This window comes from Protomyctophum bolini (assembly GCF_963924005.1).
Source record: "Protomyctophum bolini genome assembly, chromosome: 4".
Lineage (NCBI taxonomy): Eukaryota > Metazoa > Chordata > Actinopteri > Myctophiformes > Myctophidae > Protomyctophum > Protomyctophum bolini.
In genome coordinates, this window is record NC_137865.1 from 43,577,539 (window position 1) to 43,683,042 (window position 105,504).

The 105,504-nt window shown below is 43.9% G+C and overlaps 3 protein-coding genes across 4 annotated transcripts in view; 2 read left to right on the top strand and 1 right to left on the bottom strand.

Annotated features, from left to right (window-relative positions):
• The window catches only part of trhr2 (thyrotropin releasing hormone receptor 2), a gene marked incomplete at both ends in the record, with an annotated part of 12,192 nt that extends 9,810 nt beyond the window's left edge, over positions 1 to 2,382 (bottom strand). The window contains one exon of the mRNA XM_080762248.1: positions 1,991 to 2,382. Within this exon, the coding sequence (XP_080618374.1) occupies positions 1,991 to 2,382 (392 nt within the window). The remainder of the gene's footprint in view (positions 1 to 1,990) is intronic.
• Positions 2,383 to 9,251: 6,869 nt separating this feature from the next.
• On the top strand, positions 9,252 to 55,322 carry zc3h18 (zinc finger CCCH-type containing 18). The gene is made up of 19 exons (XM_080762524.1): positions 9,252 to 9,418; positions 10,917 to 12,223; positions 15,917 to 16,001; positions 17,784 to 17,935; positions 19,876 to 19,971; positions 23,695 to 23,837; positions 24,319 to 24,363; positions 24,928 to 25,054; positions 26,639 to 26,940; positions 39,701 to 39,901; positions 42,627 to 42,752; positions 42,887 to 42,979; positions 43,534 to 43,869; positions 46,902 to 47,024; positions 49,356 to 49,621; positions 50,306 to 50,550; positions 51,767 to 51,866; positions 52,264 to 52,360; positions 53,916 to 55,322. Exons 2-19 carry the CDS (start codon positions 10,931 to 10,933, stop codon positions 54,136 to 54,138), a joined length of 4,053 nt encoding a protein of 1,350 aa, XP_080618650.1. The 5' UTR covers positions 9,252 to 9,418; positions 10,917 to 10,930; the 3' UTR covers positions 54,139 to 55,322.
• A 3,689-nt stretch (positions 55,323 to 59,011) lies between these two features.
• On the top strand, positions 59,012 to 98,659 carry tango6 (transport and golgi organization 6 homolog). Of its 2 annotated transcripts, XM_080760956.1 has the most exons (19): positions 59,012 to 59,161; positions 60,101 to 60,765; positions 61,456 to 61,575; positions 62,041 to 62,191; positions 63,637 to 63,743; positions 64,561 to 64,723; positions 66,301 to 66,362; positions 67,602 to 67,717; positions 67,896 to 68,291; positions 68,611 to 68,737; positions 70,066 to 70,266; positions 73,980 to 74,123; positions 74,227 to 74,976; positions 81,099 to 81,156; positions 81,898 to 82,028; positions 82,146 to 82,173; positions 87,595 to 87,746; positions 91,750 to 91,863; positions 97,498 to 98,659. In XM_080760956.1, the coding sequence occupies exons 1-19, from the start codon at positions 59,113 to 59,115 to the stop codon at positions 97,672 to 97,674; spliced, it is 3,711 nt and encodes a 1,236-aa protein (XP_080617082.1). In that variant the 5' UTR covers positions 59,012 to 59,112; the 3' UTR covers positions 97,675 to 98,659. The 2 variants fall into 2 exon arrangements, with proteins under 2 accessions (XP_080617082.1, XP_080617081.1); XM_080760955.1 differs by lacking the exon at positions 82,146 to 82,173 and having other exon boundaries at positions 81,898 to 82,056.
• Positions 98,660 to 105,504: the final 6,845 nt, after the last annotated feature.

Sequence of the window (105,504 nt, forward strand, 5' to 3'; positions counted from 1 at the left end):
CTGCAGGAGGGACACAGCAAAGGGCTTTGTTGCAATATAATGAGAGCCAATTAAGTTCATGTCATGCGCCAGCACTTCAACTGAAAGGTGAGGTATACCGATGTGTAGCAAATGTTGTGTTGTAAACAATGTGTCACAGTAGTGTATTTTAAGCTATTTTGTACAACTTTACACTTTATGATGTAATAACGGTGGAAAGTACCTACATTTCTTTAGTCTCCTTTCCATCTCAGAGGCAAATATTGCACTTTTTACACCCCTACAATAATTTGATACAGTAGCTTTAGATAATATACAAAACATACATTGACTGATACTGTATATATATTGACTGGTATATAATTATTTAACCGTTAAGCTACATGCACAAGAATTAACTAGAAAAGTGCGCTCCTCTGAGCGCAGATCCCCGCCATGCCGGGTTGCATACCCAGGGCTGTGTTAGTTGTATGGCGTGCAGCAGCCATCTGGACATGAGGAGGCAGTTAGTAGAGGAAATGCAGTTTGTATGACAGACGTTGCAACTGTTCGCATTTGTGGCGGCCCCTATGGGCAGAAGTGAAGCCAATTGAAATAACTGGCTTGGCAGTTCTTCCTTGGCATAACATAATCCTTTTGCATTCGGCGAGGATAATTTAACCCATTCTGACCTGAGATCAGATTCATACGAGGTTTCCACTGGACACACACTGGTCTGATGAACCCGTTCTGACCTGAGATCAGATTCTAAAAAATGTCAGCCGTTCTTAGATTTTTCAAAAATAGCAGACCTACAAGCTCGTAGCGCGCCACTCGGTGGCGCGCTATGAGCTTGTAGATCTGCTATTTTTCAATAGCTAAAGCATAACATGATGCTATATAACACCAAAAGGGGTTCCCGTTCAGAATGGGTTAAAAAAGCCCTATCATTAATACTGTGAAATATATTCAATGGTCTATATCAGTGGTCCTCAACAGGCGCACCGCGGCACACGAGCGGACCGCAGCACACCTCTCCTTAGGACCCTCTGGAGAAATGATAGAATAAAGAGAAGGAAAAAAGTCACTGTGACCGTGAGACAGCAACGCAATTAACGCTCTGAATGTGGACCGACTGATTGTGTGCGCGCGCGCATGTGTGTGTGCCTGTGTGGGTCGGCATGTCCTGGTGACAATGTTGCGCTGACTGGGCTCACTAGCTGTTAATGGGGTCGCAGTGACACATTCACACATTAGTTGAATAAACAATTATATTTTTTTGGAGGTGAATAATGAATATTTGTCTCTACTAGTCTGCACCCCAGTATATGGTTGGTTGGATGGGACCCGATTTGTATAAGCTTGGTTTGACTGTACTAAACAGGCATAGGTGTTTCTAGGGGTGGGGGGGCGAGGGGGGGCAGCCCCACCCCGTGGGACCCACGCGACCCGCAATTTTATTTGCGCGCGCATGAGACTGGACCATGGTCTTATTCAAACATTATTTGTGGACCCCTCAGCATTTATAGTTGAGGACCCCTGGTCTATACACTTGAACCTGAAGACGGGGAGCAGAACTATATCCTATTCTGCATGATAACTATTACGTTTGGTACTGTACTGTAGCTTGTAGATCGGCTATTTTCAAATGGCTGAAGGGCTGAAGTGGTTAAATGTATGTTTTGATTCGCTGCATTCGGTGATTCATGACAAAACAAATCACGGAAGGCCATGATTGGCCAAATTATAGCCATTGGGCATGGGTGGGGCCCTTCAGGGAAACTGGACTGTGTGATACTGGCCCTGAAAAGGGCTCCTGGGGGCCTTCATTGGCTGTTAGGTCAAAAAGATGATAAAGAAATGTAGGGGGAAAAAAAGAATTGGGCCCCCAACAAAATACTGGCCCTGGTGAGATGTAATGGATTGAAGTAAAAGTACTTCCAATTGGAAATACTCCAGTAAAGTAAAATGATGTAAAACTTGAGTACTTGAGTAAATGTACTGGGTTACTTCACACAGTACAGTACGTCACCTCTCCACGGTGAAGGCGGTGATGGAGCAGGAGGACACGTTGATGCCCAGGTACTGGAGGTACGTGATGCCGAGGCAGCCGGCGTGGCCGAACACCCACGTGCCGTTCAGGCTGTCGGAGATGTTGGGCAGCCCGGCCGCCACCAGCACCGTGAGGTCCGCCATGGCCAGGCTGACCAGGTAGCAGTTGGTGGGCGTCCTCATGTGTCGCGACGTGAGCACCACCAGCACGACCATGACGTTCCCCACGATGCCCAGGCCGCACACCAGCAGCACCAGGAACACGGACACGCTCTTGTACTCCAGGGACTCGGGGACCGTGTCGCCGAATCCGGGAATCAGGGAGATGTTCGTCGGGCTGTCCGTCCTGGAGCTCTCGTTGTTGTCCGCCATGTCCGCGAGAAAGTTATTTTTTAGTTGTTGTTGTTTCTTGTCAAAAATCTGTCGAAGGCTATACTGCCTCCCCCTGGTCGGCCGGGGGCGCCTGGTGGAGGGGAAAGGAACTAGATGGAATAACGTGTTCCTTCCACGCGCTATACGTCCTGCCAGGGAAACTCTGTCAGGTGATAAGAATCGGCCTGCTCACTCGTCCTCATGCATTGAAAGAAGCATGAGCTCAGTTCGGGGCTCTCCCCAGGTTGGCAGAGGGAGAGTAGCGCCCAGGATTACAGTTTAGGCAATTGGCACCAGGTGAAAAAAATGGGTTACAAAAATTGTGGGATAGAAAATAAAAAAACGTTGAAGACTACATTAATTTGATTAAAATTACGTGATGAGGCTCACAAAACCTGAAATGTCCCATCTGTCGAATCCCACCTGAATCGGTTGGGTTCAAACCAACGTGTGGCAATTCAACGGCAGCTTGAATCCAACGAAACTAACACATTACAACATTACAATCACAATGTGAAGGATTTAAAGAATGTGTTGGTCTTCTCGATTGCTACATTCCTCTTTCATGCTTCTTTTTGTGTCGTTTATTCCATGGCCTAAAATCTCATCCATTTATCCACCTAGAAAGAGACAAGAATAAGAATAAGAAAGAGAATAGGTTAAATTGCAAAGTTGCAAACATAAATACTATTTGGTATAGCTTTATATAGCAGAATTGTACAGTAATGAGACGATGCACTTGCACGCACACATGCTCGCATACATGCGTGCAAGCATGCATGCACGCACGTGCACAAAATGTTAATGTCCACATAAACAGTCCAAGAATGCAGGGCCCTTCCATCAGGCAGAACAGGCAGTTGCCTAGGGCATCATGAGGGGAGGGGGGGCATCTACCAAGCAACAAATAACACAGTGCTTTAGAACACATGGGGGCCATGGTCATTTTTCAAGGGGGCATCACGAAACATCCTGCCTAGGGCACCAAATTGCTCAGGGCCGGCCAGCACTGCAAGAATGCCTTGTACAAAGACATGAACACAAATCACAAACTACACATCAATGCCACAGCAGAAGGCCCAATGGATGCCATTGCCAAGCAAATAGATAAGATGCATTATTTTGGGGTATGAATCGTTCCATCAATTTGCTCTGGTCCAAAACTGGTTTCATCAGCATCCACAATCTTCTTTCCAATAGGCCTATCTCACAGACATTACATGTTAAAATACCTACATTCAGAAGCCATAAACAACGCTTTTTCTGAATGTAAACTTTATTCTATTTGTTTTAGCTGTCTTACCATCTTGTTTTCTTCATAATAATATTGGTCTTTTACATTTTAACATTTGGAAACGGCCTTAAATGGTGCAGAGAAAGCAGGTAGGGATGTAACTCTGGTCCATGAGTAAGGCTATGAAATTTTACATTTTTAAATATGCAAATGAGGCATTATGTAGGAAGATATGCAAAATAATCGAAAATATGAAAAAGCTACTACTGTGGAAGTCATTAATCATGTATTAATTCACTTGTATTGATCCTACAAACTATTTAATATAGGGTATAGTTTGCCCACCAGTTTTGGAGCTCTGGCTCATGGACTAAAAACCAAAAAGAACTGAACCGGTTCCCATTAAGTGATCACTTAACGCATTGCGTTTGGAGCTGTAAGTGTTTAAACCCAGATTTATGGTCTCCCGCTCTGCAGAATGTCATGATGAGCCTCCTTCAAGCCATTGGAGGAGGCCTGTGACCAAACTGATGCAGGGTGGGTCCGTGCAACGATGGATTCACCATTCAAGATGAGGGAGGCCAAAGCCTGCACTGTTGATTTAGTCGACAAAAACTATGACGAAAGATGTTCGTCAACTACCCTTTTTCACTGACAAACTAAATAAAACCTAAATAAACACTAAGCTATGATGACTATAAGACTAAATATATTGACAATTTTGTCAGCAAATACAAACTATAGACTAAAATGTCAGGGAGGGACTATAGTGGAGAAGAGATCCAGTAGAACTAAACAAGTCATTTTATGTTTAGTTGTGCTAGGCTATATCAAGGTTCAAGGTTGTCTTTATTTGTCTCCCTTGGGAGAAATGTGTCTTGGAGACAGAGTCACAGCTGCATACAAATAACAGACACGTTCACATACGAAAAGGAAAAACACCATGAAACACCCAACATACACAAAACAAAGATATTGCACACATTCCCTTGATAAAGTGCAACTAGTCAAAAAAAGCTTGCTTTTGGCAAGTCAGTAAATCTCGGCAATCTCTGATCGAGCATTTTGATTGACAGGGGAACAAAAGAGTGTTAAAATCTATTATACACACACCGTGGAGTTCTATACCTCCTATACCGGATGGCATTAGCTCGTATTCTCGGTATAATACATGCAAGGGGTCAGATACAATATTCCGAGCTTGTCTCAACACTGCTTGTTCAAAGATGGCCTAGGGAGTGATGGGGGGTGTGGACATGCCCAATTGCCCATGATCTTCCCAGCCATGTTTGCTAGCCTACTTATTTGAGATTTGTATTTCACAGTTAGATTGCCAAACCAGCTGGACATACCGTATTTTAGGATTGACTCTATACTAGCTCTGTAAAAGGTTAACATGATATTTACACTGACTTCTCCAAAAGGCCTAAGTCTTCTGAGAAAGTGTAGACGCTGGTGTATCTTAGAACACAGTGTTGTTACATGCGTGTGCCAGCTCAGGTCCTCATCGATCTGTACTCCTAGATACTTATATGAGGGGACCTGTTTGATGTTATGGTCATGGACACGAATCATATATAGGGTGTTGCGCTCTGAAAATAGCCAATCTACAATGTACTGTCTGTGTCACACAAGAAACTGGAGAAACTGATCTTTTACACCATTTAAGTGGTATGAGGTATCAGATATATGGTATAACATCATTTTGCATTTTTGTGACAGGCCTAAATATTCTCCCCTTCCTCCCCACACACACGGGAACAGTTTTGACGTGGGTTTTGACATACATTTAATCATTTTGGAAATATTAAAATTTGCAACATTTCACAAGATCAGTATCGGTATGGGACCTATCGATATCGGCCGATCATGAGAAAAGCAATCGGTGATCAGTATCGGTCGCAAAAAACCTGATCCGAGCATCCCTAGTGTGTGTCGTACGATGACAAACTTTTGTCTTTTAGCATTGAAAAAACTGCTGAAAATGTGATGTTTAAGTACATACTACTACTTTACAGTGGAATGGACAATATTCTATCTAATCTTGCAGTATCCTATTGGTACTTATTGTGCTAGCCTACTGTGTATCAGTGTATGCATGGTGCGGAATGACTATTTCAGGTTGTGCTGAAAAGCAATTAACCGCATGTTGACTCTGTCAAATGAAACTGTTGCTGACTTCTGTTGATCTTTCACTTGTAGGCTAGGAGTTGAGCGATATTGGATCTCCCCTTCTGAACACTGCCTCTAATAAATGAAGGTGGGCAAATAAGTAAAAGTAATTTATCTCCACAATCAGTCAGACTGCATCAACTATACCCGTTCCATTCCACACACAATCTACAATTTAGGCCTAGTTGGTATGGGGCAGATCTCATGCACATTTCAATTACACTGTGTTACAAGTGTGTTGCTGGGGTTGTATTGGTCTAACAGTTTTTACAAGAAATCACACTTGTGTGAAGTGAGGGGCGCTCTTATCATCATACATGGTCCTCATACATCATCACATTCCGTGCTCAGCCAATCAAATCATCACATTCCGCGGGTACACTAAACATAGTCACAGGGTCTGGCCACACCTATAAGATTAGTCCATGAAGCTGTCTGCCAGCATCATTTCCGGGTTTTTAGAGAGCTGGTGGATGGAAATGAAGCTCCACCCACGCGGCAGATTGCCGTGTCGGGCCAGATTCCCGGACAAGCTTTCCATCCACCAGCTGTCTAAAAACACGGAAGCAGCAGACAGCTTCGTTTTGGCCGCGCATTGGAAGTTCAAGTGTGCCCAGGCTGATAGACACATACAAAGCTGGGCATATAGGAGGAGCTATAGCACCCCTGAATTTGTAATGCTATAGTTATTCTCTTTAGAGAGAGAGAGAGAGAGAGAGAGAGAGAGAGAGAGACACTCAAATGTATCATCTCTTTACCACATCACTCTGCACAGGACATCCTTTACCGCTACACTAGGGATACCTTCAATTCACACAGGGCTTTGTTGTGTTGGCAATCTCTCTGTAAAAGCTTTTCAACTGCCAGCCCCCTAATGCTACATTAATGTACTGAAAGGCCTATTTTATTTTGCTCTGCAACATCAAACGTCTATAATGTAGGGCAGGCAACAACTCAAGCTTGACTGACAAGTACTTTAATAAGCAGTATTCTCTCTCTCTCTCTCCTTTCACGTTTGAATAACTTCAGCAGATGTCACTATGTGATGTGAGTATATGTGATGATAGCCTTAAACATCCAGAAAGTGAACTGATGAGCAGTGAGCAGCACTGTGTGTGTGTGTGTGTGTGTGTGTGTGTGTGTGTGTGTGTGTGTGTGTGTGTGTGTGTGTGTGTGTGTGTGTGTGTGTGTGTGTGTGTGTGTGTGTGTGTGTGTTTTTGATTGATTGATTGAAATATGTATTAACAGTTTGGAGAATTACAGTACATTTGAAGCACAAACTCAATACAAAGACTGTTAACTGTGAGTGGACGACCAAATTAAGCCTTACACTTGTTTACAACAGGGTCCACATTGTTCAATTCATCAAATCAATTAGAGACATACAAATAGACACTTCTATATAGTTAAAGAACAGAACAGGAAGTCATCATAAAATGTGTGTGTGTGTGTGTGTGTGTGTGTGTGTGTGTGTGTGTGTGTGTGTGTGTGTGTGTGTGTGTGTGTGTGTGTGTGTGTGTGTGTGTGTGCGTGTGCGTGCGCGTGCATGCATGCGTGTGAGAGACAGACAGCCTGAGAAGCAGAGAGGGAAAACGACGGACACAGAGCAGAAACCAGAAGGATGAACAGACTACAGACATCATAGCCAAAGCCAGCCAGAGAACCATAGAACACTCACAGACACTAAAATGGAAACAAGCACACATGGCATGTGTCATGCAGTGGGTCTGCTGTTGTTCAATTTGAAAACAAAGAATGTTTGGTGCACTGGGGCACAGTCCAGCTTGAGAGGGACAACTGCCACTTAAAACATGTCTTTCATTCTTTCTTTCTTTCTTTCTTTCTTTCTTATTGTCTTTATCAATTATTTATTTTGATTTGCTTTTGCTTTATAGCATATGGGGACATGCATAATGGCAATATCAATGATATCAATATCCAATTTATATCATCCTTGTAAATCTGCTTTAGCTATAGGCTATAGCTTTGGATCAAGTCATTTTAATCGATTATATATGTGCATACTGTATGCCTACACATGTCAGAATCGATCAAAGAACTCTGTGACATACAGACTTGACCCATGGCTATATAGGCTGCAACTCGGCGACTGTATATAAAGTATAGGCTAATATATAGACGAGATAATATTATTAAACATGCATATAAATTTAAAGTCATCCTCCAATCCACCATTATTACAAGTAGAATAATTACCTACCTACTTATCCACTTTCTTGACAGGTGCGACGCAGACTGGAGTGCATGCAGACCATCTCTTCAAAAAAACGTCTTTCTTCAAGCTTTAATATCTCACTTTTTTTCGCTTTAATGAGTGTTTTCAATTTCAAGCTTGTCTCATTTTTCGCATTTAATAGTTAAGTAAGTATTTTCCCCCCTTGTGTCAGGTTTCCGTCAAATTGTAGCTGCAGAGGTTATACATGTTATGGCAGTGCCAGTTGTCTCCAGAGCGCCTTGTGCCGCGCACTGCGTGCAGGGTCACGGTGCCTTTAGTGCGCTCTGCGCTTTCCTTCCACAACCTGACCAAGGGCTGGGGTTGTTGCTTTCTTTGCCGGGCCTTTGTCGCCCCCATGTGGTCAATAAGGCTTTAGCAATAGGTATTAACTAAATCTAAATGTATTAATATAATAAGCCTATTTGCCTCCGAGTTGTAGTAGAGTTGAAGTGTAAGTAATGACAATTGGAAATACAATCATACAATCAAAAGACATTTGAAAACAGTTGAAATGGGACATTCTGCAAAATGAGTAGCCTACACTTGTATATGACTCGCTCACTCCAAAAAGGTGGTGTACAATTGGTGACCTGCTGAAATATGTGACAATCATGTAGTTGTAGACAATCACATAATGTCAGCGTCCGAACGTAAATCATTGTGGTTTGTTACTTTGTTCATTAGCGGAGTTCAATCTAGCGGCATTTTGGCAACGTATTTGAAGATCCATGTAAGTTATTATGTGTAGTTCACAAGATGGTCACATATTTCGGCAGGTCACCAATTTCACCGTAACACGACCATGCTGGAGAGACCGCGTTCAAGTGAGCGAGTGGCCGAGATTTTGGGTATTGGAATTTGAAAATGAACCGGTGGACCCTACCCGTAACCCATGCAATGTGACATTACACAACAATGCTGCCTGCACCACTACCAACTGTAGGCCAATATGCTTTCCCAATTCCCAATTCTGACTTTCAAATGTACATAATTTTTGTTTTGATTGTATTGTTGTATTGTGCTTTCTCATGCCAATAAAGTCATTTGAATTGAATTGAATTGAATAGAATAGTAGTAATAGTAATAGTAATAAAAAAGGGGAAAGAACTGTAATAGTAGCCGAACTTGCCAGATCTGTTTCCAGATCTGATCCCAGATCAGCCAGCATTGCATTAGCTTTCAGCGCGGCAGACTGTCGGCGTTTGATGACGTTCAAGGTAATGGCCGCTCTCGCCGTGTCGTGCAGGGCTTTTTATTTTCTCCACCACAGCAGCGGATAAGAAAATAACCACATCATATTTATTGTTAAAGTGTAAAAAAATACCATCCCGAATAGACTGGGTAGCGCCTAACACGGCAGCCGTGTCTTCAAAGAGGTGCAGCAGGTTGCCAAGGTGAATGAATGGTCATGTTTTGATGTTAGCTAGCTGACTTAGCTAAAGGCTAAGTTTCGTGAGGAGGGACTCCGAGGGAGGCTGCATTGTTAAATGAAAAGGCAGGCGAGCATGCTTTAATGTCGGTCACAAAGAGACGCTGTGTCGCTCGTCAAAGTTCCATGCACTTGCACAGCACGATCGCTCTAGTTAAAGATGTTTCTTTGGGTAATAAAGATTCGATTGTTTTAATTTAGATTTTTGCGCTGAGGACGGGTTTCGGGCCTGGTTGTATGCTACATAGCGCGACTCAGCTGTTAGCTACTGCTACACTGTTAGCAGTTAACTGAAAAGCTGCAGGTTTTTGTGTTGTTTTTAGTCTTGTGTGCAAACATGGCGCAAGTTGTGATCGATCGCTGCTTGAGATTATGCAAGATAGTTTTGGGCCATTCGTCTCAGATAGACAATGTGGTTGCGTGCTAGCTAGCTAAATAACTAAAGCTCAAGGAATAGGCTAAATCAGTGGCAAAGTAAACAGTTTACTTACAGCTAACTAACTTGTCTTCAACCCTGTGCTGCTTCTAACATGTCGTTACACTTGTATTAAAGTTCTGCGCTGTCAGTCTGACAGACCCAGCTAAAGTGAGCTGTATGTCAGTTTGGGGGGTCTCTCTGAATTGACCCATACACAGTGATAGGTTTTCAATGGTGTTTTCAGGGACATTTTATGAGTCCTACTTCAACGACGTTTGAGTACAGTATTGCATCCAAGGACCCCCAGAGGGTGTGATGATTGTGTCTTTTCTCAATTTAGTGAGTCTATAGGGATGCAGGATGCAGGCTATTTGCATCACTGCGCACATGTTTGTAACCCTGACAGTAAACAAATGGTGATATGGAATACTCCCCATATCAAACACTAGATTACTTATCAAGACCATGGAGCCAGTAGGCTCTAGCTCTACCAGAGCAGAGACGTTGTTGTTGTCAACCATTGTCCGACGTGGTGTTAGTTGCGTTGTCTGACTATTACTAACCCTAAACTCAACCGGCTACGTAAGTAAACATAAATCCAAGTTGTTCTATAGCGCAGTCTCACAATGTTTTTGCTTTGGCGGCAGTAATTTCACTCACACGTGTTTCATAGTCGCAGCCAGTAGGCTCCAGTAGTGCCTTCTTGCTCCATTGCATGGTCTTGATGAGTAACCTACTGGTGATTATGGATTAATAGGATTCATTGGGTACAGGCTTTAGTTCCGACATACTATTGATCCGAAACCTCAATCCCTAACCTAACCATAACCGCAAGCACGGGAGCAGCGCATGTCGGACCATCGCATTTTCGCATCGCATGTCCCCGCGCTTCGGACCTTTTGGTGTGTCGGAAAAGCGTGCGCACCCCGATTAATTTGGTTCCATTTGTATACTGTCGGGGTTAAGGGGAGAGACCTTGCAATTTAAAAGTTTGAGAAACACTGCCGTATGTCTTTGTTTTTACTAATTATTATTATGTTTTCAGCGGACCGTTCTCTGATGGATACCCCTGAAAGCCCTACCCAGTCACCTCAGTCTCCGGAAGAGGAGGAGAAGGGCATATCCGACAGCGAGCTTCTACGTGATTCTGCAGGCGAAGAAGACGACGATGACGACCGGCTCCTCTCGGACAGCGAGCTCGTCCACGGCGAGGAGAATGGAAGGCTGGCGGAGGAGGAGGAGGAGGACGAGAGGACGAGGGGTGGAGGAAGAAAAAGGGATTCCGACTTGGACGAGGTGGTCCCAGACTTCATCTCCGACCCGGAAGACGAGGAGCCTGCTGTCGGAGACGGAAGAGGAGTGATGGGTCAAGAAGAGGATGAAGAGGCCATTGTTTTGGTGGAGGGAGGCGAGCAGAACTCTCCAGAAGAAGGGGAGATGGAGGAGGAGGAGGGGGAGAGACGAGGACAAAACGAGGAGGTGGAGGGAGAGGAGGATAGGGTCTTGGATACCCCACAGTCTCCTGATTCAGTACCAGACCAGCATCGGGGCTCCTTCTTCCCCCAGGAGATAGAGGAAGGGGAGGAGGAGGAAGAGCCACGACTAGAGGGCTATGGGACTGGTAGGAAGGAGGAGGAGCAGCCTATGACACCGCAGCCACCCACTGGGACAGCAGAGCTGGATGATGATAATGAAGATGGTGAGGTGGAGGAAAACAGTAGGAGGAAGAGGGAGGAGGAGGATGATGAAAACGAAGAGAGGAGGAGGGGACGGCGTGCGGCAGTCATAGTCCGGGAGATAAAGGACGACTCTGCGGAGGAGGAGGAGGAGGAGGAGCACGCAAACCAAGAGAGGAGACGACGGCAGGTGGCGGCAGCCATCGTCCGGGAGATAAAGGACGACTCTGCGGAGGAGGAGGAGCACGCAAACCAAGAGAGGAGACGACGGCAGGCGGCGGCAGCCATCGTCCGGGAGATAAAGGACGACTCCGCGTCCGTCTCCCGCGAGCTCGACGAACACGAGCTGGACTACGACGAGGAGGTGCCCGAGGAGCCCAGCGCCCCCGCGCACGAGGAGGACGACGAGGAGGACGAGGACGAGGAGGAGGGGGAGCAGCAGCACGTCGTCAAGGCGGTGGGAGGAGACGAAGAGCAGGAGACAGAGGAGGACATCGCGGCGGCCCGCGCCAAGCGGAGGAAGGCGCTGAAGCCCATCCTCCCTCCGTCTCCCCCCAGCGACACCCAGACCAAGAAGAACGAGGACTCCAGGGGAGCAGAGAGGAGTAGGAGAGACTCCTTCCGAGACAAGAAGAAGGACGAGGATGACGGAGAGATCGATGAAGGCGAGATAGAAGTAAGTGTTTGTGATGATGATCACCGCTGGCCTATTCTCACTCTCAGCATGGATAGATGAGGTGTTGGTAACTTGGTAGGGGACCGTCATCAATATGTGATTGGCCGTATTCTAACAACAATCTAACACATTTTAAATGATCTTTGTTGCACATCATGATCATTATAATGTTCTTGTTTTGATCATAAGACCCACTTACTGAATGTCAGTCTCCAGGTTTTCTTCAGAGTATGTATATGACACTATGACACATTAGGGAGTCCAACTACTACTAGTTGTTCTCAAATGTTTTATTTGCAAGGACCGGCCTTCAGTCTGAGAGTGTACATTCTGTACAAATGGAACCAAATAGACACGTAGGGTCCATTTGGTTCCATTAAAACACCTGCGGAGTTACAGACCTTTTATGGTCATTCATGACTAGCTCTTGATGTGTTTCTGGTAATAGCCCGGAAGTTATGCGGAACGCCTACTGAGTGGCAAAAAACTACTTACTGGCGTTGACATCCCACACATCCAAACAGAAAAATCCCATCTGATTGCATAAACAACATTAAACTCACTTTCCCACTCGATTTGACACTCACTTCACTTTATGCATGCACATACATTCTATATACAGTATATTATCTCATTTTTTATGTCCGTGACAAAAAATAAATTTCGACAAATATGTCCACCACAAGCCAGCATGCCGATGATGACCACTGGGTGCTGGCCAGGCCATGGTTAATTGTCGTCGTCACCCACCACCTGGCCTGGGCAGTAGTTTGACCTATGTGGTTCTTGATCGGGCACTTGTTTATTACAGCTGTCACATGTAATAATAACATTGACATATCAGGACTGCAATTGTATCACTGTATGGGATGTCAACTTGCTTCTTTGGTGTAGTTAAGTGATTCTGGTTTGGTAGTGAATAATAATGCTGCAGTGACAGATTGGATGGTTCCATTATATACAGTACATGCATTGTATGCTGTGACTGTACATGCCAAATCATGATTTGAGTTATACTATTACTAATGTCCTGTCCTTTTCTCATTGTCACTCACCCAAAGACTGAAATATTGTGAGACAGATATATATAAAAAGTTACATTTCATCTCAAATGCTATTATGCATATACTGTACTCCACACAGTTGCTTCACACCGTTTTCTAATTAATTCTTTCTATATCTGGTATTGTGCAGGATCTGTGGTTGAATTTTGTTTTGATCTCTCAAACATTTCTTTTTAGAACATTATTATTTACTTTTGATAGTCTGGAATAGATCCCATGGTCATGTCAGGAGGAAACCTGGAAAATCTATGCAATTAAAAGTGATTTGATTATATATTTTCAGTTTTTGGCCTGAATTGGTTCTGTCAAAGGCTCAAAGCTGGGAACCTTTTTGAAGCTTCCTTTTGGGCTGCCGCTTCACGCCGTCCACGGTTAACCACTTGAACCCCAGTATCTATTATTCTGGGGAGAACATTAGCCCAAAATAGCAGACCTAGAAGCTCCAAGCACGCTGCGAGAATTTGCGACACATTGTGAGCTTGTAGATCGGCTATCTTTGCCGAGATTTGGTGTAGAGAGAAAAGGTGGTCCAAGAACAGCACAAACTCTGTTCTTCTGTTCTAGTCTAGACTAGGGTTGAATAGGGTTATGAATACAAAATTACAGATATGACAAATGACTGAAATGTACCATGAAGTTATTATTTTTTAAATGTTATCCTTAGAATAAAATAGTGGAAATAGCTGATCTACAAGCTTACAATGCATCACAAGGAAGTGACGCGTTGTAAGCTTGTTGATCTGCCATTTCTGTTTTTTTTTTTTTTTTTTTAATGTATGAACTTTTTCAACATGAATGCGATTGATTGCGATTACCTCAATTAATTGTGATTAGATGCTTGTGTAATAATTGTGACATCCCTATTTGATATTAATTTCATCAAAGCCGGTATGGTGGACTCATTGACAAGTAAAACACACATCCCTTCTTCTGGTGACATGGTGTCCTTCTAATTTGTCCATTAGTTATTTCATGCATAGATTTCATGCACAGACTTACAGAAAATATTGACATCATCGAATCAAACCATTTGTGACTGAATTTCCCCCGTGGGATCAATAAAGGTCTTATCTGGTGGTCTGCCTTTCCTTAAAAGGCAATATCAGTCATCGGAAGTTTGGACTGATGGACTAGGGACGTGTGTTTTCTATTAGTCTGAAATGGAGTTTGAAATTGAATGGGCTTACATAGTAATATCTAAATATTGAATCAAGAAACTTAAAGATTGTCTGGGTAAAAGTACAATGAAATGATTTTTAGTGAAAATAAAAGTCATGAAAGCCAAACATGCATGAGTAATACATATTAACATTGAGGTGGCCCCCTGTGTAATCATCACAGTTGACAAAACTCCCCATGAACACTGCACTCTGTCAGAGGCAAAACTGCACTCTGTCAGAGGCAAACTGCACTCTGTCAGAGGCAAAACTGCACTCTGTCAGAGGCAAAACTGCACTCTGTCAGAGGCAAAACTGCACTCTGTCAGAGGCAAACTGCACTCTGTCAGAGGCAAAACTGCACTCTGTCAGAGGCAAAACTGCACTCTGTCAGAGGCAAAACTGCACTCTGTCAGAGGCAAAACTGCACTCTGTCAGAGGCAAAACTGCACTCTGTCAGAGGCAAAACTGCACTCTGTCAGAGGCAAAACTGCACTCTGTCAGAGGCAAAACTGCACTCTGTTAAAGGCAAAACTGCACTCTGTCAGAGGCAAAACTGCACTCTGTCAGAGGCAAAACTGCACTCTGTCAGAGGCAAAACTGCACTCTGTTAAAGGCAAAACTGCACTCTGTCAGAGGCAAAACTGCACTCTGTCAGAGGCAAACTGCACTCTGTCAGAGGCAAACTGCACTCTGTCAGAGGCAAACTGCACTCTGTCAGAGGCAAACTGCACTTTGTTAGAGGCAAACTGCACTCTGTTTAGAGGCAAACTGCACTTTGTTGGAGGCAAACTGCACCTTGTTAGAGGCAAACTGCACTCTGTTTAGAGGCAAACTGCACCTTGTTAGAGGCAAACTGCACTCTGTTTAGAGGCAAACTGCACCTTGTTAGAGGTGCACTTTGTTCGAGGCAAACTGCACTTTGTTCGAGGCAAACTGCACTCTGTTTAGAGGCAAACTGCACTTTGTTGGAGGCAAACTGCACTTTGTTAGAGGCAAACTGCACTCTGTTTAGAGGCAAACTGCACTTTGTTGGAGGCAAACTGCACTTTGTTGGAGGCAAACTGCACTCTGTTTAGAGGCAAACTGCACTTTGTTGGAGGCAAACTGCACTTTGTTAGAGGCAAACTGCACTCTGTTTAGAGGCAAACTGCACTTTGTTGGAGGCAAACTGCACTTTGTTGGAGGCAAACTGCACTCTGTCAGAGGCAAACTGCACTCTGTTTAGAGGCAAACTGATGGAGGGAGGGGGGAAATAAATCCAAGGTAACTGCTGGGAAAAGTATATGCCTGCCCTGATGGTGTGTCTGAAAGGACTACCATTGTATAGGCAAATGCAGACAGTATGCATGCTGCATAGAGGCGTAATGTGAGCAAACTGTGCTCTTAACAAACCAAACATTTAGACAGGAATATGAGTGACTGGCCGGCCGCATAACGTCGTCCATAATGTATGTATTTGTGTGGCACAGGATGACGATCTGGAGGAAGGGGAGGTCAAGGATCCTATGGACAGGAAGATCAGACCACGTCCCATCTGCAGGTTCTTCATGAAAGGTACGTCGTCCGTCACAAGCCGCAGTTTAAAGCCCGGCTTATACTTGGTTGCGCAGCAATTGTCACACACTAAAAGGCCAGTGGGTCAGAATAATCGTTAATAATAGAAATTGGAAAATATAGTAATCCACATTCATTTTGGTCCTTTTACTCAACCCTAGTAAGTAGCCTCGCCGAGCCATGAGGCCCATAGGGCTGGAGCCTATCTCGTGTTTCTGTAGCGTGAGGCAGCTTGATGTACAAGTACACCCCTGGACATGACGCTAGTATGTCGCAGGGACTTACCCCCAATCCAACCCTTGATGCTGAGTGTCAAGCAGGGAGGCACTGTGTCCCATTTTTAGAGTTTTTGGTATGACCCAGCCGGGGATCGAACCCCGACCTCCCAGTCTCTAACCACAAGGCCACTGAGCTGGAACCCTAGACTGGCCTTGAAACGGTTTTGTTGCATTGAAGGAGTTGGCAACTAGTTGCATTGGTGCGGTCTGGCCTTTAATGTAACTCTGCCTTGACACTTCAAGAAGTTGTAGGTGTGCCTGCAACTGCTGTGTATTAACTAAAAATTATGTTTTTTTGGGGGGGGGTCACAGAATGAAATTGTGTTTTGGAAGTATTTTGATAACTAATAATTTAAATGGTTGAACTATTAGTAGGGGCAACACTGTTAAACTGTCGAAACTGCACACATCCTTTCCTACCAACAAACTGTGCCTGTGTCTTGTGTTCTGTAATTGGGCGTTTTGCAGAATTTCCAATTCAGATCTATTCAGCTGTCGTATAGGAAGGGTCAGTAAGTTTTATTTATCCCTTCATTGAACAAATGCCACTGTTTTAATATGCAACTTGTTTCTGAATTATGTCTGGATTTTATGCATTCACTAAAACATCCTCATAATATCTACATTCAGTGATTAGATTGAAAGTGTTCAAGAAATTGCATTTCATGCCGCCTTTTCCTCTGGCTATTTTTGATAAGTTAACTTACAATTAGTGTATCAATCAAGCTTCCACAAGTTCCAAGCCAAACAGACACATCTTTTTATTACCAACCTTCATTGTTGGACATGTTCTGTGCACGCAGATTGAGAAATACATTTGAGGACATTGCATTTAACACTCTGTTGATAATGTGGTTGAACCGTCCACCGGTGCATGGGTGGTCAGATCTAGATTGCATCTTTGGAGAACCTGCTTTAGCTTTAGTACTGTGCGGTTATAATCTGATCACAGACTGACTACTTGTTGATTGTTTTCTGTGGTATGTTGTTCCATCATTCCATGCATAGAAAATGTGATGCCTCCTTTGGCTCTGGGGTGTCTTGTATTTCTGGCGCCATCTTACAGGGAAGGAAGCCACAAAAGCTACCGCATGCTTGACAGAGCAGACATTCGGTAGGCCAATCAGAGGCAGGTGGGGGCTGGTCTTAGTTACTTGAGTGGCCTTCCGCACTCCCAGTTCCGTCTTGCCTGTGCTTCCATGCGATACAGGTCGCACCAATGAATTGCCGCGGCCAATGAGGGATGTAGCTTTTTATTATGGTTCCATGATTGTTCAGAGTCATTGTTTGTGTGAATTCTACACTAGGGGGAGCTCTAGTACTTAAAACTGATGATGAATGTGTGCACTTGATTCAGTTAATTTGCTTTGGTTTGGGAGGTACTCACTTTATATCCTCTGTGCTGAAAATGATCTGTATAAATGTACAGACATTTTAACTATTTTTGATGGCTTTTGCATGTTAACAGGATTTCTTCTCTGTTTGTGCTTGTTGCTTCCCACAGGCAACTGTACCTGGGGTATGAACTGTCGGTTCATCCACCCAGGAGTCAACGATAAGGGCAACTACTCCCTCATCGCTAAGCCAGACCTCTTCTCTCCTAACGGGGGCGCTCCTCCAGGTGCACCGCACCCACTCATACCCAATAACCCATGGGTAAGTACAGTACATTACACAGATTTGGTTTGAGCCATAGTAGTCTTTTGCATGAAATACTTTTTTTTTTGTCATATTTGAGTTCACCTGAAATGTTTTTTGGCGGGCCTCGATGGTGCTGTAATGTCTGATTTTACACTGGGTTGTATGCTGAAAATAGCCGATCTATAAGCTCACAGCGCAACGTGTGAGCTTGTAGATCTGCTATTTTCAGAGCGCAACACCTGAGTGCAACCAAACATACAATTCTCTTCTCCACTAGTCCCTCCCTAACATGTCAGTAGTCTTAGATGGCTGTGTTGACTCCAGTGTGAAGTTCAGCAGATGTCATCTGCTGGTGTTGGTCCACTGTGTTCTATCAAGTCGAGAGTCAACAGTATGCTTCAGTTTGCGATACCTTTGCATGTCTGCACTGAGTCTAAACATTAAACAACACAGGAGCCGTCAGCTGCTGCAAGCGGAATAACCCTCCTCTTCCAACCAAGACTCAGTCTATCGTAGGGCAGATCTACAAGCTCACAACACGGTGCAACCAGACGCAGTGTGAGCTTGTAGATTGGTCCGTGACACGTCATATGATGACGTATTCATTACGCTTTTAAAGTGACGGTACACAATTAACCATTCCCTCTGTCCGTTACATAAGTAGGCTACTGTATTTCAAGGCCCTAGTAAAATGTAGTGCAAGGGATGTTTTGGTTGGTCATTGATGAAATATATAGATTTTCCAGTCTCAAGGGCTTTGTTAAGACTGCAGGCAAATCCAATGTATTTCTTAATATCTTTAGGACCACTGACTTTCAAATCAGATTTGTGTATTCACATACCGTCAACCTATAAAATAGCAGATCTACAGATCTTTAACCAGCTCAGTGGCCTTGTGGTTAGGGTGTCCGCCCTGAAATGGGGAGGTCCAGGTTAAGATCCCCAGCCGGGTCATACCAAAGAAATGGGACCCAATGCCTCTGTGCCTGGCACTCAGCATCACAGGTTGGATTGGCGGGTTAGAGCAACTACAAAAGATTCCTGCGCGGATAATTCCACGGCTGCAGCTCCAAGAGAAAGGTCAAATGCGGAGAACAAATCTTGCATACTTTTGCAAGCTGCTTTCTGAGCTTGCAGAGGTTAAAGTTAAACAATATAATATATGGAATGTGGAAGGAATGTGGCTCAGTCTAATTTACATGTCTGAACATCGCAGAACAAAGCACATGATCGTGTGCAGACAGAGCAATGTTTTTTTGGCGGGACAGACGTTGCATTTTCGGTACTGCCCCGTTTGCCCTGATCTCCGACATGCCTATTGAAATGTCTATACATCTTCTATATATACACTTTTGGCTTAGACTTCCTGTTGCTATCGGCCCCTGTTATCGCTGTCCTCTTTCCATTGTAGTTATGGTCTGGCACACCACATGAAACAAAACTTCAGACACGGTTCGCCACAAATTCCATCATGCATGTGTTCTCTGTGTGAATATGTTTGGAATGATATTACGGAAGAAAAGAAAAACCTTTGCACGAAATGCATGTGCACCAACCAAAGGGACATGGACAGGTGGGTACAAGGGGTTCTCTGATAAAGCTTGGTGGTGTGACGTCGTAGGTGGTCTGCCCCGAACCTCTAGTTGATAAATTGGCCAATCTATCCCCTCCCTGTATCTCCATCTCCATGGTGCGTGGAGAATTGGGAGATGCATGAATGAAATGGTTCGTTTCCCAAACCCGGCACTAAATGTGGCGTCTGTAAACATACCACTGCTATAGTAACTCACAACGTTTGGCTACTATGATGTTATCCCATTTTGGGGCGGGAACCCCTTTTGGTGTTAGCACTATGTTATGCTTTAGCTATTGGAAAATAGCAGATCTACACGCGCGCTACGAGCTTGTAGGTCTGCTATTTTTGAAAAATGGATTCTCTGCTCTCTCCATTCCAGGGTGGCCCAGCCGTTGAAGAGCTCCCCCCACCGCCCCCTCCGGTTGAGCCCCCCGTGGAGAGTGCCTGGGAGAGAGGCCTGAGGCATGCAAAAGAGGTACTGTACTATTAATATGTCACGCAAGTAATTTGCGATTTACGGTTTAATCGAGTTTTATATGAATTAAAATGACGTTTCAGATTGCTTCTAAAGGAGAATTCCATGCTAGAAGGCTTTCTTACCTTTATTTGTAGTTGTTACGTCCACACCAAAGAGGTCCAGGTGTTATTTTGTGCAAAAGTGCATTATTGGCTATTTCCCCTACGATAAGCCCTCAATGAATTGCATTGAATTGAATGGGGCTATGGGATGTTGTGCTAATTCGCTTATTTCCATCGCTCAAAAATTGTTTCCCAAGCGGCACACTTTACTACTTATTTAGATGGAAATAAGCCAATTAGCACAAAAACCCAACCCCCATTGAGGGCTTATATTAGGGGAAATAGCCAATAATGCACTTTTGCACAAAATAACACCTGGACCTCTTTGTTGGGGACGTAACAACTACGAATAATGGTAAGAGAGCCTTCTAGCATGGAATTCTCCTTGAAGGTTTCGTAATAAAAACTGCACAGATATGTAACTTAAATATACAAAGATATTACTGGCAAAACAGAATGCGGACATAGATGAACTAGAAGCTTACAATGTGTCACTTGTGACACTGACGCGTTTAGTTTAGTTTAAATTATGCAAAAATAATTGAGATTGTCTCAAATAATTGCGATTAGATGATTATGTAATAATTGTGACTGGCTTGCTTCATAGGCATCACTGTAAATCCAGTCTCAAGGGCTTTGTTAAGACTGCAGGCAAATCCAATGTATTTCTTAATATCTTTAGGACCACTGACTTTCAAATCAGATTTGTGTATTCACAATACATACCGTCAACCTATAAAATAGCAGATCTACAGATCTTTAACCAGCTCAGTGGCCTTGTGGTTAGGGTGTCCGCCCTGAAATGGGGAGGTCCAGGTTCGATCCCCAGCCGGGTCATACCAAAGACATGGGACCCAATGCCTCTGTGCTTGGCACTCAGCATCACAGGTTGGATTGGCGGGTTAGAGCAACCACAAAAGATTCCCGAGCGCGGCACGGCTGCAGCTCACCGCTCCAAGAGAAAGGTCAAATGCGGAGATAAATAATAAACTTGTTATAACTTGTTTAACTTTATAAAGGTTAAAGTTAAACAATATAATATATGGAATGTGGAAGGAATGTGGCTCAGTCTAATTAATGGTTGAACATCCTAGAACAAAGCACATGTCATAACGATCGTTTTGGCAGGACAGATTTTCGGGACTGCCCCGTTTGCCCTGATCTCCGACATGCCTATTGAAATGTCTATATATATATATTTACATCTTCTATATATACACATTTGTCTTACGGTAAGACTTCCCTGTTCATCATTGTCCTCATTCCATTGTAGTTATAGTCTGGCACACCACATGTCAAAATGTGTTCTTTGTTTCGTCACTTTTAATTGTTCACTATACATTTGGCTCTTTGAGTCACATTTATTTTCTTTCGGAGATATTGTTTTGTTATTTCTGAGTCTGCCAACGGTGCACCAAAAACATTGTTCCACCTCAATGTAGCAGCAGGTGTGGTAGGAACCAAAAAAACCTTTGTTAGCGTGCATCTGCATGGATTACAGCAGCCTACACTGAATGGAAAAAATGCAGTGCTCCTAACTTGGCCCCTACATGTGGCCCCTGATGAGACAAGTCTCATTGCAAACCCATGAACAGCGTTCTCCTCAGATTGGTGCAGATCCGTTTGTGTCCAGCCTCCCACCCTCTCTACGGAATTTCAATATAGGATTTTGAAAGTGTAAAATATGCCAGTCATTTCTTTATACGTTTAAGTCATTTTACAAAAGGCAAATCACTAGTTATTTGTCAAAAGGCAGTCAGAAACTTCTGCACACTCAATTTACTGGGTGCACGGTTCAAAGACAATTCAACACACCGTAACATTGCGGAATATGTAATGCGAATACAGATAACATTATCGTGCACGTCATGTTTATTTTAAAAGCCAGTTCTTTAAATTCCAGAAGTTAATTTTAACTGGAGTTTATAAGATTGTTTGGATAACATTACATTCACATCCATACACAATGTTATATTCATTTTTTGTGTGCACTTTCTTGGGAATGTGGGTAGTTATCAGCTTTCTGTGCAGGGATGTAAATAGGTTTTCAATGTAATGGGTCGTCTTTTAGATGGGTCCCAGGGACATTTTATGAGTCCCACTTCCAACGACATTAGGAGTCATATTTTTTCAAATGATATTATATGGTTATATTCATGTAGAAAATGTATCTGAAAGAAATAAACACAATTCCAAATCTGACAACTTAATATTTGCAAAGTATTATGCAAACAACAGTGCAAAGTATATGTAAACGGAACAGTATATTATAAAGTAAATGAAATGGCACCAAAATAAATAAGTAAATTAAATACTTTGAGGTGCACTCAGTGAGCTAAAATAAAGTGTGCATTTATGCACAGCTCAATTAAAGTCTCGTCATATATATATATAAGAACAACATACAACAGAGACAGTTTATTTCTTGAAAATGTCGGCGACTGGCTGCTCACAAGATTTTCAGTTTGTTACACTAAATGTGTTTCCAATTCAATCAGGTCTGCTCGTGTCACGGCAGTAGGACGTCACGTTTGGCAGGCAACCGTAGCATTGTGTAATACGTAATGCGTGTACAGATAACGTTACAGTGCACGTCACGTTTTTTAAGCCAGTTCCTTAAATATGTGTTTATAAGATTAGCCAGTTCCAAAGTTAATTTTAACTTATGTTTATAAGATTGCTAGGATAACGTTACATTTGCATAATCCTTTTGTAAACATGTACACGTGGGAATGTGGGCAGTTATCTGTGTAATATACATAACAGATAACATTACAGTGCATGTCACATTGGGGTTTAATAAGATAAACCTTTATTGATTGATAACCAAGGGGAAATGCAGGTGTCATTTCAGCGACAGCTAAGAGTGAAACACAGGAGAGGAGAGTTTGTTCTACTTTATATAGAATACAAAGCCACCTTTCTGGTTTTGTCGTAAATCATAGATCTTGTAGCAGCTTTAACTAGAATTGCAGCATTGGATCGAACACAATGCATCAGACCTAAAGACTGGTGCATCGTGAAGGGAAACACAGTTGGCGTTATGTATGTAGATCTGTCACAAGTAAGCACCCGATCTCAATTATTTGAGATAAAAGCAATTATTCTCGCATAATCGAGCATCTATAATTCAATCTGTTGAAAATTTTCAAAAACTGCAGATCAGCTATTTTCAGCATGCAACCAAACATACAATGACTTGCCTTTTCTCGTATCCACTAGTCCCCCCCCCTGACATTTTAGTCTAGTATTTATTGACGAAATTGTCAGTATGTTTCGTCTTAGTCATCATAGTTTTGTATTTTATTTAGTTGTCTGTGCAGGAGGATGCTAAACGCACACCAGTCTTGGTAGTGGTGCCAGCTCACGGCAGAAACATCTAAAGAGTTAAGTCTTAAAAAGACAAAAGGGTGGCTGGCTGCGCACACCGATAGCCAAATTAGCAGATTATTTATTAGGATGCAGAGTAAAAACCAACGTTTCGGCAAGTACAACTGCCTTCTTCAGGGTATTTTATTTAGTTGTCGTCAGTGGAAAAAAAGGGTAGTTGACGAACAGTTTTTCGTCCTAGTTTTAGTCAAGGAAATCAACCCTGTTGTGTCCCCGGCTGTCCGTGCAGGTGCTGAAGAAGGCCACCATGCGTAAGGAGCAAGAGCCTGACTTTGAGGAGAAGCGGTTCAATGTGACAATCGGAGAGGAGGAGAGAGAGTTCGACAAGGAGAATGAGTTCTTCAGAGAGCGGAGCTACCGCATCATCAGAGAGTAAGACCATTCATTCTATAACAATCAAAAAACATCTGTCATTTTTCATTTTAGGTACATATATATATATATATATATATATATATATATATATATATATACACACAGGCAATAAAGTCTTATGCACACCTATGTGCTCTGAGACGGGTGCGTAGAGGCAGGGCTTCATCATGTGCACACACAGTGCACAAAGACCCGCACAGCGTCTGCACTTGCAATACAAACTTTATTTAGGCAACTTTTTGGTCAAAGTCCTTCTTCGGGCATCTGAATGCCTGAAGAAGATAAGGTATAGGTATATATACACAGCAACATATGTTTTTTCAGATTATTATTATTATTGTTACTGTGTGTGTGTGTGTGTATATTTTATTTTATTTTATTTTATTATTATTATATATTTTTAGAAGGAATTTGTAGAATCTGCCTCACCTCTACAGGGGTTATAATTATAAGCACATAATCTGTTCTCCCTTTTCAGTGAAATGGAATTCAGAGAGCCTATGTATGGACCAGGAGGCCCAGGGTGAGTGTCAAACATAACCTAGATTTATGCATTTCCACACCCCTCACACAGCTTTTAGTTCATTTCTCTACCTTTTTAGTGGGTGGACAAATTACATTGTTACAATTTTCTTTTTAAATGTTCAATTTATTTATTTCGTTAGGGCAAATCAGCTTGCAAATCAGTTTACAAGTTTTTCTATCATTTCAAGTTTCTCACTGAAAAGATGTCTTGTTATGTACCGGTCTTTTCAACATCATTCATCAATATTTAGCATAAGACAATGCAGCATAATAATTCATTCTGCAACGATTTATTGAAAAATGTCAGGTCAATTCAGTGAGAAGGACCTTTTTCAAGAAGACATGTCAAACACAAAGTGACATAGTGCTCACTACAGCTCATCATTACATGATGGTCCACACAGCTGTGTTTGCATATATCGACTTGTTTTTTTCACTCCCATTTTCCTTTCCATATTTCAAAATGTGCATGGCGGAATGGCTCAAAGTAATAGTCTTGTCATAATTATATATATATAACAAAATATACAGTATGAGTGAGTTTGTATGTTTCTCTTTACAGTCCTGCTGGTGGTGACCCGTACCCTGACCCATATTATGATTATGAAATGGAAGCCTTGTGGCGAGGGGGGCAGTATGAAAACTTCCGGGTGCAGTACACAGAAGCTCCTCTGCCGTACCCCTATAATGTAAGTGTGCTCTGTACTAAACACACCTCCTTGTTTATTCTAGAAGAGTAGTTGTCTGTCTACGGCATGTGGATCTCTGATGTCATGTGGCTAGTCTTGACTCATGTTTGAAAATAAATGAAAGCTATCTGTTAGCATAAACCCCAGCTCCAGGGGCCAGCATACACGTTCACTTTAAGATGTCGGTGTTTGCCCGCCCCCCCACACACACTCTTGTTACACACACCAGCACAGCATTGGAACAAGCACATACTCCTTACCTCTCGTCAGAAGCGTTTACATGGCGCCACCGTCGCAGTACAAAGGCACAAATTAAATCAGAAATGTGGATGGCAGAAAATCCACCAAGGCCAGCGATCCTAGAATCCTGAAAATCCTCCCTTCCACTGCTTTGCACTGTGAATATATTTCCAATCCCATAGTTGGAACAGTGGGGTGTTGCTTGAGTGTTGGCTTCCGTAGGCATCAACCATTATATAGACGGAGTCTACGTTGGGGTCATAGACTGTAAAAAATATGGACAAAGCGTTCCGCGGGTCTAACATGAACGTAAAATGAAGCCTGTCAGTCCTTGCAATGGAAGTCGCCATCTTTCTAGATCCGTTTGGGCCCAGCTGGCCTATTGGCTGGCCCAGACAACGAGGCGGGACTTCCCCCCTTCTTCTTCATTGGTTTTTATTTTGACTCGAGTGGGAGGGGGATCCCGTTCATAGACTGTAACGGTAGCCACGCCCCTCAGAACATGCGCAACTTTATGGTCATTTTTTTTATAAATGGGACCATCATTTTCCAAAAAGAATATTATGACATTAGAAATGAGACTTTAAACTAGTGACTGGAAGCAAAAAGTATTCATGACCATGTTTATTAAGGTAATACAGTCTAGGTGAAGTTGGGCCCAAATACATGGACTTCTATGGGGATATGGGTTTTTTTGAGCCCAATGACAGCGCCACAACAGGCCATTATATGAACTTTCATTTCCTTAGTGGCTTCACAAAATATCTGTCTGACTGCCCCCCTGGTTGGGGTACGTATATATACGGACTTGGGATATGGCGCCACCTAGTGTACGTACCTGGGGAAAAAATAGTTAATATGAAATGTGCTCATTTCTCCCTGATATGAGATCAAATTAGAAGGTTTACAAACTCCGTACTTCAAAGGAATAGAAGGGTTCACACACTGTAGCTCCCTTCAATGACGTTATAGAGGGTATGCCTCGTGACATCATCATCATCATACCCAGACGTTATGCAGGAACGCCTACCGAGTGTCAAAACACAACTTTCTGGCCCTGATGGCACATACATCCAAACAGAAAAGTCCAATATGATTGCATTAGACGATGTTAAGCGACGTTAAACTCACTTTTCCACTCACTTTGCCACTCGATTTCTCCTTCACTTTATGCACGCGCATACCCTTCTATTGTGGCATCCACCGGAAAGTGACATTTCGATCACACACTAAACTCCATACCTTCCCTCTAGCAGTCACTCCTAGTACTCCTGCTACTAAAGTGATTTGATTCAAACCATCCACCAAAAAGCAAAGTATTTCTCCACTGCTCCGTCCCACCAGCAGGACCAGCGCGAACGAGAGCGCGACCCTCGAGACCGCCACAGGGACCGCGAGCGAGAGAGAGACCACCGCGAGAGGGAACGGCGGCAACGGGAACGCGAGCGGGAGAGAGAGAGGGAGCGCGACAAGGAACGGATGCGCCGAAAAGAGGAGTGGGAGAAGGACCGCATGAAGCACGAAGGGGGCATGAAGCGGGACGAGAAGGAGAGGCCGAGGATGCGTCCTCCTCGGGAGCCCAGGGGGGAGAAGAAGGACGAGGACAAAGGGGCTAAACCCCGCTCCCCCATCGGCCTGCCACCCAAGTAAGTCTTAATACCTGTCACTATACTTTATGCCCGATGCTCAGTAAGCAGCAACGGACGCTAGTACGGCTAAAATGAATAGGTTCTTTTACAAACGAGTCACGAGAGACGAGCAACGAGTGTGTGTACTTTTCTTTCCCCACCTATCTGGCTGTACTCCTGGGCAGAGGAGCTGCATGCTTGCTCAGGCCCAACAACACATCCACTCCTTAAAGAACTGTCTGGAGTGCAAGTGACAACAACGTAGATCTACATAATCTACATAATCTAATGCAGGGCTCGAAATAGCGACCATTTTGGTCGCAAATGCGCCTGAATTTTAATCTGTGCGATCTCAAAATATAACTGGGCGCACCAGTGCTACTGCATATAATTACTGTACAGGCATGCAAAAGTGTAGCTTTTCGGCGAAAATCGCCGTTTTTATCCCAAATATAGGACCTGTGTGATTCATGCAAATCCGTTAAAAAAATGTTTGGGGGGGGTGAGGGGGTCTGTGGGTGGGGGTGGAGCCCGAGCCCGCTGCCCGGAGAATTATCTGACGAGACTGACGGACTAGTCTCGTGAGTCGATCACTAATGATTCTGAACGATATTTCTGCTTGCATCTGGGCGGCATGATGTGCGCCGCCGCTGGTCGCTCCGCTTGTGTGGACTCGGGACTCGGCGGGAGTTGGGACAGACTGTCTGTGACTCGCCAGTCAGTCCCATAGTTAAGCTGCTACTAGTTAGCATTAGCAACGTTAGCACCTTACGTTATACTGTCTGTGGTGTGGACACGCCGGCGTCAGTTTCTCTCGCTGTGTGTGTGTGTGTGTGTGTGTGTGTGCATGTGCATGCATCTGCATGCGTGCGAGTAAATAAACGCGCACATGTGTGTGTGCGTGCGTGCGTGCGTGTGAGTAAATAAATAAAACTCTTGATACATACAACTTGTAGTACTACACCCCCCCCCCCCCCCAGGGCTTATACTAAATAGATATATTAAAAAATAAAACATGCAGCTACTGTTGAATAAGGAGAGGATGTTACTCTACATGTCTTAAATTGACTAAGGATAAAATATTGAAGTAGTATTATTATGAAGTTATTATTTTGCCAGTGAATATAATTTCTATTTTACATGATGTGAAGAGTGTAACTGTAAGGGATTTTGAGATGGGAGTGCGAGTGCTGGACCTGTTTTTTTTTTAATCACACCCGTGTGAAGTGAGCGGCACTCTTATAATCATACATCATCCATTCATTGTCATTTTTGTGACAATGAATGTGTAGGATTGTGTAGGATAAAAAGCCGAGATATGACAATTATTCTCCATTCATTGTCAATGGCATTTAGGACACAAATCTACTGAATATAGGAGGGGCTAGTGCTCCTCGAGGGGCTAGTGCTCCTGTTGGAGTAAATTAATTGTTCTATGACTATCGGGACATGAATGTTAACATCTTGATCAATAATGACTAGATTTGTACTGATTTAGTAAATAATCATCTGTCATTTTTGAGTGGTGCAGCCACTCAACCACACTATAGACAGCTACAGTATGTGTGTGTGGCTGTGTCATTGGGTCTGTCCCTGGCTGTGTCCCTGTGTCATTGGGTCTGTCCCTGGCTGTGTCCCTGTGTCATTGGGTCTGTCCCTGGCTGTGTCCCTGTGTCATTGGGTCTGTCCCTGGCTGTGTCCCTGTGTCATTGGGTCTGTCCCTGGCTGTGTCCCTGTGTCCCTGGCTGTGTCCGAGCACGAACATAGCGTTATAGCATTTGTTCACCACCAAGTGTCACTGTTGCACAGCCTAACACAGACACACAGGCCAGGGAGGAGGGCTAGTACAGGAAGTAATTCATTTGAACATCTTTCTACATACTGAGAGTAATAGATTTGTGCTGATGACTCTTAAGTGCAGTATATACTGTCCCCCACGACCCCCCCCCCCCCAAAAAAAAAGTGGGTTTAGTACTGATAAACGCTCAAAAGATTTGCGCCGCGGCACAGCGTCGGCCCCGCACACTGTCACCTTTTTCACCTTGGGCCTGTTTGCATGCCTGACTGTAGTGCGACCAAAACGATCGTGACCGAAAGTGTCGCGGGCCGGTTCCCTCCCGCGAGATGATTTAAACTTGTAGACCATAAAGATCTGAGCATGTCAAAAAAAAAGTAAGTTCCTAGTCCATTCCTGTCCAGAGTTATGATTGTTTAAAGAAATATCTCCTTGGCTTCTTCTACTTCCTCTAACCTCCCGTCAGTCCGTGGACTGATTGGGTGATCAACATCAGCTGGACCTGAGGTCCTCAGCTGTGAGAGACAACAAAAGGGCTCAATTGAATGGAATGTGTGGAGTCACACACACACATTTATGATGACGTTATGAAAATAACTTCTCATAAATATATACAGTAGGCCTATATATATATATATATATATATATATATTTTATTTTTTTTACTTCAATCAAAAAGCAGGCCTACATAAAACAAAGGGTTTTGTAGCCATTTACAAATTCAGAAATTATAGCAGAGACAGTATTTAGAATTTAATTATATTTTCAACTGGTTTATTGCCACAAAAATAGCATCTCATACCAACTGGCTTGTAGGCCAGTGGTTCCCAAAGTGGGGTCCGGGGATCCCTAGGGGTCCTCGGTTAAATGATAGTTAGGAACTAAATGGACCCTTATGGGTCTGAAACTCTGAGAGTGTACTACATACTATGGGTAAACCAATTTCACTGTACATTTGTACACTCAGTTAAATTAACTTTGATTTTATGGGTCCCAGAGATAGAAATGGGGAACGGTAGCCTAATTCAGGTCAAACTGGGGGTCCTTGAAATGTAAATAACTGAAAATCACTGCTAGAGCCGTAAAAATCTTCTCATATGGGGGTCCCTGGCATATATTTTCAAATGGGGGTCCGTGGGCTAATGAGTGTCAATTTGAGGGTGCTTGACATGAAAAATGTTGGGAACCACTGCTGTAGGCTACAAGTGTAATAATAATGAATGTAAAAAATCGATTACATATTGGTGCTCGTAAAATTTTGGTGGGTGCTCCTAATTTTTTTCTGGTGCTCCTTCATTCTGAATTTGGGAGCACCAGTGCTACCAAGTAAAAAAGTTAATTTCGAGCCCTGTAATGCATGACTGCCACTGCTGTTTGCAGTTAATACAAACCTAGCATATTTCCCGCCTGTGCGTGTCTTTCATAGAATCACAATGACAGGTACAATGATCAATGATCCATTAATGCTGTGCCACACAAAGTGTTTTCTAGAAAGTTATTTAGAGTCCTTTCTGCGTTGCGCCAAAGTTATTTTTAGAACTGATTCTCTGAGATAATGTCAGTCACAGGTGTGTGACTGCCACACACGTGCAGGTAGCACGCACCTGCTGGCACCTGGCAGGGTGTTCGTGCTAGCCCGCTGGCAGGAGGTATGTGTGACCCGCGGGTGTGTGTGTGTGGGCAGGTAGGTCTCTCAAAACAAGAGTGAAAACCAACAGAAGCATATTGGGTGATGCACCCACAAGTTCAGCTGTGTTACTCATCCCACGATTGCATGATCCTTACAAGTTGTAAAGGAGACTAATCAACGATACAAACTATATAAAATTATTACAGACTAGTCCTTACCCGTTCTGAATATATGAACAGCAAATATATATATAGTAAATATATATATTATATATACATATATATATATATATATATATATATATATATATATATATATATATATATATATATATATATATATATATAATATTAGTGGTCCATGACATGAAAATGTTTGAGAACCACTGCTCTAAAACAACATTGGACAATGATGTTTGACAGTCAGCTATATTGTTGCTTATTGTAGATTTATTTTCGGATTTTCTGACTTTATCTGGCCTGTTAACATTTTCATAGACCTGGTTGCTTGTTTCCCTCTTCAGTCAATGTGGCAACCCTGGTGATTGGCCAACACTGTTGTGGTTCCGTTCCTATGCTAATGTAGCTTAGCACACAACAGCTAGGAGAATGCAGTAAGCTGCTGCCATCATGTTTAAAAGTATTTTGCGCAATTTATGTCCCCGAATGTATGGATATGGACTTATGGCGCCATCGCTGCCTCTTTCTTTAGTAGAAGTGTTGAGTGTTTACCGTCCCTCTCACACACGCGCGCGCACACACACACACACACACACACACACACACACACACACACACCGCCTCCTGGCCTGAGGGGGTAGGAGTGATGTAAAAACAATTTTTGTACAGTGAAATACATCGGTAAAATCGGTAAAATGTAGCCTAGCCGGATTGTGGGATCGTGCAGATTTTATTTGGCATGGAGAGATGTGTGCTAATAGTGTGGCTCGGTCGGAGATAGACCACGGATAAATAAACGGATAAACGGCTGTGCTGTCTATTAGGAGACACACACACACACACACACGGCGCCAAATTGTATAGGGCACATTTTGTTGTGTTGCAGCGGTAGCTAGAGGAAGCATGCCAGTGGGGTAACGGTGAGAACGGTGGCCTGTGATGCAGGTGTCGCTAAGGGACGGAGGTGCGAGGTTAATTCACTAATAAATTCATTATTAATCATTAATGTGTGAAATGGGAAAAAGGGCTCCGTTACGCCGTCCATATAATTATGGTCCATGCCTGTGTGAAAAGTGGGAGTGATTCGTGCAGTTAATGAGAACGCGCTGTCAGTGACATTCAGACAGACAGACAGACAGACATTCAGACATTGTTAGAATTATTAGATAGATTATTCTGTTTGCAGCCATTACACACTGTGTGTAGTATGCATATTTCTGTGTGGGGACTAGGGAGTTAATGGGCTTTCGTTCTTTGTAAATGTCTCCAGTTGGGATTGTAGGCAGTCATCTGTGATTGGCCGTGGCATTATAAGTGGAAAGGAATTGTGCACACTCATCACAAACAATCTTACTGTTGAACAGTTCAATGACGTTACAGTGCACGTCACATTTATGTGTGTAGGGACACAAGCTTGTAGTGCGGCTGCGCTTGTAGATCTGAGCTTGTAGATCTGCTATTTTTCAAAAGCTAAAGTATAACAAAATGCTTTAAACACCAAAAGGGGTTCCCGTACAGAATAGTTTAAGATATTGTCCTTGTTTGCTCTGTAAATGGCAAAATACTAATATCGATCTTAACTTAAAACATTTTGTTTTGGCACTGGGAGCTGTAAGTAGGTAGCTTGGAGAGTAGGAACACTGAATACTGTTGCTTCTATAGACTGATAATCCTTAACAATGAACTGAAATGCACAAAGTGTGTTTTCTATTTTAGACAAAGTGATCAGAACAACCAATACAAAGAGGTCATTTTAAACTCTTGGTAAATGGTGCATTTATATCCTATCTTGCAGGTGGATTGTGTGGTTGTCCAGCTAGAGACCAGTATTGCATGTCCTTCGCCCCCACCTGCCCTCAACTTTCTATCTACAATGTGCTGTCTAAAAAATTAAACAAATCAGTTTATGTTCTAGGTCAGGGGTTCCTTTTGTCACGGACCGGCTGACAGTTCATAAAATGTTCGTGGACTGGCGTCCGTCAGGCGTCATCATAAAACCACAGGCCATGTGGAATTTCTTCCTCCTCACCCAGCCGATGCTTAGAGAGTCTCCTCAGGGTGCAAAACCATCTGTCATAGCTAGGATTATAAGAATTGAATGTGTTATTTTTTCTCTGAGGCCAACCATAAGTCAAATGCATATTTTGGTAGATGGCTCTGTGCCAACTGCTATTTAAGACGAGGCATACTTTTACTTTATACCTTTTAGCGGTGCCACAACAGTGCTCTGAAGAGTCTTGACATTATAAATATAGCCTTGTCTTCAGTGTGCAGAAATTCAATGTGATGATAAGTAAGGACCTAAATGTGGTGGTGATGAAAGAGTATGAAGTTAGCCAGTGAATGCAGCAGAGAAGTCATAGCAGCAGTGCACTGTCTAGTTAGTATCTACACAGTTTGGTTTTTTTGTCAGTAAATAAATGCGCCTACTACGGTTTGAGGATTTGGCTGGAGTAAATTGTGTGAATTTGAAAACTATAACCTTTCTTGTAGTTTTTAGCTAGTATAGCTACTAAGATATTGTCCTTGTTTGCTCTGTAAATGGCAAAACGGCAAACTTAACATTTTGAATTGGGTGATGTAATGCATAGGCCAATGCATGTCTGCAAAATGCATCATGGGAGCTGTAAGTAGGTAGCTCGGAGAGTAGAAACACGAAATACTGTTTCTATAGACAAATCCTCAGAGGGGGGTGCCCTGGGTACAGCCATTACTGAGAGGTACCATTAAGATAACTAGCTACACCTGACCTACTGCTCCAGTGCCCTGTAGGTCAGGTGTAAATAAAGGTTGTTACTTGCGCAAGCAGAGCGCGCAAGTGATAGTTTTCGTCCAGTGCGTCGATGTTTGATGCGTATGCGCTGTGCCAGCGTATGACCTAATGACTACTTGTGCTTGATATGGCAGTGGTGTCAGATTACATACATGTATACACAGGGGCATTACCTTTAATCCTCCCGACACTAAAACATATCGTCATTACGTCACCATCGAAAACCAATTACACCCTGGCATTGGGTCCTTTAATCCACATCTTTATTAAGTCATCATTGAGAGCTAGTTGTACCAGTTATACCCTGACGTCATATGCTGCTACGATACATACGCATCAAACGGGGCATACGCAAAGTAACCACAGTATACCGCTAATCAACTTACAAATTACATATACATATACATAGAGGCATTTTCTTTATTCCACCCGACACTGATTGACATATACGTCACCATCGAAAGCCGTCACTCATCCGTATTAATTACAACAACAAAAAATCATCAGATATCGATGATTTATTTTTCTTTGAGAAACTAAAAAGGCATCCAGGACACTTCTAAATCGATAGAACTGTATTTATTTTATAGATAGAAACTTTTACCATACTAAACCTAATAATTCAATATTTCAAACGTTCTTTCACAGAGAAGCTGAGATTTGACAGTTTGTAGTGGTCGACAGTACTTGTGCGCTCTGCTTGCGCACTAGTAGGCTATTTAAGGACTCGGCAGAGTGCAGTTCTAGTTTTGACTATAATCGGAATCCGGGATTAGAATCCGAGATGAAAACATGTGGAAAAGGCAAACAGACTGTGAGTCAATGGCCATTTTAAATGGTGGGGTCATCGCCTTTTCATCGTGCTAGCTTTCCAGACCTAACCAGATGCAGCTTAGGACCGCGACCAACCTTAATCAATATAAAACGTTAAAAGACGGGGATCTCCATCCATGGCACTCAATGTGTTTTAACTGGTGAAAATAAGCTGATCTACAAACTAATTTGCAACGTCTTGTGATCTGCTGATTTCACTAGTGTGGGTCCCGGACAAACGTTACATTTCTCTTTTGGGTCTTGACACTTGAGCTAAAGATTTTGGGAACCAGTGTTCTAGGTAATGGAAGAAGTCGTTTGTATTTCAGAGCCTTCAATTGGAAAGTGTTGCCGTGCTTAGAACTTGTGTAGTTAGTTACCACCCAACATAGTTTTGAATGAATAATGAAATAGTTCTAACCAAATGATTTTCAGATGCACTATCAATTGTTTTTTTTTCCTTTCCTGGAAGCCAACACCTTGTTCTTCTGTTGCGTTCAGCGATGGGTGACGGGCCGGCCCGCACTTTCAAAGGCCACCCGCGCCCCGGGAATCCAAGCGCTGTTCCCATTGGCTCGTAGTCCCACAGACTGTTTGACAGGAATGTTGTTTGCTATGAGAACATACACTAATAATGAATTATTATATTTATATTATATAAACTGCAGGTGGGCTGCCTTTTAAAACGCCCTTCTGTTTGCGGCTGCCTTTACCACTGTTTTTCCAATTAATTAACATGCGTGCAGCTAACTGCTGCACCTGTGTTAGGTAAGTAGGGTTGCATAAGCGTTCGACGTCACTCATGTTGGCATTGAGTGACTTATCATGCAACGCTTATGAAACTTAATAACTTATGCTTATGGAACTTATGGTAGGTACGTAGGGTTGCATAAGCGTTCGACGTCACTCATGTTGGCATGAGTGACTTATCAATCAAGTTTCTTTCATACTCTCAGCTGCCTGTTAGCCTTGCAGCTAGCAGACCACTCGTTGTTGTGGTCCTTCTTAGCCAATAATGGCGTCTAATTTGTGCCTGATGGAAAATATTAAAATACTACTACTAACGCACGCCGAGATTCTGTGCCTTTTAAAAACTATATTATAAGCCTATCGAATATAGATAGATGTCATTAATTTATTTCCATTTTAAAAGTTATAAAACCTAATAGATTGATGCCATTAATTTATTTCCAGCATTATTTCACCCGCGGTTTATCCGATATTAATTAATAATATATTCCATTGACCCTAAACCGACCCTAAACTGCGGCTAAATCCGCCATCCGCTGGTCTCTAGTACGTAGGGTTGCATAAGCGTTCGCCGTCACTCATTGGCATGAGTGACTTATCATGCAACGCTTATGGAACTTATGCTTACGCTTATGCAACCCTACGTACCTACCACAGGCAATGTGGAATTTCTTCCTGTTCACCCAGCCGATGTTTAGACATTCTCCTCGGGGTACAAAACTATCCGTCATAGCTAGGTTAATAATATGTTGTCATTTTGCACTTGAGGCGTAAATGCGTATTCTGGTAGGTAGACAGTTTGTCTCTCTGGCCCTCGGCCAACTGCTATTAAAGACAAGGCACGCTTTGCCTTGAGAGTCTTAGCATTCTAAATACAGCCTTTAGTTGACTTCATTGTGCAGAAACTCAATGTGATAAGTAAGGACTAGGGATGTGAATGACTCACTATTTGGCTAATCGATAAATCGAGGCCGAATATCGACGTATGGCAGTGCAGCAGTTGAGGAGAACGCCACTATGCATTCCTTTAAGCAGCACAACTTGCACCCATGTTTAGAATTTGCATGAGTCGAAAAACATTGAAAAAAGATTGAGTCGATTTTCTCCTTTTTAAGACTGTATAGTGCAGTGATGCATTTAGCAACTTTTGCTAAATGGTTGTATAGTAGAGAGAAAGAAAATGTGTGGTGGTTTAAGAGTATGAAGTTAGCCAGTGAATGCACCAGTCATAGCAGCAGTGCACTGTCTAGGGTCTACACAGTTTTGATTATCGGTACATTAATGCACCACCTATGGTTTTTTTACACACAAAAATGAGATAAATAGATGGCCAATGTTCCAAAGTATTGCTACTTTCACTGCCTGGAAGAATAGTCTGGGCTGAATGCAGACATTTCTGTATCGAGTAAATAGTAAGTATCACGTCAAATCCAGAATATCCACCAAAATGTGTTCTGCAAGATAGAGTTCACTTTCAAAATTCCCAAGCCATCAGATCATGTGCTAGTGTCGCACTTAAGCAAACAAGGAAGGAAGTCTTTGGAAAGGGGTGTTTTATTGTTTTTATTGTGTAGTAAATCACCCGTTTGGTGAATGAATAAACTGACCTACTCTAGTTCTATAAATAGCCTGGTATCTTTTGCTCTAATAGGATGTCCCCTGTTGGCTTTATGAAACATTTCCTGTATTGATTTACCGCTTGGCTTTGAACAGGAGGTGCCCCGTTGAATAGGCATCATATTCCAGAGCCATTAATAGCACATGAGCTATTTATAGCGCTTGTGTTGTGTTTCTATTTTTAGACGGATGAGATGAACTGTGACACGATTGCGTGTTTGCGCTTGCATCACACCTCTGGAATTTTTCACACTAGGGATAGGGGAAGGGCTTACCCGTGTGTGTCAGAAAGAGAGATTGTGCAACGTTGTGTCCTTGCACACATTGACGTGTGTTGACTCTTATCCACCATTACCTTATCACATGAAAACATTTAACAACTAATTTCACTTTTTCCACTTTGTCCTGGCAGGAAGTGGAAATCACTCATGCATTATTTGGAAGTGACAGTTTTCTAAAGAAGTTTTTCTTACAGTAGGGAATATCCAGTTACGCAGGGAACCCGACAACAAAAGCACCAATCACGCCATTAATTGTTCTCGCGTGTGTCTGTGCGTGCGGAGGGTCTGTGCGTGTGGAGTGTCTGTGCGTGCGGAGGGTCTGTGCGTGTGGAGTGTCTGTGCGTGCGGAGGGTCTGTGCGTGTGGAGTGTCTGTGCGTGCGGAGGGTCTGTGCGTGTGGAGTGTCTGTGCGTGTGGAGTGTCTGTGCGTGCGGAGGGTCTGTGCGTGCGGAGGGTCTGTGCGTGTGGAGTGTCTGTGCGTGCGGAGGGTCTGTGCGTGCGGAGGGTCTGTGCGTGCGGAGGGTCTGTGCGTGTGGAGGGTCTGTGCGTGCGGAGGGTCTGTGCGTGCGGAGGGTCTGTGCGTGTGGAGGGTCTGTGCGTGCGGAGGGTCTGTGCGTGTGGAGGGTCTGTGCGTGCGGAGGGTCTGTGCGTGCGGAGGGTCTGTGCGTGTGGAGGGTCTGTGCGTGCGGAGGGTCTGTGCGTGTGGAGTGTCTGTGCGTGTGGAGTGTCTGTGCGTGGCTAGTGAGCAACGGCTGCATTCATTAACATGGAGTGGAACAAAATGTGCGTCTGTGCACTCTTGGTAGGTTGCAAGCGTCACACCTTGCACATTTCCTACAACAAATATTTGGACAGATGTTATCGACAAACTTTGCTTGCCTAAGCCTCGAATTTATGCTCTCGATTCATAAATATTATTGGTCCCTCTGCTATGGAAACTCCCAAAGGCAGGTTTAATAACAGAGCTTATTAACAAAAATGCCAGGGACGATAAAACGAGATTAATCCAAGCATGCACTGATTGCCAGCGACGATATGTTTATATTCTTTTTTTTTTATTTTTTTTTTATCCATTTTTATAAAATTCCTCTAATCTGGTGTGCAGGTGAAGACATGCACAATAGAATTACATTTTCTTTCTTTTATTTATAATGGGCTTCGGTGGCAACAAGAGCCAAAACTGGTGACCACCAGGTGGCGCTGCCAGTCACTGCCCACTCGGTATAAACATCTTGTCCAGGATACAGCTCCCACGTATGTCCAGGTGCTTGCATTTGTTTCACGATTCCCTTCTATTTTACGCTGTCAGCCAACCAAAAAAAGTCTCTTTTACAAGTGTGAACTGGCCAAGAGAAGCAAATAATGTCACACAGCTCTGCCAGTAACGACAACTACGAGACAATAACAGGGACATTCGTAAACACAGTACCCACTTCCTAAGAAGATCAAGGAGAAACTGGAAAGTCTAATGAAGTGACCAATAAAAGGCTAATATAACCCATACCATACCACCTTTATAGCTACCATACCACCTTTATAGCTACCATACCACCTTTATTTATGCATAGCAACCATACCATACCACCTTTATTCATATAGCACAACTTCATTTAAAAACATACAACATACACACAGTGTCACTTTCAACAAAAAACAACTCATACTATGCTTGGGAATGCCAAATAATTTAGGCGTGATTTAAACACTTGAACGGCGTGAGCGTTGGAATGATGAGCTGCCCCTGCCTCTTATGTGCAGAGGCAGCTCATTCCAAAGCTCAAAACACAGAGCTGTGTGTAGGAGGGGCTGGCGCCCCTCAAAAACTAGAGCAACAACATTTTCTATATGTCAAAGCAGTGTCTGGGAAGTGTGCTCAGTAAGTGTACACAGTGTAAACGTTTAAGCTGTTCTCAACCATCAAAACATGAACTCGTCTACCCTAATGGCATTTCACATCAATCAGCATTGTCCTCTGGGGACACTTCCTCTAGCCCCAGGATTACATTAGATAATTGACACCGGGTGAAAAAATGGGTTGCAAAATCGTGGGATAATAAAAAAAAAATAGTAGTGAAAATAGACGATCTACAAGCTCAAGCTTAAGCAAGAACAAAAGCATGGCAAGACATCACATACATAAAAAGACTATGGCGGAAGATGGGGAGTGAGGCTGCTTACTTCTGATTGTAATGGGAAGTGCATTCCATAGTTTTGGAGCCAGAAGGGAGAAGGGTTTGGGACGTGTGGAGCGTTGTCCCGGCGTTTTTAGTGAAGGTACTTTCAGCTTCCTTGTGTTGGCTGATCTGAGTGTGTTTGTAGGGTTCGATCATACTTGCAAGATATGGGGGTTAAAAGCTATACCTTTGTTTGCTTTGAATGCCAGCATCACCTGAAACCTCTGCTTACACACCTCGTGTCCTATGGCATTGTAATACCTTGCCACAAGAGATTGTAATTTTCTGTTCAGTGACTGATCTTCATAAAAGATAAAAATCATACTTGATCCTTAAACATAATCCTTCCCACTTTACAGTTATCTTTTTTACCTGTATGAGGGTGTATGAAATGATCACCTTTGTTACCACAGGGAAAGTTACTTGGGGGTAAAGGTAGCCAAGACATGCTATGTGTAGGAGGTGTGGAAAACACTTTTACCACCACAGGATCCGCTGAAAGTTAATTGATCACTAGAGGAAGGTTTTGGGCTAAGGAGACTAGTTCTATCTACGTCTTTGACTCTAGACATGCTTTTGCACAGTGGTTTTTCATCGTAAGCCCTTGCTCTAAGCCATGGCTTACCTTTCATATGCACCACAACAGACCAGAAGCACAATGCAAAAAGGTGAAAGGTACATCTAATCTTCATCATTACGCCCCTCCCTTTTACAATTTACGCTGCATTTCCATCGTCCACTTCATCATCCTCCCCTTTGGTCCTCAGCTCCGGCAGGCCAGGGGGGCCAATGGAACCCCCGCCGAAGAAGGACGCCACTACTCCTCTAATGAGGCGACCAGACGAATGGAAGGACCCGTGGCGGAGGTCAAAGTCCCCGAGGAGACGTCCGGGGGTGGGTTCCCCCCAGCGAGGCCGGAGGCGACACCGGCCATCTGGATCCTCTGTGTCCCTGTCCAACTCCTCCAGGTAGGATGCTTCTTACAGACGCTTTCATCACGAACACCATACACTATCCTCTGTGTCCCTGTCCAACTCCTCCAGGTAGGATGCTTCTTACAGACGCTTTCGTCACGAACACCATACACCATCCTCTGTGTCCCTGTCCAACTCCTCCAGGTAGGATGCTTCTTACAGACGCTTTCGTCACGAACACCATACACCATCCTCTGTGTCCCTGTCCAACTCCTCCAGGTAGGATGCTTCTTACAGACACTTTCGTCACGAACACCATACACCATCCTCTGTGTCCCTGTCCAACTCCTCCAGGTAGGATGCTTCTTACAGACGCTTTCGTCACGAACACCATACACCATCCTCTGTGTCCCTGTCCAACTCCTCCAGGTAGGATGCTTCTTACAGACGCTTTCGTCACGAACACCATACACCATCCTCTGTGTCCCTGTCCAACTCCTCCAGGTAGGATGCTTCTCACAGACACTTTCGTCACGAACACCATACACGCTTTGACCCTGGCATCCCCGTCAGTGTAATTATCTACTGAGGACTTTTCTTAGAATTTGTCTGGAAGCCAGTTTAGCGTGTAAAACAAGCATTCATTCCTGCCCTATGTTGCAAACTTGGTTTTCCAAATATTGTGTGTCCAAGACACAAAGTCAAAAGTTCAAAACCTCAAGACACCTTCATCACTCTTAGTCCTCTGTAAATGTTCCCAAATAATAATCCAAAATAAAAGGTTCACTGAATGAATAACTATTAGTATAGTTCAACTTATATGCAATGATAACGTGTGGATGTCACAAACTCAAGCGGTAACCCTGGACTTGTCTGATGGCACACTGTTTGAGAACCACTGATCTATTGTAATTCTTGTGTGCTTTCATCATGAAACACTAAAGTTAATATTAATTAAGTTGAGTAGACCACTGCCATTGAGGATGCATTGAAAAACATCCGTGGCTAGCTGCTTTGACGTCTAGCTGGATACTCTTATTCTATACTCTTGTGGAGATGTCGGGATCGAAAATGCATATGAATAGACTTATTGTCAGAAGGATAATATATTGGAGTGGGACATGAAAATAGTTGTAGATGGACACACCATCACATGGATTATTTAAATAGACCAAAACAAATGTAATTTGTGGTGGTGAGCATGGACATGGAACGTGTGCTCTTATGGAAAGGTCATGCATGTTCTGGCAGAAACTCAACTTATGAATATATTTATAAATGTTTGTTCTTGTTAAACAAATGGTAGCTAAAGGATTTATAGGGCTATTGTGCCCTTATGTCCTCGTAATAAACGTATCTTATACAGCACTTGTTGGACGTATTTATGATTCTAATCTGGGGCCAAATAAACCAAGGTATAATATATTATTAATATAATATTGACTCATATGGGAGGCAATTGCAGTCAATGTGAGCCGGATGGACGGGTGTATGAACAAACACTCTTTTCACCATTGCCTCCTTTGTCAGTCAATCGGTTGAGAAATATACAAGAATCGATCACTTGTTTTTTGATGTGCACACTATGCAATTTGATTTAGGTATAAACAGTGCGAGCTATCATTTCTGGCTCGGCAGTATCGCAATAATTGGTGATTGATTGATTACTTTTTTTTACTCAGAAATATAAACGACGATACAAAAAATGCAAAAAAAAAAAGTCCTGGTCCTTTATGTGACAGTGATGTCAGTGATTGACAGTCTCAGCGCATTGGAGAGAGCTCTTTAGATACCTTAATACAATTATTTAGTGTGCACATTGAAAAGCAAGAAAGCAGAAAACAAGGTTTGATATGTCTTTTATTTTATTGTTTACTTTAGAAAAGTCGTTAGTATTTGTTCATAAGCTGGTCCACCTGACTCATTTACTACAATGCATTCCAATCAAATTCCGGCTGCAGTTTGCCTCCCAGTGAGACACATCTGTCAGCTGGAATTGCTGGATAGAGAGAACTAGAAAAAGTGCCCCTCAGGGCACAGGTCTCCACCAGGCCAGGTCAGGTTGTGGCCTCCTAGTGGCGCTATAATAGGCCAATGAGAAAAGGGTGCCATTTCTTCTTAAAGTTCTTACACCTTTGATGGCAATTTGATGATTTGAGGCATTTTGTTCCAAAAAAGTTTTTTGCAAGTGCGCTATAACAGGCCAATGTGAAAAGAGTTTGATGTATTCCTCAGCCTAGTAGGAAAGTGTGTGAAAGATTTCACGTAAATTGCACGCTGCGTTCATGATTTGAGGCTATTTGTTCAAAACTGGCCAATCCTGCAAACTTTGAAAGCCGATGTTAGCCAATTAGGATAGTAAATATCGGACATATCCGTCTTGAGCACATGACTATAGAGTGTCGCAGTCCCGCCCCCTTTCATGACGACACCAGGCCCAGGAAATGAATCCCAATGCATTTTTCCCATAGACATTTCAAAACGTATTTATTTAAAGACCTTTTAAGCGTCGTACGAAGCCAACTCTTGTCGTGACAAATCATGACAACACACAATATTTTGGACCAAACAAATAATTACACAGAAGAAAACCAACAAAAAAAAGTGTTGTAACTTTCTAATTCTTTGTTTGGCCTGAAACTTTGTGTTTGTTATCACGATTTGATCATATAATGATGTCCTGATCTTAACTCACGGACACTTCAATGGGACTTGGTTGTTGATCGACACTCAGGCAGTTGAGAAAATATGTATTTAATGATTTCTGTGTGCTTTGCAGGTCTTCGTCTCGATCCACATCGTACACCGGTTCCGGTTCTTCTCGCTCTCGCTCACGTTCCTCCTCGTTCAGCTCTTACTCCAGCCACTCCTCTCAGCGTAGCTCCTTCAGTGGCAGCCGCTCCAGGTACACTTTGATGTGTCTGTGTCCTGAAATGTACCCAAATTCACACTCATGTCCTCCAGTAAATGTAATAATAATTAATAGATTGCAAATCGCGTGCAAACCAATTGGAAATGAATTGTTTTGTTGTTTTGTAGATCACGATCATTCTCCACCTCTCCATCACCGGGTCCTGCAGCACCGAGAGTCGCCAAGAATAAAACAGACCTGCCTCCTCCACCGGCTAAAGGGTAACGCCAAATCTATGCCTTCCTACAGTATACTCATCCATACTCATCCATAATCTGGATTATATCCTTCTACACGTTCTCACATATATGTAACGTGTGCTTCAGTCATGCATGGCGTGACGGGTGGATAAAGTAGTCCAAAGACTTGACCCATAGTACTTAGATCAAAGACCTGAAAGTGTCATCAAAGCTTTTAATGTGCCAACAACAGCGCTTTCGTCCCTTATGACCTTCGTCAGTGTGCAAAGGTTTTCTGGCCTTCGCGCGCTGACGAAGGCCAAAAGGGCCGAAACATGTCCGTTATCAATGACTGTTGCTACGGCTCATGAAAAGCTCTGAAACACGAACACGGAACACGGAACTGAAGATTGTTCCTTTGACGACACTTTTCAGGTTTAGACTTAGGGTCGAGAACGTGTGAGTGTGGATAGATAAAGCTGCACAGTGCCATGGCATGGGCTTGCCTGTGATGCTATAGTTACCATTTTGAATGCCTGCCTGTCATGCTTGCATGCCCGACCAAACGGAACGCCATTCTCCTCCCCCCCCTTAAGCCCGCCGCTGAAGCCCGGTGCCATGCCCCCCGCTCGCAGGGACAAACCCCCCATGAAGAAGGCCCCCAGCCCCCCGCCGCCCGGCGGACCGCAGGGGAAGCCTCCCAAACAGACACCGGAGGGGGGCAAGCCTCCCGCCGGCATCCGGGAAGGAGGTGCTGTCGCTGGCGGAGGAGGAGGAGGAGGAGCACCTGTGGGAGCAGCAGCAGGAGGAGGAGGAGGAGGAGGAGGAGGAGGAGGAGGGGGGGGCAGGCCCCCGGCCCCAAGAGAGCCTGGGAAGCCCCCCAACCCGAGGGAAGGCAGGCGTAAAGAACGGCAGCAGCACCCTCCTCGGAGGTAGGAACACGTCCCTACACAGTGGCCACTTTGTACTGTACCATTTATTTACTGTAGGAGGCTGAACCCGAAGAACTCTTAAATTGTGAACATTTGTTGCATCTATTCTTGGCTAGACTATACATTATAATGATACAGACCATCAACAAAACACACTGCTTTATTATGATTTATTTACGTACTTTATTTCCAAATATATTTACTGGTCTTTAGTTTATCCAACTAATCTTTACAAGTGGAAATATACAGGAGTATATTTCTGTAGGTGTGTTTGTTTGTGAGTTTGCATGAGCATAAATCCTTTGCTTTCACGTTTGTGTTGCATGCAAGGTAACTCCATCCAATACAATGCAACTTTATTTATAGAGCAACAGAGTTGACCAAAGTGCTTTACATAACATAAGCCAAGCTAAAATGGGGGGAAATATGGTCACAAATGTGGTCACTCCATGGTTAATGAAGAATTGTGATGAAGCACGATTGTGTTTCCTGGTGTGTGTTGTGTGGTGTAGGTGCTGTTGAGTCATAGTTGGGGATAGACCACAAAGTTGGAGTGGGCTAAAGAGTGGGTGGAAATGTGAAAGCCGTTCTGTGGGTTTGTACCTGTCTGTGTGCATGCCAGTGATGCCACCGTTTGGTTGGAGTCTCCCAGGCATGTACTTTGAGTGGGCAGTGAGAGTGTGAAACACATGAGTGCTTATACATTTTAACAGATGATGAAACATATGAACTGACAGTCAGTGTATGACGTCCTAAAAACCTACATCGTCCTACACGAGGACATCATCAATACCATTTTAAGACGGTTGACATTCTTTTCCATAATGTTTTATTTTTCAGTAATTGGTATATAGATCATAAACACCGGACACCGACATCTGGCAAGACACACCACAAGCAAACAGCTAAATGAGGGACAATAAGTACTAACTTTGATTCATGGGGAAGAGTTACAAAGAGAGATTAAAATAGGGTGCATCCCAAAACGCCGTTTATGGTTAAGGGACGCACAACAACAATGACCTCTGCATCAACGGGATGCACTACTGTACTGTATTTTATTCTAGTTTATTTTGCTAGCTTTAGTTATAATAATCATCTCTTCTTCTTTTTTCTACATGGATATAACCACATTAAAACCATATAAAATGGGAGTTAAATGCTGCAATTTGTAAAAATGGCAAAATATGACTAGTCCTAACGTCGTTGAAGTGGGACTCATACAATGTCCCTGGGACTCATCTAAAAGACCATCCCTGCATCCCGGGACTCATTACATTAATAAGACAAACGCACTTGGAATTGGAAATAGAGGAGGAAATGGAATTGGTAGGGTTTGTCGGGCCCTTTTGGATGTCAATAAATCAATCAATTCAAGGGGCAGTTTTTATATTTAAATTATATATTTGTAGGAGCATGTCATGTGATCTACCTGCACAGCCGTTGTGATCTCCTGGTAGATCGCAATCTACCTTCGACAGGGCACCCCTGTCCTAGATAGTATGCTATGAATTTTGGCAGCCTGCCATTGTGTTTCCACTTTTACTTCCCTCTACTGCGGAACATATTTTCCAACACACCTTTAGTTTGCATTGCAAGAGGACGTCCCTCGCTTATCTGAGGTAATATATCTCATAGCTGATATTAAATCTTCTTTGTCTGTTCAACCAAAGGAAGGAATGGAAGGGAAAATATTTTGTTAACAATGTGTGGGTGGAAGAGGACTCGTCTGTCTGTAGTCTTAACGTGGCCATACTAGAGAACCCCAGTGAGTTGGCACCAGTCCCATGTGAATAATGCTATAAATGACACAGGACTAGTATTACATGGAGGCCTCTGTTCAGATTTGGCTAGATTTTCCATCGTCTCATTTCAGGTATGAGGCCTGACCTCGAATTTTTTTTTTAATCTTCTAAATCCTCCAGTTTTCAGAAATTAATATTTTCACAATTTAAAAAGAATAGCAGACCTACAAGCTCGTAGCGCGGTGGCGCACTATGAGCTTGTAGATCTGCAATTTTTCAATAGCTAAATTATAACAATGTTTTAAACACCAAAAAAGGTTCCCGCCTAAAATGGGTTAAGGAAATCTGCAGGATCTGTACATGCTCAGAAAACGGTACACAAATGAGGCCAGACAAGAATTCAGACTTCAAATGTATGAGCATTTTACTCTATTAAGGAGCCAAACTTACATGACTTGGCATTGCAATGGAAATCCCAGTTTGACACACAGAGCCACGACACTACTGTTCCTTATTATTACCACTTTTAAGAGCCTGCTCAGGGACTACAGATGGCTATATGGCTAACTCTGGCTCATTTACATGGATTAGAAAACTGACATGTTGATTAATGTGCATTGTCCCTGTGCATTGGCGGGACGGGGGTCCCGAGACATGGCCAAAGCATTTCCGGCCAAAAACGTTGCTCTATGGCGCATGTACTTTTTTAAAAGCCATAACTTTCTCAATTTTCAACCGATTTTCAAACAGTTTGGTTTGTTATAAACGTCAGAGACGTCTGCATACTTGTATGCTTTTATATGACGTTCCTATAAAAAATAGCATTAAGCAGATAAGCATCCTGAATCATTAACTTTTGTAATAAACCAACCCGTTTCTAAATCTGTCAAGATTTGAGCTAGTTATGACTATTTTAGTTTGAGCTGCCATAGAACATACTGTACTGTAGCCCCTCAGCAAGATCGCTGCCTTGAGCCATCTAGCCTTTATATAATGTCTATGGCAGTTATTGCCAAAAGCAGGTAACATGTATGTGCTGGTCTCTTGAACTGCCTTCCCTTCTCACTGCAGTGATATTGTATCAGACAGAATTTATGTTTTCATACTAGATTCCCACAAATCGTGCTTGCGTGTGTGTCTCTCTGTCTGTCTCTCTCTCTCTATCCCTAGGGACCTAACTGTAAAGCACCTGATGTATGTCCTGCCTGTGAAGCAGTTTGAACTGCAACCCTATATGAAAGGTGCTATATAAATAAAGCTTATTATTATTATCTATCTCTCTCCCAGGCGGACAGTGAGTGGCAGCGTGAGTGGCAGTGGCAGCAGTTTCACTGGCTCCAGTTCCAGATCCAGGTCACGTTCCTCGTCCAACTCACTTTCCCGCTCACGCAGCGGCTCTAGGAAAGACAGGTAAACATGGTTAACATGCACAGAGAGTTTTTCCGATTGACTCTCTAGAGTTGTCCTACCATTACAATACCATGTCCCCCACACTCTCTCTAGAGTTGTCCCAATAACATTACAATACCATGTCCCCACTCTCTCTAGAGTTGTCCCAATACCATTACAATACCATGTCCCCCACTCTCTCTAGAGTTGTCCTACCATTACAATACCATGTCCCCCACTCTCTAGAGTTGTCCCAATACCATTACAATACCATGTCCCCCACTCTCTCTAGAGTTGTCCCAATACCATTACAATACCATGTCCCCCACTCTCTCTAGAGTTGTCCTACCATTACAATACCATGTCCCCCACTCTCTCTAGAGTTGTCCCAATACCATTACAATACCATGTCCCCCACTCTCTCTAGAGTTGTCCCAATACCATTACAATACCATGTCCCCCACTCTCTCTAGAGTTGTCCTACCATTACAATACCATGTCCCCCACACTCTCTAGAGTTGTCCCAATACCATTACAATACCATGTCCCCCACTCTCTCTAGAGTTGTCCTACCATTACAATACCATGTCCCCCACTCTCTAGAGTTGTCCCAATACCATTACAATACCATGTCCCCCACTCTCTCTAGAGTTGTCCTACCATTACAATACCATGTCCCCCACACTCTCTAGAGTTGTCCCAATAACATTACAATACCATGTCCCCCACTCTCTCTAGAGTGGTCCCAATAACATTACAATACCATGTCCCCCACTCTCACTAGAGTTGTCCCAATACCATTACAATACCATGTCCCCCACTCTCACTCTAGAGTTGTCCCAATACCATTACAATACCATGTCCCCCACTCTCACTCTAGAGTTGTCCCAATACCATTACAATACCATGTCCCCCACTCTCTCTCGCCCTCTCTCACACAGTCTTGTTTTGTGTTAACATTTAACAAGACAAAAGATTCTTCTTTTTTTATCCCATTTTTTCACCCAGTGTCAATTATCTAATGTAATCCTGGGCGCTACACTGCCTCTGCCAACCTGGGGGGGGGGGGGCAGCGGACTGACCTCATGCTTCCTTCTATGCATGAGGAGTCCAAGCTGCTTCTTTTCAATAGATTTTCCCTGGCTAGACGTAGCGCATGGAAGGAACACGTTATTCTGACCAGTTTTTTTCCCCTCCATCAGGCGCCCCGGCTGGCCAGGGGGAGGTAGTTTAGAGACCAGGATTATTGCATGTTTTTTGGGGACACAGGGAGAATGGGGAATATCTATATAATGAAACTATGCATATTCACTAGAGTTCTATATCTACAAAAATGCTATCTAAATTACATAAGTTGAGCCTGTGAGGTCGTCGAGGCTAGAGATGGATGGACTCACTCAGACTCATGGATTCCCAGACACGTGACATGTCAAAAGAAAACACTGAACTGAACCTTCTATATTATTCTTACATTTGTGAGATGTGATTTTGAACACCCTTCTCCCTTCTCTTGCATTCTTCCATGTTGTTGCTGTTGTGCTGTTTCTCTGCTGATAAACACCCTAGGAAATCCAGGTAAGCCAGCCATCAGCCACGAATGTGATTACATCACATGCATGGCCGATCATATACATATACGGGCAGAAAATGAGTCACTTTCTGACTTATCAGGTTTTCTCAGTGTTAAGGTTATTGTGCTGACGATGCATCACAAAAGCTAAAATTATAAATGGTTGATATTTACAAAACTTCCCAATAAATTACGGTGAACGGTGGACTCCATGTTTCTCCCTGGAAGGAAAGAAACATGCGCAATTGAGACCAAGGAAGCTGAGCGAGGAAGTGTTGGCTGCATATAGCCCATTGAAGTGTTGGCTGCATATAGCCCATTGAAGTGTTGGCTGCATATAGCCCATTGAAGTGTTGGCTGCATATAGCACATTGAAGTGTTGGCTGCATATAGCCCATTGAAGTGTTGGCTGCATATAGCCCATTGAAGTGTTGGCTGCATGTAGCCCATTGAAGTGTTGGCTGCATATAGCCCATTGAAGTGTTGGCTGCATATAGCCCATTGAAGTGTTGGCTGCATATAGCCCATTGAAGTGTTGGCTGCATATAGCACATTGAAGTGTTGGCTGCATATAGCCCATTGAAGTGTTGGCTGCATATAGCCCATTGCGCATGTTTCCTTCCTTCCAGAGAGCAACATGGAGTCCACCGTATGGTCTTCGCTTCCCGTCCTCTTTCAATAGTCCTTGCCCGGAAGCAGGAAGAGTTATTCTGTGTGCATGGAGCCCATTGGCTCCTGGATATAAATAATCCTAAATGAACTGTACTCTGGTTGGGCTGCAGGTCTCTGAGTGTCAGCAGCGTGTCTTCGGTGTCTTCGGCCTCGTCCAGCAGCAGCTCAGTGCGGAGCGCCGACTCGGACGATATGTACGCTGACCTGGCCAGTCCTGTGTCCTCGGCCAGCTCCCGCTCACCTACACCTGGCCACCCTGGTGGTCACCCAGGTCACCCTAACCACCCTGGTGGTCACCCCGGCCACCCTGGCCAACCTCGCAAGGACCGAGGCCCGCCCAGGGATAGGCTGCCCCCGTCCAGGGACAAGGGAAGAGGTCAGTGCTTGTGTGTGTGTGTGTGTGTGTGTGTGTGTGTGTGTGTGTTAGAGCAGGGGTTCTCAACCTGGGGTCGTGGCCCCTCAGGGGGTCGCCAGATTATTGATAAAGAAGAAAAACTTTTTTGTTTTGTTTTTGCGACTGAAAGGCTGGGAAATGGAAATTAAGAGTTTACATAGGTACACATAGTACATCCATACATTTCCTTAATGATTATATCTGACTTCAGTATTTATCTGTATTTTCTCTATTATTAAGGTTATTGTAGCGGTCAATTTGTATTGGTGGTGGGGAGGGGGGTGGGGGTCCCCAGCCAAAAACGTTGAGAACCCCTGTGTTAGAGAGAAAAAGGAAGACTCCTTAGACTATATAATTTATTTTATTTTTAAATGCTCATAATAAAGTGCTCTGTGCTCAATGAGACAACTTGCTGTGATTCGGCACTATAATACAATGTATTTGAATTGTTTTACTTACGCGTAACATGAACTTGGCACACAGTCCAGAACTTATCTGTCGGTCTGGAATTTGTACTGTATGTACTGTACAACTTTAACCACCTGGCGTCCCTATTTTGGGCATTTCATTCGAAAAATACAAAGGGTAAACGCTGAAGAATTTTGACAGTATTTTGAAAGTGTTTAATGAATAGCTTTGTAGTTCATCAGACTGCTGTCCTCACAGGAAGGCCACCAAAGAAAGAGGAACCCCCCTTCAGAGAGGAGCGTAGGAAGATGGACCCCTCCGGCATGCACCCCAGAGGGGGCCACAACCCCATGCCCCGGGGCCAGGGGTCAGGGCCCCCCAACAGGGGGGGAGGCCACCAGGGAGGCCACCACATGCACCCCCCACCGGGCAGCATGGGGCCCCCGGGGGCCTATGGCGGTTCGGGTTCACACAAAGACATCAAACTCACCCTCCTCAACAAGGTAACTATAGCTAGGACACCGTTTGTCATTTGTGACTGTAGGTAAATTGTATCCATAAAATGTGAATCTGGAAATCTGTAAAGGGGTAGATGAAACTCATTGCAACTTTACTATAATTCACAGTATTAATTCACACATACTATAAGCATTGAACATGCACAAGAAAATGCCTATTTTCAACTCCAAGGGGCATGCTATTCCGAGCTCTCTTCTTCATGGCACTGAACTAAACGCATCATTTAGTTCACTAAGCTAAATCTAATGCTCACAACGCACCGCAGTGTCTTTTTGAGCTTGTAGATCTGCTATTTTATATGCGAGACATCAGTGCTAACGAAGTATAAAGCACAGCTTTGTCCTAAATTGGCGCATGTTAATAAATACGACGCCGTGACGGCCAATCACGTTTTCACGCAACCTCCACAACGTTGTCTGCCAATCAAGATCTCAGATCTGGTTGCTTTGTTTGTTTTGCATCCGACATCTTGTTTGTAGGCCGTACTCTTGAGTAGCGTAGTTGAAAAATCACGGTCATGGGAAGTATTGCATGTGGGCGCATCGTCAGCTGAATATTGCCAACGTACACACAAAAGCACATTGTCAGCTGAATATTGCCTACATACACACACACACACGCATCACACGTACACCGTTTTTTGTGTGTGCCAGTTTACTGCCCAGTCAGATGAGAGGTTAGTAACCGTAAAACTGTATTTTAGATGCTGCTGCTGATCGAATATTCCTGTTCCAATTGTCTAATAAAGACCAGTTTTGCTTGCACTGATTGTGTTTGTCTGTCATTGTAGCAGCAAGGAGCTCAAATGTGACTCATCATGTTCCTACACAAGAGAGATGAGATGACGATTCTCACACAATTCTTATTTATTTTCATGAAAATATTTGTGTTTAGTCTGTAGTTGCTGAACATTAATTACTACATTGAAAATGTAGCACCTGGAGCCAACTACTGTGGCTTTAAACAGACAACATCAAAGTACTTAAACCTCTCTTAAAGTCTCTCTCTTGTAGCAAAAACATAAGAGTAACTCAAATGAATTGGACAGCCAACTAGTGCAGCACCATCCTTTCTCAAATTTACAGATGAGATCTCATAGGCGTCTGAATCTAGATTGCGATCTTTCTTAGATTGATTGTGTATCATTGTCAGGCAGGGAGACATACAGGGGTAACACATTGTCTCTGTGTGTCATTGTAGCAGCAGGCAGACCGTGGTAACAGGAAGAGGTACATGCCCTCGGACAAAGACAGACCTGGCTCCCCCCTCAGCAAGCGAATGGCGATGTCTCCAGACCGAGGTTAGTAAGACATATAATAATAATAATGAGCATTTTTATTTTATGATTTTGCTAACCGGCCAGTCATCCTACACATTTAATTGACAAAATCAACTAGATTTAGTTGACTAAAATCGTATGATATTTAGTCGACTAAAACTAGACACAAAACTAGAACTGCACTCTATCGAGTGCATACTTGCTTGTTGCACACTAGTAGGCCATAAATGGCCAACTAGTGCGCAAGCAGAGCGTGCAAGTACTTTCGACCGCTGTAAACTGTGGAATCACCAACTAGTGGCCAACTAGTTCCTGTCGCCTATCTAAAACGTAAACCTTTATGATTCACTTCTATAGTCTCCACTCACTACACTTCCTACCCATGCAGCTTGTTCTATAAACAGTTGTTGTTTTTCAGGCCGCGATAGGAGGATGCCAGGCCGACCCCCGCTCTCTCCTCGAATGGATCGTCCCAGAGGTCAAGGCCCACGGCCTATGCCCCCCCAGGGAGAAAGGTTGGTATAAGCTCCTTCTGACTAAGCCACTGTACTTTTCCTTTTTTTAAAGTTCAGCTGTCAGGCACGCCATAGTGTTTGTTTATCTTTCAATGTCACCGCAAAGGGGAAGTGAAAGTAGATATTTGGACAATAGACAGGCCAGCACATCAAGGGTGTCCTAATGGGAATTTTACTAGACCACAGGTGACTTTGGCCTAAATGAGGAACTCCTCACATAGGTGGAAGCACTGTCGGACAAGCCCCTCTGTCTGTTTATGCATGTTTCATGGTAAAAGTCTTCCCTTACAAAATACCCTAACTGGTCCTCACTGGTTGGTTTATCAGCCAAAACGTTAAGCCAAACCTTCCATGAATAATATTTAGTTAGGTGCTACACACTCTTCAATTATTGCCTTTTTAGTTTATTAGTTGGTTAATTTTATTCATCCTCAAAGCTTCTTGAATTCTTAACACTTCCTGTGTCCAAGACGTCCACAGACGTCCAGGGAATTACCGTTATGCGGTGCCCAAGACGTCTGTGGATGTCTTTGATTTTTATTAAAAAAATAACATTGGGAAATATTTTGTGTTTCATGTAAGTGTTGTGTGGGCACACAATGTGTTCTTGCTACTATTATAGTATAGTAATATTAATACAGTATTTATAATGTGTTGTACAAATACTGAAATTGATCAAAGTTAATCTACGATTGTTTTTATGACACTCATAATTGAGTCCTCGTGTGCCTAATTGAATAATAATGATTAGAAATGGCACAATGTGTCTGTATATTTGTATAAGCTACTCACAGTTGATGCTGTACGTACAGTACATATGATCAAGCCTTTAGGTCCAACGATTTCTGCAAGACGGGTTTCTGCACAGATACTGAGCATCACCTCGTTATTTAAATCCTTATACAGTAGTCGAACACAGTGGTGGCAGCATGATGCCCTGGGAATGTTGTTCTGCTATAGGGACCAGAGACACATGCAGGGACATGCAGGAAAATATAGAGCAATCCTGAGTGAAAACATTTTTTTTTACCATAGTGCTCAGGATCTAAATGACAAGCCTTGATGCAGATAGCTGAGCAGGGAGGCATTGGGTCCCATTTTTATAGTCCTTGGTATTTATAGACTTTGGTGTGACTCCGCCCGGGGATTGAACCCCGACCTTCCATTGTCAGGGCGGACACTAGCCACAACCACCCAGCTGGTTCATCATTGTCATAGGTCTTAGTAATGTGCTCTTGGGAATTTCCTCTTTTTTTCCAAATACAAGTCTTTTGTTTGTACAAAAGACTTGTATTGTCAAATCAATAATGAAACATAGAGGGTATGCGCGTGGCATCATCATACCCGGAAGTTACTGGCAAAAAAAACGACTTCATGGCCTTGACAGCTCATACATCCAAACAGAAAAGTATCTGATTGCATTAAACAACGTTAAATGACATTAAACTGACTTTGCCATTCGATTTGCCACTCACTTTATGCATGCGCATACCCTCTATAGACAAAGCATTATGGACACATGACACTGACACTGTATACATTTTGCCCCCCATAGGAAACGGCCTATGCCCCCATCATCCCCCAAGGCGCCTGGGAAAGGCCCAACGGTGCCATCATCAGGCAAACCTCCTGCACCAGCCTCTGGTTCAACCACTGGACCGGCGTCTGGCTCAACCAAACCCAGCAACACACTGTCGCGTCGCGAGGAGCTGCTGAAACAGCTGAAAGCTGTCGAAGACGCCATCGCTCGCAAGAGGGCAAAGATCCCCGCGAAGTAAAGAGCCCCACGGCTTGTCCGTCTGCCTGCCTGTGTATCCCAGTTTCCCAGGCAACAGTGAGGGTCATGGGGTTGAGCCGTACCAACAAATCCCCCACCCCGACCCTTCAGTGATGAGATGTACCGTCTCACTGGACTCGTGTAAAAATGTGCTCTGTCCCACACGTGTATAGAGGCTGTTTGTATAAGTGGATCATGAACAAAAGTGGCGGCCACACAAAAACATTTTCTCCTCTCATCCTCGGCGAGAGGATGGGGTTGTGTTCCATTTTAGATCATTGTTCGCCCCCTTCTGCCCTAGTTCTGTTGTCCTTGTAGGGGATTATGAACGTGGTGGCGCAGTTTACCGCACTATTTAGAAGGGGGGGAATGTACAAGGGCATCTTGGGAGAAGAGGATGGTTCTGGCAATGACATTGTTCATTGTGGGAAAAAAAGAAAAAAAAATGTCCTGAAACAGAATGGTAGCAACGGTGAACTTTGACATTCGCTACTCACTCTGGTCCTTTAAGTGAAAAGGAAGAATCTTCCTCATGTTGTGTTTGATGAATACGGTGAATTTATATACACCAAATCTATTCTCTTGTATGTCTGTCTCCCCCGAGGCCACCCCTCCCCCTTTATCCTCTCCAATTTCACGTCTTATTCTCAGTGTCCTGATTTTTGTTTATTTTTATTATTCTTTTCTTTCTTCTTCCTTTTGATTTGCGTGGAGTGGTTTGACTGTTGGATCCGTTCTGTATACACAGGATATCAATTAAGTCAAAATAAAAGGTTGTTTGTACAAAGCCATGAATATCTTAAGCATTTGTATTCAGCCGACCACTTGATTCACGATGGTCCCCACCGTAACCCATAACTTAGTGCTCCTACTCTAAGCTCTGTGTTCTATGGCCGAGATGACTTTTCATACCATGTACAATAATGTTCCGCCGTCATCAGATTTTTCGCAACTATATGATTATAGAAAAACTATTTGGCAGTGATGTAAAGTAGTGCTTTTTAAAAAAGAAATCTGCAGCATTTTGTTTTCCTTCTTAGCCCTTCTCAAGTGATGAACCAATGTTTTTATTTGTCTCGCATTTTTAGTTGTCACAGAGTACGAGAGATGTTGTTGGGGACACTTGGAGACGAGAAGTATCTGTCTTGCTTTTGAGGAAGAAAACTTCTAAATAAACTATTTTGATAACGAGAACGCCTGATGACATTCTTTTCTCTGCCAAGGCGCCCAGTTCAACAGTGAGACAAACGTTAACTGGTCAAGAAGGTGCTTATCATCGTCTAAATCCATGTTTATATTTTGTCACACACGGTCAAAGTTGGGCTTTTCCCAACTAACAGCACACATTTTGACCAATGCTCAATACTTGGGAAATCACCTGCATTGTAGTGTTTGAAAGCAAACAGGGGTAGCCTGTGGTAGATGTCAGAAACTTTGAAGTGATTCTACATTCTATTACTATTGTTTACACATTTGGTCTGGCTAGCGTGTGTGTGTGTGTGTGTGTGTGTTTTCAATTAATCTATCATGGTTCAAATGGAGTGTGTGTGTGTGTGTGAGTGTGCCTGCCCAAGATTCTAGCAGGTGTTAGATTCAGTTGTTTGATTCAGTATTTAGACATTTGATATTCATTTTATAAGACTTATAAACAGAAGTTACAATGGCCAGGGTTTGTATCAGGGGGCGTCCCTTAAACAAACCCATTGTAACTTCAAGCTCCATTTTAACCATGCTTCCTTGAAAACACCTGTCCTGGTTCTGGTGACTACTGCTCTCCTAATACGTGAGGAGGCCATGTTTTTTTTTTCAATTACATTTTTCATTCATTTTATAAACATTCTTTGGAAAATGAAAAAAAAAAAAAAAATCTGATCTACAAAATATTTTCAAAAGTATATGAGTCAACCAGCTCAGTGGTCTTGTGATTAAGAGTGTCCGCCCTGAGACTGGGACGTCGGGTGTGTCCAGGGGGTGTATTTGTACATCATGTCAGTATCAGTTCAATTCAATTCAAATCATTCACGTGTGCATTATTTGCGCACACACAATATATGCTGCATGACAAATTGAGATTGGTGATGCAATGTGATGATGACAGTGTATTAGTCAAACAGCTGAGTAGGTTGCTCTTCTTGTGGAAAGAGGAAGTCAAAGAAATACCTAGGCTATCCTATCCCCGGCCAATTTCCATTTCCTCATGCTTGCGGTATTTCCCAGGTAGTAGGCAGGACTATAAATATTAAGGCATGGTGTCTGCAGCCGCATGCCGGTTATCAGCAGTGCACAGAGATTATACAGCAACATGTTTGGACTATACAAACTACAGGTTAGTGTGAGAGGTCTTTTTTTTTTTTTTTAAGATAACGTTTAAGTTTTGTGAAACACTTAAACCCGTTTTGTTGTAAATAGTAAATTGTATTCTAATTCTTTGCATTGCAGGTCCTACTCATGGGAGTATTTTTCAACCCCGCGTGGACATCCAAACTACCGTGCTATGATGAAAGCGAGCTGGACAGCGAAGCTCAGAAGAAGCTCCAACGGCACTACCCACAGGCGTCTGAGCCGCGGTTCACCACCGGTCCTAAAGTCTGCGACCCCATGCTCTACAGACAGTCCGATGACATCGCCAACCGCTCTCTTTCTCCCTGGCGGTACATGTGAGTTAACGTCTCTTTCGTTTTAGACTAAGCTATTGTGTTTGTGAATCAGTGGACCATGACACAGCTTAAACACAACTCTTCTTTACTTTCAAACTCAGAGTAATAATAACGAGCATGTTGTATATCAAGACTGAAGTAGTCGATCCCAGATAATCCCCCGCCAATCATCACAAAGGCAACACAGGAATATGCAACGAGTGCAGCACAATCGAACAGCTGTCAGTGAGACAGCATAAGGGCTATCTATCCCGAATGCTGAAAATGTAGCCTATTTCAAATTGATTAATAGGAATAATAGCCTGTTATAATGTATGCTAGCCTACATTATAAATTCAGGGATATAGGCAACCTTAGGCACAGGTGCCAAATTTGGCACAGGGGAGGGTGATCACTGGCACACTGACTGATTTAGTCAGTTAAATGAAGTCTCCTCATTATACAAATTACATTCTGCACATAATTCTACGTCCATTCAAACTCCTAACTCTCACATGGGGATGGAGTCTGAGAGAGTTCATTGGGTTAGATCATAGATGCTAGAGTAAATATTGATCATTACATCCTGATGTGAAAGAACACATTTCTAAAGAAAACATAAAGGTTATGTATAGACAATCAAAATCATTTGGACACATTTCATTTTGATGTGGTGTCATAATTAACAGACTACGACATTTAAAACATGGCACTTCATGTCAAAAGGTTTGCTGACTTTTAGGCTATAACTTAGACTAATCAAGTTCAACCCTTGCATGTATAGGCAGGCCAGGCTATAGAGCTCATATCATAGTGTTATATATTGATGATGAATTGGCCAATAAAGGGCTGACTGAGTTGCCTGGTTGTATCATTACAGAGCCAACACTAACGATGCCAGATTCCCACGGACGATCGCTGAAGCCCAGTGCCTGTGCACTGGATGCCTCATGATCAATGATGAGGGTGTGCACGAACACCACGGCTACAACTCCAGAGTCCTGCTCCAAAACAGGGTGGTTCTTATGAAGGAGAAATGTGAAGGAGGACGAGGATATCGCCTCAAACCAATGACAGAGCGTGTGGCAGTTGGTTGCACGTGCGTCAAATCAAGAAATGTTTTCTAAAAATCCACTACAGATGAGATGACACGTTTTTATAGAAAAAAATAGTAGTGACATGTTTCACGTGATGTTGTTGTTGTGTTTGTTTTAAAACACTTATTATACAGTCTGAGAGTCTTCCAAGGCTGTTATTTTAGGGTTTAGGCCTATGCCTATCTGATTTCAAATTAACAAATCAGTGATTTGTTATTCTGGCCTATATTAGGCTAACTATCTACTGTTTATGGCATGGTAACCTGGTACTACATGGATTGATGGTAGATTTCTTTTTCCCCTCTTTTTTTGGTGATAAATCTGCCATCTTTTAAGCTATAAAGTAATTTAATTTATCTGCAATAATATTTATTTATAGAGGATATTTATGTATGTCTAATATTTTGGAACTTGTAATAAAGTTAATATAACTTGCTAAATTTAATCAATCTCTTTTTGTCAATAAAAAGAGATTGGGGTGGGGAACTGTGACGGACATTGTGCATTTGTTTGTTTTAACTATATGTAATGTATGTGTTTTTTTTGTTTTTAGTTTTTTAATTTGTTCTGTATTTATGAACTGATGTTTCTTCAAATATTTTGTTTGTATTTGTGCTGCCATGGGATGTGGGGGGTGGGGGGTATAAAATAATTGTTTTGAAAATACTTTGTCGTAAAGAAAAATCAATAAACATGTTAAAAAAAATAGTAGGCTATTTCATTTAAAAAAATCTTCTTTCTAATTATTTGTTCGGCCCCAAAAATGTTTTTATAGAGGGTATGCGCATGCATAAATTAAGTGAATGGCAGATCGAGTGGCAAAGTTAATTTAATGTTGTTTAAAGTCGTTTAATGCAATCAAATAGAGTTATCTTTTTGGATGTATGGGCTGTCAAGGCCATAAAGTAGTTTTTTGTCACTCAGTAAGTGTTCCCACGGAAATTCCGTGTTTGATGATGATGTCACACGTACGCATACCCTCTATTGTCATGACTTGTCAGACTTCTTGGGACGTCCCACGCTTTTCTTCCTTCTCTATGCAAAGCAGTCTACGACGTCATACGATCAGTTGGGCTGGCCAATCGCAGGTTCATGCGCTATATGACGTATAATACCGGCGACACGTGCAAATGTTGTTGAATGTTGATTACATTAGCCAGCAGCATGTGTTCTTCCGATTGTCCAGAAATGTAGTTAGTTGTATAAATAATTCTCTGGTGTTCACAACTTAATGTAGCCGAGATGACTTCTGCTATTCTCTCTACATTAAATGTCTTGACGAAACCTCTCGGTAAGTGCATAGAATGTTAAATCAAGACAGACATTGCGAAACAGGAGAGCACAGCTAACAGCTACAGGCTACAGCTGGATCAAAAAGTCATAAGTCCTATAGAATGAATCTGACATAACTTAAGACTATTATAGGTAAGAGTCAGTATCATTCTGAAGTGTTTTATAACTAGGGTACACTTTACATGCCACCTACCGTACGAATTGTCTGTCTGGTGAATTGAAAATGGTAAATGGAGGACCCTGAAGTCTAGTGCTTTTCCTGGTTTAATCCTCGTAGCAGTTTTGTATTGACTTGTGCTTTCGTTTGAAATGTACCCAATTACCCATTCTACATACTGTAAATAAAATGTTCAATCAATCAAATAAAGGCCCCTGTCACTCTCGCGTCTCGCCATTCAACTTGGAAGTTGTTTAACTTTCCTAGAATCCTGTCTGTGCATTATTTGTTGAATGAATTTTGTATGACGATGGGACTGTCATTAAACACGCTGTGCAGCCGTGAGTTTTCTATATTGTATTAGAATTTGGAAGCACTTGTTTTAAATAAATCACCAACAAGGTGGCACACAGGATGTTGAGTGATTTACAATGAGCACTTTCTAACTCGAACACTTTAATTGAGCGAAAGTTACTCATAACATCAGTGTTGACAAAGATATGTGTCTCAACTCTTGATATTGGTGACCCCAGCACAGACCCTAACCCTAACCTCCCCCGGGGCAGCACACCTAAACCAAACCCTCTCCCGACCCCCAGCGCACCTCGGACCAATGCGCGTCGGATCATTGCTCCGTCGGATCATAGTATGCCTCCCCTAGGAAAGACATGTGGATTGCAGCTTTTAACACATTGTAATAACCTGTCTTTTCTAATGTAATTATTTATGCACAACCGCGGACGACCCGTGGAATAATGTTGCCTTTATTAACATCCCCAGAGGCCTCTGCTGTGGGCGACGCCCAGTCCTCACAGCAGGAGGCCTTCGTGGCAGCGCTGCAGGCCAACCGAGCTCTGCTGTTGGAGCAGCTGCAGTGTGAGACGGGCCTTGGAGACGTGAGGGAGCTGAGGGAGGAGGTGATGGCGGAGGCAACCTGGTTCTCTAGTGACACAGAGGACGCTATATGGAACTTTGTTCAGGAGTGTCTCCTCCTGCTCCTCGCTCTAGCCAGACACCTCTCGGTCCAGCTGGCGCTCTTCAACCAAAACTCTGCTGTCTCGGCAGCAAGGCTGCGCACCCCGGAGATGGCCCCGCCCTTACCCCCGGACGTTCTCAGCGTAACGCAACAAAAGACTCTCGGTGCGGCGCTCCAGTTTGTGGTCTCTCTGGGGCTCAGCCCCTACTTGGCACCGGGGGTGGGTGTGCCGTTAGGCCACAGGTCTGCCTTCGGGGCGATGGTGGGAAAGCTGGTCCTCCGTGGTGAAGTGGTGCCTGCAGTGGAACGCCGTCTCTTCACGACGTCCCGTGTCCTGCTACAGCTGGCGGAGCTGTCGTCCCTCGCAACGCTGGTTTTCACGCGGCACCTCGGAGACGTCATGGCGGCTCTGTGTCAGCTGGGTCACCGGCCGCATCGGGCAGACGGAGGCAGTAGTACAAAAGAGATGGTAATAAATTCATACCTCAATTTTATGTTGAATGAAGAATGTCTGTACACACTGCAAATTAGGATGCGACAGAGTCAAGGGAAATGAGAATTAAATCTTGGTTATTTATTGGAAGTGTGCTGTTGTTGGCCATCAGACATAACTGTCAAAACTCCCCGTCTCCCTGACAACACACTGCATCCATGTACCCTCACTTTACGTCCTAACTTTTACTAGAAGTATCATTTTAACACTTATTTTGATTGATTGAAATATGTATTAACAGTTTGCAGAATTACAGTACATTTCAAGCTCAAACTCAATACAAAGACTGTTAACTGTGAGTGGACGACCCAATTAACTTAAGCATTACACTTGTTTACAAGAGGGTCCACCTTGTTCAATTTATCAAAACATTTAGAGACGTACAAATAGACACTTCTATATAGTCAAAGAACAGAACAGGAATTCATCATAAAGGAGGTAAAAAGGGGAAAGAAACATACAGTGAGGGGAAAAAGCTGTGGGCGGTGTGGATTGGATGGATTTCACTGTAGTTAAATAAATAAATCAAGAATGATGCAACTTCTCCATCCATTTGCATCGAGTCCACCGACGTAGAGGTGAGATTACGACCTGTTGTTTTGCAGCTGACATAGAAATAGTCTGTTCTCACTTCTGAGTGATATGCTTTGTTTCCGTTTCTTGTAGGTACTTAGTATTGAAGAGCGCAAGACGTGCAGGGAGGCCCTCCAAAGCATTCTGGGTAAAGTCTACCAGCCAATTGTTGTCAAGGAGCTACTGATCCTCCAAGGCAGGCCAACAAAACAGGTGTGTGGTGTGTGTTCTTGACTTGGGGAACAGAAAGCTCATGTGGACAGTCTCTAAACCGTTAACTTAAATTTGTAACTGTGACAGCCCTGTGACAGCCCTACTAGGGCTGTCATTAATTGTCACACGAATGAATGCGATTAACAATTTTAATTTGTTTTTGCATTGGAACATATTTGGAACATTACAATTTGTATTTTCTTAATCACAAATTGCACAGGGAAGATATGACAAATAAATAAATAAATATTTTTTTTCTTCCCAATAAATGTATAAAATAGCAGAAATAGTTGATAAAGTGATGTGTTGTAAGCTTGGACATTTTTCAATATGGAAACAATTGAAACTTTAAAAAAAATAATTGCGATTACGGTATCTCAAATAATTGCGCTAGTTGCGCTAATAATTGTGCTATTTGTGACAGGCCTATAGGCTCACGTGCACCTCTCTGTGTCTCTCTCCCAGCCTGTCCCAGCAGCAGCGGGTTCCAGTAGGGCTGGTCTGGGATCAGCTCCCCCGTGGCTCAGGCGTCTGTGTGGTCAGCTGTTGTCTGAGCGGCTGATGCAGCCCAACGGAGTCCAAGCTGTTGTGAGAGCCATCCTGGAAGGGGGGCCAGGTGAGATCAATGATGGAGAGACCATAGCCATAGAATGGTAGACGCTCTGGGGCGTCTGTCTGTACTCAAGTGAGGGCCAAGCTTCTGCTTGGTTGGTGCTTCACTAGTCTTGCTCACAGCGCAGCTTCACCTTAGCGCACAGCCGCGGACAGAAGAAGCTGACGCCCAACGTCATTCCGGCTTTTTAGACAGCTGGTGGATGGAAAAGAAGCTCCACCTCCGCAGGTGACTGATGAGACGGACAGATTCCCAGAAACGCTCTCCTCTGTGTCAGTCAGCCGCGGGGGTGGAGCTTCTTTTCCATCCACCAGCTGTCTAAAAAGCCAGGAATGACGTCGGGCGTCAGCTTCTTCTGTCCACGGCTGTGTGCTAAGGTGTAGCTGCGCTGTTAGCCAGACAACTTGTATTGCGAGAGACAACAGTCTGGCAACGCGAGACACAGAGCGGACGTTCGGATCTGACAAGTCCCGGAAAAGACGCGCTGTGATTGTCCAGTAGTCACTTGAGTGGCAGGCTGGCAGCATGGCGTAGCGTGTCTTCCGCTCTTCCGTCCTCACGTCGATACAAGTCGCTCCAATTAACTGCAGCGTCCAATGAGGCATCTATGTTTTTGCGAATTCAGTGAGCACTTACTATGAGACCTAGTAGATCATGTCTGTCTGTCTGTCTGTCTGTGTGTGTGTCTGTCTGTGTGTCTGACCTTTGTGCCCATATATGGAGCTGAGTGATTTGTTTGTGATTGATGCAACACACTCCATATTTGGACGTATAGCTGCTTTGGGGACTCCTTATATGGTTATGGCTAAGTTAAAAACTTAACTTAAAAATAACTTAACTTAAATATGTACGAGCTGCGTTCGCTTCCCGCATTTGCGCGTCTTACTGGTTGTATATCTATGTAATGGGAGAGACCACAGCAGAGAACATGGTCATGACAGAACATCAGGAAGCAGGGCTGTTACCATGTCACATTTAATTGTGTTTTGGGCATTGGAAATTGGAACATTATGAATAGAAATTACATTTCTGTTTGGCTTTCAGGCTTCGTAATAAAAAAAAAGTGCATAGGACAAATATACCATGAATTGACAATTGATTATACTTTACAAGCTTACATCTGCTATTTCAGATTTTTTTTTTATGTATGAACATATTTCCTCATGGAAACAATTATGATGATTATGACAAAGGAAAGAAAGACCAGACAAGGAAAGTGAAGGAGGGAGAAGGAAGGATGCGAAGTTGACTTTGCCCATCTGTTTTTGCTCTTGTTTTGGAAACAAGGCTCTAATATAAGATCATAATGGTAGATTTAAGCATACTACCTTTTTAAAATGTGTTCCTAACTTACTATCTTACTCTGTGTACTTGCCAGGTTTTCCATTGATCCATTTAGCAGCTAGTGTTTCTTAATGCTAGTAGTTAGTAACCTTCATGTCCACCAGGTGGCGACCCAGACTGGAGGAAATGTGATAGTGTGGCCAGAATCTTAGCAGCTTGCCCTCAGCAGTCTGTGTCATCAGACGACTACTACAGGCAGGTGTGCCCTCAGGTAAGACCGAAGACACACACGCACGCACACGGAAATGAATAGAGGGTATGCACATGCATAAAGTGAATGGGAAATCGAGTGGCAAAGTGACTTGGCAAAGTGAGTTTAATGTTGTTTAACGTCGTTTAAGGCAATCAGATAGGACTTTTCTGTTTTGGTGCACGGGCTGTCACGGCCAGAAAGTATGGTAGGCACGTCCAAGTGCCTACTAGGCAGGGTACTGCATTAACCCATTTTGGGCGGAAACCCCTTTTGGTGTTTTAAACAATATGTTATAATTTAGCTATTGGAAAAATAGCAGATCTACAAGCTCGTAGCGTGCCACCGAGTGGCGCGCTACGAGCCTGTAGGTCTGCTATTTTTGAAAAATCATTAAAATGTGGCGCAAATCATTGAATATATATATATTTCAGAGCAAACATTTTTAACTAAAATATTTGCTTCTGGTGGGGTCCCTAGAACTACATATTTTGAGATGGGGGGGTCTGTGGCCCAATAGAGATCATTCTGGGGGTCCTTGACATGAAAAAGGTTGAGCACCACTGACATAGAAACATAGGTTTTTCAGAAAAAATTTAGGATTTAAAAGCCTTTTTTTTTAAATCGACCTCAGTCCAAAAAGGTTCGAAACGGCTCGAAACGTTACCACTTTGAATAAATAAATCTCGGAGCAGAAATTGGTGTGCGGATTGTTTCATTTATAAACACACAGGGAAACGCATATAATATTGCTGGAAGACAGGAGACGGGTCTGTTTTAGACTTCTGAATTTCCACTTCTTTTCGACTAGTAATTCCAGCAAATATATTTCGGTCAGATTCTAGACCTGCTGCACCTGAAGGATAGGCTCACCGCCCTGCAGTTCCAGCGGGTGGCCACTAGAGTGCTGGTCATCATCGTGGAGGACAAGCCCCAGTTTGCCCAGCGCTATCTCCTAACTCCTCTCCTGGGACCTCTCCGGCGCTGTGCCACCCCCACCGGTCAGAACTACACTTATGTTTTACTTTACTATGTTTGTTCATCATCCCTAGCCAGGACCTTTGGGTTCTTTTGTCGAGCGTAGAGTGATGGGAGATTAATCGACAAACACATTACGGTATCGGACGATTTTAGTTGTTTTTAGATTAAAGGGCATCTGTTCGATTAATCAATCAGACCGATTAATTAATCGGTCCGATTAATCGGTCTGTCTTTACAGATAATCGGCCATAACGGCAATTAATTATATCGGATATCGATATCACCCAAAATGTCTCATCGGCACAGGGAGGCATACGATGGTCCGACGGAGCATTGGTTAGACATGCGTCCGCACCTCGGACTAGCGCCTGCTCCCGTGCTTGCGGTTATGGTTAGGTTAGGGTTTGAGGTGGGTTGTCGTTTTTTGGACCAGTGACTAGTCTGACCAAACACATGCACCCATCGGCACATCCCTAGTCGAGCGTCATGTTAAAACGGGGGGGGGGGGTGTCCACCAATTTTGTTCTTGACTGAAAACGCCAAGGCGCTCGCCTAAAACCGCTGTCAAAGGCCAGAGTTGAAAATACTGTAGTATTTTCAGTGCTCGGCAACGTATAAACACATGAGTGAGCAAAATAAACATTCATCGCCTCGTTACGCTGCTGGGGTTTAAAAAAAAACGCATCGCTAACATTGTAAACGATCATAAATAGATCAAATATAAATGTAGATCGGCTATTTCTTCTATTTCTTTTACTTTTTTTTTTAAATGTATGAAATAATGTATATTTCAGGTATTTGTCATATCTGCCCTGTGTAAGTTTTGATTTTCAGGCAAACGGTATTCTTTATTCATATGTTCCAACGTTTAATGCCACAAACACAATTAAATCGTTAATTGCAATTATTTGTGTGACAATGAATCGTCAACTTAAATTTGTAATCGTGACATTTCTACTTTTGTTAACAAAAATGAAATGAATTGAAATGAGATCAAAGCAACTATTAGACCACATGGTTCACATTTCAATGTATGTGTTGAGGGTACTGTGCTGTATTCCTGGAACAATGTCCAGAGAAGTGAGCTTAGTATAGCAGTTAATTACCGCTGTTAGTCACATAAAATGAATTATTCTGCACACTGACAGCTTCTTGGAATGGAATGTTCAGTGATATTTACGTGTGCGTGTGCGTGTGTGTGTGTGTGTGTGTGTGTGTGTGTGTGTGTGTGTGTGTGTGTGTGTGTGTGCGCGCGCGTGCAGGGCGTATTATAATGGCTTGATTAGCCCTTCACACAGTAGTTGTAATTGCCTATACATCTTTCTCACGGTCTTCTGTTCAACAGCCCATTTCCAATTGCAGTTGATATGATATGACATTCTGCATTATTTGGCCATGGATCCTCATTTGATATGATATTTTTTTGGAACCCCAATAGCCACTGTAAAAACCAGTGTTAAGTTCCATTTGCTTCCTCACTTATTAATCATTTAACCCTCTCAAGGGCCACGTTTAAAATCCAGAAGCTGTGGGTGTAAATGTGGACTTGTAGAAGGCATATCATTAGTAAACCTAGTTGTCTGCGTCTGTTTTCCAGGTGATTCTCAGGTTGCCGTTGAGGAGTTGGAGATAACGCGCTGTGTGGAGGATGTGTACAAGGTGAGATGGAAGAATCATGGAACCACGTACAATACAGTCTAGTGTGTTTTATAATGATGTTGTCAAGTGTTTTATTATGTTCTACTATTTTAAAATAAACAAAACTAGTTGGGCGGAAATGTGCATGACCTACATTGGGTGTTGTATCATTACAAAGGCTAGGGGATCTTCCTGTATCTACATTCTACTGGGAGGGTGGCGGGTGCAGTAAGTTTGAAGCCGATCAGTCCAGCAGTGACCGAGATTATTATAGTTATAGTTAGTTGCTGCGAGAGAGAGGTCTAGCCCACACCAACTCGGGATTCCTGGATCGCTGCCCTCCACAATTTCCTATCCAACATCAGGTTATTGAGTTCTGCAGTGTTGTCAGCCAAGCTTTGGTTGGCTCCCATAGGGTCAATTTACACACACACACACACACACACACACACACACACACACACACACGTCTATAGATGGTGTGCTTCTTTCCCCTCTTGGCTTTTCCCTGGGTTGGCTCCCATAGGGTCAATTTACTTGCCTCAAGTTCTGTGTGCCTGACGCAGTGCCCGGCCAGCCTCATCCTTCTCTCTCTTGACTTTGTCCGTGACCCGTGGTACTGTAGGTAAAATTGTCTTCCTCTGTTGACTTGGCAAAGACAAAAAAACGACTTTCTTGGCCTGGCAGTGTGCCCAAGACATTATCTGCTGATCCGTTTGCAACATTAGCCCTGGTGGACAAACGCGGACAGACTCATGTGTAGATGTCTCGCCTCTTACGGAGCCAACACTGTAAAAGATGCCCTGCATATTGACTCGGGTATGATCATTGTCTTTGTAGGTCTGGGTGCTAGGAGGGAACAGTCCTTCAGTCCCCATGTATATTGATTGGGGTATGACTATGATCATTGTCTTTGTAGTTCTGGGTGCTAGCAGGGAACAGTCCTTCAGTTCCTATGTATATTGATTGGGCTATGACTATGATCATTGTGGAATTGTCATTCCTCAATTGAGGAACTTGACATTTAAATTCATGAGCAGGCTGGATCGCTCACTGAATGGACTCATTGGACAGATGACAGACCCAGGCCGTAGCTCTGTCCATCAGAGGACACTGGCATGAGTGCCTCGCCTAGAGTAGTAACCTGTGAGGCTGGGTAAATGTACTGTATTTATTTTATTTGTATTCTCGTATATGTGATGTACTGTCTTACCTTGTGGGCCACGAGCCTGTAATAAAGTTTATATATTGTCTTTGTAGGTCTGGGTGCTAACAGGGAACAGTCCTTCAGTTCCTATGTTGAAGGCTCTGGAGGAAGTGCTTCCTGTTCTCTTCACGTTGCTGTGTTTCACCAAGCAGAACGTCTCTCACCTACGGTACCGTCTGACAGTTTCATTATTATTGCTCTATGATGGTTTGGTTCCGTATTGCATGTGGTCATCATCTTTTTCACTTTGCAAGCCAACGGCTGCCAGGATGACCATGAGAACACGTTGAAATGAAGTGGTTACATTATTTTATTGTCTGTGCTCTCTGTGTGTGTGTGCTCCACAGCGCCCCCTGTCAGGAGATCCTGCTGTGGTACTTGGGTCACGCTGAGCCCTTTGAAGCGCTGTCCGCTCTGAATCAGCTCTCTGGCCTGGTGGTGCCACCACAGTCTGGCCTGAGGGGGCAGACGCACGGGGTGCCACCACAGTCTGGCCTGAGGGGGCAGACGCACGGGGTGCCACCACAGTCTGGCCTGAGGGGGCAGACGCACGGGGTGCCACCACAGTCTGGCCTGAGGGAGCAGACGCACGGGGTGCCACCACAGTCTGGCCTGAGGGGGCAGACGCACGGGGTGCCACCACAGTCTGGCCTGAGGGAGCAGACGCACGGGGTGCCACCACACTTTCACTTCACTCCCGGGAGCGAGGGAGGGGCCAGGCTGACCCCCAAAGAGACTGCCAGGTGACGACGGCACTGGACAACACAGTCCATATTAACACTATCAGACTAATTATGCTGTGGACGTCCTGGGAATCAAAACCATGGGGTGCCTTGGACGTGTATAGGTGTTTTTCATTGATATTTCTTTTTTAAAACGTGCTTTTCAGAGTAAAATCTGCATCATCTGCTGGCACTCTAGCGCCATTCTTTTTTAAGAATTCCCCGGCAAAAATAGCGATAATATGCTGGTTGACTGCTAAATTATGAGCAAATATGTGTGTGTGTGCGTGTGGGAGGCTGGGGTGGTAGAACCTCTTTCAACTGTGTCTGTCTCTCCCAGTGATGAGGATGACGTGCTGTATGAGCGCCTGGCAGAGGAACAGTGGAGGCTGGACTGTCTGATGCAGATATTGGCAGAGCTCAAGGACAGCGATCTGCCTGGGGATTTCTTCCTGGAGCTGCTGCAGGTGCAGAAAACGCACGCACACAGCCATGCACACACACACACACACACACACACACACACACACACACACACAGGAACTGTCATAGTAGTACGTGTAGTACATCATGTGAGGGCTAGTTTGACAAAACCTCTGGGTTTTTATCTCTGCTAGCCTGTCTTGATAACAACAAACAAATTGTGCAGTGAGATACTTAAAGAAAACCCTCTCGGAGCACGCTATCTCTGCGCGTCCTTTAATGAGTGAAGTTAAGAACAGACAAAGGTATTAAGGATTTAACATGTATTTAATCAAATAGCTTAAAGTTAAAAGTATTACAGATTGAATAATAGAATGAATATGAAATGTACTACATGAGATCTCATGGGATACAATTCCCATAATTATTTGGTGCACTGCTCCTCCTTGTGGATAGGGGGGAGAGCTGTCTTACTGAGACAACATGTAGTCCAGGAAGGAAGTGAGCCCAGTGTCCATGACATCAGAGACACCGGGCTCACTGCTACAATCTAAAATATCTATCCCTGCCCATTTTATACATTCATGAAGCCAAATCGGTGGATTCCAGATGACGATTTCTGCATGTTCCCCTCGATACTTCTGCTTTTCCTCTGGGTTATGCGACGGTCAGTTTAGTCAGAGAGTTAGCCTGCAGGACAAAGCATAAGGACGAACCATACAACATATAGAAAATATGGAACTGCGTGATGCCGAGAGGCCTCTTGACCTCTCCTCTGGTACTTCCGTTTTCCTTGCTTAACATCTGAGTGTCAATTTATAGATTTCTTATCAACCAGCTCATATCAGAGGAGCGTTTGATGCTGTATGGGGAAAACACAGTTACGGAAATATGGGCATACTTTCACATACTTTCAAATACACATACGAGTGTATTTGTCATCATGTGGTCATATAGATTAAAGGTTAAACATGGATGAATCAATATCCTGATATATTCCAAATGTATAATACATTTGTATTTAATCACATTATGCCTTTAAATAAATGGCTTTTTATTAATGATTTAGATAATAATATGATCAACTGGATATAATAATTGGATCTCTTTAAACAATAAATGCACACATGGCACACATCATTCATTTTTTGAGGGTTTTCTTTACATAGACACAAGGACAACACAGCAGACTTACATACAAAACAGTTACTTACATAATATAATAATCATTCATTTCTTAAGAGCCTGCCCAGGGACTACAGATGAAATTTAGCTTTGGCTAACTCTGGCCCATTTACATTGTGATTAATGAGCTTTGTCCCTGTCAAATAAATAAATAAACCAACACCTGTTCCCATCTCTTCTACTGCAGAAACTGACCAGCTGGACATCAGAGGAGGACCAGGAGGACCAGGAGGTGGAAGTGGACACGTCGTCCATGACTCTCCTAGAGGTGGAGCAGCACCTGTCGGGGCGTGCGGCGGGGCGCGGCGAGAGGCTGGCCCTGCTACAGGTTCTGGCTGTGGTCTGTGACGTGCTGCCACATACCCTGCTACTGAGGAAGACCACACAGGTGATATGAACGGGAGCACTTGGTACTGGAGTTAGTGGAGTATAGCCTGGAAACCTCTGAGCCTCTTCAGACTCCACCGTAGCCCGTAGCACCGGCCGTAGCACCTGTCCCTAGCCTCGACGACCTTGCAGGCTTATGTAAAGGCTAAAATATGTCATGGAGATAGCATGTTATGCCTGGTCATTATTGAGCTGCCATTCTAAAGCATTCTATAGTGTTTATAGTTTAAATTCTACTGTTAGATGGATGATAGGTTCTCTTAGTTTACTTATGATCCTAGATAACTGTTATTTATTTTTTATTATTATTATTTTAGAGATTTTGGGAGCTTTTTCTCTCTTTAGTTTACAGTAAGTTGACAGAACATGGGGAGAGAGGGAGATAGTGACACGCTGTCAGGCTGGATTAGCAGCTTAGGTGCCCGGACCGCTAAGACGGCCTGGGCCCTAGATGACTATTTCTATGCATTTGATATTATATTACCTTGTTCTTGCTTATTGTACGGTAAGAGCATCTGCTAGATGCTTAAATTGTGAGTAGTACCAGCACAATCTTAAGCCTAATTTATACTTTGATACACAATTGTGTCGTGACACAGTGGTGTGCCGAAGTCTAACTTGGGCTTTCACAGGTGAGACGGTAGGTTGAAGGTGCTCAACATTTGAAGGTAAGCTAGTAACGCTGAGTTATACATGAAGAAGGTGAACGTTACTCAAATATGACACTTAACCACAACGCAGGGTCGTTGCTAATGGACAGATTCTAAGTGTTGTTCATTCCAATGCCAAACGACTCAAAATACTGCACTGTGGTCGTGATATTTGTATTTGGCTTCGCTCCGACAGCATAGAAGTATCCATAAATGCTTGAGTTCAACACACCACATTCATGCCTTTAGAACAAACATGCACATGTAACCACTAAGGCCTGTAGCCACAAAGCACCTCAGTGTACAGCAGAAATGTACTGATCAGAGCCTAACTTAATCTCAAATGCCGTGAATCACTCCGAGGTGCTCTAAGTATGGGGGTGCATACTTAGTTTAGACTGGTTAAGGTTAGGTTTAGGTGTGCTGCCCCGTGGGAGGTTAGGTTTTTAGGGTGAGGGTTTGAGATAGGTTGTAGTTGTAGGACTAATGACTGGTCTAACCAATGACTATAGTCTAAACCAAAAACTGTCTAAACTAAGTACTGCACCCCTCCCTCCAGTGTGCACTTGGCATGACCAAACACCAGGATATACAGGATGACACAAGTGAAGTATGACAGTTTGCCACACAGTCAAAGTTAAAGTTCCAGTTCTACTTACTTTTCTTTAGAAAGGTATCACTAAAGGTACCGATTACCAGTCATGCGTAATCGGTAGCGATCATAGAAAGGTCTTTCTAAGCGTTCTAAAAATGGGGGCTTGGCCCAAGTTTATTTTAATCTCCATGTTTTCAAAGCCAAAAAAAGTTGTGAACCAGTCAAAGAGACATGTTGATTTATGTTGTGCACCAAACAGCAATGACGACGTTGGCGTTCTAGGAACAAATGTTGAGCAACGGTTTCACCAATTTGGGAACCCATTTGGTAAAATTGTGTAACAGGAACTCATATTGGCTCCTCCCCTTTCTTAGTCCACTTCCTCCTGGGTGATTCTTTCTGTGTTTATTCCTACTAACAACAACACTACATGTTTAGGGGCTTACTGCTGGTGGATTCTGTTGTTGAATCTGTCTTGAGAGATTAGGGTTTCACAAAGGGTGCAGTCTAATGCCAAAAAGAAGAAGACATGTTTGGATAGAGCTGAGAGTGTGAAACATTGGAGCATCATTCAGAAAGTGGGTAGTATGTGGGCTAAGACGGACGCAGAGCTCCCATTCTACATTGGACGTGAATAGATGTGTTGACTGTGGAGAAGTAGAGAGGGGTCGTGTGTGTGTGTGTGTGTGTGTGTGTGTGTGTGTGTGTGTGGCCATCTAGTAGCCTTCACAGCCTGCAGAGCTTAAGGAACCGTTTAGTTTAGCGTTAGACTGAACCACTGTAGCTTTAATGTTATTGATCTGGGTGATGTGAGCTTGTGAGAAAAAGCAGAGAAGTTTAAGTGGTTCGATGTTGCTAACTTTCACTTCAACGGCACTATAAATTACATTAATTGGTCGGAGTCAGTACTTAATCCTGTAGGGAAACATGCATTCCACCTGGTTTATAAAAATATTGGCTCTCTGTACTAAAGTTTGTTTTTCTTCACGAGACCATATTTGCAGGGTGAACGGCAATTTGTTTGGCAGAATATATTTGTTTCTTAACCTGCTTGTCCCATTTGAACTCAGGCCTCTGCCTGCTATTGTACCGAGGCAGCACATTTTTAAAACCTGCCTGTGTTCCTCTGGATGTTAAAGCAGGCCATGTTGAGTCATGCTTCCACACAAAAATAGCCCGTTTCATCTTCCTCTGGGGGTTGAGTGATGAGAGTGAAAGAATATATAGCACAGAGATGTGTAAGCTAGCCACTGCCGACTGTAGATCAGCTATTGGCTGACCCGACTGGCTGTCGGCCAACTCGGTCGACTGAACTTTGTAGACCTTTCTTAAAGATTTTGAAAGTGGTTATTTCTGTATTTTGGGTTTTCATTCCCTGAAGAAGACCTCCTATGTCGAAACGTTGGATTCTTGTCAATAGATATACAGCATCGTGGCTACGAGTGTGCAGCCTTTTTCTCAATTTTTATTTGTCTTTTGGTTTTATAAATATTGAACCAATTAACAAGGTAGATGCCCGACAAGAATAGAATAATAGACCAAGTTACAAGTTAACTACATTTTCCAGTTAATGAAAACTAATGATTTTGGACATACAAGGTTTCTGAGCAACAGTGGCATTATGGTCCTTTTGCCTGAGAAAAGACATTCCCTTACAGATAAGGAAACGTCTGATAAACTTTGCTGAGCTCAGCATATAAGTTCTTATTTTTAGCCATCTTATCTGTGGGCGTCCCTAATAGGTTTGTATAGTATAGTAGAAGGTTTTGGCTGTGAGCCGGCCAAAAGTGTTATGGAGCTTGTGTACTGTATAGCAGTGGTTCCCAAACCTTTTAGTCTGTGACCCAATAGAGAAATTACACATTTCCCGGGACCCAAAGTAGTGAAAACCGCAGAACTACAAGCTCACAACGTGTCCCTTTGCATCGTGAGCTTGTAGATCTGCTCTTTTCTTAATTTCTTAATTATTATTATTTCTTTAATTTATGTCTCTTAGATTTGTTTGTTTATTTGCTTGTTTTATCTTTTTTTTTTTTTTTATGTGGGGAGGGGAAAGTCCTTTGAAAAAATAGTATTTTTTTTTTCAAAAAAGGAGACTGACGCCTCCTCTCCGATTAGGAGGCGTCAGTGAATCCACGCTATGTGTCTGGCCAAGCCTGGCTATAAAAACTGGTCTGTGACCCACAAATGGGTCCCGAACCACTCTTTGGGAAACAGTGTATAGGACCCCCTTGAAAAATGAGATGCTGCATCTCAAGGGGCTTAGATACGGTCGTCTTGGAAGCTACTTAGTCCATTATCTTTATACATTATCCCCTCAAATTGAGGCATACCATTGATTAGCTATTTCTCACATGTATGCCTGATGTATACTTGGTTGCATGCCCACCATTTCCGTTTCCCTGCACCTTTAATCACACACAGATAAAACCCTGTGATAATATAACCCTATCTTCCTCTTGTTCCAAGGTGGTGGACTTCATGGTCTCCCTGCTCCAGAGGGCCTGTGCTGGTCTGGAGCGATCCCCAGCTGCTGCCACGGAGAGCCCCGTAGAGAGCCAGACTCTGAGCATGGGCATGGGGCTGGTGGCCACCATGCTCTCTGCTCCTCAGGTACGGAGGGACCACTGGTCAAAGTAGATTCAAAATGTTACACACATCTCCTGGTGCTGATGTGGTGTGCTCTTCCATTTCCCTCTTGGTTTTAATCCTAAAGGTCGCTGCGGAGGACTATGCGTGTATGAAGAGGCTCCTCCCCCCGCTGGAGGAGCTGTCCCAGAAGCACCCCGACGCCGTCATCCAGGAGCTGGCGTCCGGCCTGCGGGCCGTCATCGCCACGCACGGCGCCTGCAAGTTGGAGGACCTCCCACGAGCCGCGCGGTCCTCCACGGACACCGCGACGATGCGAAACAACAGCAGGGTGCCGTCTGAGACCGAGCTGAAGATAAACAACAGCAGGGTGCCTTCTGAGACCGAGCTGAAGACGCAGCCTCGAGCAAGAGACTCCCAGCTGTCACAAAGCAGCTCCCGTTCAGCCACCGCGCAGTCTAGACCCGGTCCGCACGTGACTCGCACACATCCCGCCGACAACGGAGCGCCCGCACGGCCTACACACACCTCAAAACCCGTCCGAACTCAAGCCGGTTCTGTGGCCGGTGAAACCCAGGCCCGAGACGGCGGTACTCCTCCACCCCGGACGGATCCACCCGATCCTGGGCAGAGCAGACGCACCGATACCCCCCGTGGAGGGCTTGCACCAGAACGAGGCCGGACGGGAGGAGGCGAGAGGAACCCGGGGGGCGTGACGACGGGTGACCCCGCTGCTTCCACCGGGCCCTTCTGGGACCTGCTGCTGGAGGCGTGTGACCCTGAGGTGGTCACCAGAGCAGTGGCCCTCAGGACACTGACACGGATGGTGCAGGAGGGAGACCCGGAGGCCGTCCAGGCCCAGGAGAGGGTCCTCGTGGTGGGTTGTTCTCGTCCTTACTATTGTCTTTGATATTTTATGACAATTGGAGAGTAAAATGAAAACTAACCAAGATGAGTAACCAATATCAGTGCTAGACTGTCCTACAGAGGTTGTGTATAATAGCACAGTCCACCACTGTGTGTGTGTGTGTGTGTGTGTGTGTGTGGCCATCTAGTAGCCTTCACAGCCTGCAGAGCTTAAGAAAGCGTTTAGTTTAGCGTTACAGACTGAACCACTGTAGCTTTAATGTTATTGATCTGGGTGATGGTGCAATGAATCACAGACACAGAGTGAATAAGAAGCTATATGCTTCGTTCCACCACTTTAACAAAAAACTATTGCTGGCACCACTTCGGAAAATTGCAGATTAATATCTCATATCCAGGAATTCACATTATAAACACTTCAACTAGGCAACTTGGGTGGCGCAGCGGCAGCGCTTAAGTCTCTGCCCAGCCCACCACAGAGGTTGTGGGTTTGAATCCACCGTGGAACATCTGGCTTTGTCGAGCGTCTTTATCTATGCGACCACAATTGGCCCGTGTTTCAGGGGAGGGAATCCGGGTGGCCTGAGGCGGGGAGGGTGATATTGGTCATTGCATGTCCTACGGCCTGAGGCGGGGAGGGTGATATTGGTCATTGCATGTCCTCCTACGGGCTGAGGCAGGGAGGGTGATATTGGTCATTGCATGTCCTACGGGCTGAGGGAGGGTGATATTGGTCATTGCATGTCCTCTTACGGCCTGAGGCGGGGAGGGTGATATTGGTCATTGCATGTCCTACGGGCTGAGGCGGGGAGGGTGATATTGGTCATTGCATGTCCTACGGGCTGAGGGAGGGTGATATTGGTCATTGCATGTCCTACGGGCTGAGGGAGGGTGATATTGGTCATTGCATGTCCTCCTACGGGCTGAGGCAGGGAGGGTGATATTGGTCATTGCATGTCCTACGGGCTGAGGCAGGGAGGGTGATATTGGTCATTGCATGTCCTACGGGCTGAGGCAGGGAGGGTGATATTGGTCATTGCATGTCCTCCTACGGGCTGAGGCAGGGAGGGTGATATTGGTCATTGCATGTCCTCCTACGGGCTGAGGCAGGGAGGGTGATATTGGTCATTGCATGTCCTACGGGCTGAGGCAGGGAGGGTGATATTGGTCATTGCATGTCCTCCTACGGGCTGAGGCAGGGAGGGTGATATTGGTCATTGCATGTCCTCCTACGGGCTGAGGCAGGGAGGGTGATATTGGTCATTGCATGTCCTACGGGCTGAGGCAGGGAGGGTGATATTGGTCATTGCATGTCCTCCTACGGGCTGAGGCAGGGAGGGTGATATTGGTCATTGCATGTCCTACGGGCTGAGCTGGCACCTGTCAGTAGGGAGTGTTGGGCGGGAGGAGTAGGATGAAAGCTCTACGTCCTCCCTCCCGGTGCGGGCTCCTCACTGGCAAGTTGTTTCACCCGGTGCTGAATTGCCTAAGCTGTAATCCTGGTCGCTACTCTCCCTCTGCCAACCTGGGGAGAGCCCTGAACTGAGCTCATGCTTACTTCAATGCATGAGGAGTGAGCTTCTTATCACCCGACGGGTGATCAGACACCCCGGCTAACCAAGGGGAGGCAGTATTACTGCACGTTTTTTTGTGAGGGTACAGTACCTACCCTAGGGGACACAGGAGGGAGAACATGCAAACTCCACACAGAAAGACCCTTGTCCATCTAGGGTATGAGCGCTGATAATGCAGAGGAGAGAACACGCCCCACAGAGCCCCAGGTGGGAAACCCGGGACCTTCTAGCTGTGAAGCGGCATCGCTACCTACCGTGCCCCATACAATTCCACACACTGCAGGGTTTTGACTCAGTCTTGTTGAAAATAACCTCAATCTATAGGTTAGCCTTGATGGATGCTACCTGTCCTCGCTGCCTTGCACAGATACCTTATAGTAACAACAGGGCAGTGGAGCTGTGGGTCAAGTGTGTGTATAAAAACAATGGAGGTTATACTGTACCTATGTAGGTCTTTGTCTCCCCTGTCTCCGTCTCCTGGGACTCTGTGCATATGTGTGTGTTTGCGTGACTAGAGTATGATTAATTGATGGGCATGTTGAACCTGTGCCCCCAGGGGGGGACGAGGAGGGGACAGTCTTGTTAAGGTGGCATGATGTGGGCAGTGAGGGAGGGATTAAGATACACTCATTTAGTATTCACTGTAATGAGGGTACCTTAGAGCACTGCATGTGTGCTATTGAAAAATAGCAGATCTACAAGCTCATAGCACGCCACCGAGTGGCACGCTACGAGCTTGTAGGTCTGCTATTTTTGAAAAATCGAAGAACGACTGACATAGAAACATAGCTTTTTCAGAAAACTGTCAGGATGTAGAGAACATTTTTAGAATCTGATCTCGGGTCAAAATGGGTTCGATATAACCTCACAAGCCTTCCTGTCACAACTCCAGATCCCTTACTGAGCCCTCCCTTTTTCTGACCATCCTTTGTTTTATGGGTGGGTAATCCATCCTTTCATATGTCTCCCTGCATGCCCTTTCTATCTCACTCTATCATGTCTCCTCCACCTACATGAATCCCTGTGCTTCTTCCCATCCTTCTACCGTCCTGTTTTAAGCACCCTTTCCACCCATGTAGGCAGTGTTGATTTTGACAGCAAATGTTTTATTTGGTTTCAGTCATATCCTTTTGAATAAAATGTACTTTAGTTTTAGTCGTATCATACTTTCGACTAAATCCGCAATTGATTTTGTCCACTGATGCCATGCCGCGTTGTAAGCTTGTAGATCTGCTATTTTCAGAGCGCAACCAAAGATTAAATTGCTTTTCTATTTAGTTCTATTTGACTACTTTACTAGTCCATCCATTTTTGCAAACATTTTTGTCTGTTTTTTTATTTGCTGACAAATGTAAATATATTTAGTCTTAGTCATCATAGCTTAGTTTTTATTTTGTGTGAGTGCGACAAACTTCGTCATAGTTTCAGTGGATGAAATGTCTCTCTCCTTCTCCATGCTGTTCTCGGAGGCTCCTCATCTCCTCGTTCAGCTCCCTGGAGGGGGACGCTAGCTACTCAGAATGCGTCCTATATTATGTCTTATTAATCTTATTATTACCTCCAGCTCTCTGTCGCTTGGCCTCTTTGGCACTCTTTCATCCAAGCCACTATTTTATATCCATGCTTATGTGTGTCACCCCCTCCCTCCCACCCATCACATTTAATCCTCTGCCTCACCCGGCCTCTTCTCTTTAACCCTGCATGTCCACCCTACCTAACTGGTTTATTCCCTTTGATATTGGTATTACATTGATTCGGTGCAATCAAAAAGCTGTGCCGTTCTCCGTTGCCGGATTGAGCACAGACTAAGCAGCATTAATTTATTGGGTCTGTGTTTCTAAGCTATATATACTCTAATAAGCATTATAGAGGCGTTTCAACAACTGCCGGAAAATCGACTTGTACCCTCTCATGTATCTTTATAATAATACCACCATAGCCGCGGGACTGTCACTGTTCCAATATATAAACTTTATTACAGGCTCGTGGTCCACAAGGTAAGACAGTACATCACATATACGAGAATACAAATAAATAAAAATACAGGACATTTTCCCAGCCCCACAGGTTACTACTCTAGGTGAGGCACTCATGCCTGATGGTAGAAGTGTACCTTACAGAACTACGGCCTGGGTCTGTCATCTGTCCAATGAGTCCATTCAGTGTCCTCTGATGGTAGAAGTGTACCTTACAGAACTACGGCCTGGGTCTGTCATCTGTCCAATGAGTCCATTCAGTGAGCGATCCAGCCTGTTCATGAATTTGAATGTCAGGTTCCTCAACAGAGCCATGAATGTACTAATGTAGTGAGACCCAATGAACAGAAAAGCCCACTGGCTCTAGTGCTTTTTAACAGGATTCGAAGACAGTCATTATAGGCTACTTGAAGTTTGCGTAAGCTCTCCTTCTTATACTTCACCCACAGTGGAGCGGTGTAGAGAGAGCTGCAATAAGCTCTAAAGAGGTTTACCTTAACATCCGATGCTGCACAATGCTCACATTACAATGCATTACATGTATTCCCATTTTAGATCTCACTGCATCTGTTGCTGTACTCCCACTCAACAGCACCTTCCACCTGCTATTGAGTGATCTGTAAAATCTACTCTCTGCATCTGTTACTGTAATACTCCCACTCAACAGCTCCTTCCACCTGCTATTGAGTGATCTGTAAAATCTACTCTCTGCATCTGTTACTGTAATACTCCCACTCAACAGCTCCTTCCACCTGCTATTGAGTGATCTGTAAAATCTACTCTCTGCATCTGTTGCTGTAATACTCCCACTCAACAGCACCTTCCACCTGCTATTGAGTGATCTGTAAAATCTACTCTCTGCATCTGTTACTGTAATACTCCCACTCAACAGCTCCTTCCACCTGCTATTGAGTGATCTGTAAAATCTACTCACTGCATCTGTTACTGTAATACTCCCACTCAACAGCTCCTTCCACCTGCTGTTGAGTGATCTGTAAAATCTACTCACTGCATCCGTTACTGTAATACTCCCACCTTCCACCTGCTGTTGAGTGATCTGTAAAATCTACTCACTGCATCTGTTGCTGTAATACTCCCACTCAACAGCACCTTCCACCTGCTATTGAGTGATCTGTAAAATCTACTCTCTGCATCTGTTACTGTAATACTCCCACTCAACAGCACCTTCCACCTGCTATTGAGTGATCTGTAAAATCTACTCTCTGCATCTGTTACTGTAATACTCCCACTCAACAGCACCTTCCACCTGCTGTTGAGTGATCTGTAAAATCTACTCTCTGCATCTGTTACTGTAATACTCCCACTCAACAGCACCTTCCACCTGCTGTTGAGTGATCTGTAAAATCTACTCTCTGCATCTGTTGCTGTAATACTCCCACTCAACAGCACCTTCCACCTGCTGTTGAGTGATCTGTAAAATCTACTCTCTGCATCTGTTGCTGTAATACTCCCACTCAACAGCTCCTTCCACCTGCTATTGAGTGATCTGTAAAATCTACTCACTGCATCTGTTACTGTACTACTCCCACTCAACAGCACCTTCCACCTGCTATTGAGTGATCTGTAAAATCTACTCTCTGCATCTGTTACTGTAATACTCCCACTCAACAGCTCCTTCCACCTGCTATTGAGTGATCTGTAAAATCTACTCACTGCATCTGTTACTGTAATACTCCCACTCAACAGCACCTTCCACCTGCTATTGAGTGATCTGTAAAATCTACTCACTGCATCTGTTGCTGTAATACTCCCACTCAACAGCACCTTCCACCTGCTATTGAGTGATCTGTCAAATCTACTCTCTGCATCTGTTACTGTAATACTCCCACTCAACAGCACCTTCCACCTGCTATTGAGTGATCTGTAAAATCTACTCTCTGCATCTGTTACTGTAATACTCCCACTCAACAGCACCTTCCACCTGCTATTGAGTGATCTGTAAAATCTACTCTCTGCATCTGTTGCTGTAATACTCCCACTCAACAGCACCTTCCACCTGCTATTGAGTGATCTGTAAAAACTACTCTCTGCATCTGTTACTGTAATACTCCCACAGAACAGCACCTTCCACCTGCTATTGAGTGATCTGTAAAATCTACTCTCTGCATCTGTTACTGTAATACTCCCACTCAACAGCACCTTCCACCTGCTATTGAGTGATCTGTAAAATCTACTCTCTGCATCTGTTACTGTAATACTCCCACTCAACAGCTCCTTCCACCTGCTATTGAGTGATCTGTAAAATCTGTGTCTACTTAATTCATTCTGCACCAGAATGAATGGTTATGCTCCATTATGTTTAGTTTTTCATATGCAGCAGTAAATTCCTAATGCAATAGAAGCAACAGCCGTTACGTATCCCTAACCCATTTAGCACAGGAACCCCTTTTCGTTGTCATACCTTTCAAACCCGGGAACCCCCTTTTCTAACATTATTAGCTGTTGCTATAGCAACAAGATATTTTTTAATTCAAAATCTTTAGTTTTTCCAGGATTTATGAGGCGGCCTCAGCTCTAAGGGATGATTCTGTGATTCATGTGATGATTTATGTCTCCTGCAGCTCTTCTTGGAAAACCTGGAGCATGAAGACTCGTTTGTGTACCTGTCAGCCATTCAAGGTATTGGTCTAATTACAAGATAGGAGATACCCTGAGATAACCTTTGTCAGTTAATTTAGATACTAATAATAGATTTTCGTATTTTTCATACTGTATAATATTTCTTCAACGCAAACACATAATTAACTCTAAAGGTGCGTTCAGAGTTCAGACCTGAAGATATATTTGTTTCCACTCGCTTCGATCGTTTTACTTTGGTCACGCAGGTCAGTGTTGATTAAAAAAAAGTCCCTTCGCTCGCGGCACGTGCCGATTGGCTGTAGTCACAGTAATTTAACTTTTGGAGAGTAACCAAATGAACCCGCTCGTTCACCCAAGATGGCTCGGTTCGATATATTTAACATAATTCCTGCTACGATATCATCAGTAAATGATGAGCAGCAAAACTAGTTCCTATGTCTTTGCAAAAGGGTTTGTATCTTATTTCTTTCCACCGTTGCTGAGTCAGTTCAATTCAGTTGGATTTTTCCAGCCGGGGGCGAAGATACCAGGTGGCCGTTCACGCTACACCAGTCCAACCTGTGCCCGTTCGCGCAACTACTAATCTTTGCATTGACTTTGTATGTAATCGCGCCGCTCTAACTATTCAAGTCTGAACGCAACGTAGCTCTTGAAGGCAGAGACGGTGAATACCAGGTCTGGTGTCGTCCTTCAGGTCTGGCTGTGCTGTCCGGCTCCTTTCCTTCAGGTCTGGCTGTGCTGTCCGACTCCTTTAATACCAGGTCTGGTGTCGTCCTTCAGGTCTGGCTGTGCTGTCCGACTCCTTTCCCGAGAGGATCCTGCAGAGGCTTCTGGAGGACTTCCAGCGCGGCCCGTCCCTCCCGTCCTCCGACAGGGAGCGCTCTCTGGAGACACGGCTCAAAGTAGGAGAGGTCCTCATGAGAGCTAGCAGGGCCATGGGTGAGCATTCACGTACCCCACACACACACACACACACACACACACACACACACACACACACACACACACACACACACACAGTAGGAGAGGTCCTCATGAGGGCTAGCAAGGCCATGGGTGAGCATTCTCGTACCAACGACACTAGTGTCTAGTCTCACGTGTTGCCTTGCCTCCTGCAATTTTCAAATCAAATCAATCAAAAAGGTGTAGTTCCAGACTCTATATACTATATAGCATTCGGAGATTGTGGCATAGTTGTCTGGCTACGCGAGACTACAATGACACACACTGTGTGACATTGTGTTTATGGCGACTTAATCACACATTAGCCTTTACACTATATACTTCCTTGACCGGAGTCCCTCAGGGCTCTCTAGTAGGCCCTTTTGTCCCTCCAGTCGACACGACATGTCTTTGCCGAAAATAGCCGCTCTACATACAGTACAGTATGTTCCAGCTCATTTCTGTGCCGTCTGTGCCACACATTGATGCTCCAAAATATAGCCGAACTCTGGGAGACTTCTGAAGAGGTTTGAAGCGTCCAATTGATGCTTGCTGTGTAGCCTCGGAAACCCAGACGTTTTTATTTCCAGGGAGAAAAAGAAAAGTCTGGGACAGAGTCCACTTCAATTCGGCATAGAGTAGTGCGAACGTCGATCACTCTCTGCTGACTTCTGATCGTCTGCACCTTTGTTAAATTGACGCACACATGCACACACGTACACACACACACACACACACTCCTCTCTCTCTGTCGCTCTAATTCATTAATCTCATGTTGCGCAGCTGCGTCTAGATTCTCCCGGCAGATCCTGCCGGGAGCTGCCTATGCCATAGAAAGCATAGGTGGACCCCAGGCTACTTGCTGTGTGACTGCAGCCGTTGTAAACATGCACGTCTTTCCGCTTGCAGTGTCTCCGGGCCTTTATACTTTCTGTTAGTTATTGGGTACGTCACGACACCTGACCTGTTATTATCTCTGCTCGTATACGGTATATGAGTGTACACGCCCCACTTCCTGATTCATCCTGGTGGCAATTAAAGCCTTGATCTCTGCAATAAACAACAGTGTGCGGATTCTATTATTATTTTTATGCTGATATTCTGTTTGTCCTGCACCTGATCGCCAGAGCGGGGATATGCGTGCTCTACGTTTCTTATTTATAGCCAGCCAAGAATCTCCTCTCTCACACACTGCACTTTAACTAATGTCCCGTTTAAAAGTCATACTTTTAATGCCTGACACTCTATTAACCACCCAATGAAGCGCTTGTGTTTTGACAGGAATCTTTACTCCAGCAGAAAATGAAGATTGATTGGTTTAATGGTTCACAAACGTTATTATATATCCCCTCACTGGGAGATTCTGTGGCAAGCTCTCCCAAAATTAAACCTCTTTCAGGATAAAATACATGTGGTGATAATTGCAAATGAACTACCGGTACTCTCTGTTTCAACACCTCACCACAGGTATCTTAAACGTCCAACGTCAAAGTCGGGGAGTTTGCCGGGCCCGAGACTCGAACCTGTGACTTGCTGTCAGGCATCAGAGCCTTTGTGGTACCTGCCTTAACCACTCATCCATCGACACCCCCCTCCTCCTAGGCCATGATCATTAATTAATATGACTGTCATATCACTTCCTTGCCACCATCTAATTGAGCACATGATGAATCCGTTGTGCAGACATCGCCCACCAGCTGGCTACGTTTAATCGTTGATGGAGTATTTGTGTCTGCAGAACAATGTGCGACTGTGGATTTATTATTATTAGATTTATTATTATAAAACGGCAGATGTGGACATTCCAATGTCCATTAGAACGGGAGCTGTACGGGCCGCCCGCTGGCCTAGCGGTCCAGGCGCACACCACATAATGGGCGCATGCCTGACAGCGTGTCGCGGGTTCGAGTCCCGATCTCGACGACCTTTGCTGTGTCATTCCCAGTCTCTCTCTCCCTGTAAAGCCCAAAATATATATATATATATATATAAAAAAAGAATCAGACCCGTCTGAAGTGAGTTGTACTGTACTGTACTGTACTGTACTGTACTGTACTGTACTGTACTGTACTGTACAAGCCCTCCTCCCTGGCCTGTGTGTGTCTGTGACTGTGTGTTAGGCTGTCCAACAGTGACACTTGGTGGTGAACAAACGCTATAACGCTATTTTTGTGCTCGGACACATTTTCGTGCTCGGACAAACACACACACACACACACACACACACACACACACACACACACACACACACACACAGCTGTCTGTAGGAGTGGTTGCACCAGAATGTGAGCTGCATCAATGCAAATACAAACAAACATGTAGATTAGAGCAGCAGGATCCATTCCGCACACCAGATACTAGCTCCCATTAACTGGACTCTTATCCGTGAACTTTCGAGCAACACAGGCTCTTCTTCTTTATGGTTATTATCATACAGATGAGAAAAAGTACGTCCACATTTAGCAGCCACAACCCACGCAGTCAACAAGAACTGTAGACGGGATATTTGGAATGAATGGACGTCCTCTGAATGGGGCTGTTTGTTAGTGGCACATCATGTAAAAAGTGAACACCACATGTGCCTGTTCATGTATATGTCCATTATATCATGGTTTACATGCATGTTTTTGTGTGTGTTACTTAGCTCTGTGTTGGTGGCAAATGGTCGGTTACCACCATGCCATAAAAGCGACAATGCGTGCTTGTTTTCTGCTTTAGCAGCACTCTGTTTCGAAGAGACTCAGTGTATTGAAACCGATCCCTGATAGATCTCCCTGTTTTGGCTTTTTTTTCTTTTTTTTCCTCCCTCTACCCCGCTTGTACAATCTGCCAGATTGCCATCGTACCACTTCTCTCAGACAATCAAGGGGTTTATAACCCTGTTGGTTGAGACATTGGAAAGGCCTTCAGCCAGCCAGTGAGCCAGAGAAGCCGAGCAGTGAGGCTGTGTTTGCCCCCACCCCGTCACTGCTCTCCGCTCCCCTCTCCCTGCACCACCCCCCCAGGCCTCACCCCAAAAGTGGCCAAGTTCGTTTCTTTCCAGGCTTTCCATTTGTTACTGGGAACGTACCCATTTTAATTGACTGTGATGGTTCAATCAGTGTTGAATTGAAGATTGGCCCGGCCCAGTTGATTTTCTCCCAGTAGTAGCTGATTCTACTTGATGCACAGAACACTACAGGGTCTGAGTAGGCGTCAAATGAGGATCAACTGTAATGTTGGCATTAATTGATGCCAAATAAAATCCAAATATTTTGGGAGCATTGCTTTTTCTTTTCTTTCAACAACATACAGCAAGATATCTAATGTTGAAACAAAGCACAATTAAAAAGATGGCACATTACAATTTAGGCATTTAGCAGACGCTCTTAATCCAGAGCGATTAATTAATAAGCAAGAACAAAAAAGCATGGCAATACATCACATACATAAAATGTAGTTATCATGAAACATGCGTTAAGCTATATAATGAAAACTATACATATAAACTATACATACTGCTGTCTACGTAACATGCTATGAATCTGTATAAAATGCTACTGTATCCAAGTCTACATAAAGTTATATCTAAGGGGCCATTGTAATTGCTACAGGACATTAAAAACAGAAACTGTTGATATAACATTCAACTGAGAAATTGTATACCAAAATGCAACGCAACAGGAGGGGGGAATGCATTTCTGAACAAATATGTTTTAAGATGAGATTTAAATGATGCGATGATATAATCCGCTTGACGGATACTCTTGGGAAGGACATTCCAAATGTTTGGGGCATGAACAGAGAAGGCTCTGAGGTCCTATGGAGTGCATACGTATGCATTTGGGGGGGACAGCTGGAATGAATGTCTTTGCCTTTGTGTCTGTGTCTGACTGTGTATTTGTTCGCTGCATGCTTGTGTCAGCATCTGAGAGAACGTTGGCACCCTGGAAGCTTGGAATCTAGGACACATTGAATTTAGTCTGTGTGTTTCGTTTCTCCTCTGTGCGTGTCTGTATGTGTCGTCTTTCTGTCTGCCCCTATTTGTTGTGATTGTGTGGGCTGTGTTTTTTTGGGAGCGGCCAAAATAACCAGCTGTATGTAAGGGCTCTACAGTAGGCCGCGCCTGGCCTCATGGGGCCAATAGCTCTGCCACCCACTGCCACTTCTACTATTACAGCGTGAGGCAGTCGGCTGCCAGGCACTCTCCATGGATGCTATTGGCTCCATTCCCCCTGGTGCTTGCTTGCTCGGGGTAGATGTTGGCACAGCAGCAGTGCGTTCTGTCAGTCTTTGTTTAGTCTATCTTATTAGTCTTTCTCACGCCCCCCCCCCTCTCTCTCTCTGTGTGTGAGACATGCAGACTCTCTCTTTAAACCTCCATGTAGTTTTAGAGTTGTGGAGATGGAGGTGTTGGCTCTGTTTTAGTAAACCTGCGTGACTCAGCATTTCACGGAACAGAACTGCTGGGCTGAAACGGAACAGAACTGCTGGGCTGAATGCTTGGCTAGGCAAGTCACACCCGGACGAGGTCCATCTGAGGACAGGCTCTCGCTCACACACACCTGGGAAAACCACCACAGTGTAGTAGAGGAGGCTGAACAAACAGGCAAAAAGGACACGCACATCTATACCTATAGGCTGGGTGCTGGATCTAAATAAAGTCCTATAAGAAATGAAAAATTATTGGTGTGCAGACTTTTCATTTCTTATAAAACCACCACAGTGCCCTTCTCCTGACTTTCCTCTTCTATATAGTATTAAATGTAAATCATGTGTTGCATAGGAATACGTCGATTGTCAGTAACTGTGGTTGAAATCAATCACCAAACTATTTATTTTCCCACAAAATGTGCAGTTATTGAGTTATACAGCTTACCATTTTGACACTTAAGCTGATCGCTGTGCTAAAAATGTATGCTGGAATGATAAGTACATCATCATGGCGTAAAATAGACACTATGCCTATTTGATCAGACACTATGATGAAAACTTCATTGTCAATGTCAATGGGAATTTAATGTTTCTGTAGGACAAAAATAGACTATGCTGATTTGCTCAGACACTATGGGCCGATTCATCCTATTTTACAGCTGTTTCGGTGCTTTTGGCTCGTCAGAAACTTTCAGTAGCACCGAAGAGACGACTTTAGGACGGTACCCCCCCCCCCCCCCCCCCCCGAACCTCAAATGACATCACATTGTAGGCTCTACAGAGCCGAACCGACTTTTATTCGGCTCTAAAATAGGAGTATGAAGCTGCCCTTAGACGTAAAAGTCTCCATTGTCAATGGGAATTTAATGTTTGTGTAAGACAAAAATTGCCGATTTGCTCCGACACTGACGTAAAATTCTCCATTCACTGTCAATGGTGATTATATGTTTGTGTAAGACGAAAATCTACACTAATAGCTGTATATAGGAGAAGCTAGCGCCCCTCAAAAAGCACACGTGTCGCGCTGTGACCCTTTTATTTGTGAGGTTGATTTCACCGTGCTTGAGCTTGGGTGCCACAAACCTCTCTCACGCTTTTCTGGGTTCTTCTCTCCTCTTCCAGGTGAGCTGGCGCCCCATCTGGGACGTCCACTGATCGGGGTGTTCCTGCAGGGAACCAGGGACCGGGACCAGACGGTTCGAGCCAGCTGTCTGTCGAACCTGGGAGAACTGTGTCAGAGGCTGGACTACGCCCTGGGACCTCTAGCTCAGGAGGTACTCACCCATTTAATGACAGGACACACAGAGAGAGAGAGGAGGCCGGTTGTTGGCACCGGTTGCATTGCATTTCAGTCATGGACCCTTTACCTCGGTATCAAATTCATCGTTGTATAGACATATTGAGTGGAGACATGGGCGGCTGTGGCTCAGGAGGTAGAGCATGTCGTCCAATGATCCCTGGGTCGGCGGTTCGAATCCCGGCTCCTCCTGTCCACATGTTGAAGTGTCCTTGGGCAAGACACTGAACCCTACATTGCCTCACATTTGTGTGTGAATGTGGGAAGTGAGGACGCTGGCGTCGACTGTTCGCCACTATAAAAATGCAATTCATTATTATTAATATTATCATTACTCATCAACAGCATAATTATAAGCTTGCTATTTCAGCTTGAAGTACAGTTGCAGACCCTCATTTTCAATGTAGCCGAGATACAGAACACAATAATCAACAGAAATGATGCATACATCAAAATAAGGACAGTACATGAATCAGAAAACAGAAAACACTAAAAAATACAAAACTAAACTACAAACAAATAAACCAAAAATGAAACAATTAAATAATAAAGCAGTTCCAATCCTGAACAAAAATGTTGTAAAGCATTGTCCTGAATTGACCCAAAGATGGAAGTGATCAGAGTTCTAAGGACTTCTGGAGCTCATTCCAAGCAGATGGAGCACTGACAGAGAACGCTGCCTTGCCTCGTTCTGCCTGAGCACAAGGAGCCCTGAGCATCAGGAAGTCATTGGAGCGGGTCTGATAGGTGGGTACTAGGTATTTAACATAGAACAAAAGTAAGGGGCGAGCATTCCTGAGATGGCTTTAAAAATAAACAGATACCGGTGCTTATCACGCCTCTCTCAGACAGAGAGGATAAGCCTGCGTTCCCATAAAGCGCACAATGATGGCTACCATATAGCTGTCACCGGTGACCCGCCTTAAGGGCAGAATGGTACACACTACACAGTGTCGTCGAGGAGTTTTAAAATGGATGGAGCAGCAATTCTATGAATAGTGTCTCCATAATCTAAAACTGTATTTGGTGACGGTGAATATTGTTACGTTTTCCAACAACTGCACATTTTCCACCAACTGCAAGTGAATGCCATTTCAATACAGTATATATACATCATGCATATCTAACCACTTTAGTTCCGACTGCCCTTAACTGACCATTACATTACATCAACATTAAAGCTGCTATAAGCAATAATATGTCAACATTTTAATGACCTTTCCTTTTATTTTTATTTTTTGGTATTCAGACAGCCAGCAATGGGTAGAACGCTCCCAAAAGAAATTCGTCTCTGTGACACATCTAGGGGCACATCCAATCTGCATTCAAAGATGTTCCTAGAAGCTTTGTCATTGGTCAATTTGCCTGTCTGCTTCCTGATTGGTTGGGCATTGCGACCGGGTTTTTTTTTCGACCAATGACAAAGCTTCTAGGAACATCTTTGAATGCAGATTTCGGCCCCTAGATGTGTCACAGAGACTACTTTTTTGTTGTTGTTTTTTTTACATATTATTGCTTATAGCAGCTTTAAGCGTAAATGCACATTCCATATTAATTCATGCACTTTCTTGTTTCTTATTTCTTGTTAAGATGTATGTTTATCTGAGCCATGTCGCATGATATTTCTGTCACATTGTGACAGTATAGTTCAGGCCGGTTTAATGTTTAAACCCCACACACACAAACATTCTGACGTGGTGGTTTTGTCGTCTTATTTCCTAACTCCTGTCTGTTGGGTAGCTTGGTGGCATCGCAGTGAGTGCAATAAAACCAATTTCACCTGTGGTGGCACGGCACTAATCTACACTAGATTGGCACGGCACTCCTAGGGACTTGGCGCCCTGGGCAATTACCCTATATGCCCTGTATACTTTAGTGTAGGAATGGTAAAGAGAGGGACGTGCTATATTTCTATATAATACACACACAAGTTGGCACAAGTTGGGAGGACATAATTCATGTCCTCCCAACTTGTGCCAACTTGTGTGTGTGTGTGTGTGTGTGTGTGTGTGAGAGAGAGAGAGGGGGAGAGGGAGCGCAAGAGATTAATGTATTAATGTATTTGTGTGAGAGCAGATATTCGGGCTGCTGCAGTGGTCAGAGGCTTAAATAAAGATGGTGTGTGTGTGTGTGCGTGGCACGCTTGCTGGCTGAAGCTTGGTGTCATGAATAAGCAGCACTGTCAGTCTGTTGAACAGAATGCTTATTCATGAAGCTGCCCTGTGTAACAGCCACTCAACGTGTGTGTGTGTGTGTGTGTGTGTGTGTGTGTGTGTGTGTGCGTGTGCGTGTGTGCGTGTGCGTGTGCGTGTGCGTGTGTGTGTGTGTGTGTGTGTGTGTGTGTGTGTGTGTGTGTGTGTGTGTGTGTGTGTGAGAAAGCGAGCGTTCAAGGGAACATGCTTATTCTTGCCAATACATCAATCGATCCAGTACAGTAGTAGGACTGGCCTCAGCATACTGTCCCTCACTTTTTCTCTCTCTCTCTCTCTCTCCCCTGCTTTGCCTCCATGTTATTGATCAACACTTAACACTAATTGTACTGTGGAACCCTGTATCCCATATTTTCCCTTGAAATAGTTTGATTGTGTCACCAGTCAGTTTTGAATTAAACTTTATTTACACTCCTCTGTATGGTAGAATATGTCAATGCAATACAACTAGGAGTGCAGTCGTCGTAGGCGGTCTTCCAGCTCTCCTCCTGTGTACTGCTAGACGAGGGGCATTACCCTTAGACTATATGAATGGAGACGGCACCCGGAGGAAACCCTGAGGAGAAATGGACATAGTGGCCCAATTTGTCAATGCTGCACTTGACTATATCACTGCGCACGTTCATGTTATTGGGCCCATGACACGTGAACGAATGTTTCATACGTGAACGCACGCAAACGGTGCAATGATAGTCAACGACCAGCGCGTTCATGTTATTGGGTCCAATCCATCCCAGAATGCACTCTGTTCCTACCCGGAAGGATGGAGTGAAATCGCCTCATGCGCTTTTGGGAGGAGGAATCCGGTGCCGTCTCTATTCATATATACTCTAACACCGGGGCTCCACCGGGCGTCTCTAAACTGCCTCCCCCTGGCCAGCCGGGGGCGCCTGATGGAGGGGAAGGGACCTGGTTGGAATAACGTGTTCCAACCGTGGAAACAACCCCCATGACGGGTGAACAGAAGCGCCTCGTGCATGAGGTCAGTCCGTTGCTCTCCCCAGGTTGGCAGAGGGAGTGTAGCGCCCAGGATTACACTAGATTTATTGACCCTGGGTGAAAAGAAATGGGTTACAAAAATGTTCAATATTTAAATGAGACTTATGCACAGAATAACTCTTCCTCCCTACTTCCTTCATCAGTAACACCTGAAGGAATCCATATGCCCATATTCCTCTGGATGAAGAGGCTCTGTGCGTGACATCACCGTACGCGGAAGTTATGCGGGAACGCCTTACTGAGTGTGTCAAAAAACTAATTTTCTGGCCTTGACAGCCCATACATCCACACAGAAAAGTCCGGTCTGACTGTATTTAACAACGTTAAGCTCACCAACATTGCAGCTGTATGGAAAGCTTGAATTATCGTCTTTCTATCTACAAAGTTTTTGTTTCATAAAAATAATATATATATAGACATGTATAGACATGTCGATACATTCCGCACAGGTGATTATTTGAAGTATCACAGTTTGGAAACGCTCGTTTTCAATAACGCTACAACGTCCTCCTGCATTATGTGACATTTAGAAGCGGGTGGAACGCAGGACGGTTGGGCGATTTCCACCGAGCGCTTCCAAACGCCCACTCTCTCCACGCTGCTCCATGTGTTGCCACTCGGTCTAGATGAGCAGACGGCGTGTAGTGTACCGGTGGAAAAGTGATGCATGTGCATACTCTGTATACAGTAGGGAGGCTATAGACGTCATGCAGTTAATCGGGTTGAGTTGCTCTGATTTGAAGAAGGACATGTGTGTCGTCCTCTCCTCAGCTGAGCTGCTGTCTGACTGCGCTGATCAAGACCGAGAAGGAAGCCGAGGTGAGGAGAGCTGCCGTCCACGTCATCACCATGCTCCTCCGTGGCCTGAGTGACAAAACCACGCAGGTACACACACACACACACACTCACACACACACGCACACACACACACACACTCACACACGCACACATGCACGCACACACACACACACACAACAGTGATGATTTCGTCAACTAAAACTTTTTTTCAATGACAAAAACTGAATGAGAGCTATGACTAAACACTATGACTAAATGTACTGACATTTTGGTCAACAAATAAAAACTAGACTAAAATGTTAGGGAGGGACTAGTGCACTCTGAAAATAGCCGATCTACAAGCTCACGCACATAGAATATGCATGTGAATATGCACGTGTTCGTACATGCGCGCGTGTTCGCACACACACACACACACACACACACACACACACACACAGTACATATACATTTTATGTAACTTTCTATTTTAAATGTAATGGTTTATATCTTGCTGGGGATTTCACCCTTTGACTGTGCCAGGGGTAGAGGGTTAGGTTCAGTGGGTTTCACAACCTCACCATTCTGAAGACTGAAACCAGATATAAGCATTATAGGGAAGGTGTATGCATGTACTATGTGTACTATGTACATTTCCACTTTCCAGCCTTTCAGTTGAGAACCCCTGGCCTAGACTGTGAACAGACCACACCTGACCAAGTTGGAACTAGGAACAGTGTAGTTGACTGGTGCCTAAGTTGTAATGAGGAGTGAAAGAGCACTGTGCTAATTTATACGTCTGCTTCTCCCAACATTACAAAGCTCTGACCTACAATTGTCAAAACTTGACTATTGTAACTCCCTCCTTACTGGCCTCCTTACAAAACTCTGATGCTGGCATTCAAAGCAACCAAAGGTATGGCTCCCCCATATCTTGCAAGCATGATTGAACCCTACAAACCCTCCCGCGCACTCGGATCAGCCAACGCAGGAAAGCTGGTAGTACCCTCACTAAAAACGCCAGGTCAACGCTCCACACGTCCCAAACTCTTCTCCCTTCTGGCCCCAAAACTGTGGGATGCACTTCCCGTTGCAATCAGAACTGCAGCATCACTCCCAATCTTCCGCCGTAGTCTGAAAACCCACCTTTTCAGACTCCATCATGGCCTATAGCACTTACCCTACCCCCTTAGATAGAACTTTTTAGACTTAGATAGACATTTTTAACAGACTTATAGCATGTCATGTAGACAGCACAATAATTGCATTGTATATAGTCATAGCACTTCATAGTACATAATATAGCATAGTATAGTAAATATGTATAGTGTCATTATGTAGATATGTTCTAGTTACGTTCTTAGCTTACGCATGTTTCATGATAAATGCATTTTGGATTAAGAGTGTCTGCTAAATGCCTAAATTGTAAATTGTATGCTGAATAACTGGCCTGGGCCATGGCTCAGCGGTCCAGGCACCTTGGCTGGTAATCCAGTCTGGCAGTGTGCCGCAGGTTTGACTCCCGATCGCGACGGCCTTTACTGCATGTCCCCATCGCTCTCCCCATTTCCTGTCAGCCTACTGTCTGTCCCTCCACAAAAAAACCCTCCATAATTAATAAAGAAACACTGAATAACTGCCCATGTGGCCCATGCAGACGGCTGGCGTAGCACCTACGCTGGTTCAAGTCCCGATCCTGACAACCTTTGCTGCGTGTCACCCCCCAATTATTTCGTTGTAAATATCTGTCAAAAAAAGTACCTATAGTACCAAGCTTGTAGATCGGATATTTTCACTACCTCTTAATTATTATTTTTATTCATGGAATTTCTTAGATTTGTTTGTTTTAAAATGTATACACTTATTTTTTATTTATTTTTTATTTTTAAATGCTCTTTTTACTCAAGTCGTGACCCACAAATGGGTCCCGACTCACTGTTTGGGATACGGACCCCATTTGATGCAATTTTTGTATCTCTGGGACAGCAATCTAAGAGAATGTGCATATCAGTCATTTAGCTGTCGTGCTTAGACATATCTGTGTGTGTGTTAAATATCAACAAAGACACACAAGGCCAAAGGTTCAGCGGGTGTGTGGGGACATTCCGCCGTAACCGTGGTTTCAGAATGTCGAGGTCAAGCGGAAAACAACGTCAAATACAAGTTTGTTAGCAGAGCTCCTTTCTTCCAATTTTGAAATGGCCTCACACCACCACCACACCCCACGCTGTTATCTTTCTGGTACACTTTTAACCCATTCTGACCTGAGATCAGATTCATACGAGGTTTCCACTGGACACACACTGGTCTGATTAACCCATTCTGACCTGAGATCACATTCTAAAAATGTCAGTCGTTCTTCGATTTTTCAAAAATAGCAGACCTACAAGCTCGTAGCGCGCCACTCGGTGGCGCGCTATGAGCTTGTAGATCTGCTATTTTTCAATTGCTAAAGCATAACATGATGCTAACACCAAAATGGGTTCCCGTTCAGAATGGGTTAATGAGTCAGGGGATATGAATAAAATAGATTTAAGTAGCATGTGACGGATCAAACTAGGGGGTTTTCATGATTCTGAAGCCATTGCATTAAGCGTCTGTTTTACACGAAAATCACTCCTTTGGCCATAGTCACTTTTCAAAATGGTATGACGGCTATGGCCATTTTTACCCCTAGTTTGACCCTTCACAAAAAATCTTCTAAATCCTCCAGTTTTCTGAAATAAATATTTTCACGATTTTTCAAAAATAGCAGACCTACAAGCTCGTAGTGCGCCACTCGGTGGCGCGCTATGAGCTTGTAGAGCTGCTATTTTTCAATAGGTAAATTATAACAATGTTTAAAACACCAAAAGGGGTTCCCGCCCAAAATGGGCTTGCATATAGGTTGTTAATATGGTACCCCAACGTTCAGCAGCTGTCACAAATTATCCGAGGGAAACTGAATTTCAATCGGACCTCAATTGGACATTTCTGATAATGTTTCTGATAATATTCCCTGAAATGTAGAAACCAGGTTGACCCAAGTAAATACAAGTCTGTATTTGGGACAGTAAGGGTCTGTTTTTAAGGTTAAGAGGCTGTTCTTACACAAGTACACATGTCCTGTAATCTAGTCCCCGGTTCCCTTTAGTCATTATCGGCATGATAATAGACTAGACTTCACTGGCTGCTTCTCACCAAAAGCACAGGAAAGAGGGTCACTCCAAACACTGTGTTTTAGACTTACAAAACCATGTTCTCTCTTGGCGTCTCTCCCACGCCTCATGTCACTTTTAACCGTTACGTTAGTACGTAGTGGAAAGTCTGTGCTCATTGTTGGCGTCTGTGGACTCCACTGTTGTTCTTAGATAGTCCTGTGGAGTCCAGGCCAAGACAACCAACCGTAGTCCTTTTGGCTTGCATTTATCAGACCCTTGAAAGCAGTGGCTCCATTCTAGGAATACTGGCTAGGGTCCTCCAGGACCAAATTGACAAACCGGTAAAGGTGATAATAAACGTCAAAACATCTCCAAAAATGTTTATTTATTTTTTATTTACAAACGGAATATCACTCATATTTGGTGGCCCGGGCCATTTCTGGTCCTTGTGAGACTTGTGTGTGTGTGACGTGGTGGTGTCATAATGAGTTGACCAGTGGCTGCATGGCAGCAGGTGGCTTTTCCCGGGCCCGTCCAGGGCCTGTCATTAGGCTAACAGCTGGACAACATCTAATGACACTCACTGGGATATGAGAACAGACAGGCTGGAGAGGCAAGCCCCTACAGTAGCTTACCTTAGCCTAGACCAGGGGTGCCCAAAAGGTAGATCGCGATCTACCAGTAGATCACAAGGGCTGTGCAGGTAGATCACATGACATGCCCCTAATAAAATAAAATAAAATTGGCATCCGCCACTTGAATTAAGGTGACTTGATTGATTGACATAAAAAATGGCCTGTCAGCTCAAACCCACAATGCAATATTTTGTTTTCAAGAGTGTTGCTGAAACCCTACCTATTCCATTTCTCCCTCTATTTCCAATTCCAAGTGCATTTGTCTTATCCATATTTTAAACTATTTTCAGCAATGGTATAATATTACTTTTTCGGCGGTTAGATCTTGTTGAGCTGGTCATTTTTAAAGTACCGGTAGCTCTCAAGTAAAAATAAGTCTAGACTCTAGACTCTGAACAGACCACACCTGACCAAGTTGGAACTTGGAACAGTGTATAGTTGACTCGGGCCTAAGTTGTAATGAGGAGTGAAAGAGCACTGTGCTCATTTATACGTAGACTTGCCCAACCGTGTCGCATGGCGTCAAATTCTTCAGATGGAAATGTTCATCTCTGCAACCATGCTGTTCTTTCACCACTGTGACTTTGTCTAGTCATGATGATATATATATATATATATATATATATATATATATATATATATATATATATCCGCAATCGCAGGAGCAGCGCATGTCCGACCGCATGTCCGGCGGTTGTTTCCGCATGTCGGTTCGTTGGCGTGTCTAATCTGCGTGTGCATCCCGTTAGGAAACTATCTAATGAGACTTGTTTCCTTCAGGTTCTCGGTGATGTTCTGTTGGACCTGTACCGAGCCCTGAAACTATCTAATGAGACTTGTTTCCTTCAGGTTCTCAGTGATGTTCTGTTGGACCTGTACCGAGCCCTGAAACTATCTAATGAGACTTTGTTTCCCTTCAGGTTCTCAGTGATGTTCTGTTGGACCTGTACCGAGCCCTGAAACTATCTAATGAGACTTTGTTTCCCTTCAGGTTCTCGGTGATGTTCTGTTGGACCTGTACCGAGCACTGAAACTATCTAATGAGACTTTGTTTTCCTTCAGGTTCTCAGTGATGTTCTGTTGGACCTGTACCGAGTCTTGAAACTATCTAATGAGACTTGTTTCCTTCAGGTTCTCTGTGATGTTCTGTTGGACCTGTACCGAGCACTGAAACTATCTAATGAGACTTTGTTTTCCTTCAGGTTCTCAGTGATGTTCTGTTGGACCTGTACAGAGTCTTGAAACTATCTAATGAGACTTGTTTCCTTCAGGTTCTCGGTGATGTTCTGTTGGACCTGTACCGAGCCCTGAAACTATCTAATGAGACTTTGTTTTCCTTCAGGTTCTCAGTGATGTTCTGTTGGACCTGTACAGAGTCTTGAAACTATCTAATGAGACCTTTTTCCTTCAGGTTCTCGGTGATGTTCTGTTGGACCTGTACCGAGCACTGAAACTATCTAATGAGACTTTGTTTTCCTTCAGGTTCTCAGTGATGTTCTGTTGGACCTGTACCGAGCCCTGAAACTATCTAATGAGACCTTTTTCCTTCAGGTTCTCGGTGATGTTCTGTTGGACCTGTACTGAGCACTGAAACTATCTAATGAGACCTTTTTCCTTCAGGTTCTCGGTGATGTTCTGTTGGACCTGTACCGAGCACTGAAACTATCTAATGAGACTTTGTTTTCCTTCAGGTTCTCAGTGATGTTCTGTTGGACCTGTACTGAGCCCTGAAACTATCTAATGAGACCTTTTTCCTTCAGGTTCTCGGTGATGTTCTGTTGGACCTGTACCGAGCCCTGAAACTATCTAATGAGACTTGTTTCCTTCAGGTTCTCAGTGATGTTCTGTTGGAGCTGTACCGAGCCCTGAAACTATCTAATGAGACCTTTTTCCTTCAGGTTCTCGGTGATGTTCTGTTGGACCTGTACTGAGCCCTGAAACTATCTAATGAGACTTGTTTCCTTCAGGTTCTCGGTGATGTTCTGTTGGACCTGTACCGAGCCCTGAAGTGGGTGGTGCGGTCGGACCGCGATGACGTCACGGTGCTCCACGCTCAGCTGGCGCTGGAGGAGCTGGACGACGTCATGAAGAAGTTCATCTTCCCCCAGCAGAAGTTGGAGAAGAAGATCGTGGTTCTGCCGTAGTGGACGAACGGAACGCATCGCAGTAGAACTTCAGGCAGTCACGGACGTTTAGCTGGTTGGTCACACACCCTCCCTCCACTCTCATACGCCCACGTTCCTAAAGGTTAGCTGGTTGGTCACACACCCTCCCTCCACTCTCATACGCCCACGTTCCTAAAGGTTAGCTGGTTGGTCACACACCCTCCCTCCACTCTCATACGCCCTAAACGTTCCTAAAGGTTCAACTACGTCATACATGGTCATACTGGTGGCCCGGGGGCCACATGCGGCCCCCACCTTCACTTAATGCGGCCCACAGGTTAATATCAGAATACTGATATATTATTGATTTCAGCCGTTACAATTCCAAACATGCAAACATGACCCACTTTAATTACTTCAGTCTGTTATTGTCTTTTTTTGTGTCCAATATATTTGGATTTCGTTTGCAAAGTTAACATAACTATAACTAAATGCATTTGAAATGAAATTAAAGGGTTATTTTCAGGATTGCAATGCAAAAATGGCAAGAAATAATTCAGGATTTAAATTAAAATAATAGCAAATATAGCCGATCTCACAAGCTCAAAACGTGTCGCAGCCCGACGCGTTTTGAGCTTGTAGATCGGCTATGGGCGACAGTATGCAATGTGGCCCCTCTGGAGTGAGTGTGGAAATATAGTGGCCCTCTCCATCGTCAAAGTTGCCCAGCCCTGAACTACGTGGTCTATTCAAACAGACCGTCACGCACTCTCACACATGCACAAAGGACTGCTCAACTCCCTTCTGTGTCAGCCTGCCATTCAATGCAGTTTTGTATTGTTGTACCATGTTCTTTTAATATCCGAGAACCATTAGATTCTGCACTATTGGGAGGAGTTCACATGTCCATTATAACTTCCATTGATGGTGTTAATGATCTGCTTGCACAGATTGTTCTGGAGGGTCACTGGAGCAGAGCCACACTGCCAAATATGCAATATATCATTGCAATAAATGGTTTTAATCTCAACAAGTGTCTTTCTGTTGCATCTATTAGTTATTCTTTTTACTAGTTTGCTTAGGAACGGGGTCTAATAATGCCGTGGCTCCCATGTGGAGGTCAGGTTAATGTGGTCAGCCTGTGATTGTAATTGTCAGTTACTGTACGTTTATATCTATTTTGGAAAGGTTTCAGCCTGACTTCCAGCCCCATTTACTTCCATTATAAAATGAAAGCAGCGTGTATAAATGTACTGTATAAATGATGCTTCACTGGCACATTTGAACATTTTAGCGCTCCTTTGCTAAAAACTTTCGGCACTTGCGGTGGTAGTTCAGTCTGCTTTAATTTCCTCCCCACCGTTTGGTCCTCCGCCCCAAGGTTGGTGCCTTGGTCTGTCGGTTAATCTGGGCCTGAATGAAAGATAAAAGATGTGAGAGAAATTGGTCCAATCCAGCTATTTGCGAGATAAGCTCTAGATGGTGTTCTGGTGTGTTAAGAGACACTTCCAGTCACACCACCAGGGCAAAAAAAAAATCTTTCTTTTTTTCCAACTCATCCTCCTTGAGAGAACGGAAGTAGCCCCGTACCATTGAGTGATATGTTAAATCTATATCTAAGTCTATATGCGGCACGACCCTCTCTACACACCCACACAGAAAAAGCTCCTCTCCGTCCTTTGTTCCCACGTGTGAACATAAGGAGGCAAACAGTAAGGATGTCATCGGTGTTTGCAGTCTGAATGTCTGGGTCAAGGTGTCACCGTGGCCCAGAGGGCATAGACGGAGCGCTCTTCCATCACAATGACACATTTACACCTCTCTCGGGGCACCGTCCGGCGCCCAAACTTTACATCTGTTAACCCATTTTTACCTGACGTCGATAAAATAATTTTTTTCTGAAAAACGCATGTTTCTGTGTCAGTGGGGCTCAACCTTTTTCATGTCAAGGACCCCCAGAATTATCTCTATTGGGCCACGGACCCCCGTCTCAAAATATGTAGTTCCAGGGACCCCCCAGAAGCCAATATTTTAGTTAAAAATGTTCGCTCTGAAATATATTTTCAAAGATTTGCGCCACATTTTCACGAATTTTCAAAAATAGCGGACCTACAAGCTCGTAGCGCGCCACTCGGTGGCGCAGTATGAGCTTGTAGATCTGCTATTTTTCAATAGCTAAAGTATAACATAATGCTTAAAACACCAACATGGGTTCCCACCAAAAATGGGTTAAAAAGCAGTGCACCCGCTTGGTTTGACCCGCTTGGTTTAGCCTTTCTCTCCAAAAACAACATCATGCATAAATGCAGATATCTCCGTGACAGTAACCAACCAACCAGCTGTGGTTAAGTACATAAATGCAGATATCTCCGTGACAGTAACCAACCAACCAGCTGTGGTTAAGTACATAAATGCAGATATCTTGGTGACAGTAACCAACCAACCAGCTGTGGTTAAGTACATAAATGCAGATATCTTCGTGACAGTAACCAACCAACCAGCTGTGGTTAAGTACATAATGCAGATATCTTCGTGACAGTTAAGTACCAACCAGCTGTGGTTAAGAAATATCCAAATATTGTCCTGGTGTCATGGATCACTTTGGCATCGCAAACGGCTTGCATTTCTTCAGTTAGTCTTATTAAATAAAGTAATCTTCAAGAATTATGAATTTGGTTAAATTACAGTGATGCGTTTAACCACTTAACACTTATTAAACTTATGAACTCTATTTTTTCCGAGGCAACTGTCGGTTTCTCTCTGTCTACCGAGCAATCTTCGTTCCTACTCTCACCTATGGTCATGAAGTGTGGGTCATGAGCGAAAGAATAAGGTTGCGAATACAAGCGGCCGAAATGAGTTTTCTTCGACGGGTGGCTGACATCTCCCTTAGAGATAGGGTGAGAAGTTCAGTCACACGAGAGAGACTCGGAGTAGAACCGCTGCTCCTTCGCCTGGAAAGGAGCCAGCTGAGGTGGTTCGGGAACTTCGGGCATCTGGTTAGGATGCCTCTCAGGCGCCTCCCTAGGGAGGTCCTCCCACTGGGAGGAGACCCCGGGGCAGACCAAGGCGCAGTTGGAGGAAATGCATCGACTCACTGGCCTTGGAACGTCTCGGAATCCCCCAGGAGGAAGTCACTGATGTTGCTCCGGAGAGGGAAGTCTGGAGCACTCTGGTGGAGCTGTTGCCCCCGCGACCCGACTACGGATAAGCGGTTGAAGATGGATGGATGTAACGGCTGGTTTCACAAAATAAATATGTTTTCGAGGCCTGGGCCCGTGGCTCAGCGGTCCAGGCACCTTGGCTGGTAATCCAGTCTGGCAGTGTGCCGCGGGTTCGACTCCCGATCCCGACGGCCTTTACTGCATGTCACCCCCCCCCCATCTCTCTCCCCCTGTCAGACTACTGTCTGTCCCTCCATAAAAAATATAAAATAAAGCCACAAAAAAAAAACAGAAATATGTTTTCGAGGCGACCCACGCTGGGATAAAAGCATGCACTGATGAGGCGAAAACATCCTATGTGATCTTATGCATCACTGATACATTCTGTTTCACAAGCTCTCTGGTTTTAGAGAATAGAGATACATTAAACTACAGATACAACTATTTTCTTAGACACATTTTAGCATGACACTGCAAAACAGTGTCATGCTAAAATAGCTTTCCGGACAATTTTTTACCTTGTAGATGTTTTCATACAAAGCATCTACATTTTTGAAGGTTATTTCTTCAAAATATTCGCCTATGTGCCCCAAATAAGGATTGATTATGAATTAGTTGTTATTCAATTATTGCTTATCAATTTATAATTGATTAAATCGCTGTTGCACCCGCACGTAATTTGAACTGTGTGCATCTCTGCCTGCATGATATTTTGACATTTCACTAAGCTGCAGTGATAGCAGAGGTGCTTGTGATAGCAGAGGTGCACTTTGCAAGTGATTATCTCATTCATTCTTGAAGTGAATTGGATCTACATACACCCAGTACACCACTACAACAGCTCAAAATATTCCATTTATGGTTTGTTGTCCAAAGCGTTCAGTATCTTCAGGCATTCTTTAAAAATGCAGTCGACGACTAAACGCCTTATTTGGAAACATTGCAAAACACAATAGCTAGTCTCAAGTAATTGAACTGTCAAAATGTTGGCTCCATGCTGTTGTTACTTTGGCTCAGAAATTATACTAACTGAAACTTGTCCAGATTGTCAGTATTGCTATACTGTAGAATAAATTAACTACTCTTATTGTGTAGTCCAGGTCCCTGCTGTTGCTGTTACAATACAATGTTGAGTATTTCTGTCATGTGATACAGTATATAGATGCAATCTCCTCTGGTTTTGGCTATAATTATGTTTTATACATATAGCCTGTAGTAAGATAGTGAGGAAACTTGGATCCTCTAGGGACCTGAAGTTCCTATTAGCACAGCATTTCAACAGTCTCCACAACCAGGGAGAAACTTAACACTGTGAGCCTGCAGTGTGCTAATTATTGTCAAGGTCAAAGTGCTATTTTTTGCCTCCAGGCAAGGATATATTTTATGTGTATGAATTAGTTGAGGAATTATTCATGTTTGATTGATGTTTCAGAACAAATTGTTGTCCCCTAATTGGGTTATCTTTGTTGCTAGGTTCTACTTGTTTTAACACGCAAGCACACACACACACACACACACACACACACACACACACACACACACACACACACACACACGTGTGTCACATAAAGGCACCGCTGAACATTAATGAAATACAGCAGAAAATGAAGGGATCAGCATTTTTGTCAAGGTGCCCCTCTTGTGAAACTATTCATACACACGAAGTTAAAGCCTGGCTTTATTATCATGTGTTCTAGGCTGTGTAATTACCTGTGTCGTTACAAACACTGACATGAGCATGTTGTTCATCCTTGGCCTATTGTGTTTTCTATTCTAGAATAAAGAAGCCGCAGTCTGTTATTTATTGTTATGAGTATAGTCTCTTCTATCTTTATGTATACTGTAGCTATATGGTCTGATTCTTGCTGTCTCCAGAAAACTACACTACCAATTTGAATCCCAATACCTTTTCTGGTAACATTCCGTTACTCGTTACTTGAAACTGAATAGCAGATTCTGTGGCAGTCATTTTCAAACTTTACCTCGAAAAGGTTACTTTGTTCGCAAGACCCAAAGTTAATTCCGATCTATATTAAAATGTGTTGGTGGCGGGCGGAGCATCGCAATGGGCGACTGTGGCTCAGGAGGTAGAACAGGACGTCCAATGATCCATGGGTTGGCGGTTCGAATCCCGGCTCCTCCTGTCTACATGTCGAAGTGTCCTTGGGCAAGACACTGAACCCCAAATTGCTCCCGATGTGCTGGTTGGTACCTTGCATGGCTTCCGCCGCAATCGGTGTATGAATGCGTGTGAATGGTTGAATATATTCACTATGTATAACTGTGGATAAAGGCTCTATATAAATGCACCATTTACCATTTAATGTTACTATGACGTACTGTAACTGTGGCCTCACTATGACTCAGACAACCTTGTCACTATGACACAAGCATTAGTTCTAATCTTCCCATCAGTGAGTAGATAGATTGCACTACCGCTGCTGGAAGCGTTTTGATCTGCTTTATCGATCAATCATTGTCTATGTGTAACAATTTACATAAACCCAAATTATGTATCTTCCTGTACTGTTTCTGCATGGATTCTACCATCAGTCACCCCTATCCTCTAGATTTCTCTGTGGATAATGTTATGGTTAAGAAGGCTTGTGTACTGCCACTGATTAAGAGAGCCACAATCTGAGAACCATCGTCAAAAAATAAAGACTGCACCCTCTTTTCCTTTGATTTAGTTTGACATAAGAATTCCTTCAGGGAGACAGAAAATCATCTCTGACCGCCAGATCACGATGACTTTGAGTTAACACCAGGTCAAGAGGTCATACTCCAATGATATGAACGTGACTGCTTCAACCAGCCATGGCCAAGGATGCTACGTTCTGGAGACAGGCTGTCTGCTTGATGATGATGATGACAGCCCATTACTGTTATGACATTTCAACCTATAGGCATCTGAAAACCATCGAATGGCATGTCCGGATTGACAGTGGGAGGTCAGCCGATCCTGCCTTCCCTCCTTGGCAGTCAGCATCAGGGTAAGTACCTGCTGTGGCATACTAGCGTCATGTACAGGACGTGTATTCTACAGAGACACATAATGTCGAAGTGTCCTTGAGCAAGACTCTGAACCCCTAATTGCTCCCGATGTGCAGGTTGGTGCCTTGCAAGGCTTCCGCCACCATCGGTGTGTGACTGGGTGAATGTAATGCACAATCTATGTAAAGTGCTTTGGATATAAATGCACCATTTATTCACCATTATGTGTACATCAAGCTGCCTCATGCTACAGAAACAGGAGATAGACTACTGACGTATGGGACACATGCATGGCTCTGGAACTGTTGGTTCCCAAGGCTACTTAGTGACTGACTTAAATCTCCAGTTCCTCTGCCAATGCCATGAGAAAGCTATTATTGTAATTATGGCTTTGCCACGGTTCACAGCCGGACAGCTGGAATGATAGAGATGAAGAGGAAAGGCAAACGAGGGAGAGAAAGGGCACTAAAGTATGTTTGTAAAAGAGAGGCTTATATCTGACATATCTGTTGAGTGAGAGGACTGTGGACATTATTATTTGTTGAGAGTGTGCAGTGTGGGGTATGGATGGCTAATTTGGCTACTGCCTTCCTACAGTGGATTATTTCTTCAAGCTGGGACGCCAGCTTAAAAAGTGGTTAAATTGGTCTTGTTCATTTAAATGACAGTGTTTGGAGTGCATGGTTGAGTGTGAAGAGGAATTGGAATGTTGTACTGCATTAAGTACAAACAAATGTTTACAACAGATAAGAGGGGAAACTGCTTCCAGACTAGCGTTTATAGCTTACTAAGCAGCCAATCGGTTGTAAGACACCGACTGCATGCCCCTCCCCTCCCCAACTCTGCCTGCAAATCACCTGCAACAGCCTAAAACTGAGCAGCCAACAGGCAACGGGACTCTGGGGGAGGCATAACAGTCAGTGATTAGTGTAACAACAGTTTACATCTGTCATGAAAGCATTGTCCCGAGTAGTCATTTCGATGTTATTGTGTGACTGAAGTGAAATGTGTGGTGTGTTTTTGCTTCAGACATTGATTAGTTACCACAGGCTTTACTGCAGTTTTCCGTGTCTGTGGAACCTGCAAGCTGTCAGCAGTGTGTGGGGCACACGCAGAGCAGAGGAGGGGTACGGAGAGGGAGGGTGTGTGGATAAATAAGCCTATAAAGGATGCTTTGAGTAAGGCGCAGTGGAGGAGAGGAAAGGGGGGTTCTGCTAAAACAGTCCCGAGTCTTGTTGGAGCCGGCCGGCTGCACTGCAGCGGGACAGCAAGCAGTAGCTAGGGCAGCCAGGGAGGAGGAGGAGGAGGGGGGGTAGAGGACAGGCAAGGAGGAGAGAGAGGAGAGGGGTGTATAGGAGCTGGAAAAAGGGGTCCTGGTGTGGAGTAGTGGAGGAGAAACAAACTGGCATGAGTGAGTATATGCCAGACAACACACCACAAAGTCACCCAGCCAGAGCCAGGACAGAGGGAGACAGAGTGAGAGAGAGAGAGAGAGAGAGAGGAGAGAGAGAAAGTGCTACCTCCTGGGCAGCACTGCAAAGAGATGCAGATAGACACACTGCCACTGCAGCAGCACCAGGACACAGAAGGAGGGAGAGGAGGAGAAGCAGAGCGAATAGGAGGAGGAAGAGCACGTGGAGGCCGAGTACCGGCACCTGCTTTCAGATAGAAGACGAGGATTAGACCAAGGCTGGGCGGGAGGAGACCGAAG

Bases quoted from the DNA above. Each gene is read 5' to 3' on its own strand.
- zc3h18 (XM_080762524.1), top strand. From the start codon at position 10,931: ATGGATACCCCTGAAAGCCCTACCCAGTCACCTCAGTCTCCGGAAGAG. The intron at 24,364-24,927 runs GTGAGTGTCAAA...TTCTCTTTACAG, and splicing joins TATGGACCAGGAGGCCCAGG to TCCTGCTGGTGGTGACCCGT. The intron at 26,941-39,700 runs GTAAGTCTTAAT...TTTGGTCCTCAG, and splicing joins CCCATCGGCCTGCCACCCAA to CTCCGGCAGGCCAGGGGGGC.
- tango6 (XM_080760955.1), top strand. From the start codon at position 59,113: ATGACTTCTGCTATTCTCTCTACATTAAATGTCTTGACGAAACCTCTC. The intron at 59,162-60,100 runs GTAAGTGCATAG...TAACATCCCCAG, and splicing joins TGTCTTGACGAAACCTCTCG to AGGCCTCTGCTGTGGGCGAC. The intron at 74,977-81,098 runs GTGGGTTGTTCT...TGTCTCCTGCAG, and splicing joins CCCAGGAGAGGGTCCTCGTG to CTCTTCTTGGAAAACCTGGA.